At 29.2% G+C, this 137592-nt stretch overlaps 1 protein-coding gene across 1 annotated transcript; it reads left to right on the top strand.

Annotated features, from left to right (window-relative positions):
* Positions 1–18037: 18037 nt before the first annotated feature.
* Positions 18038–70629, top strand: LOC116765491 (protein qui-1). The gene is made up of 31 exons (XM_032654944.2): positions 18038–18237; positions 44522–44675; positions 45093–45172; positions 46290–46412; positions 47273–47442; positions 48544–48698; positions 49244–49412; positions 49510–49669; positions 49794–50538; positions 50607–50750; positions 51304–51504; positions 51576–51754; positions 51948–52094; positions 54156–54274; positions 57571–57749; positions 59640–59763; positions 60225–60336; positions 60419–60697; positions 62061–62232; positions 62322–62440; positions 62525–62785; positions 62894–63064; positions 64881–65075; positions 65405–65603; positions 65974–66111; positions 67142–67228; positions 67313–67457; positions 67753–67825; positions 68026–68130; positions 68564–68639; positions 68753–70629. The coding sequence occupies exons 2-31, from the start codon at positions 44564–44566 to the stop codon at positions 68767–68769; spliced, it is 4956 nt and encodes a 1651-aa protein (XP_032510835.2). The 5' UTR covers positions 18038–18237; positions 44522–44563; the 3' UTR covers positions 68770–70629.
* Positions 70630–137592: the final 66963 nt, after the last annotated feature.

Consider the following 137592-nt stretch of genomic DNA (forward strand, 5'->3'; position numbering starts at 1 on the left):
TGAGAAATAATTATCCCATATATAAATGAATGTTAAAATTGAACACAATATGATATAAAATATTTTAGTAAAAATTTTTCACATCTTTCGTCCACATTTTTGTTCCCTTAACATTTAAATAACCTCGTTTTCTATTTGCTCTTATGCCCCCAAGTAATTCTATTATCTTCCCTAATAAGATGATAAATGTTGTTTCCATTTTATACCACGTATATTATAAATGAAATATAAATTTAGTATATAGTTTTATATACGATCCTTAAAACTATCTCCTAGTAGTAGATGATACAGTATGATGTTAAAAGTTTTTGATAATTTTATAATTAAATATAAATTAATGATCATTTAAATGAACTTAATTTTTAGGCTTAGGTTTAGAAGACAGACCGAGTTGTATTAGAGACTACAGTTTTATTTATACACGTGGGTTGTTATCTTAAATTAGAGATACATTAATTATTTATACAAATTGTCACATGATTTCGTATGTTATTATTACTTTTAGTCAAACAAATATTCAATGTTTTACTTACTTAATATAAAATAACAAGTCAATGAAAGGAAACGAGAGTGTATATAAAGATTATATTTTAATAGAATAAGGCGAAAGGATTATTTTATTATAATATTCGGTTGCCCCTTCCCTGTTCCCACCCTTTCCTGTCATTTCCTTATTCCCACTTCTCTCTTTTCCTCAGCAACTAGGGTTGGCAACGCATCAGCAACATTTACGTTGCAGATGTCCTTGGGCAATGGTGACTACTACCCATCAAGTGGATCGTCTGCTCGTTTGCCAACTTTTACATTAAAAAAAAAACTTGAAAATCATAAGTAGATCAAAGTTTCTAAGCATATTTTTTGATTTTGATTTAGAATTTATAGGTAATAATATTATGACGAATTGTAATAGTTTATTTTTCATTCTATTTTTCCTTCAAACTATATATTAGATACATCATTCTTATTAGGTGCTGGTTTAGTAAAATAGGCACTTTAAACCCTACAGGTAATAAAAAGACTCATGGTTCTCTTCCATTCTTTCTTATATAAATTGACTCTAATCTAATAAATAAGAGAATAATATATAAGGTCTTATCTACTTTAGTAAGTTTTTGATATATGTGGTTATAAATTTATCCAACACATGCTCGTAAGCAAATGATGTTGAAAACATTAGTTTTGCAGCCAGCTTATGCGTTGTTGTTATTTATAGAGACAACCTTATGCAAGAAAATATTACATAATTATGAAATATTGTTGTATGCCAGAGAAACACGTCACTGAAAAAAATGTCACTTTGGTTTAGTGTTCTCATGTGAAGAACATAATTTTTTTCGATGCTTAACACATTTCAATTAATCATGTAATTTTTCATAGAATTAGGTGCATTAAATGGTTTAAAATTCTCTGGTAATATGTAATATATAAGTTAAAAAATATATGTATAAGAATATACATATATTTCGGGGTTATCATCATCATGTTTCCACTACATTGCCGGCTAATTTAGATATTATATTTATGTGAACGGCATATTGCTGTATGAAAATATATTAGGTAGTTTTAGTTTTAGCAGTGACAGACATATTACACATATCTTTTAATACATCGGTTCATCTTTATAATATTTGGGGAATATTTTCTGTTACATGTAAATTTAAAATAAATGTGAAAGCAGTTGCTTGTGCCTATTACTGGGTACCTATTTGGGCCAGGAAGTGGAACAAAACCAAGAGCTACTGTTTGGTTGACAATATATAATGGCATAATAAGCAAAATAAAGCTACAGTCATGTGCGGAATATAGGAAATTTTTATCAATACTTTTATTATTGTTTGCAAAATTTATTTCATTTTCATATGTGTTATGATTCGATGAATGAGAATGTTATGAGACGTGAAAATCCCTTTTACAATGAAGATAAGATGAAATGTTATGAAATGTCTTCGATAATATCTCTGAAAATTATTTTACGTGTTTATACTATGTGAATAAAACCAAATTTCATGATATTTACTTGGTACTGACAGTTAATTATATTAATTTCCCAGAAAAGTTATGAAATATTTAAATACTTTGTAGAAGTATTTTGTGCTTGAAGTATAAATAACAAAGTTCGTGTTACATTAAGAATAACTTTTTTGGGTAAGCCAAAATATAACAAATACTTAAATTACTTCATAAACTTTTACAACGATTAATCTAAATATTCAATTCGCATAATCAGAAACAAATTTTGAATGTTTTGCATATAATGATTTAGATATTTACTGGGATCTGCTATAAAATAGTACATTTTAGTCTTTTATTAATTTGGTAATCGTTAAATAAAAAAATATCATTAAAAACTTAAACTGGTTTCAACAAACTCATAAAACCTTTTAATGTCGCATGATTCAATTTTTTTATATCTTTACCTAATTATGCTTTGTATTTTTCCTTAAGCCAATATAATAATTTACAATAACTTGACTATTTACTTATATTAATCATAATCCTACCAATACCTGACTCCCATAAAATTGATTGGAATAAGATATAAACAAAAAAAAAATTCAAAGTAAATTATTTATAAATAGGAAACCAAAATAAAACTTTTAATTTTTTTTCAGCAAATTAGCACTATTTAAACAAACAATACTAAGAATTTTCTGTGTGTTTTTCACCATCGAAAAAGAATTCGTTTCGTAGTGTGATGGAGAAAAGTCTTTTATGAATCGTAGTATGAGTTAAAATTAACCGTGTTTCAAATTTCTAAACCTGCGATCATTTCTAATTAGAAATACTTGATCGTGTGGAAAACCAATGAAGTGAACTTGATTTACATATGTGATGTCTTTAGATGAAATGCCATTGGTCATGGTGATCTCCATTTACTTGGAAAATTATACGACAATAGCTAATTACATTTCATCAAAGGCCAATAACAATTAATATGAAACATGAGATTAAATAATTTGTCCTATAATAATTGAACCGATAAAAAATCTAACATTAGCTTCTATACTTTTCGGTTTTCATTATCTATCAGTTCCTTTAGACCTGTGCTTGGAACATCAAAGAAAGATAAGGCCAAATTTTGCCTAAAAATTCTCAGGTTGAAGTTGAAGTAAGAAGTTTTTGGTTAATAATTTAATATCTTGAAATATACATCCACATTCAAATATTTTCGTAATATTTTAGTTATTTTCATTTAAATTTAATGTTTTTCAGACAACTCATCCAAACTGACTACTTATTTTGACGGACTCAGTGGCACAACAAACTCAATTAATATTATCGGGGAAATATGTGAGACTGGGATTCAATTTTGTTTTTATAATTATATTCATGAAAATCTTAAAACGTCAAGCGTTAATTACAAAATGTAGGATTATGAAACCTGTATACAGTAAAATTCTTGTCACAATTTATTACAGGACTTCTACTTTTTATAATAATACCATGTTTATATTGCATATATTGACAACATACGATTTAGTAATACTAATAAGTTGAAGAGTTACCCAATGTTATATTCTTTTTTCAAATTATATCTTTGACTAGAATGACATCAATATTTTATTTAAATCACATTAAAAATATTTTGGGACAAGGTGAAGAAGCTAAGAACTTTTTGGTCCGATTTAGATTATGTGTTTAAAAAAGATTTAATAAAAAGAAGTTTTTGAAAACAGGGTAAATGATTTTAACTAATTTTATATGAAATAATTTCAACGGTACCCTTCATTGTTTAATTTTGGTATTTCCTCTATCAATAAGAATAAAGAGTATATATTTTCGGAATACGTTATTACTATCTTTGTAACCATTGTATTTACTCAGGTGGTAAAGCCTAGCTGTGGTCAAGTTACTACAGCTTGAACAAGGGCTGGCTCAACCGTGGAAGTACCACCCACTCACAGAAGATCGGCGTGAAGTAGCCTTTAGTAGCTGCGTTTCGTCCGATGAGTGAGAAAGCCAGTTGCCCTTTTCCCGTTCCCACCCTTTCCTGCCATTTTTTTATTCCCACCCCTTCCTTTTCTTTAACAATCAAGGTTAGCAACGCATCCGCAACATCTACGTTGCAGATGTCAATTGGTGAGGATCACTACTGCCCATAAAGTAGGCCATCTCCTTCTTTGCCACCTTTCACATAAAAAAAAACCATCTAATTTTAATATTAAGCTAATCAAAATGAAACTAGAATATTGAAATATATTTTCAGTATTGCTTATTTTTACACCACAAATGTAAAAAAAATATTTATTGTGATAAATTTTCTTTATAACACAAATCTCTTTTAGTGAAACAAAATAGTTTTAAAAATATGTAAATATTGTGACATCTTGGTAGTAAGAGATTCCTTGTTATTTCTAATGATATATATTTTGTGTAGATATTCGTTTTTCAAATTAAATACCCTCTTAATATCCAAGGATTATGACTGAGGCACTGATGTTTGGATTGAAATATCTATAGGTATCTTAAGGTATGTCTTACTCATTACGTACGGTAATACCCGTAAAGTTCTATTTTCTTCAGTAAAAATATTCCTAATAGTCCTAACTTCACTTGTTAATTACATTTTTGATTTATGTGACGTAAATACGATTCGTAATTTGTGGGTAAACGAAATATAGAAATTAAACCCAAATATCACTTCCTTGATGTTTACAAGAGAAGATATTAATGTAATCATTCATAGCGCGGATAACTGTCAAATAATATAATGGATATTTAATTTATTTGATAAATATATTATATTTAAAAAAAACTGCATTAATCTGAATCTGGATGAATTATGTTGGTTATAATCATCAACATCGCGATATCCAGCTCCACCAAATTAAGTATATATTTGTACATTTAATATAGATATTTTAATAAACTAAATATAGCAAAAATTTAATAAAATGGAACTTGCATTGTTAGTTCACTGATCTGTGATATAAATCGCAACATCTAAGAAAGCTACTAACGCCCGTTATTTATGGCATTTGTATGTGAAACAAAAGACTATACTCGTATATGTGATATTACAATGAAAAATACTTAGGCATTAAACTGGATATATATTGAAAATAAAAATATAAAAAATATAATTATACCCCGATCTCGAACACACATTATATTGTCTCATAATACTCACTCTTTGTTATATATCGCCTTTCGCAGGCATAATTTTAAATTTATAACAATACCGTATTTATTTAATTTTTGGAAATCTCAAGAGGCTTCGTCGAATAATATTTTTTTACAAGAAGCTATTTGTTCATAGCATACATAAAATAAGAAGGGCTCCTATGACTTTGCCGGCCACTGAGTAGAACCAATAAGTTTACGGATTCTCCAATTTATCATATGTTTATAAGGTTGACCGTTAAAATTCAAAATTAAAATTTAACATAACTGCTCAAACAAAAAGAATTTTATAATAAAAAGGCTCAAGCAATAGAAAAATTGATAAAGCTGACGATATATATGGTTTTGTATAAAAAGACACTAGACTATCACGTATTTGCGTCAAAGAGGCGTCTCTACACAACAATATACGACCTCATTGAGCGCTGAGAAGATAAGTGACTCATGATATATCACACCCAAAAAACGAAACTAAATTACTTCTCCTCGTTTTTTATTTAAGTAGGAACAAACAACGACGACAACTATTATGTACAACAAGTTTTTAAGTAAATATATCAATTTAAATATTGTCTAATCAATCTGTTCGATATAATTACGAGGTTGATACATTTTTTTGTGATATATGAAGAGAATGTAGGGTTATGCATAAAGAAAATGATTATTGTGTTTTATTCATCACTAACTTAGCAAAACACAAATTCTTACCGATAAAAAAATACAAGCCTTTAAACTAATCGACGTGCAAAATTATGAATCCAGAAATGTGCAATACATTTAATTAAAATAATATTGAGATACATATACAGACAGATCTGTCTCTCATAGATTTGTCTCTATAATATTAAATGGAAGGCTCTATAATTAGGAACAATCTTTGGATATAAAATTTTATGAAGTACATATGCACTATTCGTTGAATCGAAAAGATTTTATGTATAGTAAAAACTTAATTGTTATTTTGTATATTTAAATTATACTTCATTTTAAAACACGAAACCTTATCAATGTAGTAGTTTCATATATTTCCAGAATTATAGCAACAAGTGTGACATATTGGATAAAATAAATGGACTATTCATGTAGTCGAGGCAAGCTTTGTCTCAGCCGTTACTCTTCTAATAGAGAATGTCAAGTTAATGATGCTAGACGGCCATCCAAACAATGCGAATATATACGAATAAAGAAAATGAAAACTTTATAACCGTGCGAAAATCAGTAGCAAATATTATACAAACATGCAAAATTTTTCATATTTTAATAACAGGTACTTCGATTTTTGGGTTATTCTATCATAAATAACACTGAAATGCCAATTCATCATTCACAGCCGTGGGAGTAAATTGCTGTCATCTATTAGCGTTGGAAAAAAAAATCTAGAATAATATTTTATATTTGCTATTTAACACTATGAGGAATAATATTATCTTATTAAATTAATTGCAAATTAGTTTTGTTGTTATAAAGACTTCGCATCGATGTTAAAGATTTTAACTTAAAAAATAATAATGTTATTAATTCAATTGCAATAACAACAATTATACATTTAATTTCAGTTAAGGAGTTTTTTGAGGATTACTTTTTACGAAAGGACTAACGTTTTGGTACCAAAATTATATGCTATAGTTATTTAATTTATGTGATCAAGGCACTAGAAGTGATTATCAAAATTTACACTTACAAGAAAGTGGTAAAAAATTATAAACAAATACACGTTTTTTTGCGAGCGTTTCTTCTTTATAAATTGCACCAATAGCTAAAAATGTTTGTATAAATTTGGGCGCAAACATTTTTATCACCGTAATTTTTAATAACCAAAATAAGTTTTTTTTATGGGTATCTGAAATACAACTTTAATTTACTATGGTTAAGACTTTGTGATAAGACGTAACTGCCGTTGTTGTAATGTTTCTTAGTAGAAGGAAAAATCTACTTGTGGCTACTGTTACTTCGTAAGAATTATATATATTTTTTGAGGTGGTAGAGTGGCCTAGCTGTGGTCAGATTATTATATCTCGGACATTGGCTGGCTTGACCAGGGAAGTACCACCCTATCGCAGAATGTTGGCTTGAAGTAGTTCCCACCCTTTCCTGCCAATCTACCTATTCCCACCCTTTCCTCCTTTCTCAAAAATAAAGGTTGGCAACCCATCTGCAACAACCCTTATGCTGCAGATTTCCATGGGCGATGGTGACTAACTTCTATAAAGAAGGCCGTCGCCTTAGTTGATACTATTGAAATGTAAAAAAAATATTGTAGAAATATTTTCAACTTTTTCATAAATATAAAGAGCCGTTTTCACTGGTAATTTATAATGTTTCACGGCATTAAAGGTAAACATTTATAAAGTTATATTGCTAACAAGCTTATTTCGCTTAAGTAACCAGGCATTCGCTTCAGTCTTTTGTTATAAATATATATTAAGGAGGAAAAATATATTTTGACACAGCGATGAGTAATCCAATTTCATCTTCATTTACATTTTTTCAGACCATGGATACAAAAAATATGGAAAAACTTTTCTAATAATTTTATATATTATAGTTATTTTATTTGAACTGTTATTGCAATTTTCGAGTATAAGTTATATTTTTAATTAGAATTGGAATTTTAAAAAAAACTAATAAAAACTTTTACAAACCTAGTTGCTCGAGTATACTATAATGAGTAGTATTAGTGATAAATCCTGATAAATTCATCATTTTCTTCAAAAGCCAAACCATGACTCTAAATTTATAAATGTAATGCTGGAAGAAAAAAATCTCTTTTTTTTTATGAATTTTCAAGGATCTGGACCTCAACAGAATGTCACTTTTAGTAAGAGAAGATATCTTCTGAAACGTTCGTTCTAATGCTAATCAATCTCTTCTAAGCAAAACATTAAAATTAATGTTTAACTGGAAAAAGCAAATAATAATTTCGAACAAGAAAGATAAGACAATAAATATGACTTTCCTTAGAGGTCATGTATTTTATTGTATTTTTACTTTCATTTCAGAATATCAAAAATAAACATTGATTCATCTGGATTTTTTTTTTCTAAATGTTAATTTAATTTAATTTGGGTTAAACAATCGAAAGCATACTTAATGAGATCTAAGATTTTCGCGAGTTTTATTCATTTAAATGAAACTAATATTTTGCGGATAAACTACGCGTGATTTAATTTTGTAAAAAACTACATACTCCCGACGTTTCGGTTACCTTTCAGCAACCGTGATCACGGGCAGACGAGACAGACACTCACATTATTAATTATAATTTAAACTATGAAATGTTAAACTCACATCACAAAGCTGAATAATTTATTTCTATGAAACTTACTGAGGTAAATAAACTAATATAAAGATTTTTAAAGCTTTATAACACAGAATTTTAAATGATATAGACGATTCCATCTATTAGGTATATTGAGTAAATGTTCTGTTAAAACCATTTGCTAAAGTATGTATGTAATGTATGTGAGTAATGTATGTGAGTAAGTATGATCGGCATATGTTTTACTAAGACTATCTAGTAATTAGCAATAATGTGAACTTCGATGCTTTTAATAATTGACAAACACAGCATTGAATAGGAAGCAACTCGCGTTAAATTACTTTGGTACATTTTTAAAATGTCTCAACCCTGCTCTATAAGCGTTAATGCTTAGAAGGTAAAATGTCTTATACCTGGTGATAAATTGGGACGCGAAAATTTGCGACGTCTAAAAATTCTTGCAATAAATTTAAACCATTTTCTAAATGAGAAAAGGAACAAATCCCATGGGCCTTATTAAACGAATTATTAATTACATATAATTGAAGAACTTCCTGCATTTAATAATTAAATATAAAAAAAATATCTTATAGTTCTTTGATAAAATTGTTTGACTTATCATTGATCGGATACTTAATATAAAAGTAAGACGAATAACTCTTGATGTTCCTGTCGTCCAATTTCAGTAGACCTGTATTTCGATTTGATGTAAGGTACCTTCCGAATTGATCATCGATATAAACACGTTTATTAATTTGATGAGCATTGAAAATTATACATAAAATTTTACACACTTCAAACTTGTGCTAACAAAGATTTTACTTGAAGAAAATATGGTTTATTAAATTATAATAGGTGAAATTCCAGCCCAGTTTACTGTTATTAATATTAAATATATGCTTAAAGTGATGTCAGCCAGTGGAATACATTAAGGCGCAGAATTGATATGTAGATGAGTCTTCTAAAGGGGTTAATATAAAAATTAAAATGTCCCAAGACCATTACATCGTGTTCAAAAACTTGTATAATTAAGTCTGGCAAAATAAGAATTACATTAGTTGGGTTGATGATTGTCAAGAAGTCTGTGGACAATAATGATTACTTGCCCATAATTTGTTTCAAACTTACATTTAATCGGTATTATTTGCATCATATATAACTCTTATAACAGGATTGATTTAGACGACAAACCAAGTATTATTACTATAAGATTTTATTATTACTTCTGTCAACCAGTCGGATTAAAAAAGAAGGAAGAAAGAAGGAAAGAAGTTGAAATATCCAAAACAACCATATTTTTGTTAAGCATGCAATAAAATTATGACTCAATGTAAATAGTATAGAACATTATCAATCTAATGTACAGAATGAACACAGACGTATAATGTCAACTAGAAACTGAAAAGCAAATGACACCTGTTCACGAATATAACAAGTGAAAGCCACTTAACAATATTGAAATGTACATACCCTTGTAACAATGCCTACGTCTGTTGGATACAACACCATAGCTTCAGTTTCGTTATACTAAGCATACATAATCACATATACATAATCTAGCGTATAAATATCAGTTTAATAAATAAATCACTAAAATAGAGTTCAAAATTTAATAAAACGAAAAATAGAGCCGTTGCTGTACTACCTTAGAAATATTATTATTTATTTAGCATGTCGTTAAAATATATATTTTTATACAGAATCTAGTATTATGCTTTGTAAGTTTATACTTTTTCTAAAGTTATATATTAATATATCAGTTACTTTGTTAGTTTTAATAACATATTGTGATCTGAATGTTTTAAAATTTACTTTATAGAAATCTCTGGGGTTCATATTGAAAAAAGGTTAACAGGAGCTTTAATCGAAAATAGAATGCAATTTATATATAGAGTAGTTATAAAAATGATTTAAATTTTGCAGTAAATATTATTCACAGTAAATACTAGAAAAACCGATGAATATAATTCACCGGAATTGTCGTTGTTGTCTAAACAATGTTATAGTTTAAATACGGTCAAGAGCTTTCAGAAATTACAGGAATCAAATATTCCATTGTTCAATTAATATAAAACATTCCTAGTAGCAACGATCGTTTGCAAATCGAAATTATTTTGGATGTATTCAATGATTCCTGGAAGATAGATTGTATAGGGATTTAACATTACATTTTTTATAATAATTTCTTAAAGGAAGTAGTACATATATAAATATTTAACATTAGTATGTCTACATTAAATTTAGAGTACTACATTGTACCCAATAATGATAATGAATACAAATTAAAAATATACTTTTTATTGAGCGCTCAACGTTTTCTTGTTAAAATCTAAAAATAGAACAACTTTAATTTTAAACATTTAAAACGGAATAGCCATTTTATTTATACGTATATATTTGAAAAGCGATGTTTTATTTAAGTAATAAAACTGTCCTTTGTTTGATTTCTCTCTTTTGCTCACATATTTACACACTCCGCGTACAAAATGACAAAGTTCAAGCTCCGTAATAGTACAATTACAAGATCACGTGCAGCTATCTGAACAATGTTTCCTCGAAGAGAAATCTATATATTCTTTTTGCGAACAATGTAATTTTTATATAATATCACAAATTAAAAAAAGAAACAAATCCTCGTAATAAAATGGTTTAAATATTTTTAATTAATGATTATTAAAACCAAAACTATGTTTCGATAATTTATGTTATACAATTATGTACTTCATAACGATGAAAAAATAAGGAAAACTTAAAAAAGACGTACTATAATAATTCCAATGCATTCTTTGAGCAAATTTCCCAGTTGATTCCTATTACTATAAATATAGAAAGCATCACAGGAGTTACAAGTAGACCTTCCTTGGAGTGAAAAATACACGGGTACATAAAATAAAGAATTCACAACATTAAAGACAATTAATTGCATTCTATTTGTTTACATTTTGAACACGAGACGGAGACGTCATAATGCTTGAGAGTATTGCTGCAGAAAGCTTACATTAATTTTTTCATAAAATTCCTTCATTAGACGTTTGAAGGTTTATGTCATGTTTCTACATATTTTCAATGACAAATCATGATTCGGTAAATGTTTGTATTAACACCACATAACGCTCTGATAACAAAGATGTAAAATGATAAGATTAGGATTTTTTCTGTCAGTTTCAATAGATGGTCATTAAACGTAATAAAACTTTCCCAATATTAATATAAAATTATACAGTTTTTACATTTTATATTTTATTATTATACTTGCTATTGGCCTGTAAATTTAGAACCACACTTACGTTATTCTAGTTTCTAGTCTACACTAATGTAAGTAATAAATATTGAGATGTCTTTTTTTCTTGAAAAAATATATTTAAAAATTTATTGGGAGGTTGGAGACAAATTTATATTTCATAATCTTCAACTATGGTTATCCAGGTCAATATATTAAACGATTTTTAGGTTTAGTACTTTAATATTACAGGAATCTAATAAAATGTAAATTCTCAACAGATACTCTGGTGCATCGATCCGAAAGGAAGTATACTTGAAAATCTTATAAAGTTCTCCGTTTTCATGTTATTGATCGGTCGTATCATGTGATAGTCCTAGAAATACGAGTGTGAATTAAAACCAGAAATGGGACACTTGTTTCTTTCAACACTTAGTATAATAATATTTTTTCATGTTTCACAAGATGCAAAGGATGAAAAAGATTTTGCTTCCAAGTGTGAATGTTATCTCAGTGTCTTCAATGAAAAGAGTTTAAAATTAAATTTCATTCATTTCTTTATTCATAGTTTTATAATGTATATAGTTTTTAAATTTATACAAGTATATTGTTATAGATCACAAGTTAGAAAAACACAAGAATAATTGGGTCTCTGCTATCAGTTATAGAAGCTGTGTGAATACTTTATAATATATTAAGATGATTTTGGACTGCCTGAATTCTATTGTGTTTGCTTTGCCACTAATTACTTTCAGAACTCAAGCTTTTGTACGACACAGCCTTTGATATTCAAACTAAGTTCCATTGTGCGAACAATTCTATCAGCAGAAATCGTAGGTACCAGTTTTTCTTCATTTCTGTCAGGATGTTATATTTTTCAACAATATTCATTACCTATTCAATTCACTACAATTAAACTTTAATAAAACCTTAGAAACTTACAGTAAATTTTATTGTTAGTTTGAAGTAATTGCTTTGTTGAAATTGAAAATAATATGATACTATGCAAACTTTAAGTAAGTTGAAAATGAAATAGCAATAACTCTGAAAAAAGTATTTTTTTTTTATTCAAATTTTAAGTTACAAGGCTTTAATACATTTCGCTTCTAATAACAAGGGCGGAATAATTCGTTATATATGGTAACTAATTACTTTTCGAATAAATTTAACTACTACATATTTATAATTCATGATGTTGTGACAGTCGTCAGTAATATATCTCTATGCAAACGACGCAACGGGTACAAAGAATTCTTCATTATGGGCATGAATGTGTGTTTCCTTCGTCATCAACACGAGATTTTCCATTTCATAAATAACTAAATGGTGTGCTAGATAAGAAAATTTATGTAATCCAGACTTAGTTTTAGACTAACATCGTGTCATAATGAACTTTTCTTTTTTTGTACATAAATTTTTTCGTAAAAAATTTAAAAGCAATTCTTTCAAACGTAAATAAAATTTTTACAAATTAATAACTCTATATTTAAAATAATCAAAATTTCGTTTTTGTTCTCCTTTTTTTCCAAATTCTGAGAATAATAACGAAAGATAACTGGGAAGGTGTTTCAATATGAATATGTATGTTGTTAAAGATTCTTGTAGGTGACGTTTTCTTTGATAATATTTTCAAAAAATAATGACGTACTTGATAAATTCAAACATTTTTTAATAAAAGTATTTATAAGAAAATATATAATTTACCTTGTCTCATTTTATAAAACTATTATTCAAGAAATTATAACAAAGATATATGTAGTTTACTAGTTGTAAAGTAAAGTGACGGTAGGCTAGATTAAATATACTCTCAATAGGGTCTAAAAGGTCTCAAGTAGTGACCACATACTTCAAAGCGCCGCCTGGGTGAGCCACACGCGAGATGGACTGAAGACCTCATCGTAGTTGTGAGATCTATATGGAATCGGGAGTCGTAGTGGTCATCACCTAAGCTGATGTTGTGATGATGATTAAACTGAACTAAGATAGTTCTCTTTTTTAAAAGAGCGACCTCATTATTTGAATATTTGTAAATCCGTTAGTGATTTAAAATAACGAGTTGGATTACAAGTAATAAGTGAATCGTCCATCATAAAGATATTATAATTCAGAGAACAAAATACATAGAGAATATTATATTTGATTACAATAAAATTATATATTTATCATAACATTATAGTAAGTATCCACAAGAAACGATTGAAGAGATAATCACAAGTTAGATTCGGTGGTGAAAACAGCGGTTAAGATGGTTTGTTTTATTGAAGATACTACCGGATATGGCTCAGAAGAGGACATTATCTTTCAAATTAATAAATACCTAATTTCTAAGCATATGATTCTAGGGATCACCTGAGGTATCTGAATAAGCCAACTGAGCTTATATTTTTTATATGAATTGATGGATACTGAGCCGAATGTAAATGCTACTATAATAATCTATGGCTGTGAAGTTGCTATGGCATTCTTCTGTAAGTTAATGGCAATTGAAAATTCTGTAAAGATGAAGAAAATTCGACAACGAAGACGGATATGTAGTTTCATTACTTTTTGAAGTAGTAAATTATTGTTTAAGATCACTTTAGATCAACAGTAAAATTGTTTATGTTTGTCTGAAAAAACTATTTAAGATTTATGTGCGATTAAGCATTAAAGTTGTCTGTATAAAGCCTTATTCGTGATATTTCATTGATAGCGATCAAAGAAGACCTTTCGGTTTGGGATAACTATCTATTATATTTTATATAATACATTTTATCGACTTACTAAATATTACAATTACTAAAAGGATGTTCAATAACTTTTAACTTCTTAAGATATAAAGTGTTTTAAAATATATAATAAAATCATTGGGATGGTAGCAAAAAAAAAATAACAAATTATATTTTGTATGAATGTAAGAATATAGAAGATGTAATTATGTAGAATATTTGAAGTTCATTAAAATTTTAAATTACTTATTCCATAAAATAATAAACGAATAAACATGTAAATGTTTCTTATTATTTAAAGTTCAAACAGAACGTTTTAAATACCTACAATAACTTAAAACCGGTTCTGTGACATTTAGTTAAAAATCAACGATTTGTCAACAACAGTCAATCTTATTACAAAATACTAGGGACTACGTCAGTACTGATTGGACCTAACTCATGCGTCGCCTTGTTAGTCCTATAACGAATGTCATTGCACAATTGATAACTTACCTTAATCGGCTCTATATTAAGAAAAAACTAGTTGCTTATACCATTTCAGATATTATATTTACACAACTTTTTGTTACGTTATTTACACTATCTAATATTTTCTAAAAATGGCATAGCGTGGGAATAATTTTCTTTACAATTCAGTGAGACAAAATAATATATATAAGTTTTAGTAAAAGAGAAATAAGCGTATACAAGTAAAATACATTTTAAAAATGTGGCCTTTTTTACTGTTACTTCTTTTACCGTTATCAATAATATTTTAAGAAAAAGAAACTCAAAATTTTATAAGAATTACCATAAACCGGTTTATTTATTGTAAAATCAATAAATAAAATTGTATAATCCAAAAATCCAGGCTTCCGCGGGAAACAAAGCTAAGAGGTTTACTCCATAAATAATTCAGAGGACATTGGAAGGGAAGTCAAAATTTATCCTCGATAATGTTTCTTTATGCTAAGGAATTGCAATTAACGTCCGGTTGAGGAACCCTTGATAAATAATGGTTGATTGTTTGCACCATTAGCTGCGATGTTGAGAATGCGCCAACCATTCATTACTTTTTGTAAAGTGGCCAGCGGTTCAAAACTCTTTTTAGCACAGCAATATGAGTCAACAATTTATAAATGTGTTGAATCTTTTTTTTTAAGTTTAATATAAAGAAATTCAAGAAGTTAACCGTATCTAATTTTGTTTTTGTTGCGAATGTATATATTTATGAGTATTTCAAAGACCACACAAGCTAAATCAGTTCGGTTTCTTTACTTACATTTAACAAAGCCTTTTCCCAAAAACTATCATTATTACTCACAATATCATGCTATTTCCTAAACAAAAGAGTCTGTAATAACTTAGATTATTAGATATTTTTAGCTCATATGAAACAAACGAATAAATATATTTAAAATATTGAAGAAATATTGCCAAACATGTTTGGGAGATAAATACAAAAATATTTGAATAGAATCATTCCTCGTATCTGTGAAGGCAAATGTGTTTTTTGACCGCAAGAGGAAATTTTTTTAATATTATAAAAAAAAACTAAGAGTTAATAACAGGTTATTTCAACTCCTTTACCAACCGATTGATACCGAACAAAATATACTAAAAAAAAATCGATCATAACTGTTGTCTATTGCAATATAAAAGTATATTTAAAACAAGGCATCAATCTTAACATATTTTAATTTGTTTCATGGTTGGAGAATATCTCATATTAAAGCAATAGGTGAGTTTTATTTCGATTTTGAGGTATAGATACTAACGAGACATCAATGATAATAAAAAATATGTTGACAATGAATAAAACTCATTTTATATTGACGTTGATGAATGTGTACACATTAATCATTTACAAACAAACGATCAATTGACTTGGCTTTGCAAAGGTTTGTCTTTCCTACATTATTCACAATTGTATGTTTTTATCCTATTCCAATAATAGTAAGTTAGATTTTTCATATAAAACTAGCGTATTAAAGGTAAAAGTAAATTTATTTTTTTTATGTTATGTTTTAAATCAATCGAATTTGAATTCTCAGTATGTATGAGCTTTTACTATTTTTCATAGTCTTAGTACATCGATTCCCTGGCTAAAAACGACTATGAAACTAATCACAAGTATACAATAGGGTAAACAAAAATATTGCATCCAAAAAAGTATTTAGAAAACTCAAAAAAAGTTATAGTCTTTTAGTTAAAGTATGCGGTCTAGGTTTTTCAAGAAGCGCCATTGGATTCTAAAAACTTGGTACAATACTTCACATATTGATTTGTCATTATCATTTTCCTAGATTTAAAGAAATTGCAGTCTATAATGTATATCAATAGTTAACAAACAGTCTCCAATAACTTTTATGAACCAACTTTGTCTTGGAACAGAGTCTTATCAGTTGTACTAGGGTTACAAAGAATTGTAAGTAAATCGGATATGTATCCATTTTTCATTACAGTGTATCAATAAAATTCCAAATTTCCTCAATGCTGTTTGTTGGTGTGATTCAATCAATTCGCTAACTGCGGCACTAATTTTTCAAACTCTTTTTCTTTTAAAAACAAATACACAAGCCTTAATTTGGTTAACATATGCGATAGAGCTCTAGATGTGGTCAAATAGTTACTGCTCAAACATGGGCTGGCTCGACCGGTGGGAAGTACCACTTTCTCATAGAAGAACGGCTTGAAGTAGTCACTAATGACTACGTTTCGTCCTATGTGTGAGCGAGCCGGCTGCCATTTCCCTGTTCCCACCCTTTCCTGGCATTTCCTTATTCCCACCTCTCCCTTTTCCTCAACAACTAAGGTTGGCAATGCATCCGTAACGCTTGTGTTGTTTATGTCCGCGGGCGACGGTGACTGCTGCCCATCAAGTGGGCCGTCTGCTCATTTGCCAACTTGTACATAAAAAAAAAATTTTTTGGGAATTCCTAAAAGGGACCAAAATATTTGAGACCACAGTTGCCTGTTGGCCCAATTCATCGTCTTGATATGTAGGGAATACATACTTTAATTTTATTTATTTGTAATTAAGTACCACTCACAAGATCTGTATACCACATTATTTTAATGAAAAGAATCTTTAAATTATCCTCGGCTCAAATATTAGTACGAATCAACTGAAAAATATATTTAATTCTAGCTTATACTGTTATAAAAAATAAAAGAGGATTACAATACGTTTTGATAAAAAAATCGATACGCAATATCTCCTTCACATAAAAGAAATCAGCGGAGAACAACATTTAAATGAGCCCCATTAATTCAATTTTTTTAATATGATTTATGTATATGAAATAAAGAGTTAATCTTTTGTTTACTAATTACTTTTAATCACATATTCAGTAAACACGTAATAACTGACCATTATATTGTTTCAACCGACTAATGTTGACCTATGTGAGCATTTATACATCATGTTTTTATGACATGTTATATAATTATTACATGAAATATTAAAGCTATAAAAAAAAATTCTATTATGTAGTGTAATAGTATAAAACAATATCGCTGTTTGAAATTTTCTTTGTTTAAATACGATAGTGAAAATACATTTCCTATTAAACCAGACATTAAAAAATTCATCAATTCATTACAAATGTTGTCTCTGATATTATAACAGAATTTGGATCGTTAAAAACATAGAGATAGTAAGAAAGCAATGACGGGTAGCGTGTTGATCCACCTTGGGCGGGCGGGAGTTAGTATCGAAGCGTCCCGCTCCTTGCCGCAGTCTACTTCGGACGCTCGCGAAGCAAGAACGCGTAACGAGCGGCGTGTAACGTATCACGTAATTTAAATATACTGGATATGAATTAAAAGAAGTGTATTGATAACTGTAATTGAGTAATTTGTTCATTTAAGTGTTGGTGGAACAAAGGATATTTTGTGTTCTGTGTTGTGAAAAGACTTTTTACTTAATAGTTTCTTCTTAGGTAAGAATAAGTATAATAAAAATAGAAATCATTAATGTATTATTTTTGATATAATATTCAACTTTTCTAAGATAAAAATTTAAGATTTGGAAATTTAATGCAATATTATTTAATAAAAAATATAGGCAGAAGAATTTAGGTTATCAAGAAATAATATTCATTATTAATACAATTATTACGATCAATGGCAAATACTTCTTATAATAAAATAATGTCGTTTTGACTAGTGTTGATAATATATTTCATATAATGTATGAAGTTCTATATTGTTTCAGCTATGTATAATTTCTTGCTCTCGTAACCATTTAAATGACTTACAGTAGCTATATTATAAGATACAACAATCATTAAGAATAGGTCAAAATCATCAACCGCTTCAACAATTCGTATGTTGTCATTTAAATCAATATTGATAATTCAGAACACCCAAATTCAAACGACTTTGTTATCTAAATGTGCTAGAAAAAAATATTTATTGTATACATTTTTACTACATGGGTCATAATAGTGTACCCATTAGATAGGAAGCCCGTTTCGTTAAAATTCTACGCATTGTCATATTAGCATATGTAAAGTTAGTAATGTTTTGCTTGAAGAATGGCTATGGAATTACAAATAATATTTCATCGAAAATGTGTATTTATTGTTTCTTGTTTTGACGCTGAGACCAGAAATACCTTTTGAGTACAATTGATATTCATATTACTTATATTATTTATTTCCAATACTTCATACACTAACGACTAAGTCGTGGTTTCGCTTGCAAAAAAGTTGATTTACTATAATTGATAAACTTATGGAAATATAATGCTTAAATTAAATGACTCTAAATAAGTCCAAGGTATTCGGATTTCACTCGCGTATTATGTTATTTCCCAACATAAAATGACAAACAGTAAGGCAAAATTTTTTTTCCTCATGTTCTAGTAATCATTGTTGTAGTAGTAATAGAAATGTTGGATCGAATGTAAAAAAATAAAATACACAAGTAAAATCCGAAAACCATAGTTTCATTACAAAGAGTACTCGCAAAAACCTAAAATATTATTTAGACATTTTAATTCCCATTTTGATATTGCAGTACAGAATTATTATAATAATTTGGAGATTATTTATTAAGAGCCAAAAATAACAATCTCCAACCGTAATAGATTAGTATCATTTTCCGCTGGCGAGAAATTCTTTCATAAATATTATCGTTTTGTTGTTGTAATGACGTTTGTAGAATTATGGTTCCAGGAAAATTTTTGTATTCACGTATACGTAAATTTTATCGTAGAATTGTGAAATCACAAGTTGCTGGTAAGTTTAGTACAACCAGACAATATAATATCTTGGAATTAATGAAGTATATTTTTAATACACAAAATTTTCACATCTGACCTCCAATTAAACATTTTTCATATAGCAATTAGGGTGCTAATTTTATTTATTTTATAAAACAATAGATTTCTTGGACAATAATTACTAGAATTACATCACAATATTTGTGTTTGCAAATGTGTATGAAAAATTAGTTACAGTTAAAATTTATTCATGAAATTCAATTAACCCACAAATATAATGGGATGCTTATGATAAGGTTGTTTTTAATAACAAAACCTATTATACTTTTCGTGTTCAGGACTAATACTTCTACTAAATACTTTACAAAACTCTTAAAAAACTTTGTAACAGAGCCGTTCCGAAAGCGTTCACCATTTTTTTAACATCTTTACATAGTCATTTTCAAATTAGCCTAACTATGTCTATTACTGAACGTGAAGACCTCTTAATATGATAACTGTTCCGGTCTTGGACAGTCCACATCCTGGTGCTACCAGCATTTCCTCAAACCGTCGGTCCATCGCCCTGTCAGACGTTCTATACTACGTGTCCTTAGCACGGTCTTCACACTAATACCTATTCACCTCCAGCGATAGACTAATCGTCTGGGGATATGACCGCCCATTTCCACGTTCAAATTATGCTAAAAGCATGAGTGATTTAGTTCTCTCTAGTTTGACTGTATTTAAAATTCGGTCTACTAGATAAACTCCTATTATAAAACGCTTCCAAGTTCGCTGAATGACCTTAAATTTATGGACCAGCCGTACTTTGAGTTTACATGGGCATTATTCACTATAACCTTGGTCTTAACTAGTTTCTTTTAGTTCAAATTAATTATAAAAGTCATTGTAAGGACACAGATGTATTGTTCACGACAGCCAAACGTGCGTGTTACAGTAAAATGAATATTGACATACAAAAATATCGAACAAACTTGCCTAGTAATCAGAGTTATATAGATAACTAATGCTGTACTGATAAAATAGATTAAAAAGTGTCTTCACCCAGTATAAAATTAAAACTGGAAATAATTTTCTATCTTTTAAAGGCTGACTCAGTTTGAGCTTTATACAATTACTGTATATAATTGAAGGAACATAAATACAATTTTATTATAAGAATTAAAAGGTTAAAAGGATTGCAAAATGTTTTACAAAAAGAAACTGTTAAATAATTTCGTTAAAAAAAAATCTGTGGACCTATTTTATAAGATGAGACTGATCAACAAAATAATAGTAATATTAATGTACTTATAAAAGGTTGTATTTTGCAAATTTGATTTCAGTTCCATTTCTGACCATCCACTGAGATTTAAATTCTGTTTGACAGACTTTATAAGATTTATATACTATGTATATACTTATTAATATGCATATAGAACACATTAACAAAATCACTGAAATTTTTATTATATTATTTAGAATGTTGGAAAAAAAAAGATAAGTCATGATTTGACTTAAAAAAGCTCAAGCTAACTCAGGTTTTATGGGACAGTTCACCTGGATTTTCATAAAAAACTTCACGAAATAGGACGCAAAAATTTAATCTTTTGATATGTTATTTCTCTCTGATTTCTAAAATTCGTTCCTCAGTGCGATAAAACATAACGATCATTTTCTTGCAAATGACCATAACAAAATGCTGCCACTCTCCATTAAAGATTTTCCAGTTATTTTACATGACGTAATAATATATTTGAGGAGTATATTATAAACGCGTCCTAAAGAAATAAAATGTTTTGGTAAAGGATAATACAGACTAGTTAAAAAAATCATACGAAATTATTAGGTATCGTGATTTTTTGTTATAACTGTCATGACAAATACATATGCATATATGTAATACCAAAAGAAATATAATTACCAAATGTACAGATTTGCAATTTATAAACTTGACGGAAAAAATGAGATTTTTGCTTGATTTTTCTAATTTATAACTATTCTTTTAAGTGATTTGGTTTTGTAAAATATTAACACTTTCATTTGATTCAAAATTTTATAAAGCAAAGCTAGTTAGTTATATATTACCTAGTTAAGAGGAATTTCATTTTATTTATTGGTTCTAAAAAAAAAATATTCTTCGTATTTTAATTTCAAAGAAAATTTAATTAAGACTTGAAAACCCTTAAACATCCATATTTTAAACTATAAACTGCTTCTATTCAAATTAAGGTTCGATTTAATCAAAGTTAGTGCTCGACTTCAAGCAGATTCTACATTTCGAGAACGTATTCATAAAAAGAGTATTCGAAAATTTGTTCCAAATTAAATCTAGACATACGACCAGTGGTCTCGGAGTTGTAAACCGTGGTTTTATTTAGCTTTCGAAAAGCGTATGTTTTAAAAGGTCCCTGGGATTTTCCTTTTCATTAAAATATTAATAGTGCAAGGTTTAAAAAGTATGAACTCTAAGCTAATTAACACGTAGTATTTTAATTTAACATTCATAATTCGTCATGAGTTCGTTCATATTGAGAAAGCAAATAAAAATTCACGCTTCTCACATATTGCAAAACAAGTTTATTTAGATTATTATAAGTCACAAGGCACGCTCTTTACGTATAAGGCGCCAAATTTATTTAAGTCGTCTCATCGTATGTCCTTATTTACACTACATTTCCGTTTCAAACACCAATGTATGATATCAGTATTAATGGCAATGAATATTTTAAAGTGTGTGAGTATTTAAGGCTCTAATTACATAAGTTACATATATGATATTATGATTTACACAATGGTATATAATGTATTTTACTTATATTTGTTACCATTAACAATAGCTCATTATTGAAATACATTTTCGTACAGTTGCTTGCTGACACATAATATAAGCAAACTGCTGATGAAGATGTAGGCATGACAAGGCTGAAATAGTTATAAGATTAAAATTTACTTTATATGATTCAAGACAGTAACACACGGAGCTTGATAGACGGTTACGAGTTAAGTCGTTACTGAAGAAATCGAAGAAAATACAAAAAGAATTCTTGGTATATAAAACTGGTCAAGCATGAATAAGTTAGAAATTAATTAAATTTATATTGATCACTGCTACCGTAAAGCACACGCGTAATATCCAAAAACCTAGTTTCATTGAAACGTGCTTACATGGAAATCTTAGACATCAAAAATTACATTATGACTTGGTATTGGCATCTCATGACAGTTAGATATTTTTTTTTATATTATATATTGCTCATATACTTCATAATGAAGAATAGCATACAAATAAATCTGTCTTATGAAAGGTTTGGAGATTCAAGTGCAAATATATTTAGGGCACAATATCCACTTAAGGTGGCATTTAATGTAAATGCTTTTATTTGCTTATATCCTAAGATATTACTTTACTAAGCGTGATTTCTTTTCAACTATTCTAATAAAAAAATACTCTAGAACAACAGTGATTGAAATTTTATAGTTAGAAGGTAAATTTGATTTCCATACATTTGAGGTTATAGAAAAGAGTAAATACGGCTTCAGCTCTCATTTTTTTTATGTTATTTATAGTGAATTATAAAAGAAAAAAGCCTTAAGAAGATAGTGAAAACGGGAGGCCGTCGGCTCTCTGTCTGTGTAATATATATATGTAATAATATATATACATATGTAACATATATATTATTAGATTATACTATAATCTTAAAAAACAAAAACTGAAAAACAAAACTGAAATAAACTAGCTAAACTATAAAAAAAAAATGGCACAAATGGGTAGTAAAAACGCATAAATCCAAAAGGCATTAATGACTACCGAAAATCTTTCAAACACAGTGTATATTATATTATCAGACCAATGGTAAAATAAAAATCACAAGAGGACAAAAATTGGCTAAATCTTTTACGGACTAACCAAAATGGCCTTAGAAAAAAACATGTATTTTTGATTTCTCCGAGGACAAGTTTTTTGTAGGTTAGTTTTCTCAATCATCTTCTATGAATCAGAGCCAAGAACAATCAATAAAAAAACTATCTTATAAATAAACAAGGTCCTAATATATGGTGTTGTTGGAAGATGAATTTGAAGGTCTTTTTATCATGTTGCTTTAAATATTATACTGCTAAAACTATCTCATTCTGTTTCATGGTAAAGTTGAGCTCCATTTCACTACATCAATACTCGTTCAATGTGGCAAAGTAGATATAAATTACACTATACTTTTATAATTCTAGCTTTTAACAGCTATATAAATTTATATATGTATTTAAATTTAGTATAATTACATTTATAGAACGAATTATATTTATATACAACTTGTTCTTAATATTTATATCTCTTCAAAACAAACATTCCCAATATAAACGTGTCATTAAAATTTACTGCAAAATGTTATTATTTGGTCTCGCATGGAATTGCCGATGTAAATTCCTATAGCTATAACACAATTATTGTACAACGCAAACGAGCCATGGCTTGTAGGACTTTTGAATAAATGAAAGGCAATCAGCATTCGATGTCACGTTTTCCCTTTGAGTTTTGTATGTTATATTAAATGTACAATTTACACCTCTAATTTTCGGGTGTCGATTAATTCGTTTGATCCCCCATTTCATAGAATTCATTTATTTCGTTGTAATCTCTACATGTATTATATAACAAATTTTTAATAAAACACGCCTGAGTTACGCTGAAAGTCTTTGGAATTGGAGCGGTAAATAAATGATGAGGTGGTACGGAGCTCAATATCAATTATGTACCGGGATACGAGAATAGCAAGATCGCTTTATTTTAGCCTCCCCTACCTACAATCAATACTTGGTATAATTCCCCTTCCTTACATAATGCGAGAGCTTGACTGGAAGCTGGACCAAAAGAATCTGTGTCAAGGGACTCGACTCAATTCCAGATCTTTGAATCCATACTATAACAGCTACACTTTATTATGACAAAAAAAAAATTAAACTTAGTCTTAAATAGATAGTTCTTTTTCGGCAGGAATAAATTGTATCCAATACCAAAACAACAATAGAGATGTATTGAAATTTCAAAAAATATACGCAGATGTCGTATCATTTCAGTTTTGAGTAGAATTTTGGCATTATGATCGTTATTCTATGCAAAATAATAGTTAACACAAATTTTACTTAAAATACATTACAAATTAAATTTACAATAAAAGGTGTATACAAACAAGCGGTACGAGAGTTTCCATTTTAATGGAAATACTAAATAAATGGATATATTCATATTTTTTTAATACATTGAACTTGCTTAGAAACTTATTAAAACAAAATTATGAAAATATACTTTAGGAGTACTGTCGTCTTTAGTATAAAACTTTTGGACCTTAAAAATCATTAGTTTATTGGCGTTTAAACTACTAACGTTTCGATTTGTTTAAAAAATAGAACTATTTACTGTAATCAATCTTTACGGAACTATGTTTTTTTTTCATAATAAATTATTATAAAAGCCGGTACGCGAATGTGGTATCATTGCGGATAACCTGAGCAACTTATTACATGCGTTGTATTAAAAAAACGCCCACAGAACCCATTTCCACTAACGCTGCTTATTAAGTGTAAATGTAAATAAAGACAAACGTAACTTGCGTCATTAACACGGAGTGCGTCACACGATGATCAAACGCAACCACCCCTTTGGTTGAAGGTTAAATAGTTTAGGGTATGAAGGTACTATTGGGTATCACAGGAATTTAAAATTCAAACATTAAAATTTATTTGATAAAATGTTCATTTTTAATTCAGTTATTTTATGTATTTTTTTAATAAAAATAAAGTACATCCCTGCAAAATAATTTATTCCATTAACAAAACAGAGAACGTTCCGCCAGGGAACTTATAATTAGTGAGGGCCGATCAATTCTAAACAGCTTTTAGTCTGTTTGAACTTTAAAGTTTCTCGGTTACCCTTTTACGCTTAATCGGCTGTTTAAGGTCCACACTTTAATGTTTTCAATAATAAAATGTTGTTATATATTAAATGTAAAAGGCTTTTAAGTTTGCCTCAAAAATGTTTTCATTAAATTAGATGTCCAATCTCTTTGTAACCAATTTTTCACTATTGAATAGAATTTACTATCGCTAACCCTTAAAAATTTGGAAATGTTATACCGATCAATATATTTATCAGTCCGGTTATTTTTCAATCCACTAAAAGTAGCATGAAAACAAACCAAATGAATATTTAAATATATGTACATAAAATATTTTATTCTCTAATATATGTCTATCGATTTAAAGATAGTTGTTTTTATTCTAGTTTTAAATATTTAATTTTTTTAAAAGAATTGTAATACAATCTATTTAGTATATTGAATTCATATATATCTTTTGTTAAATGTCTAATTACTCTCCAATAAAATTCTCCGCTTTCGATAGAACGAAAATTGGTTCAGGTGAGATAGCCCCAGCGTTTTAATTTGTTCGTTAAATACGAAAAGTTTTAACCGTTTTTTGCCCTTTTGAGATGATTTCACTGTTCGGACTCTATAATTTTTCATGTATGTAATATTTTGACATTCAGTCCTTTCAAATTCATGCGAAACTTGGAAAGTCGGTATTAATTACACGAGGAAGTCTCCCAATCCGCCCGTAATTTTTTATGTGTGTTCGAGAATAACTTAATCCATTTTAAAACAAATTTAATGATTCTTTTCTGTTAGAAAGAAAACCTCTTAAGGGCTCTAAGTAGGATCTGATGTAGCGAAGTTTAGAAAAAAAAATCAAATGTCGTGTAACGATAGTATCTACTGTTTTTCTTAATTTTAATTAAAAATAGATAGTACTTGGATATCATCCCACCTGATATTAAGCCGAGACGTATCCTTAGAATCTAATTACAATATAACAGTTTTTACTCACATAATTAATTTAAGAATATATTTATCAAAATTAAAATTTAAGTTAAAAAATATCATTGAGACATCACCAATTTTAGCTCCTTTAATTCTGGTGGTGGCATCTTTACAATGTTTCTTCTGTACTAAAACTTAATAGATGGCATATCCGCCTCGATAAGATCGTTAGGTATATAAAATGCTTCTTAATTTATAGTCTCGAGACAATAGGTTCAAGCACCTGGAACGCAATGTTCCGGAGGTTGCAAGTTGAAATCCTGCTTGTGTCGATGATTTTTTTTTATTCTATATTTAATAATTAAAATTTTAATTTATTAAAAACGTTTATTTAATTAATGAAAAGTTATATTGTAATTTTAACTGTTATCTTTTCTGTTTGAAAACATTTCTTTTTTTTTTTGGTAATTTTTTTTACATTGCAACAAGTAAATTTATCGAAAATCATGAGAATTCGATGACGTAACATTTAAATGTTATGACAAAAATTAAACAACATTTAATATTTAGTACAGTCCCTCATATGTTCTTATATTTTATAATGGATAAATTTTAGAAAAACATAAAAACCGTTTTATTTTTACTGAATAAGAATGGAATATCACGCACGTAGTCTGCGAGTTCGTGACAAATGCATGTTAAGATTCCAATCTCGTATCTTCCTTCTCCGGAGTTAAACGACAACGTTCTTGATATTCATAACGCGAATTGTTATTCACGGCGTATATTGATATTTTTTTGAAAGCAATTTTTCTAGTCAAAACGTTTATTTTCTGGGTTGGAAAGAATTTAATTTACTTTAATTCTTATAATAATTTATATTTTTTACAGATTTATTTACAAAATGTCATGTCAATGTAGAGGTTGGAAAAGGAATCCTTATCATATTTTCAAAGATAATATACAAAATGAGACTCCGTAAAAGAATACTATCAACATACCTACACAGTTGAAGATAGTGTAGTAGCGTAATCTTCCTATTTCTACCGAGTGGCAAGCTTACCATGAATTTAAATTTAATGCCTTGGAGTTAAATCGGTAAACAGACGTCGCAAACTAAGAAATGCATAACATTTTTAATCCCGGATTTGGATTCACATTTTGTACTTTGATAAACATAAAAGTTATATTTTTAGAACATACTATCTGTTTCTGAATTTATTTTTTAGATGAATATCGTCGGAAATAAAAATCCTTTTCTCTTTAGACACTTCAAGGGTTATATAATTGTACAGAGTTTTTCCATATCATTTATCAGGTTTGTTTGAATATTGATGTAAATTATACCGCCTTTATTAACACCTATACACTTCGGATAAAGATATACTAGTAGTGTTATCAGTAAGCAAATATTCTTGAAGGTTCTCTCGTATCACATTTACAAATATTACCTCAAACATTACGCTTAAGGCTTATTTGCTGAGAGAACAATGATAATATGCGACAAGATCGAACTAAACTATTCGTTGCTATCTGTGATGATAAAAAAATATTGGTATTATCACGGTTATTTTTATAAAATCGTTAGTCGAGTTTTGGAGCAAATGTTTACTATTATAATTATTATATTTAATTATTCGTCGGGAATCAGATTTTATACAAAATTATGTGTATTAATGTTTTATATTAACTATAATTTATTAAACCTAAATTAACATTGATTGTACCGTTCACTCAATATATGAATATTTCAATATTAAGATAACTTGTCATTGAATAATGTCTTATTTATGCATGAACTGTAAACTTTTACTTTTATTAAATATTATGTATGTTTATTTCTTATTTATGCAAAATAAGTAAGATAACAGTTTTAAATTAAATAATTTAAGATTACGTCTTTGGGTTGACTAACATGTAAAATGTCTGTTTGCTTAAAAAATAGTCATATGTCGCAAAGTTATATAATATATTTATTTTACTGATAACCATGATCCATATATTACAAAATAGCTGAACAACGGCAAGAGAAGATTATTCTGACCTCTTTATTTTGCCATGCCTGTGAACTTATTAATTCTGCCCTCTCAGCCATACCGCCATAAGTGCTCCTCCAGTTTCAAGTGCACGAGACCTCGTTATACAAACAGAATATATGCATAAGTAGATACAAAGATAGCATTTTGTAAACTATTTGTCTTTATCACTAGTGTTCCTAGTTCATTCCAATAACTCTAGTCTGATAAATAAATATGACACTCATTAATCATTTCTTCTAACGCTGATCTATGATGACTTCGTCGTTTCATCAGTTTTTAAAATATTTTAATAAGTATAGAATATACGAAAGTTAATTTTATAATTTATTAAAAAATAACAGGATTATTAAGGACTCTCAGGAGTAAAATTAAATTAAAAGGGTATCTATACACAAAGATTGTCTCGTTGTGATCAAAGAGTCTCTTTACCAAGTTTAATGTTTAAAAAAATATATATATTTTTTGCGATGTTTCTATTCACATATTTTTAATGATATATATATCATGAGATTTTTTTTAAGATCGTACCAAAAGAAAATCTTAAATATAAAATTAATTGTTTTATATAAACCAAATATTTTTGATCTCACCACTTTTTTTTATATTTTATCGTTAACATACCGGCAAATGCATCTTTATTTTTTTATTAAAAATTTAAACCTTAAGCGTAACATAAATATAATATAAATGGAACTTGATATTTCAGAAAAAAAATTGTGTTTACGAATAAACAGCAAACTTTCTCCAGGTACAAAAACATAAAATGACAGTGAGTCACAATTTTTTAAAGGTAAGATTATCTAGAACGGACATGAACGCTCAGTTTAACGTCCCATTAAGGAAATTATACGATCTGTAAAATGACATGAATTTATGTCCCCAAGCCAGGTCACCACGCTGTTAAAGATAAGTCTAGCTTTTATCTGTAAATTGTTTTGTAAAAATCACTTTGTCAATTAATCATTAAAAAGTATGCTAACAAAATAATGAATAAAACTTAATATAAATTTCCTTCTGTAAAGAATGTGACGCTTAAGAAATTTTATTAAATAAGATATTTTATATACTCGTTTGAGTATACTTAATTCAAGAACAAAATGTCTTAAAGTCTGCTTCACTGGCGCAATAAGGCTAATCGCATTACCTGTAATCGGATGGATTTAAACCTGCTCTTCTGAAAGACATTTTTTATATTTATTTTGTTGTGTAAGTTAATACCATAATCATTCAAGATTTATAAATGTAACATATTACTATTTGGACTGCTCTGACAAGTTTGGCTTTTAGTTACAGTAAACGTATTTCAAATTAAATTGTTAAAATTTAACCTTTTATTAAAGTCTTTTTTGTCATGGTTCTAAATATTATATGTAGGTGATATTATATAAAATAGTGGGATATTTAGCTTATGTTAATATGAAAAATATATAAATTTTCTGATTAGTTATTCATAAGAAATTAATGTATCAACTGTTTGGATTGTATAATAAAATATTCTGTGAAGTTTTCACGAACATTGTCATGAAATACATTTTTATAACCATTTCTAAGGACAAACTAAAACGTGAATGTTGTATTTGAGTTACGGGTGGATCGGAATGTCGTGCCGATTGTCGCAGCTCCATGGCGTGTTTAATCGTATTATTACCGCATCTTGCTCGCGTGACAAGCCTTTACCGTGTTCCTTCGCTTGTATCCATCAAGCCCAGTCGAGTTCATAATATGATTTAACTGGGAATCCAGTTTTTTTTATATATTATACAGAATTAGATAGTACATATTAGACATAGACCACTTGGGAGCGCAAAGCAAGAAAAATATGTTTAAACCAAATCTGAGGTGCCATTGTTCAGAACTATTTATATACAACTATTATTGAATACTATAGGTATTTTTGGATACGTTTTCACAATACATATATATATAGTGATCAAATGCTTCCTGATTTGCTGTATCAAAACAGCTTATATTTTTAAATTCAAGCTTAAAATGTATTCAAATATATTTTAAATTAAAAAATACGGGGGTGTAATTTCTCATAATTTGAAAATGCAAAACAAATTCATTGTTATATAGCTAAAAATATGTAGAGAGTACTTTTATAATGATATGCAGATTACGCAAGTGATCTCGTCTCACAAGTTCTCTAGAACGAATTGCTTCTTACTGAAATACAAATGTTTTCGCGCCACTTTAGAAACTAAATACCAAAAACAACCAGCAAAGACGTTGTTACCACAAATATGTTAAGGTCTAGTATCCCAGGTTTTAGCGCAGAAATACGTTTCTATTCTCATTTGTAGTGTCTAAAGTTAGATCCTTTTGAATAATCAGCTGAAGTAATATTAATTTTGCTTTTTGAATGTAGGGCGTCAATATCCAGCTGTTGTAGTAGTTATGTTCATATTTTTATGTTAGTTTAGATTAATTAATACGAAAAACGAAATTTAATCAAACTAATTGACATTACCTTGTACACTACATTCGAGTGTGGTAACTACTGAGATCGACGCGTTTGGTGATAAATTAAATTTAAAATATAACCTATCTAAGCAACAAATTGTTTCACTTAAATATTTTAAGCGTTAAATATTTGTCTAAAACAAATACTTTTTCATAAGTTTCTAAAAATATTAGTATATATTTTTATTCCCGATATACCGTCATTCTTTGGTTAGTATTCGAAAATTCTCATATTTAACAACAAGCAGAATTTTACTACGCTGGCCCGAGACCAAAGTAAATTATGAATGATAGAATTACGAGGCAACTGTTCATAAAAAGTTTAGGCTTTGAACATCATTCTCAAATACCGAGTTTTAAACAGTTTACGCCAATCTAGACTTGCATCTTTTTATTAGTGTTAAAACTATATCAAAGAAAACTGTCAGTTAATTCTGGATATTGAGTTGATTTATTTTTATCAATTTCCTTAATGTTAAGATTATTCGAAAGTCTAAACATTATTTAAGCTATGCTCATCGAGGCGTACATTTTGTAGAAATAGCTGATAGACAAACATTTTATAGAGACGTATGCATTGACTGCAATCAACTGGATAAACAATTTATAGTAGAATGTGTTAACTCTTTCAGCAAAACTTATTACTTCCTTATGCAATTGGATTGGATAAAAATTTATATAAAGATGAATTTTCGAAAGAAGAAATTATTTGAGTATATTTTACTTTGTAGACTCTCTCGAATGAAATCCAAAAACATTAATATTTGTAATAAATTTTGTTTTTTTTACAAGTACTCATTGTACAATTTCAGTTTACAGCTAATTGACTCCAATCAAAGATACACGTTTTAGTTTGGAGGTCCATTGAGCCAGTAAACATTACTAATCCCACATTATGAAACTGTTACTTTAATGTTTGCAAAAAATTTAATGGAATTTATCTCTTTTTGGTTAAATATAACAGGGATGGACCCAAAAAGAACCCCTAACCTTACATATCCGATGGCCCGTGGCCTTTGTTTGCGGCTTACTAAACATTATTTCGAGTTTAAAATATGTTTCCCGAGTTCAAGGGAATATAGTTTACATGTTGCAAGCAGTAAAGAACAGTTTGGATTAAAGGCGACCGGATGCTGCGCTGTTATATTTATGAGCTATGTCTTAAGATTTATTACAACGTTCTTTCAGTTTGTTTGTGTACGTTATATCTAATTCCGCAGACCGTTGGACTAAATTTTAACGCGGTCGTTGTTAGAAATGATGATATTTTCTACTATATCTACACACACACATACACAGACATACCCATGTCATATTCACCCGCTACACATACATTAATGTAAATATATATAGATACATATAGAAAACATTGATATGTTAAGTAATTATATTCCAATTAAAACAGTTCTCTGTTTGTACGAATTAACATCAATGAATTCATAATTCCTTGTTTTTATGCTATGAAATACATATAAATATATATATACATTGATAATTTATAAAAGCATTTATAACGCCACTGATTTTATTTTCTTAGCTAATAATTGACTGTTGGTTAATGGAATAATGTATAAAATGAACGCGTTTACCAAACGTTTTCAGTCTATTTTTGTTTTTATCGGCTGCCGATTTAGTCCCGTTATGATTCATGGCTGCGAATCAAAATGGCAAGTTATGATATTTTTTTTATATTTTTGTTGAACAAAATACATACCTTTGAATTGAAATAAATACAGCATACCATTAACTAGGATAAGAAAAATAAAAAATACTTCTTAAATACAAGTGGCAGTCAAAGGTAAAAATTTAAAATATTTTAGTCTTGAACAATATTCACAAAAATAATTGCTTAAATAAATATATATATATGGTTATTATTTCTCAAAAAGTTTCCCATATATAATAATTTTTGAGAGACATTTTATAAGATATATCATTTTTTGATCGACTCACTTCTGGAATAGTTCATTTCACTTACATGAAAAAATTAGAAATTTGATAAATAGTATATTCTAATTAAATATTTTTAGATAATTTAGAAACTTAGTAAGCGTGTTCCTTGAACCACTAATATTATTAACAATATCATATTAGGCGCAATCACATGAAGAAATATTTAAATTTTAGTCCCAACTTTCTACATATAAAATTTAATCACAACTGTCATATCGATTTTATTTACCACACGAAAACATGCTTCACAAAGTTGTTTCTATATGAATCTAGAATATTACGATTATTTACTCAGGATAGTTCTCCGTTTCGAGCTCCCGGTTAAAGAATTCTTATAAAATTTAATAAGTCAAGCCTTATTAAACCTCCTTAAAGTTTAAATTAAGATTTTCTTTTGTACTTCAACCACAATTCAAATGAAATTCCCTTTATGTTTCATAACTAGACCATACTTGTTTGCGCAATTAATTTAATGTTAATAACTTTCCTATTCCTTTAAAAACATTCACAAAAGTCTTTATTTTCTCAGGTCCCAGGGCTCTTGTTTTGTTTTAGGACAAAACGTCTGTAGATTGAGTACAATGAAATTGGCACTAAACGTAATAATCGTTTCTACATACTAACCTTACTATAAATTTAAAGTAAAGTATTTTGAAACATTGTTATTGAATTGAGTGAATTCGTACCTACAAAATTTATAGAAGGTCCTTGTTCTCGTAGACTTATCACAAGTTTTATTCATCACACAACGTAAGAAGGGTTTCTTATTTTTCATTATTAAATCCTCACACGTGATAAATTAAATATATTCACGCTTTTGAATGAAAAACCGAAAACGCCAATCACGCTGTGTGTTGATACAAACTTGTGGTAAGAATAAAACATTTTTTTAATGAAACTAACCGCGATCACGGTTGATGTAAACTGTAAAGGATAGGCGTGGTATCCGAAAAACTTAGTTTCGTTTAAATGTGTATACGCGTAAATCTTATATACCATGAAGGGCACAAATAACAAAATATGAGTAAAGTATTAAATGACAGTATTGTTAATTTAAAGTATTGTTTCTTTAAACGTTCATATAGCTTGTTGAATATAGACCCTTAAAATTAATAATGAAAATCTTAAATTGGTTGCCATTTTATATGTGAATTTAAAACATAAGTGTATAAAAACAAACGGCTCAAAGTGTTTTAAATCTAATTTGGAAAAAGCTTGAAATAGCCATTTGGAGTTCGTGGCCGCATTATGTGCGGAGTCACGAACTGTGCATTTCTGTGCGTAAAAGGTTTTATACGAGAATTTGACACAGTTTTGGATAATGTTGTGTCTATTTCATGTATATACTAGTTTCTGCCCTTCATTAGCTGTTTGTTGAGATGTTATTGAAGAATTTTAACCTAAATAGTATTTATGTTGTGTAATATGAAACTTACATACAAATGCTTTTAATTATGTGCATTATTTTTTACGTATTTAATAATTAATTATAAACTTCAATTTATTTCTGTAATAAAATAATTTCGAGAAGGCTCAAGAACGTTTCATAAGTTCTCAGAATTCAGTATTAACGCATACTATAGAAAATTTTATATTTACAAAAACAATTATTAATTTTAAATAAAAAGCAAAATAAGCTCTGTTTATATAAATAGTTCTTAATGAACTATTCATATGTAATAAATCAAAGAAGAATTTAAAGGTAAATGTTTTTGTTGAAAGTATAGAAGAGCTAGTAAATTTCTGTTTCAATAAAAGAGCAAGTTATGAAACTACAAAAAATTTGAATCATAAACATATTCTAAATTACATAATATGATGAAATTAATATTATTTCGCTTCACGTAAACATATAGTACAAAAAAAATAAAGCTAGTGTTTGTACGGCAAATCGATGTAGTGCAATTTAAAGTAAGAAAAAATCACTTTCAGCTTAGCTCCGTCTGATTGGATTAGTCAGCCTTTTCGAATTAACATCAAATTTTTGATTAATATAATAAGGTGTAATATAATAACTTTTTTTTTTTTTTGATGGTAATATAATAACCTTCTCCATGTGAGAAGAGGCCTTTGCTCAGCAGTGGGCTCCGATTGACTGATGATGATGATGATGATGATGATGATAATAAGGTTGACGAAAGAATAAAGCAAAAGTTCTTGACTACATTTAGTTTCATGTTACAAGCAATTTAAATTACAAAAAAACATATAAAACAAAAACATGTAATACTTCTACGTCATCCTTTGTTGAATAAAAAAGCAGAGTTTCGTTCTATTTTCAAACTCACAGACATATAAATTTTATTTTCACAAAGTGAATATCGCATTTCTGAAATATTATATTCAACTGGTTAGAGATCAAATTGTTTTGTTTGTAAAGAAATCTTTCCATTTTAGATTACTTCCTAAAACCTTTGTATTTGTTGCTACGTATAAAATGCATTAAAGTATCGGGTTACTTAATAGCGACTTGCTTTTCTGTTTGAATGTCGATGAATACACACAGACAACTGAAAATAATATGATAAATGGATTGACAATTGATAAAATAAAATATCATTATCCTGAAATTACTCAAAGTACGTTAGGCAACATAATCTAAAATTAGCGTTTTTGAGAACGAAGGCAATGCACTTAAATGACAACGCACTATAGCTAAATAAGACTACAAAAAGAGAATGATAGCTTTGATATTTTACAGACATTGACAAAAATGCAGAGAAAACACTTTAAAAAACCTTTTGGTGGTACAATCTTGGTATATGTTATATGATGTTACATGTATGACATATGAATTTTCAAGAGTATACGCAGAAATATTCTTAAAATAATAATAATAGAAATAACTATATTCAAGTTAGAATGGTACATATTTTAAACATGGTCCTACAAAACATATATCTCGTTTTACTTGGGGTTGTTGCAGTTTCATTAAACTGTGTATCATAATGCACTTATAAAAGATGTAAAATGTAACATAACCTTTAAAATATTAAATTAACTTCCTACTTGTTTTATATTCGACTCAAGTGTACTGTCCACAGACAAACTGTGCAAGAGATAGAATAGCTGTGCCTTAAGAGTTTTATTGCCTTAAAATTTTGTAACTCTATTCACACTAACTTTGGCAGTAGACATAGAGAGAGTATAACTAACAATATATATAACTAACTAACCATGCTTTCGACTGCTATGGTTGTTTGTAGTTTTGTTTTAATCTCAAAGGTGGGAAAATAAAGATAGGTAATCACCTTTACAGTTTTGTTTTTATTTTTTACTTGCCATCATTTTCAAAAATCATACCTAAAGTGATTCTTATTTTTTTAAGTTCGTTTTACATGATAACCCAAAACAATCTAGTGCATAACTCAGGATTAAATCCAGTCATGATATATATAATGCTTTTAACGTATTTTTAGGATTTAAAAACATAAATGATAAAATTTAGCAAGTAAAATTCATATTGCACAACTACGAATGCGAGCGCTATTTGATTTTATAATATAACCCTATTTACTTCTTATATTGAATGAAAATTTAAGATTTTTCGAAAAATTTAAGTGTAGTTTGACTCAAATTATTTTACGAAATTATGTACTAGACTTTCTCAAAGTTACTGTATATATGGAAATGAGTAACAATTTCCCTCGCTCGTAAACACGTGTGTTGTCATAAATAAGACCGTATTATGAAACAAAACAAGGCTTCCGTTTTCATATACTTTATCACCGCAATACTTTGCGTTTTATATCCTATATTATCCTAATAAAAATTTTAAAGACGCTCAAAATTTGTATTTCTAAAATTTATGGAATTAAGTCTCAAAATTTCGTAACATAATATTAATTAGTTTACTCATTAAACAGTATATATAATATATAATATATTATTTAAAGTGTTTTTATATATTTTCAAAGCTGGAAATTAATTATTTTGTAAAACAAACTGTCTCAGTGTAATTCAATGAAAGACTCTGATATATAATTTATATTACATTTTCAAGTAACTACGGATTTCATTTAAAATAAAATATTGTTATAAATTTGATACGCAAAAGTTGAATAGCTACTTAAATTTATATTGAGGAGAGAATTAATGATCTTTGTGAACGTCTTTCTTGTTTTTGTTTAAATCTCCATATATCTCACCCTTGAATATAATGACTGTATATTTTTATTATAATTCAATTTTAAAATTTAAGATCAAAGTATTCATTTGTTTAAAACGGTGATCGTAAATTTATATTCAATGGTAGGAGACAGTTCAAAATATAATGATTCTGCAATATCTTTGCGTAGTGATATCGTGAGTCTGCATTCAAGCAGAGACAAAACTTTGTAAAGAAAATTTGTTGAGTAGATTGGAAAATAAATAAATATTTCTCGTAGGGAATGAACTTAAAATAAATCAAGAAGAATAATTCAAATAATAATACTAGATTCAATAAAAACAAAAATGAAGCTGTATTGATTTTTTTTTTAACTTAAAAGCTTTTAGTCGTACTTTCCTCACTTCTATTGCTTGGTCTATAAAAATCAGGAATATTGTGTTTTTTTCTCAAGGGACTTAGTATATTGAAAATGATGTCCGGGTATCCTATAAGCACTGTTTTTTCTCCATCGGATCATTTGTCTGCTAATTCAAAATTTTTCTACGAGAAGGCTAAAAAAATGTAATGTTTGAATATGCGTTATACGAAGTAGATTTTTTTTTATGTCATGATATAATCAATTACTTCATCCAAAAACTGAGTTATTTACAATGCAAACAAAAAATTATATTCATTGTCAGCAGTATTTACTTAACAAAATTTCCTTAACAAAGTCTGTAAAGTTGATTTAAAATCCCTAATCCAATTAACAAGCCGCATAAATAAACTTAATTCGGAATTTAGAACAAACTGCCCTAATTTTCGGGGACCACAAAACAATGCGAGCTTCTACAGTGGACGATCGATATATCACCAGGTCCAAAATTCTTTAGAACCCTATTTGAATTCCAACTTTGTTGAAAGGCGAAAAGGTTTAAAATCGCCGAAATACTACCCTGGTTACTACGACAAATTTATTGTTTTGCAACAGGTGCGCCACAAAGACTTAACGATAGCTCCAGGGCTTGCGTACTCTGAATTTTGTGTACAATCAATTGTTAGATACCGGATCAAGGGAGAAAAAGTTTTTAAGCATGAAAAAATTATTTTTACCGTTTCTTTCTGATAATAAATTTTATAATAACAACATAAATAATTAATTACGTACGGATAGCAAACAAAATCTCCTTAGATTTTCCGCGACACCTACAACATTGGCCTTTTAAAAGTCGAGTTCACAAGATACTCCAACAAAAATAAGACCGGCAACGCATCTGTTAATGCCCTTATGTTTTACCCATGGGCTACGATAGCCTTTTACCGCCAGATGAGCCGCTAACTCGTTTTCAATCTAATTGGCATAAAAATATACCAAGCAAATAATTTCAATAACTTTTTAAATATTACGCTGTTATACCTTTTAAGTCTCGGAGCTGTATAGGATTATATTGTACACGTATTGAAAGAAGGTAGGTTATGCTTGATATTACTGACATGTTGTTGCAGACTACAAATTGTAAATAAAGTAATATCTGTAACTATAATTACACTATAATCATATTGGTAATTATATCTTTTGTATGTTAAATCTTAACACAGTATCATTTATGTAATCGAAACGTATATACAATATTTGCTTTCAGTAACAAATTACAGAGGTTTTCGCTGGGTGAGGCTCTAACGACTAACGGGTATTTCATTAGTAGTTTTAAACCATCACGCTATGTATGAATTATTCATATTTCTGTCACGCTATTACAAAAATTATAAGCTAAGGTCTCCCTCAACGCCATACGTCATTTCCTCTTGTAGTCGGGTATTTCCTATACAGTTTTATAGAAAACAGCGATTATAGCAATCATCGCTGATGCTATCAGTTTCAAATAAGTCACTCACTTAAATTGTATGATAAACATGTTGAGAAATAGGTTAATTTTGATCAAAAAGTTAATTTGGTTAATAAAAGAACATATTTTTTTCAGAATATTAAACTTATCGTAAAACTAATTTGTACTATAAATCCTTGAACAACAGAGGCTATTTAAACTGAATTATGAGTAGACCTAGTAGTCACTTTATGACTATATAAAGCAAAAAGCAACGAAAAAATTTAGTCTCTCTTAATCTATTTATATGTAATTTTTGATAAATTTGTTTCAAGACCCTTAAAGAAGACTACTATTCCATAAAAATTTCACCTTAATTTTTTTTGATAAATTAAGAAAAATTATATATTTCCTGGGCTTAACTTAAACCACCGAGTTAGATTGATGAGTGTCCTAGTTTTATGGGATGACCATCATACAGTACAAAATAACTACTATCGAGAAAAGAAGTAAAATATACATCATATGCAAATCATATTTTATATAACAAACTGCGAGAGACCATTAAATACTGAAAGTGTGTTGAATAAGGCTTTAGACGTTATTTATTACAATGGAACATTTCGCCTCACAAAATATCAACATTAACATTTGTAATAATAAGCGATCAATTTATAGGCAAACATTTTACCGTATCCAGAATTAAATAGCCCGTGACGTGGCATCTGTCACGCGATCTCGCAATAAACATCGTGAAACAATTTAAATGAATACCCACAAAATTTGAGAGGCACAATTATTTAGCACGAATAACACAGTTTCAAACATGAAATCTGTAAGTGAATTACATTAACAGTGGCTCGGATTATTGCTATTTCTCTTTTATATATGTATATCCTGTGATTACAGCTTTACAATTCAATTAAACCATTATTTCTTAAGAACACATAACACAAGTGCGGAACAAATGAATTAAATTTATTACGTTTGATTTTATTTGGGTATGCAAATTTGGCCGGCTTTATTTACCCGACCGTATCAACTGACGTATAAAAACATACCTAGGACTTTATTCCCCTAATTTCTTCCATTGTGCTGTTCAAAACGAACTTATATAACGTATCAAATTTCACGTTTATTGTGATGAACTTTTATACGCGATTATAATGAAATATATTTTGTATAGCGCGTTCAATAATACCGTAATGTACATTTATATTAGAAAGCCCCTGCAATAAAATATATTCCTGAGACTTTTGCTGTAATATTCGTTTATTTAATAACTGTTTAATTCACTTAGTGTTTATAAATCACTTAATGATCGTTTCTAAGGGCATTTATACGATGAATTATAATTGTATGTTTTGCTGGTTGTTATATTTTATATGAAAACCATTGTTTCATGAAAATATAATTAAAATTTAAACTATTACCATAATAAAATATTAACTGATAGACATATTGTTTGTTTTTATCTTAATATTTAGATTCGTCTACATGATTGCAAAAATCATGGCGTGTGCGGTATGAGTAGGGCGACTTTATAATAGGTTATGTTTTAAATATACACAAATTCTTGTACACAATATGAAGTCATTCCCTCTTTCGTTAAACCCGTGACTTGAATACGTTCCGTGGATCTTTTAATCCACTCTCCATAATATCATCTACATTAAAAAAATACTATTTATACTATTAGTCAACCTAAATAAAAAACAGTTGAATTGTAAACGTTATCAACATTCTCTAGAGATGGACTTTACGATAGACAATGTTAATTAGAATTTTCATAGCTTGAATTATATTCTTCAATTAATTGATCACTTGGTATTTAAATCTTTTTATGCTCTTTCAGTTTGATTTAAAATTTTATCAATATTTTTATTTTACTCTGCTAGGATTATATTGCCAGCTTAGGTCAAGCTCTTACTAAGGTCTCATTTTTAATTAATTCCATTGTTTAAAGAAAATACAAACGTCTCTTTTGTTGGTGAAAATGTTCGGGTGATATATATTTTTATATAAATTAAAATAAAAGATGAAATACTTAAGATATTATAAAACATATGCGTTTTTCGAAACAATCAAAAATAAATTTTATTTCGTTTAGTAACAAAAGATTATTTCTTAAATAAATTTCGACTATAAATGAAAAACATGTATTTAATTTATCAGCACTATGCATAGTTGAATTTTGCACGCCTTCATGCATCGCCGATCTTATTGGTCATGCAAATGACGTCAACCCTACTCCGATATGAATTATGAAAAAATATCGCATGAGTTTATATTTCAAATTGTTTGTATGAAATACATTAAGAATATGTAAATTATCATACAAAACATATTATTCTCGTTGTTTCTTTTAATAATATATACTTTTTCATCAATATATTACTTTAACCAAAAATTCTCATTCTATAAATTAGTATAAAATAAAATATGTTAAAAGATTAATGCTATATATTTTTCCGGTAAATTGATGCTTATTATATTTCTAAGACTGATTCAAATACATATATATATATATATATATATATATATATATACGAGCTCAAGACAGTGCAGTGCAAACGGTTTAACATTGCCATTTTTTATCCTATATCTCTAATTGAAGTATAAATATGTGCCAAAAAAACTACTTAATAACTATTAAGTACATTTAAATTAAAAACTATTAAAACATACCTAAATAAACATAAAAATTACAATCGACTGTGAAAAATGTTAAAATATCTCTAAACAAATCGTTTGAAAATGTTTTTAATGCCTATATTCAACACTGCCTTATTTACTAATGGACGTTAAGATATTTATATAGCTATTATTTTTGGGTCAGATCATCTTCATCCACATCAGTTTTACCGGGAATGCATGCCTGAATTTTTTTTTTATTTTATTTAAAATTCTATTATTTTCACCAGTGCCACATTTAGCGACATATATTTAATCACGTAACCAATAGTCCCTACGAAATTTGTCAAAGAAGAAATCAATTAATGAATTAAAATATATCCTACAAGAATAGATTTTGTTTTGTTATTAATATTATTAACTTGCTCTATATTTAAAAAAAAAAGTCGTTGGTTTTTTTTATATTTCATCATTTTTGAAATATGCGCAAAAAGATTTTTTTTTAAATAGCGGCGTAAATCATCTGTATTTAAAATTTATTCTAGAAACCCACAAGCTTTATTTCATCAACAAGCATTGATTAAAATGTAGTATAAAAACCAAATACTTCTAACTTTCCCACCCGCAATATACACACAATATCTTATTACAAAAGGAAAAGAAAAAATTTCAATCATTTTTTTTCTATGCTTAATAGAAAATCGAAAATTGCTGCATTTATTGTTTTTAATATTTCTTAAATAAGTCGACACTTCTTATTTCTTAACTCCACGTTCACGTTCACGGCACAGGTGCTCTTCATCAAGGAATTATCCGTTGAATTATTCGACGCATAATTCAGCTTGCTTGTCACTTTTTGTAAAGACCATTGAGACGTAAAAATCTCGAATATAAAATATTTTAAATAAATATTTTTTGAAGGCGTTAGTAAGTCATGTGCGATCGGAGACTATCTTAATGAAGTATATACCTATTTGAGACACCTTTAAAAAACAAAAGAAATAATATGCAATGATTTACGTGGTGTTAAAGAAAGAGAGAGAGCTATAGATAAATGGATCAAATCTATGTCACGGCATTACAGTTTAAACATTTATAGCGTGGAATTATACTTCAAAATGTAATATTTTAAGCTTGAGAACAAATTGCATTATCTTAATAGAAGCGGAGGTATTTCTGAGTTGTTGTTGCAGTCCAAATAAACCGATTTCAATGCAGACCACAGCGATGAGGTTAGCATTTTTTTTATATTGTATTTTTTTTTTTATTTTATATCGATTTTAAAATAAAGTTTTGTGCTGTAGTTCTTATTATAAACCATGCAGAGGAAGTAAAAAAGCGTAATATGATTTGTAACTTTTTTTTGACACTTAATACATTATATTTTGTCTCTCTATATATGTATATGTTATTGTTCCCATGGTTGTAAGGAAAGGGAGTGCGGGTTTTTTATAGGATAAAACCGTCGTTAAAGAAAAGGTCTCAGCATCATGTATGAACTACAATAGCCCCTTAAAAATAAATAAACAAAAGGGACCTATTTATAGAAAAGGTCGTAGAAGGTAAGGATATGTTAGTTCATCCCTTTGAAATGCTTTTGTCAGTCATTTTCGTGTAGGGTGTAATAGAATTGTCAGATCCGATTTATTTGAATCAGTAGAAAGACTACTTGTATTAAGAGAAAAGTTTATAGATTTATTATTTTTCTATAACATCACGGTAAATGTCTTAGACAACTTGCTCTATTTGAGTTATTGTAATAAAGCAACAACAACAAGCAACACTTTCAAGCCTTCAATATTGTCAGTGTTATCAAAAAAACTCTAAAATCAAGTTACTACTATACTTATACGTAAGTTAGGTTATATTTATTTGTTTTATTTTACACTACAACTATCGCTTTTAAATATACTCTTAAATAGAAGATTCTTTATTTTGACGTCGTCATTGGTGACGCCGTCTCTCACAATCCAGTTATATAAAGATGATTTAAAAACAGGAGTTATAATATGTATGTATCAATATTTAAGACAGCAAGCTTTATGTTGCAGAGTTTTTATAGTATTTAATATAATTTAAGTTTTGTAATACAATATTTATACTACTTTAGTTCTAAATATTCCTAGAAATATATATAGATTATATGATAATAATAAAATAATATTAACGTATCAGAATGCTGTAAACGAATGACGGCTGTATAACGACCATATACAGAGGTAATTACATTATATCATCCGCTATGAATTCAGCAATCGCGGTAAATACATAGGAATTAAGCTGGAAAAGCAAATTAACTAAACGCGTTTGGTCATGTGTAACGTTCAGCCAGATATATTTATTACCAAAACTATTTAAAGAAAAGTTAATGATTAAATAAAGTAAATTTTTCTTTAATTATTGGGCTATTTGGGTTCAAAAAGTACGAAAGTTAAGTCACCGTCTTCAAATATTACAAAAGCAAAATAAAATAAGTATAAAACAATATGTGTAAGCAATGAATATCGCTAACCATAAATCAACTATCGCACTTATTGATATTGAATTTACATTTTCAATTGTCATTTGATAATGTCACTGCATATTACTATTGCTTCTAAAATTATAACGCTTTTAATAGTATTCATTATATTTACATTATGTATTACCTAAATTACGTAGTGTTTAACATAAATGAGTAATAAATTTTACGTAGTGCAGAATACAAAATTAAATTGACTTGTACATGTTACATTTGTAATTGTGTTTATTGCTTATTCTAATAACCCGTATTAAAATATAGTATCAATAAATTTTGAGCCCCTTTCCTGAGGAGTAAAGCTATAAAAAGGCATATAATAAAGCTTTTGAGTTGCTTTTGATTAGACCCCTTTGTATTCGGAGCGGAATCTTCAAGATAGCTCTTATTATCCCGCTTATTATAGTAATATCTTCCGTCGCTCTTACAATTGAAATATTCAAAATATCCGGGAAGTATTAGTAACATAATGCTAAGAATCTTTTCGTACCTCTTGAAATTCGATATTCACAGTTATTTTTTCTATTTCTTAAACAATGATATTAATGAAACCGAAGTTGTAAGAACATAATGATGACAAATAAGATAGATCGTGAGATTTATGAGAAGATAATTTTGTTTATTTAAATATGACGCAAGGCGCTTGAAATTTCAATGCAATTCTCTTGTCCGCAGAATGCCGTGGTGTGGAATGAGTGCAGGGTGAGCGAGGCAGCGATGAGCGCGCCGGAGCCTTTAGTGCTTCAAGCGCTGCAGGGCTTCATCGACCAGAGTGACAAATGGCCTGGTCCGCGTGCCGTCAAAATATTCGTTTCTTCGGTTTACAACGGTGACCGTTATAAGCATTAAATATAATGACATATCTTTTAAATGAGTGAGCATCGTAGTGCCAGCTTGAGTGATCAGTATTTTTACATTTTAATACTTTTCACTGCTTTAAACATTTAATTGTTCTTCAAATATGGTTCTTTCATTAGTAAAATAGTGTGACATTATTCTATGCTACACGTTTTGATTTAAAAAAATCGTTGAAATGTATTTAAAATAACCTAATACTGATTTAAATAAGTAACTTGAATTCATATTTTCCATTTAGATTAGAGGTGATATATCTTATATGTCATCGTAACAATTAATTTATAATATAATTGTTGTTGTTGTTGGTATCCTAGATATATCACATGTGACCACCAGTTATTAAATAAATAAAATAAATTATTCATACTTATGCACAATTTCAATACAGAATTTCGTGAAGAAAGACGTCAAATTCTTGAACTTGTCGGTCCAGAACTACAAGCCACATACGATGATCGATATATCGAGGTAAAAGTTTTAATTAAATTTTCTTATTTTAACTATAAATTTATACCATTATTATATTAAACCACTAGTTTGTTTTCACTTTAATATGTTTGCCTTTACTATTACATCGCTATATTACCCAATTCACCTAATTAATTTAATTTGTAAAGAAAATATATAACCTAATTTCGTTTTAACCTAAAAATTATAGCCGTCATTTAGGCAGCGCTCGCCAATTATTTCGGGGTTAATTTAAGAGCACGTCTCTTAAAACATTTCCTAACTTCTCCCCTAAAATTTTCTTTGTACGTTTTGCTTATTACGGCTGATCAAGTACTGGCGATCAAATTATTCTTGGTCGAATTTGTTTCCACTGAAAATTTACGGAGAATTATTATAACTCCATTATCTTTAATATGCGAGGTTATATTAAAAGTATTTGGTAACTGTTCCAATGTTTGAAACTTTATTTCGTGCGAGTAATCGAAAATTCGTGTAACATTAGCTTTAACGTATGAGAAGTTCTAATGAAGGAATTGTCAAGCAAACACATAGCCATATATGAAACTGGATCAATACCAGAAGACAAACTTTGGAACGAGAATACAGCATAAACAAATATAACTTCATATTTTTGCACTGTTAACACCTCAATAGTAAATATGAAAGGCACAACTGAAATGAATGAAACATATTATTGTTAATCTTTAGTAAGCCTCACTGTGATGTTTTCCAGTTCAGTCAACCGACTTATCTCTGGATTAAGTAACACTGTTAGGTATTATATATATATATATATATATATATATATATATATATATATATATAATGAAGTACTTTTTTAAATACAATATTCGAATATGCCAAAATGGAGTCGATAAAACAATGCTTCTAGCCGAGAGCGGTTTTAATATAAATGATTGGACAGGGCCCGTGGAACTCGTATTTTGAATTTACAGTTCATTTTATCTGTTTTGTAAAAAATTTGAAAACAACAATATAACGTTGGAATCTTTAAATGGATATTTAATGATCCATTTTCGAGTATAGAGATATATTATTTTAGTATTTCTAATGGCTGTTTGGAAAGCGGGAACAGCGTGAACCAAAAAATCAATACTTTGTACTCTTTTCAAAGTTCGAGTTCGTGGACATGCACTACGGGACAGATGGTGGGGATGAAAATAATCCAGGTCTTCTGCGATACCATCTGGATGAAATACGCTGCTGCTATCAAACTTCAAGAGCTGGATATTTTCTTGTAAGCAATTTTGGTTTCTACATTTCGACATTATACAAATAATAACATAATGTTGAATAACGTTTAAAAATTTATATTATCTAAAAATCTTATAAGATTATGGAGCTTATAATAAGGAGAGTTAGTTCTTTAGTGCCTAAAGGCAGAAAGGGAGAATTCGTTAAAAAAGATTGAAATTGAAAAGAGATGAGAATACTTTAGTCTCAACGCCAAGAATAAGAGTCTATCAATTTTCGTTTCCATAAATAATAACATAAAACAATTTATTATTAAGCAAAGTATATAGGCATTTTTTTTATTTACCATGCAAATACTACACAATATAAGAATACTCAGTTTCTGAGCACGTGCATCATACAAACAAATGACAAATATACCAAATGAAAATTTTCAATAGAAATTTTAGTGCCGCTGACTTTTTGTAAATTAACACATACAACTGTTATTGTATCATGTCGAACATCTATGTATATACAATAAATATGATATAGGACGAGAAAATCAAATTTCCAAATCATCTTCAAATCATCTCCAATCTAAATTTTAATCTTACCAGTGAAATCTCTCCGATATTTGTAATCACTCTGGCTGCTTTTGCAGGTATGAAGCGATGATATTTTTATTAAATTACATTTTTAAATAATACTATTGTAACAGAAACCGTTCGCATCGATCTGTCTGACCTACTGCGACGTTTTATTTCCACACTGTGGAGGCTGAATGATGCGAGCGCATTTTCCCTCTCATAAATATCCCGTATAAATATTATTATCATTATTTCATTAAATCATCTCACTTATTATAAAATACACATTTTAAAATATTGTAACCTAAAACGCATCTAAACAATATATATGTAGTGCTTTATTGGTGGGGACACTTCAAGCTACAATCCTGTTCTACCATTCAAAATCGAAGCTGAAACATTTGAACGACTGATCAAATCTGATTCTCCGCAAACCGCTCTTATAAAGGCATGCTATAAACTCAATGAAGATGGACTATATCATCTTGAAGGCGATGAAAAATGGTAAGCATATAAAATTTAAATTTTTTTTCTTACTAATCATTTGAATAAGTCAACCGGAATCTCTGAACTTTCGATATATATATAAAATAACAATATTTTTATATAAAAGTTAATGAATTAAAAAGTATACAAGTCTTTCTGAGGTTGCTGTTCTATTAAATAAATAAAGAGAAAATCACTTTATTCGTTTTAAATAATATCAATTAGTAGTCGTGGTGGCCTGGAGGTTAAAGGACCGCCTCTCATGCGTGAGGTCATGCGTGAGGGAACGGGTTCGAAACCTGGCAAGTACCAATGTGATTTTTCATAGTCATATGTACTTACTAACAGTATTTAGACACCACTGACAGACGGTGAAGGAAAACATCGTGAGGAAACCTGGACTTATACTTTCAAATTATAAGTTTGAAATCGCCAACCGTCTTGAGCAAACTTGGTTATTAATACTCAAACCTTCTCCATGCGAGAGGAGGCCTTTGCTCAGAAGTGGGCTTTGATAGGCTGATGATGATGATGATTAATATCAATCCATAAGTTGCAATAACATTCTTATTTGGAGACCACTTGTTTGCACTTAAGCGAAGAGCATGAATCGTTTGTAAACAACGATTACTTTAAAAGCTTTCCGTTTAAATTATTAGAATAAAGCATATATAAATATAATATTAAAAGATTGGACTAATAAAATAAAGTAGAAAAGTAATATACAGTTTCTGAGAATTTGCTATTTACCAAGTATTCATCACATTCTTATATGTATGTACTTCACATATATATGATATTGCAAACGTGAAAGGTTCATGACTTTGTATGGAAAGGTAGGATTACCTGCATTATTCAACATAATACGTAGACCCAAACTTACCCTTATATTATACAGGTACCTAAAAGATTATCCCGAATTGATTAAACCATTTGGAGATTGAAAAAAGAAAGTAAATATAGATATTTGCTTATAAAACAACTGTTTTAAAATAAAAACATTACTATTACATTAATTTTAGAATTATTACAGAATTTAATGAGATCTAAGACTTTGGCTAGTTTTATTCATTTAAATATTACATGATTTTTTCAACGATCAATACCATTTCTTAACAGGTATAGCGATTTATTAGAGCGAGATGAACAACGCAAGCGATTAGCAACAGTACAAAAAGTATTCAATACTTTAGCTCTAGAAGCTTTGGAGAATGGAGGGAATATATCGAATTTACTACGAAGTCCTGCAGAGATCCAATGTGAATTAGCAATTGGTATGCGTAATGCTTAAATTAATAATATACAATACACAAGCTCCTGTTGTATTTATTCACACAAAAAAACTTATGTCTGTTGCTTTTACTGCAATAGTAATTTATAATAAAATAAAAATATTCTCTTTATTTTTCCTTAACTCCTTAACTATTATTTTTTGGTACATAAAATTTTCTTTTACAGTAAGGAAAAAAATTATTTCAATATTTATTACTGTAGCCTAAAAGTCTTAAGCTAGGTATTTTTTTTTGTGGGCTTATTTGTTAATTCCTTTACATCTTTCTCGATAATATTTATTCAATTTAATTTTAGTAAAATTATATCAAGGTAATTACTTTTTCCAATTGATTAACAATACAAAGAAGTGTTATATTGTATCAAACAACAAGAAATATAAAACGTAATAATCCAAATACCAACACATTAATTATATAAACTTAAAAGAAAGAAATCTTGTTCATTGTTTTTCGTTATAAAAAAAGGCATAAGATAGTATTGTACTAAAGAACGGGAATACTTTAATCAGTGTTTTTGTTTGCTTTAGAACTTTTATCACAAGGAAAACACCCAAAAGGTTTTATTGCCGTATTAAGGGACATTCCGGACTTGGAGCCAGATGACACAAAATTAACAGTCTTAGTTCATCAGAGGATAAAAAAGTTGCAAAAGAAATTAGAAGACATTTTACCTGAAACACATATAATTAGATTAGAGTAAGTATAGCGTTTGTAATATATTATAGTCGTATATATACAAAAGGAAATATTTATAAAAAAAATATATTTAATGATTTACTTATTCGTCCCTTAGCGCTATATCAGCAGATTCATCACGAACAGACGCAGCATCAGATTCAGAAGAGAAGTTATCACCATTCAGAGATCGTATACAAACCGTAGTAAGTTCGTTGGTAGACGACACCTTAAGTACAGAGCCCGATCAAGGCAAGGGTAGAAAAAAGACTGTACAGGTAATTAGAAAAATAACAACTAAATATGTTTATTATTGTTTTTTTAATATTACATACATAAATGTATCTTTACAATGTATTTTTATAATGTATATACATAAATGTATCTTTTTCATTTTTGTAGGAAGTGTTTCTTGAGCACATTACTCATCTTAGAATATGTATAGAACATAATAAACTGTATGAAGTTAATAATAAGGAAATCGAAAATACAGCAACAACTATTCTTAATAATGCTAAGGAAAACTATGATAGTCGATCACGCCATCCACCGGTACTGATATATGGGCCCGACGCTTCCGGAAAAAGTACTTTGTTGACACATCTTTACTTTAAATTCGAGGAAATCTTCCCCAAACCTGTTTTGAGAATAATAAGATTTTCAGCTTCCACGCCAAGATCGGCATACAATTTGGAGTTACTCAGAGTTATGTGCCAACAAATTTCCATTATTCTCAACATCCCTGAGGGCTATCTACCAAAAGATGCCAGTTTTGATCCCCTTTATATAAACAACTGGTTTCAAAGTTTACTACGAAGATGCGAAGAAATGGAGGACGAAGTTTTATTGATATTTATTGACAATGTACATAGAGTAAATCCTTTAGAGTGTGATATTGTAACGGGGCTCTCCTGGCTGCCTATGTCTTTGCCAAGAAATGTTTTCTTAGTTTGTACAAGCGCTGTGTCTCTAGATCAATTGCAATTGACACCAGCTCAAAAAGAAAAGTTTAAAGTTCAGAATTGTTATTATTTGTTAGACGCTATTGAAGATATTGCTGAGAACAATAGTTCAGGCGACTTCATTGACGGTGCCTTTGATAATTTAGAAGTCGTCTTCGGCTCTAAAGCCTTTAGTAAATTGGCTGGTAATTATTGTTTAACAAGATTTTATTGTATTAATATTATTATATGTATAATATATATTGTTTTGTAGGTTATATTACTTGTTCTGAATTTGGACTGACGGAACTTGAACTGTTGGAACTTTTGATGCCAACAAGCAATAGCGAAGCTGTTATTACATTGAAGGAAGCTAACTTCAACTTCTCTACGTTGTGTGTCATCAAGCATATGATGAGTAAGTATGTCAAACATTCGTAAATACGCATTAATTTTATAATATAGGAAATATGTTGGGAAATGATTACATTATGTGTTATGTTTATGTTTTGTGTTATGTATATATAGATTATAACTTGTTAAAAAAAAGATAATAATTTAAAACTTTGGATACTAAAATATACAAAAATTACTTTTAATTTAGGCCAATGTTTAAAAAAACCATAAATTATTACAAAAATCTAATTTTGTTTTATGTACAGTACAGCATCGATTTAAACACAACGAGGAAAACGAAATAAATTCTGTTTTTAATATGCTGTTCTTTAACATATATTACATACATCTAATCTAATCAATAATCATTTCATGCCATAGAAAAAGCAATAAACCTTAAAGAAAATAAATAAAATCTTAATTTTCTTTCATTTATAATTTTTTTTTTGCTAACACTACATATTACTCAAATTGAAATTAACTGCAAAATTTGGTTCGTATTTTGAAGCCACTTTATAGAGTGGTATAGAGTGAAATCGAAAGAAAGTAATATAAATTTTATTTCCAACAACTAGAATCTATAATTGAGGAAAACGTTGTGTCTGGTCGGAGCACATGGCGCTGGCGTGCGGCGGCTGCAAGTTCTCGCGCCCGACGTCGCTATGTACGAGTGCAGACTGCCTTACGAGACGCGCATTCGGACCTCGCTGCACTGCATTTTGCTAACTTCCTCAATGACGCTGATGACACAGACACATCGGAAACCCAAGAACCTGGTACCTTAAGATAAAAAAATATATTTTTTTGTATATTATTATGAGTATTTTTATCTTAACTTCATGTTTAGGTTGCGTGGACGACGACGATGCCCTTTTAGATTCCACTCCATTCCATTCAGCCAGTAGAACAGCCGCTGCATTTACTCAAAGACACGTGGAAGAGTCTTGGCTGCATTTATTGCTAGCTGGTGATTTCACAAAACTTAAAGATCTCACCGTTTGCAATTTTGATTTCTTGCTTGCTGCTGTAAGTATATATATATATTTAATAAACTGTTCAAAATCATTGCACAGGTTTCAAAGAGATATTTAAAAGAAACGAAAACCTATCAACATCATTCCTAAACAGTTGATAACTTGAATATCTTTGAATAATAAGGCTCTGTGTTAACGTTGGCATATAAATAAAAATTCAATATTACCGTTAATATCCGGTGCAGGTACAAACTGTAACGATATCGTATCTCCGTTGCATCCTGGAGCACGTCCGCTGCTACATCCTGGATCGGGATGTCGAGCTTGTGTACGGTGCGGTACGGAAGTCTAGTGACATACTTACCCGTGACCCAATGCAATTAGGAGCCCAGGTAATAATGAATATTAGTCACAGTTAAACAGTGAATTTTTAAAGAAGGAATAATTACATTATCTTTTACATAGTTTCATATGACCTTACGGGTAACTATACAAGTAGTTTGAAGGGTATGCCCATAAACAATTGGTGTAAGAAATTTATTTGCACGTTTGGTAATTGTTGCAAATTTCTATGTATAAAAATTTTCTATTATAACGAGATTATTTATATAAAGTCATTTAAATTTGTGATTGCTTTATGTTCAATAAAATGTCAAAGTAAACGACCGTCAATTTGATGATAAAACAGATTTGATAGATAAAAAGCAATTCATTAACTTGGTAGCTTATGTCAATCAGCACAAGCTTATAGCTTTGAGAACAAACACGATAAAACTATGATGGGGCTTTTATGAGAAACTTTATGGGTGCCGTAAATTAAAAATGTAGGTTATATCCAATTTTACCTTATTTACTGCACGAGAGTGGATAATTAGGTCAGTGATAGATGAACATTTTTTATAGTAGAAGCATTACATAAACCTGTATAAACTGCTCAAGTGAAACCAAGAAAATGATTTATGGTTGCACAAAGATTCTTACGCAAAGATTACGCCCGTAAGGTATAAATCCTCAACTTGTCAACATATCATCTCAAAGTATTAGGAGTCCAACTCGTCCTTTGTTTACAGCTTTTGAGAGAACCCTTCAAGTTTAAATAGCTAGAGATAAAGCATGTCTCGAGCCCACGGGACTATAAATAAGGTTTCAGTTAATTCCATTGGCCTCTTTACTACTGATGTATCTAGAAAGTTTTATTAGTTCTACACGTAACGGTTTAATTAAAACACTGTAATAGACTAAGTTCCCGGTTTATAGATACAGCTTTATTGTTGATTGAATTAGATTTCTACAGACATTCAATTATGAAAATATAATAACGAGTAAGACTTTCGGGAGAACAAATTTAAATAATATAATTATTTTAATATTTACCCAAAATATTGTAGTATTCTATTTTTTGCCGGTGTTTGGATTAATTTCACGAACTGTCATTACAAGCATAATGTATAGAAGTGTCTATCACTTGCTTTCTTGTTTTGTCAATTATCGCAAAAAATCGCTGATTTTTTTCACTCATTACCCTGGAAGCACGCAAAATACACTGTCTATTGAGGTCTGGCAGGGCGATTACGGACATGGATTTTTATGATTTGATGAGGGATCGGAGAAGTTAATAATAATTTGGAGTGATTTTCTTTTTTTAATTTAAGATGTTTTTTTTATTTTTAAATGCCCCTGCAGATTAACCTTGATATATATCTTTTTCATGACCGAGAATTTCCAGCTAGTTAAAACGGATGGAATGGCTTGGTTTATCCACTATATATTCAGGCATCGCTGACTTTGTGGAATCATTTATTTTTCATGTCCAGGGTGTGTTTCTTAATCCTTGCACTGATCCTCCTCTTCGTTTACATAATAGATGATGAGCCATACTCTGAATACAGTTTTTAGAGGCCCGTTTCTTGTAAAGGAAATATACTAATATTCGTCTCAAGAATTTTCTTACTTTTTAATATTGTTTTGTCACATTTTCAAGTTATGGCCTATTCTGTCAATAACTCCTTCATATAGTAGCATTGCAGGTTGTCGCTCATTTTTGGTTAGTTTTAGACGGTCAACATAACGTAAAAGCATATCTTTCATCGCAACGGTATGGGGCCATCTAAAACATTTATAGTATATTTCAGAACCAATACATTTAATTTGCGATTGCTAAATTCAAAGCAAAAATGATTTTTTTTTTACCTTGTAAAGAAAAAGTTGAAATAACGGAAAAATACCTACCAACCACATTATATTTTTCACTTTTTTACTAAAAGGAGATTTAATTAATGAACCATAATTAAATATGCAGGAAAAATATAATCAAAAAATAATTTATAAAAACGCTATTCGTTAAATAAGTTCTTTGAAACCTTGCCAAACGGGAAATGTGGACTCTTTTTTTTAATTACTTGTTAATTATAAATATATAATTGGCACTTTAGTTAAATAGATTTTTTTTATAGATAATTGCATGGTTACGTCCGGCGGTTGCCCGTCGTGGTGTACTCGCTACATTGGTAACTGCGGCCATGGCCTGGTGCGATGGTTATGACAAACCTCTACTGGTTCCACTTAATGGATGGTAAGTTTAGAAAAGTCTCCTGAATTTTATTAAGAGCAATAAAAAATCAAATTTCATATTTTCAAGTTTGATTAAGACAATGACTTCAATAAAACAAGTGACAAAAATATGCTGTTTGATAGGTTATACATTTTTTAATACTATAATAATGACTAGTTTTTGCCCGCGACTTCGTCCGCGTATAATTCAGAATTAGTAATATATAGCTTTTACCCATGACTTCGTCCGCATTGGATATTTTTTTGTATAGTAGTATGAAAAAACCTGAGCTGTACTTTTTTGTACGTAAGTTTGAATTGTGACGAGATGGGATGAGGCCATAATCAGTGTGATTGTCATAGGTTAGGTTAGGTTAATACATTTTAAGAAGAAGATAGGTTACTGTAATACATTTTTATATACGATGTTTTTTGTTTTTCCTTCCTTGGCCAGAAAAGTACTTATTCCCATGGAAATGCGTTGTTTTACTGCGGTCAAAAGTAACTCATGTCCTTTCTTAAGTCTCAAACTATCTCCTTATCAAATTTCATTTAAATCTGTTGAGTAGTTTAAACGTAAAAGCGATCGGCCCGCCAGAATTTTCCCATGGGAATGCGTCGTTTTCCCGGGGTAGCCGATGTCCTTTCTCGGGTATCAAAATATCTCCATACGAAATTTCGTGCAAATTGGATCAGTAGTTTAGGCGTGATTGAGTAGCAGACAGACAGACAGAGATACTTTCGCATTTATAATATTAGTATGGATAATTATTATATTTTATCACCAGTTATTTATTAGCTTTATGATTGCGATTTAGTTAACAATTTAAATCTTTAATAACATTAATTGCGTGTGAACGGAAAGTAGAAACAAATGGTATCCAAGCAAAAATTTCTTATATTTACAAACTGTGTAATAATTTATAATAGGAATGCATCGAGGTCAATAGCTGCTGTATTAATTATCGCTTATGAAGATGATGATCAGAGAAATAATTGTAGATTCATTTACTCAAACACCACTTCGTAATGTTTCGCGCTCACACATTTCAGATTTTTAGGTCGTTGCATTGAGAAATGAGGTTGCACCAGAAAAGCTTCAACATGACATTAGTTTTTTTTCTGTTTTCATATCTGTCTGTGTCAGTTTTCTTGGTCTAGATTACTCATTCATTTTAATAACACTGTAAATATCATGGTTGTATTATTGACAACGAAAATCACCGCTAAAATATTAATATAACTCAGCAGGTAACTTACCATTCTTCATAGACTGTCACGGATATTAAATTTACTTATATTAAAACACCTTTTTCTCCTTGGCTAGCTAAATAAGTTTTGGTATAACTGAACTTTATTCAATGAAATTAATATCTAATAAAATAAAATACTCTCTGTCAAGCGACTGGCATTTAACATTTACAAACTGGTCAACAGGTCTTTACGAAATATCTTAATTCAAGGTCACCAGATTTAAATAACTCCATTAGTTAAAAATACGAAACCTTTTAAAAAATTACTGTAATAGGTATTAAATTATATTTCTTATGTAGTTTTCAACAAAATGCAAAATGGTTTTCCTCAGGTAATAATCATTACTACCGGTTTTTTGTACTCGCTACCGTAATTCTGAATGAATAGAAACTTTTCTATTATACATTTTGCTTTATAGTGATTGCGGTAGTTCCCTCGGTGAGACGGCGACCCAAATGCTTTCAGTTGAACGAAACTCTAACCACACCTGTTACCATCATCTTTTGTCCATAAATTATGATAATGTGTTCTTTATCGGAAACTGTTATGGAATAATAAAAAAAATAAAGTTTTCTGGGTCATTTACAAATGAATTAATTGTAAATTTTTTATGTTTTTTTTTCAAATCGACACTTATTACCAACCAAATAGATATAATAATAGACCTCAAAGAAAATAAATAAGTAATATAACTGAATTGGAAACATTTAAATTGAGCAATTATAATAAGTATACTACGTCTTTATTACTAATAAAGTTTTGTACGTAAAATAATTAAATCAGCGAATTAGATGTCAGTACTCAAAGAACAGTCGTATCCCATCTGAGAAGACAACGCTGATGGATGATAAACGAAACTGCTTTGCTGAAATAAAATATTAATGTTTTGCGTAAATAAAAAAATTGAACTTAATAAAAACATACTACATATAACACCAATTGTTTCGCTGAAGGTCAAACAATTGCAATGTTATGTTAAGAATTTAATTCATATGTTAAAAATAATAATAAAGGTGACATTATATAATAAATAAGATACTAGTCAAAGGTAACGTACTAAATATATATATATAGATATTTTATAAGTAATATATGAGTATTAATCAAACGAATTGGTATGACAACAATATGAAGTGACTTGGAATAATATAAATGCATAAATTATTTCTCAAATAACCAACTCAATAATATAATATATCTTCTATACTTTCAACATTAATTTAATATATTTGCTCTTCAAATATTACTCAGCGATAATCTTCTACCTTATATCTAATTTACAACAAAATCTAACATTGAGTATTGTTAAATATAAAGAAAAAGAAATTACAGGCTATCAATTAGACGTGCCTCTGTTAAGAGGGATATTTAATTGATCGCTAAACGATCTGTTTCTATGTATCGTTAACCTTCCTATATTGACAATAAAGGGTCGTCAATAGTTTCTACGTATCTACAAATTATAGTGTTGCTTATTTGTAATATCAATCAAACTTCAATAACGTCAATGAAGATTTCATTAGAGATGTCAAATTAATTGCTAATTATATCAAGTAACTAATTGTTGCCCGCAACTTAAAGCACACTAAAGTACAATTGATTTATGACAACCTCAACGCATGTTCTAACTTATTATTTATTATATCAAATAGAACTTTCTCAGAGATATTTTATCATATAAATGTCAAAGTTTACTTAAAGAGAATTATATTTTATAATAATTACATTTATTGTTAGAGTCTGAAATTTGCCGGAAACCGGATAATTATGGAATTAGCTGATCACTATCCGGTTTCACCATAAAAAAGTGATGTTTTCATAAAATGTCACTTTTTTAATTTCGTCACTGTCACTGATATCACTTTTTTACTTTCGTGTGGCAAAAAAACATTTATATTTTGTTAAATATTATTTAAAAATCGAATAACACTTCATATGGATTATTTCTAATAATTTAAACGTTTTTATGATGTTAAAAGTAAAAAAGTTAAAGTCTTAGAGTTATTGGAGATAAAATTCGATGTTTTTTTCATACATTCTTTTTACTCTTATTTTAATACACAGGCTTCATCCGCCCATAGCGTCAACTGTCCGAGTTGTTTCTGTCGGAGGTTCTACTCCAGGAGCTGGTATAAGATTATTACAGCTCGCGCCATCAGGACAGCACTTAGTGTTAGCACCTTCAGCTGGAGATCCACAGCTTTGGCACGTGATGTCGAATTCTAAAGTGCACACTTTTAAAGGTAAGTAAACATTTTCTACACTAATAACCTCTATATTTATCCCTTGTTTAATTCTAAGACTATTTCAGATAAGTGTTAGTATTTAAATGTGGATTTGGTACTATTTTTTTTGGCAGACGACAGCCTCATTTATGATCTTACATTATGTAAGGCATGGTTTATTAACCGTATTCTTCTTTTGGGACTACTTTTATTCTAAGGACCTAAATTTGCTTGCTTACAAGCTCGCCCTACATTTCTGTGTTCAATAAACAGGCCTCCTTACTCTTAATTATTTTGTTCTCGGTTTATATTGACAAGGGGCAAAGTCCACCCCCTGTTATAATATACGTGAAATGAACATAGTTTTAGTAATAAATATTAGATACTAACAATCTGAGTAATTATTACTCGTCTTTTTAATACAACAGTCTTTCGTTAACACAAAAGTGCAAAATCAATTGAAACGCAAAATAAATTTAAATCAGCAAATTTATATTCCCAGCAAAGCTCCGATGCCCTATCGATTACCCAAAACCTACTTATTGATAATAAATTGGAAATCAAATACGATACCTTCGTTAAATTGCAATTGGGGACGAACCTAAAGCGATTAATGTTATTGGATTCTTCGTATACGAAATGGTACTCACGATTTTTCAATTATTTTCACTGTTAAATCAGTGAAACACCTGAGAGCGAATTGGAGATATTGGCCAATAAATACAAATGTAATTCACCGATATGTTCTACAGATTTTCATTACATTTTATTTGTTTTGGAATTTTTAATCTGTAATGTTTTAATTTTAAAAATATATAAAACAATAATATTATTAATTTCTTGAAAATGTATAGTATTGTATTGTAAGACTTGAGTCTATTTTCGATTCGATTACGGTTATTATTAATATAATTGGCGTCAAAGTTCAAATCATAACGAAGGCGAGCCCAACCATCACCTTTGCGATATTAAATTAAATTGATTGAAACCATGTTCGCCTAAATACCCTACCCTTTGTTCCCCAGCGGTTATCAAACTTCAAACTAAATATTATGTGTTTCCACACGAAATCCACGTTGCATAGTTTTTTCTATTATTAATCTATATTTTTTTTGCGTCTCATAAAGTCAGCGCAGTAAAATACATTTGTATGATTTTTTATATGAATTATGCCTGTAATCCAAATGATGTAAAATGTAATCCAATATACATATGTACAAAATATACAGAAAAAATATATACATCTATTGTCTTAAGCAACTAAAAATTATTTTATACTTCACTCTCATTTTATCCTCATAACTTTTATCGACTACAGATATAAAGTACATAATTTACATAAATAACAACACATAATATTTTTTTGTGTTGACTTAATAACCGACCGTAATCACCCACCGTAACTAGTCCTAAAATCCCTTCAAAATCATATCAAATATCAAGGAACATATGTAAATAATATATCATTTGGACCGCTGAGACCAGACGCTAATTTTCAATCCCTATTAGGGTCTTGATTACACTTAAGCCACAGATTACTGTAGAGTGACGAGCAGTATATTACCTGACAAGTTTGCATATGAACTTTGATAATTATCAATTGTTGTAAATTCTATTAAACTATATTCTAGTATTATGTCTGTCTTAATTAAATTTTTATTATTTTTTCGCTACCTGTTTGTGGAATATTAAAAGTTTATGTTATGTGTCTTTTAATATTTTTATTTGTAGTCATTAAAAGATCTAACATTTTATTATTTTCAAAATATAATATATTTAACAGATTAACAACCTTACGAGCTTTTTCGTGGATTTATAATTGAATAACAATGTGTAGCTCGTTTTACTCTTATTTCTAATATTATTTGTTTCTCTACACAGTGTTTTGTCTATACTTAATATTTATAGGTCATTCCGGACGCATTTTATGCATGTGTGTAACGCGGGAATCTCAATATCTTCTAACTGGCTCTGAAGACACGAGCGTCATTGTCTGGGACTTACATACTTTGGCTGTGAAAACAAAAATACTGTAAGCTTACAATATTAGAATGAAACTAATCTTAGTTTATTAAGACACAATTTTCACTAACCATAAATCGTATAAAAATGTTCTTATACTTTGTGTTATGAAATGACATCGTAATAATTGAATAGTATATTTACGTATATCTATACCCAAGAGGAGTTGATTGTTCCTATACAAACACATTATACGCTTATTATTGTATATAATGACGTTTATTAAGATTTCCATATACACGTTATTAGAAACCACAACTAAATGGGCTCACGTGTTTACATGCGAGAGTTTACTATAACTTCCAAAATGAGCATAGTTCAACCGCATAATATAAGGACTACACAAGCGAATAAACTTGCACATTTATGTAACAATACCGCTGTATTTGAAAATAAAACTGCCTTATATTACCTGATATTATTTTAAAGTATTTGAGTCAAAAATATTAATAATATTTTAAATTTGTATAGGGAACACATAGCGCCTGTGTTGTGTGTAGCGGCCATAGTAAATCGATCTCTAGTTATCAGCGGAGGTGAGGATTCGGCAGTTATCGTTACCTCACTAGTGGACGGAGCTCTGGTAATTGTTTACGTTGTGGTTTAACTCAAGTTTATAGTAAGGAAAAATGTGAAAAATAAAAATTATAATTTATATTATGTAGATAACTAAGCTGGACCACCACCGCGGTCCGGTGACAGCTATCAAAGTAATCCAAGATGGGGAGATCCTGGTGACATGTTCACAAGATGGTACTGTCTGCACCTGGAATGTTGATAACTTCGTACTGCTTAGTACTGTGACGGCAGGTGTACCGATACACGCTATGGAAGTCACCGAGGACAATGTTTTCCTCGTCACACTGCAAGGAGAAAATGAATTACATATTCGTACTTTCATAACGGGGACTCATTTGCATGTACTAAAACGTCATAAGACTAAGGTAAGCTCGATAATAAAATCATTGTAGAACATATAAAAAATATTTGTGATGACCTAACGACTTTTTCAATATCTGCTAGATAGTGGTCGACCATTCCACCTATTGGTGGTTGGAAATGAATCCTTAGGCGGTGAACGTATTATAATTTTCTATTGCACTAACTTTTATCGTTATATATAAAAAATAGAAAACGTTTTCTTATTTTAATGACTATATTTAAAGTAAGCTACTGATGTAAATTCTCATCCGCTATTAATATCTGGTCCTTAAATTTCAAATAATTAAAATAATGATTATCGGATAAAGTTATAACTAAATACCTTGCTATATGTACCAAGAAATTTACTACTTTAATTACATAATTACTATCGTACTCGAACAAGATGATCCAATAACAAAGGAAACGCATAATTGCCTCCCACTTGTCCTTTGAGATTAAATAGACTTTTTCTGTGGGTACAATAGTCTCTTACATATTTATTAAAACAAATATAACAATATTGCAAATGTATAAAAAGGAAATTGTACTGACAAATATTTTTATTCTTATATAATTCGATTCTGTATAATTGCAAGTCATTTAAAAGTATAAAGTAGAATTAAATTTTCAAGGACTACTTTTCGTTCCGTTTAGTAAATAATAACATAAATTATAAGTCATTAAAGCAACGAAAGTCTTATTCCGAATCTAGACCATACCCTCAATTTTATAATAGCGATTATTCGGTACCACAAAACAACAAATAATGACTTGATAATATTGAATCTATATGGTGGCCCAAATAATACTTCAGAAATTCAATACCTCCAAATCTGCTAACGAGGTAAATTTATATATAATGAGCAGTCTTACCTACTAGCATTTCTTTCGACCCTCTTCGAGTCCGGTAATTGAGGATCACGTCACTAAATTGTTTTAGCTTTACTCACACTTTTGTGGGGAGAGATAAATTACCGACGATTTCTAGTAAGTGCCCAAGGAGCGATCTTATTACATTTGTGGATAAATCACTTTTCGCTTTATAGCTCTTAATTTAATTACTGTTTTGTGTAACTACTATCACTATGACATACATATATTCTGAGCATTTACTTAAGAAACTTGAGATAGATAATTCTAATTAAATTAATATAACTCAAAATCTACCTTTAAAAGACGTATTCTAAAACTTATAACATGTACAATATAGATTAGTATTTCGTTAAAGTTGAGATGTGCTCTTTAGAAGTTCGAAACATGGGTAAAGTGTTTATTACTACTAATTTCTATATAGATTGGATATAATGTTATTGACTAATAAAATAAAGTATTTTACATTAAATTAATATATAATATCATATATATTTATATATTAATTCTTAGGTGAAATGTTTCTGCGTGGGCCATGATTCTTCTCGAGCTGCAGTTGGTTGTGCTGATCAAAGGATATACGTTTATAGCTTACATAGTGCTCAGCTGCTCCGCACATTAGCAGCAGCACATGACCTCTCAGCACTAGCGATTGCTGATAAGGACCACTTTTTATTAGCTGCTGGTAAAGATCATATATATCATATCAATTATAAAAAGGAAATGATCATGATCTTTGATAATGCACTAATGAATGTAATAATGTTTACTTAGGTGGCAACAGAGTGACAATATATTCATTTCATACTGAAGACAATCTTACCAACTTTAGACCAACGAAACAAATGAAACGACGTCAAACAAAATCTACAACTAACATCACCCTGCTACAGGTACATATATATTATAATGTTTTTAAAATTTAACTGCAATACAATCAAAAGTAATTACTATATACTATATGTATTCACTACTAGGCCGAACAAAGTGAACTGATCCCAATAAGCTGTCTAGAAGTGTCGAGGGATGGCCAACTTGCGGCTAGTGGTTGCGCGAGAGGCTTAGTTAGAGTATGGCAACTCTCTACCCACAGACTGCAAAATACCCTAAGTGGCCATATGGGTCACATAACCTGCGTTACATTCAGCCCAAATAATTTAATGGTATTAAGTGGATCCGAGGACAGAACTGTTGTAGTTTGGCAGTTGGCAGATAACTCAGCATCATTGACGTATAAGGTTTGTATTGGTTATTTTTTCAAATACTCGTTTGAGATAAGAAGTGTTAGAGTAGGAATTCTAATAGCTGATAAGTTAATTGTCTACTTTTTGTTGATTATTCTCAAGGGCCACCAATCCGCTCTTCAAGTTCTGTTGATGATGTCCGACGGTAGACGCGCAATGTCCGGAGACCGCGCCCGCACTGTACACGTTTGGCTCGTGGACTCAGGCATCGTACTGCTCTCCGCGAACTGTCCAACAACCAGCATTGATGTTACCCTTAATATGAAGTTTGCGGTGATTATATTATTGTTTTTGTTTAAGTACATTTACGAAATATGTATATTTGAATATAATTAAATACTTTATAACTTCAATTAGTAACAGCATCTTGTACATTACGTACTGGAGACTTTGAACGAAAAACATAATTTAAACAAGAACATCGTTCCAAGTTTAGTGCAATTTATATGAGTTTTATTTGTACATTCTTATATATCTATGACAAAGTGTATCTATCAGCGTGGTATCGTCCTTGAAAAATTGGGTTTATATAAGTTGAACAGTATTCTGTTAATAACTGAGAATCTCTATCGTTTTATTACACAGGACACAAACTACAAAGGTGGGTAAATATACCTGCCCCAATATAGAACGCTCAATCTAGATTCCCTTTTAGTATAAATCTGTGAGTCGTGATTCAAACGATAAGCACTTAATCTGGATACTCTATTGAAGTAGATCCCCGCTGCAAGAGATAATGGAGTTTTAATCTCGTTTTTCCATTAAAAAAAAATATACGTATGTTCGCGTTTTTTGTTATATTTTTTTAACTTTATTTATAAAAACAAAAAAATGCATTAAAATATACTTAATTTTAAAGAGATTCTGTAATAAAACTTACAAAATTTTAAATATAAATAGCAGGTTTACCCTTGGCCACCTCAACCGTGATGACTCTTTGTCTTTAGTCCCAATTTTATCTTACCGATCGTAATACCAAATAAAATTGGACATATTACTTCATTTGCAGATCTATTTACCAGACTTCGTATTTATAAAAATTCGATAAACAAGAAAGCGTGTCTTAGTGGACCAAATATTTATGACAAAATGTACGAATTTATGAGCTGTTAAGATACACAATAGTCCAATATAGTCTCATACACAATACGAAATTTCTCTCATCTTATTCAAGATAATTGGAAGTTTCATGATATTTATTTAAATAATACATATTATTAATTCAAGTACTTTAACATTTAATGGTAAAACTATTCCTCAAATAATTGCAACTGTAGTAAAAATCCGTTCCCTAGTTTCTGATGTCCTCGCAAACCTTATTATATGACGTATGAAACAATATAAAATATTCATTCATTTATTTATATATATTGTTTAAAAATTCTATATTCCTTTTTTTTAATAAACTTCAAGCACGTAATACTTAGAAAAACGAATATTTTTCTTTACGAGTTGAAAGCTCACGTTCGTTACGATAATCCACGACTAGCAGAATATAAATTTACTAAGCAATATAACGCAAGGAAAACCTATTTATTCTCGGAAATTGATATAGACGTGCATGATAATAAAGTAAATCTCCGAAGCTGGATATGAATCAACGCAATTCAGAGTACGATAATGTTTATAGAAATTCACTTATAATCCCAGAAAAGTTTTTTGTTAGGGAGCTTATTCAATTCGTATTTATATTTGATCTTATAAACATGTTAATACAAAACTAGATTGTGAGTAGTTCACAAGATTTGAAACGAAATTCTGTAATAAAAGTATATAGTCTGATGTAGTTTACATATGAAATTGTACACAAAGAATTACATTATTTCTTACTTCATCTTATATTTCATTAAAAACTGAAAAAATAATAATAATATTCTCTTTGAATTCAAGCTACTGTAAAGTTCATGAAGGTAGTTTTTTTAACGCCCAAGTTACAAAAAAATTTATTTAATTTAATTTCCATTTACGTACGAATTAGGTTTTTTTTAAATTACAACTTTAAAATGAAAAATGGATTTTAAATCAACTTCTAATAATTCAAATAATAATCAGGACTATAGTAATGTTATTTTATTTCAAACCTTCGTAGGTTTTATCTGATGGTGATAATTCAGTTCGAATCTGGACCTTAGCCGAAGGAGACAGTGGCGAGGAAAAGCGTTCCGTGTCCCACGCAGAGCGTGTTACCTGCTTCGCTCTTACAGCGGATTCACAGCACGTGGTGACTGGATCTATGGACATGTCGCTCAAAGTTTGGCAACTTAATGGTGGAAAGTTATCGCAGGTAAATTACCTACTTTAGATTTATCAATGCCGTTAAAACGAAGAAAACAATAAAGGGACGGCGAACGATATAATGTAAATAAATTTATAGGTTTTAGTCATTCATGTGTATACTAAAATACTTTGTTAATATTTCAGACTGCTCCATTTACTGTTCCTTAAAAATAAGTATTCCCTTATGAAATCCTCGTTTTCTTCATCAAATATTTTTGTTCACCTTACCTCCCTTTGCAACATATGCTCAAAATTTCAAAACAATCCTCACAATATTCGGTTTTGGCTTTAAGGTTTGAGTTTCGGAATTATAATTTTTTAATTACAATTTTGTAGGTTTTGGTAGGTCATACCGACATTGTGACTTGTGTTGCTGTCTCGATCACAAACAAGACTCAAGTGGTATCTGGTTCGTGGGATTACAACTTAATTGTATGGGATATAAACACTGGTTCAGATGTTCATCTGTTATCTGGTCATTTGGGCAAAGTTACTTGTGTAAAAGTCACTGGCGACGGGACAATCGCAGTTTCGGGTATGTTATACAGATAAATAATTCAAAATTAGAATTATTAGAAATTAATTATCTAGCCATCTGTCTTAAATAATTTTAAATTTATTTTATGTACCAATAATGTATATGATCTGAATTATTAAATTAAACATTAACCCTTTTGATGCCCAATGAAAAAAGACAAACCGAGAGATTATCAATTATTTATAGATATCGAAACCATGCGAACCCTATTACCTTAATACGAATGCTATTAAATTAAAGCGCTTATGAAATTGTAATAATCCATAACATACAATTTTCAAATAAAACCGTATAAGCAATAATGATAAAAACAAACTTATTTTAAAAATAAAAATTATCATAGCTATTAAAATTATTGAAAAATCAGGTGCGGAAGACAAAACACTCATAATATGGGAAACAAAACGGGGTCTTGCTCTGACGTCACTAGCATTGCACGTACCCGCGCTAACCTTCCAGATTACTAGCGACTGTTCGCGCATCGTTGTCCATCTTTCAGATAGAGGTGAGTAGAAAATTTAAAACACACATGTAAAATAAAGTAAACGTCCCAAACCTGGTATAAGGTAAAGCTTTGTATTCATAATACTGTGTTTTTGACTATAAAAAAGGCTGTTCGTTAGACTCAAATAAACTGTTAAGAGTTTTAGTTATTAATCTACTTTTTTCTAAGAATTAAGCTTCTCGACTATGAACTCCTGTTAAAATTAGGAAGATTTTCTTAAAATGTTGTAATCCTTTAAAAGTTTTACAAAAATGCTGTGTCGGTAAAAAGGAATTTTATAAAAGTAAAGTTTAATGACTGGAATGTAATCCGCTATCTTTTTTATAAATGGAAATAAGAGTAACTTTATTGCTTTGGGATAAAAGTTTCATATCAGTGAGTATACCTTTAGAATAAAAATGGCAGCTTATGACATTATTCTTCCGAAAGGTAAGATTGTGGAGGCCGGAGGCCCCTGGGAATTTTAAGATAATCCTCGATCTCAATATATAGATAGATATAAAAATGTTATGCTTCCAAAAAATAAATTCCAAAATGAGTATAGAAATTTTTTAATAAACTTGCAGCCTTTAAACTACAATGAGTAACAATAGTTCTACGACGCAATGAAGTTTTGACGAATGGAATTGTTCTGGGATACAATTCACAGTAGTACAATTATGTTATACTATCTCTGAAATGGTTTTTTCTATAAAAGGAATACAATAGTTTGTTGGGTTTATATATTTAAAATGCCAACGTAACGTTTTTCAATAAAAGTAGAATATTCAGAATAAAAGTAGAGTATTATTTCCCATATAAAAGGGATAAATGTCCCAGAACTACTACGTGGTCTTCAATACAATTATGAAGAGAGTTTGGTGTATAATCCACCTTTCTAGGCTCATATGGGTTTTAGAATGCCCTACTCATATTAGTTCTAAGTTACAAGTGTATTATGTATGTGTTGTGTAGTTTATTAACTTTATATTCATGTTTAGTACTCAGCTACTTAAACACATATAAGTGGGTAAAAAGTTGTGTTCAACAGGTTGCCTGCCAATAATCTGCCTACACAATACTCCAGCAACATACGTTAAAATACCAACTTATGCCGCACCCACTAAAAACGTCGATGGTAAGCTTTGAAAACACAAGGAGTAAGGTGCTGCTTTAAAGTTTTATTGATTGTGTCGCTAATAGAACAATTTTTTTCGTATAGAATTGCGGCCGCTAGCACCAAAACGTCCTATGAGGAGATTGCTTAAGAAGGAAGTATCACTGGATACTTACACTTGGCAAAAGAAATACGGACATCTTACATCAGCGGCAATGATGGCACAAGTTGACGAACGATTAAAGAGAAGGTAAGTTATCCTGATAATATTTTACCAAATACAGAAGCCGTCTATATTTAAACATAGAGTAAGATTTCCACTAATCTAAATGCCCTACATTATAATTGTATCTTTTAGTTTTCATAACGTACTATTTATGGTTTCATAATAGCCGTAGCATTTAAATTGTTTTACTTATATCAGAATACAATAAAAAGTAAATAACCGTTCCATTTATGAAGTTTTAGTAAAAACTATTCATAAAATGATCTATATGTGACCACATTTTTTACAAATGCATATTTAACTATCTTTCGTCCTTTAGATTTTCTGTGTCAGCGTCAATGGAAGAGATATCTAAAATCCAAGAAGCTAAGAACAAAGATTTGGGTTCGCAGGTAACAGACTATTTATTAATTCAGTGATTAATAACACTTTCATTGTTCTTCGGTTTTTATTATGACGAGATCGTACAAATAGTTCCGTGACACATTATAAATTAAGTGAGGATTACTCAATAGAAAGGCAAAGATTTTAAAATCTTTTAATGGATAAAAATTGAGCTAGGAGTCGTCTTATTAACGATAATTTTCTACAGGTTAGTCTTGGTCCAGAACAGGCAGCAATCGCTCAATCACAGCACTTTGATCAGCTGGAAGCTCTGTGGAATAAAATATCACCCCCGAGGCGACGATCCAATAAGGTTATTATCACCACCACATCTCCCCAACCCCCTTAACACCCTCAAGAAGTTGAACTCCTTTGTTATTCAATCATTATTCGTTACTGAAGTTTAATGGACGTAGAAAAGTAAGGAACATTTTAACTAAGCAAAGTTTCGAATAATCGGTATTGGAATTCCAAATGACTTGAAGTTATAATGACGATTGTAGTAATCTATGAAAGTTTCTTTTACTAATAAAGTTCTTGAAAGTTACACCTAATGTGAAATTTCAATTATACTGTGTGACGAATAGCTATTATATGAAAACTTTTGTGTTAATCTTTTAAAAATCCAAAACATTAGATTGTGAGAAAGCTCATGGAAGTTTTCATTACACATTGTGATGAATTCTTGATTGATTTAATTGAATATTTCATCTTCGTGCTCTTCTTTATTGTTATTATTATTACAGACACTTTCAAAGCAAAGTTCACTCGTTGAGAGACTTGATTCCTCAGACGAGGATCACACCCCAGTTGAAGAACAAGGTACGATACTCATTCTCATAAAATAATACCACTTACATTTAATAACTTTCTTGGAATTAGATTTTAAATAAAATATTTGTTTTCGTTTCATTCACGTTATCCTTTTTTTACAGAACACATGGTGGAGTAACATAGTTTTAAGTAGCTGAATTATTTTTATTAACGTTGTATATTTTTGTCATTAATTTTATCTTGGTTTTAATGAGCTGGCCTCAATTGTTTCATTTAAATTTTAATTGTAATTATAAAAAAAAAAACAATTATAGTACTATTTATATTGTGTTTATTATTGTATTGGTTTACGTGATATGTTTAAATGTTAAATATTTCTTGGTTAAATTTCTTAATACTTGAAATATTATTATAATTATCTTAAAACAAAAAATAAAAGTAAATATAATTTGCATGCAATTTTATTGGATTCACAGTAATGTTATCTTCTTTTGATTAGTTCAAGTTAATAAGAACACTTACATTTCACGTTGAGATTATTCCTTACTTTTGAAATTTTAAAATAAGTGTTCTTTAGGTTAGTATTAGCGTACCTAAGTAATTCTAGACTTCCAGCCTCTACGCAATGTGATCTTGTAGAACTAATTTAGATTAATGATTGACGTCAAAAAATTTAACAAAAAAAAAACAATTTCTAGAAATAACTATAAATGGACATCATTAGGACTTTTCTGTTATTATTCTGTATTCATTTTATCATATTCAGTTATTATAATGCAATTACGACAAAGTAAAAATGGTACTTTATTATTAGTTTGTATTCTTGGCCATTTATTTTAAAGTTTTATTAAAATTAACACAGTTCCGAACCAGTAGAAACAAAACTGTAGCACATTATATTTCCGACTTTTACTTGAATTTGTTCATTTTGGTTCTAGGCAGTCGGATCTCTATTTTTAGTTTTCAAATAAACAAAATTTTAAATTTCTTTTTAATTTTACACAGTGTAATATTTTAAATCCAATCCATCAAATTTATTTTTCAATGTTAATAATGTTGCTAGAAATATTAAATTTACAAATGAATTCAATATTCGAATGTAATCATTATTTATAATGCATTTTATCTTATCATAACGTTTCTTGTAAGTTAAGTAATTCCCAAATCGTTGTATCGAATTAGTTTTCCAAACTGTGATCCCCTATAAAGACTTCTATGTAAGTACATTAAAGTTACCCATAATTAGTGCATTAGTAAACAACTAGTCTAACATAAGTACCTTTTACATTTGTAGTACGATCTTTTAGAACATCTCAAATATCTCACATGTTATACAAAGAAACATAGATTATTTTATCCTTCCTTTTATTCACTGAAAGAGACGTGCTTGTGAAGCTTTTAAAGTATTCATAAGTTTATTAGAACTATGAAGTAACCATAACATTTTAAAGACAGGTTCAATCAAACTTTAAATTAATTCCCGTTCAATGGAATACTTTTCACGGAAATTTATAAAAAAACTTTTTTTAATAGTCTACAAGTAATTTATGAATAGTGACGGTGTAACTTTTAAATGATTTTTATTTAACCTAGTTGCAGTTGATGTAGAAGTGATTTCTATTGGTATTAGATTTAAATTAGAAAACGCAATAATATTTATAAGTAGATGCACTTATTTGTAGATGTTTATGCTTATACAATTAGATTTATTTATTGGCTATTCCTACTTCTATTTTCAAAAACGCTTTAGTGACTAGTGACTTTAAAAAGATTAATTCAAAATCAATAAATAAAGGAGATTTATGTTAACACATATCTAAATTTAAACATAACGTAATACTGTGTGTTTTTAGTATTGTTCAATCATTTTAAATCTAAGAATGCGTTCACACGTATGCAATAATTGTATTTAGACACTGTCACCTTGTTAACTATTTGTATAGAGTTTTATATTCGTGGTTTCCTATACGTCACATGGGTGATTTTTATTTTTAACCTTCGTGATGTTATATCTGAAATATATTCTCTGTGTTTCTTATACATGTGTTTTATTAAACATCTTTTCTTTTCCCTAGTATCCTGTCTATAATAATTTAAGAAACTTAAACGTATCTATACAACGTACGTACGTATCTATACTACGTAAATATTTTTCATATTTTGCTACATAAATCTTACTAAATTTAAATTTGGAACCTTTTTATGAATGACACTATCAGAAAAAACTAGTATCTTATTAGTACCACCTAATTTTAATAGAAAGTGTAGTTCATATTGTATATAATTGGATTTATATTTTTTATATATAAATATGTTTTAAGCATTTAAATTTTAACATAAAAGGATAAGAATATTATGATACTTTGAATACAATGAGATCAGTTTGAAGATTTACTGCAAAAACTTGCAGACATATCATTGACCTCCGACTGTTATCATGTCTATATTTCTAATGAAACTAATAAATTACTTCTTATAATGAATATGGGGAGAGCAATCTAATCTTTGCCGATAATGGCTGTTATCATACATATTTACCACAGAAATACCATCAATCGAACATAAAGATCATAGTGAGAGTGACGTGAGTGTCAAGACAACATAATTAAAAATGTTTCGTGAAATCAAAAAAATTGGATCAGTTTGTACACGGAACATAAATGTTTTCAAAGCGAAGTACTATTAAAGAAGAACATAACGGAAAATAAAAGTTGCTGCAATGGGGACGTGTCAATTCTATAATACATATTCTATGGATGATACTGAAACAACATTTTTGCCTATTTCTACTTTAACATTCAGTACAATTGGAATGATCTTGTCCACGATTGCATTGGTTATGCTAATTCTCACGGCTACACTTTTTTTGGAATGGAGGAGGAATTACAAGAATCAACTGCTAACTCAATTTATGATTGCGAGATTTTTCTACACATTTGTACGATATTTCTGTGATATAACAATTCTGTTTGAGATCGATATTCATTGCTCTTGTCCCTTGACGTTGGGTTCAGTAACAAAGATCTACACAGAGATGGTTCTTCTGAGTTGGATGTTCTTATTTAGTAAACAGATGTATGAATGTTTCGTAAGAGTCTTTGCTGTGAAGAAACCAAATGTATTGAAACTGTCTCTCTGTGGATGGCTTTTACCAGCAATCGCTACAATAATTCTATGTTTTTGCGTTGCTATACTGAACTCATGGCATTTTCATTTCTTTTTCTTCTACGTGATAGCTTTAAAATGGCCAATATTATGTTCAAATGGCTTCTTCCTTATTGTAGTACTTAAGTCCATCTTGGGAGCGAATAAAAGCAAAACGGAAAGCAATACACGTATTGTTATTGTTATGATTATACTTATCTTTTCATTTTGCTTCCAACAGGCTTTTTACGATATTTATAAATTAATAAACTTTGTTAATAATTTCAAGAAAACGGAAAATTACATACCAGTTGTGTTTACCTTCACCGATATTATATCAGTATATCATTGCGCCTTTTCTATAATGTTTTGGTTGTTCGCTAATAAAGAAACGAGAATATTATGGGGAATGATAAAAGATAAATCGCTGGCTATATATCGTGTGGATCAACATAATAAAATTGATAGATGTTATACGATTACATAGACATTGTTTTAGAACTAAAATGTGTTTTATAATAAGGACTTATTGAGTTTAGGTTTATATATGTGAATGTTTCAAAGAGAGAAATATATATATATATACATATATGGTATCACTCGAGACGAGATAATTGGAAAACCCTTGACTTGAGATACCTAGGTATCTCCAATACCTGTGGACTTCAGATTAATTCAAGTGGAACGTATTTAATGGAAGGCTAAATGGGTTCATAATTAGTGGAAAATTACGAGAAACCTTAAATGAATGTAAGAGGCTATCAGCTGCTAAAAGCCGGTAACAAATTTGATTACGTTCATACTCAAGTAGTTTCAGTTCTCAACAAAATTATAGTTTAAGATATAGTTTATAATTTAATGTATGTGGTTAATCTAACTTAGTATATAATATATATTCATGAAATAAATATATTACAAGAAACCAAAATTATTTTCTTAATACTTAATAACGGAACATTAACGCCCAAACCTTTTTAATTTACTGTGAAAAAGAAACGAACAATATAAAGTTTTTCTTTTTTTATTTAGTTTGAAAGTGCGACTTCTCACTAATACTTTGAAATCTTCAAAGAGTTGTTGTTTCTGCTTTTTTTCATTTAATGACAGATTTCTTGTAGTTCAAAATAATTCTGTATTTTATACATTGACCATACCTTGAAAAAAACTTATTTTTCAAAGTTTTTTTTATTTTGTTTGAAATAATTAACAAAATACCTCTCGAATTTTCTTAAGAGGATGAGTGATCGGTTAAATGAAACGTCCACAGGCCGGAAATTGAGGCACACAAAGATATAATATATAACGAGACCTGGCGATTTCCAACACTTAAATCTTGAAGAACATTATTTTCGAAAAATCATTTAAAAATGGTTGATTTATTAGATTTAGACCCAACGTTTGAGTGACAAATTAAAAAAAACCTTCAAAATAAGATAAATACATACATGGCATAAATATTTTCTAAGTGATTATAGAAATTATAAAAAAAAACAGTATTTTTACTGATGTTGTGCACCTATTACATTATTTTTATCTAGTATTACCTGTCCAATTTAAAATATGGTGATATTTGAAATATATTAAGATGACATGCACGAGAAACAAAGGAAAAGGCTTAAATAAATATTGTGTAATGTTACAAAACTACATGAATTTGGTGGGAAATTAAATGCAAAGTTAATTCATAAAAATGCTGGTTCCAAGAAAGGAGTTCTTTCCATTAGAAACTTCTTCAATTAATTTAACTTTTGTTTAAAAATATTGACACGAAAGTTTAAAAAACATATTTATTAAAGCTTTTTATTTATTTAAGTTACAGAATTTTTTTTTCTCTTGAAATAATAAAAAAATATAATATATAAATCGCACAACAGTTAAACCTAAACAGGCTAACTTTAAAAAAGTAACTGTTTCACTTAAAAATATCAACACTTATTTAAGGTTACATTATAATATCATTAGACTATTAAATGCGTCTGCCCACTAATTATACAAATATATTCAGTTCATCAAACTGTATGTTTCATCAATTAAACATACGTAAATCTCGTATACGAATCTAATCAAAACAATATAAATATATTTATATAAATTTATTTCACGTGTAAATATCCACGATTTGCTTACATACAAATATATATAAAAATATATATTATCTTTGAAGAATTTAATTTAAAATATAAAAAAATAAAATAAAAATGTGTACTTTATAATTTATAACACATATGATACGAGACTTCAGTATTGTTTTCATATTATATTTTATTTTATAAGTCCAACTTCCATTTCTGTGAAAGTAATTCCAAATATATTTTGTTAGATAAAAAAACTGAATTCAAAAAACAACATAGGAACCAGGAAATAGGAAAGGAAAAAATATTTTTTTCACTTAAATACTATTTCGCAATCTAACCTTTAAAATAATGTATTCTAAATATCTACACAAAAATAGCACTTATATAAATAAAAGCAATTGATAACCTCCTCCTTTTTTGAAGTCGTTTGAAAAATAAACAAATTATATTCAGGTCATTTATTATATAGGTCCTCTGTCCTACTTTCGAGACAAGTTTACAAGTTTTTATAGAGACTTTTTATTAGTAGGCAGCCTTTAGCAAACAACTGAAATTTAAATAAGAAAGAACAAAAAAATAAAAGATACCGAATTTCAAGAGCGATCCAAGAAAAGTCTAATATAAAAAGTATAAACTGTAAACAAGAGTCGCATTCGCAAAATAAAAGGACTGAATACAAAATACGTTGTTTTTCAGTCGTATGTTCGATTTTATCTTATACTAACAGGTTCATTAAATCGTATGTATTTTTATTTTTTAGTTTCGTATTAAAAGTCGTTAAAATTTTCAATACAAATATAGATATTTAAATGATGAAATATCATTATTTTTTAAATCGCCATATCAAATATAACAAAGATAAAGATAATTTGTGCGAGAGTTACTTAATAAAAATTTATTAAGTTTATGGTAGAGGGTAAAGTGTGTATAGCAATTTTTTGAGTATATTAAAATATAGCTTTATTTGGGCTGGATAACATCAATCATGAATCGAGCTTTGGTTCACATCACTATTAAAATTCATTCATTCATCCATTAAGCGTGCACAGACAGAGTAAGTAATTGGCTCGTATCCCAAGCGACCCGCCATTAGCGAAATTATCTTATCTCAACGTGTTCATATAAAATGCTGGGTCTATTCGACAGTAAAATATTATCTGTTTTTGTTGTTGCTTTTCAAAAATAAAAATAAAAAACTTAGAGTGAAATCATTTGAAATATAAACAATTATCAATCATATATCAAACTAGGTTTTTACCAAAAACTTTCACTGCTCTGAAAGATAGTTACCGTGTTATAAACATAAATATTACTCAAAAATTCTAACGTCCTTACAATATCATTAAGCAATTAATTAAATTTTATAAAATACAATGTTTTATTTAAGCTATTTCGACTGTTGTATAATGTAAAATATTTTATTAATTATAATTTCGGTCTATTTCCTAATCATAATAGAGAAAGTACCTAAATGTACATTTTATTTTCATTTATAAATTGTAACACCAACTGATAAATTCCTGTAAAGACTAATAAACTAAGTTTTGAAGTTCTTGAAGTTATAATGGGACAACACTCTCATAGTTATGTTAAATAACTATGGAAACTTTTGCCGTTTCACAGTAATATCCTATGTTTATATTAAAGTTAAAATTTACAAAATAGTAATTTTTTTTGTTTAACTGTTAAAATAATAGTAAGACGAAACCTCTTAGGATGGGTTAGACCTCTATGGATTCACAGTGAGGGTGCCGGGTCCATCTCCATTGCAGAGAAAGGAGTTTCAACAGTGCCTGGAACTTGCGACCTAACTGTATGTTTAAGGGGCCACATCTGACGCGTGTTAATTGCTCACCTCCACCGTCCAACCTCCTCTCTCTACCTAACTAAATTTGAAAAGAACTTACTAGGTCTGCCTTCGAAGTACGTTCCAAGAATGAATTGATATTAGTTCTGGTCAAGCCCAAGTCTTTTAGAAGGTTGTAGAGAGATTTAGCCGTTACACCTCTCGCTGCCACTTCTACCGCATACAAATCCACTACGAACCTATTTCTAGTGAGTTCGTTAGTGAGCTCGTAATATTTATTGGCCTTGACGGTATGGTCCTTGAGGATGTTGGTTTCCCAAGGAACCGTAAGCTCTATTATCACAACGCGCTTTAAAATTCTCGAATACATAAATACATATGTCTGGTCTGGAGGCCGACGCACAAATATCTGGGATTTGGTATTGTTATAGTCCTATCCGAAGCCGCTTTAAGGATAGAGTAAGGCTTGATGTTTGATTTGCAAACCTATGAGAACCCTATCGTGACGACGCGAGTATTGATCGCTAACCAAGAGTACCTTACATCCCACCAGCAAATGCTTAGCAGTTCTAACTGCCTTCCCACACATAAAGCAAGTTTTTTCGGTACCTTTGCCCCATCTTACTAAATTACTCTGATCTGGGAGAGTCATATGGAATGCATTTTTAGCAATTTTAGCATTTTAAGCAACGAAATTTTAGCAATGCTGGCGACCAATCATGAATTAAGGTGCGCCATTTTAGTGCGAATGGGATCCAAAAATCTCCTATTCTAACCTAAACACTCGTTCTGCATTTCAAACCTCATTGCGTGGATCTTAAATTAAGCTATCTCGTCTTGCCAAATAAATACTTCAATATATCCATATCTTGGGCTTTCCTACTTGATCCTAATCCTATTTGTTACTTGGTGCTCCTATCATAAACTGCTTATGGAATTGAAGTCTTGACTCTAGCTATGGGGCTTCTTTTTCTTTTGGGAGCTATGTAATAACGTCATCATGGAATTTCCTAAGATATATATCTCTTGGAAACTCTTAGGTGTTTATAGAACTCCGATGGTCTGTTTTGACTCAGTCCAAAATTATTACGATCCCTGAATAAAGCTGTTGAATCAGCCGATAGCTTGAGCCCGAGTCACAACTTCAACAATTTTATGACGTCTGCATCTAATTTAAGAAAAAGGTTTTATTAAAATCATAGAGAAGGAAAGGTCAATTTAAACGGGAAGTTAGGTAATTAGCGTAGATCAAGCTTTTTTGACGTTACTTACTTTGTTGACATCGTTTAAAAAGCTATGTTTTATTCCGTCTGAAGATGGAGGACGACCTATATTATCAATCTTACGAGCGAGAAATTTAAATGGTGCATTTTCCGTAACCGTAGAAACCCATTGACCGCCTAACGATTATCCCGGATCGTATGAGGTATATCTTGTATTCCGCCTACCGTGACACAGACATGACATTTATTTGGTTCTTTCCTCAATCCATCCGTCCACTCACAGAATTTATCCACGTTACCGTTTGGGGATACGTGTCAGTATTGCGAGATCGTGAGCGATCGTTTAATAGTCCTACATTGTAACTCAAAGTTTTTGAGAGACGTCCTTTAGTTATAATAGAAAACTTTAATTTTAAGTAATATGGCGCGATCATATCACTAACTAGGGGTGGAAAGTTGTATCATCTTATAATACACTAATAATACTTATGACGTAATAAATATTTAATATTATTGATGATGTGGTAGCGTAAGTACTACGAGATGAAATTGACTGATTTTAAAATTGGCTATAAAAGATAACGTATAAATTATCTTTTATTTTGTTTTGCATTATTTCTTTTACTATGTTATTTTTAAAATAATAGACTTGATATTTCTAAGATGTATAAAAATCTCCTTAACAATAATTAACAGATACCTTCAAAAATATTTCAATGTTTTTATATTCCATACCGCTTAATTCGCAACTTAAAGAAAACACTTGAATACAGTACCTTATAATATTAATAGAGTTACATATATAATACAGTTTTTAATGAAGTAAATAAACCTATCATATACAAATATTATGTACATATATCATTGAGACTGAGAAATAGGGATGTAGATGTAAGAAAATTTATGGGAAAAGAGATAAAAACAATGGGAATGTAGATATTACTGAACTTATACAAATATTGACACTGAATTATTTGTTGTAAAATATATAGTTCAATAAAAAGGAAATTGCTTATAATCAACATTAGATGTATTCATAGCATCTGTAGTTGCAAAATTGAAAAAAAATATACATATAGAAGCACAGTGTATCACACTTTCACACTGATGAAAACCAAACATAAGAATTAAAAAACAAACTTATATACGTTATAAACAACTAGTTATTAAAATTATATATATACTTAAGTGTACATTAACATGTATATATGTCACAAACTTAACATTATGTAACTTTACACAAATCAAATCGTATAATTCATATTCATTTCTTTTTATATGTTTTAGTTCAATAGAAATAACCCAAATCCTTTTATCTATTGGTCCCACTTCTATTCATAACACGACAGTTGATGACGGTGTTCTTAAATAAATTGTGAAAGTATTACGTTGCAGGATACGCTGTTATTTTCTTTTCTCGATTCTATCTATTATGGACTATTCGAATAGATTTTCATTTAATAAAACACAACACAAGATATTTAATAATATGAACACAAGAAGTTTAATAATATTGAATATTAATATATTACATTATACCAACTTCTGGTCTAGTAATTTTAATACTAAAAACTTGTTACGTAAATTATGTTTTATCTTATATTTGGACGTAACACGAGATATTTATAATTGTCCAAATCTTAATATATATGTACATAGTAAGATTTGGACAATTATAAATAGAACAATAGAACTTATATGACTTCTTAACAAAAAGTGAATACATCTAAATAATAAGTAATGGCATTAACTATAGCAAAAACCATGTGCTGAAAATTTTGCGTTTTGAGTAAGTAGTTAAAATATCAGAGTCTTGACATATACAAAGCAAATGGTATATAAAGTCCGAGGAGTCTCCTCTTATACTTACTTATCTGTATATTGTTTACATATAGACCAAGCTAGTCTGTCTAAAGCACATGAGAGAAACAGCCAACTTCACGGTATTCTACAGGATACTCTTTGGAGAGTTTGCACGCTCTAAGTCCTTCATTCCTTTTTCATTATCTAACAACCATAGTGGGCCTCCTTCCTTTCATTGTAGATCATTCTCGCATCCGGACGAGGCGGTACGCTTCCTCTTACCTAATGCGCACACCAAAGGATAGATAGACACCTACGATGTTATTAAATATTTTTAACAAAAAAAAACAAGACAAAAAATATTTTTCAATTTATTATCATTTTATATATATTATTATATTTACTTAACTTAAACATTAAACTTCATTGGAATAGTCCTTTGGCTTATATGAAAAACCTGACCGGATTTATTTTGGAAACGGAAAAAGAACTGTGATGAATAAAGTAACCATAAAAATATAACTTTAACCATAGTTACATAATACATATATATTTTAATGTTTAGTTGTCAAATGACGAAAAATTGGACACAATTTACAATCTGACACTTAACAACAGGATCTTCAATACCTTATATCATCGTTAGACTAGACTGTTGGTCCTAGGATAACATAGGTTATCAGACACCAGTTCCTAATTACATAATACAGTAAACAGAAAATATTTTCTCAAAAATTAATTTGATCAATACAGAGAAAAAAATAAATAGAATTATTAAATTGCACAGATATTTTATATGGTTCGTGGGTGGCTCTGTTTGTGTACATAACAGATTCATAATAAGTGAAATAAAATATTAATTGGTATAAAGATCCATTTTGAAATAAAACATAGGCCACCTAGTAGTTGACAAGTTCAGTATAGTCGAAGTTTGGGGCATAGAAGAATCTTTCATTCATATTAAATAATTATTAAATGTCATTACTTAAACTATTAATTTAATCAGCCGGTATGAATGCCCTTTAACACTCATTAAAAAAGCATCATGCAAGCATCAGCTTTCAGGCATCTTAAATATATATTGTTGTGATTAAAACCAGTTCACCCAAATTATACGTGCTTAGAGCGTGCATTCTGACAGAGACTTGCGTTTCTCAGGGTTTAGACCATGTGCTTAAAAAAATAACTAAATATAAAACGTATTTAAATACAACTCAATATAAGTTTTAAATTCTGTCCGCTTGTATAAAAACGGTATGAATTTTTGGTATCTTTAATTTTTTTACTTTGTTTATAAAAACTATTTGAAAGAACCTTATTATAAAATATTCTGAGCTTTTGAGATATGAAAGCAATATATTTCTGGGAATAAAATAACCGAGAAAAAAATGTAACCGTATATATATTTCAGAAAAACTATAACCAATAATCTGGTTCCTCTATGTTATTACGCCGCGCCGCATCGACTAACGAAATTACAATACTGCATGTTCACAGAAGTAACTATGTTAGTCAGATAGTATTGTAACATTGAATTTTTAAAAATTATAAGGGTTTATTATACTTTTGTCCGTTTTTTCACTATGAAGTCGAATTTTTATATTAGTAACAGGACCTTTGTCATGTTTAATTAAATTTTCTATACTCGTGACAAATGAGGAGATATATAAACATATATATATTTATACGAAACAAAGTAAAATAATACACACGAGTCACAAACTAACAGTATTTCCGTTAAATGTAATTTTTAATATTTATTCTAAAATTCCGTTTTTATTTTTGATATAGAACACATTCATTTTGTTTGAGTAAGAATCACGTTTTAGTTATTAATAATAATGGCATGTTTCACCAGGATCCAATTTCTTTTTCAATCTACTTCCCCAAGATGCATAATGGATGCAGTGTCAAGTGTCGTAAAGACGAGGGGTACAACTCACATGTTAATAGCACATGTTGACGACATGTAGAACATTAAAATATAATTTATAGATAATTTTAACTGGGAATGACAGTTTGGTAGTAATGGGTTAATGATATCTAAGACATGCGTGAGTATACATTCAAATAAAACTAATATTTTTGGATGTACTACGAGTTCTTTATTATCTTAAACTACATGCTCTCGATGTTTCGGTTACTTTTCAATAACCGTGATCAGGGATAGACGAGATAAGGATGATATTTAAGTAATGGGTAAAAACTATTAAGTTAATTTAAATAAAATCAACTTAATAGTTTTTTTATTACATTTCTATTACTTATATATGAGTTACACTTTTTTTTGTAATATATGTCGCTGTGAGCCCTGCGGCTTCGACAGCGTCTCCAGTATATAGATATCGTAATTTGTATCCTATATTATAAAACAGTTACAAAATACCTACAGATTATAAATTATATCACAATTCAGATAAAGTTTGAGGATGATGTATGAAAAATTTAAAGAAAGTTATCAACTGTAATTGTTTAAGTATACATATATATATATATATATATATACACCAAATTTTGCACGTAAATGAGTTGTATCAAACATTATGACGAACTATTATTTATACAGCTGGTGGATGTATTCTAGCACGAAATGAGTAATTCTAAACCGCACCGAGCATGCATCAGCTACGTGTACCGATCAGGAATGCTATAGGTGTGCCAATATCCAGTTCTCATCAGCCAGTATATCCTAAAATATATGTTCATAGTTAAAATAAAGACCTGTCATATCGATAAAGCTCAAACTAAAACAAGGGAAATAAAATAACAAAAGTAATTTAAAATTAGTTCAATTATCCATTTCTCAAACTAATAATTTTGTCTGTTAATCCAAATGAGTGAAGACAAATTGTATATACCTACGTAATTTATTAAGTTACTTTTATTTAAAACGATGACAAAAGAAGAAACCATATGAAAACGCTGAATTTTTGTACAATTTATACAATAGTAAAAATACAGCGATTGTTTGAGTAAATTTACAAATTTTACTCAAACAATCAGATGAATAAAAAGATAGCAGTGCAGTTTTACACATTTATTAGACTAGCCATAAACAAAAATTAAACAAAGATTTATTTTGTAAAATGTTTCATATATTTGTAATGAGGAAAATCAAATGATTTTATTCTAGTTTTGCGATACAATAATGAATGAAAAATATATATAATCTTAACTTATTAGGCAACTAAAATACAAAATTAAAATTTCCTACTTTCATAATTTCATAAAAAAATATAGAAGCTAAAGAATTTTCCATAAATACTCATCGAATGTTCCGACCATTTTGAACACATTTCAAGCTGTCGTTTTTTTTAATAATTCAAAGCTTAACTAATTTTGTTTTAATCAAAATAAAAAAATATTAAAAAGTAATAATTGACATGAATGAGCTAGACATAACCTTAAAAAAAAACATTAAGGATATATAAAAACACACTGCGCCACCTCTCCACTCCCATTATATAATATAGAAAAAGAATAAATAGTAAAATAATCAACTATGGCAAAAATTAAAACAGATGCATTTCTAATTCTCTATTAAAATATTTCTGTCAGAATGTTACGGATCTAAAGAATATTTGTTTCGTTTCAAATAACTATTGTTTTAAATAAAAAAACATTGAATTCAACAAAAGTTATTTGAAAATTATGTTGACTTTAACATTAAATAGTTCAAAATACCTTCTGTAACCCTTAATTTATTAATAACTTAATGTTATACTCATAAATATATATTACATATTTAAAAATGTATCGGAAAGACTCTTTGTAGACTTATACTCATACACACGATCTCAGTGTATCATAACTTTAAACTACTTTCCCCTTTAATTTTATTGAGTCTCGGATCTTCAATAAAAAATTATATTGCCATTTTAATATGATAAACTGATAGATTTTTTTGCAGTTTTCTTCTATATTCGTAACTCCATCTAATCTGAATGTAATAATTTCAAGGAATTGTTAAGTTACTTTTATATTATTAATATAAAATATTCAATTGAAAGTTATAAATGAATTGAAAAATATTAATTCTTAGATGTATAAAGTACAACGGAATACAAAAATAATTTGAATAGAAAAACTAAATCGAGTAGTCACTTAAAAAAAAGTAAAACACTTAAAGAGATAAATGTTGAAAGATATTAAGAGAATAAATAAGTAATTTTATTTAAATGTATTCCAAGAAAAAAGTAAATGAGAAACTCAAAAGGTTGTTTTGTAATATCCGTCTTGAAACTATTTTTATAAACTCTTGTTAATATTGAAAATAAATATAAGAATTTACTTTTTTATTAGAGACATCTTTCTATTTTCAAGACGAAAGAGCAGATCACCTAGATTTCAATCCTATAAGTAATGGAATGGAACAAACCTACGTGCAATATATCTAACAATAGAAATATTGATACTTGACCGAATGTAATATATTGTTGTGGGATGGAACGAGCGGACAACACTTTACCTACTTTTATAGTGATTGCTAGTTATAAAACATGAGTAAATTATATTGTGCCAGTCGTCATGAGTTATTGCGGAGTCGACGGTGCTGCAATAAAATAACAATTGGACCAACAATTTATTTACCATTTCAGAAACCAATTTTTTTCTTTACTGTGCTGTTTTAAAAGTACCACAGAGTGTAATAAATAATTGTTTTCTCGTAACGCATCAAATCAATCACACTCATTGAAGTTTTTACGCTTTTAATTGAATCAAAACTCAAATAATCAAAAAAATAAGACTTTCTATGCTGGGAACTCAATAAAAAACACATATCTTTATTTCTTAAGTTAATTTAATTATTATTATAATAATATAATTAATTTCAATGTAATTCTTATTTGTTAAAAATAAAATATGTATATACAAGAAGAATATTAAGTATGCTTACGGTACCTATTGTAATCGTTTGACAAGGTTTATTTTATTTTTTCTAAAGTCGTCCTCAAGGTCACGAACTTCAAGGCTTATATAATGAAACATATAGATACATATAAATTAAAATTTATTGCAACAAATTGATTCATTTAATATTTCTTGGGGGTAATAAATTATTTTCTCTTAAAGAGTACGCTTAATAATTTTTCCAGAATAAGATTTCCAGATTGAATGTTCAGGTCGCTCCCTCATTGATGAATATTTTATACTTTATACTCTTTTTGAATATTATTTCCACTATTTAGGTCAATTTTTTTTTTTTTGTTAAGAACCAAATGATAAAATATTTTTTTACATAAAACACAAGAGAAATATGATCTTTATATTTTGAAGATAATTGCAAAACGAACATATATTTATTGAACAAGTGATAGTACACGTTTAATAAAAAAAGTTTACCTAAAGATATTTATAAAATATGAGAAAAAAGTTTTTGTCTGGGAAATCGGATCAGACATTACGTATTAAATTTAAAAAAAAATATAATTCAAAAAATACACTAAAAATTTAAATGATACACGTCACAAATATTCATAATCATATATACATATATAGATAAAATACCAAGATTTTGATTTTATATTATCACTAAGCTTTTAAAACCACAACTACGAATGTTTCAATTGAAATTCTTTATCGCAAGTTAATAAAAAAGGATATTGATTAATCTCTTCCATAAAATATTCAATTTTATTACAACAAAATTCCAACACCATCTCTGGATAGCCAGCCTTAAGCGTCTATAAACTTCTGCAATCTATTTTAAATATAAATAAATATGGAAAGCTCTCTATAAACACCATTACTCTACACTTAAAACAATGAACTTGCTATTTAAGATTCTGATTTGTATTAAAACATTTAAATGTACGAATTAATATTTTTCTCGTGAATGGTTTTATTTTAAATCTAATAAGAAATTGTTCATTCCTCAGATGTTTATATTACTGTATTATAATGCAATTGAAGACCCCGATAACTTCAGCAGTTAGTCAAAAACGTAAAGAATAGTCAATAAGCAATAAAATGCTTTGGCAGACCCATTATATTATTTTTCATCTTGTTCTTCTCTAAAATCTATATGTTATTTAAATTTCGTTTAAATTATTTTCGCCATGAACCTTTGTAATAGATCAATAAAATTTGAGTTAGATATATGTATGTATGTTGACCAATAATAAAACTAAATTAAAAAAAAACTAACTTGAAATAATAGTTCACTAAGTATAATTTATTCTACTGACCAAATATTTTTTTCACCATTTGAGTTGTTTAAACACTTAATTTCAAGATATGTACTTTCTAAGGGTATTTAGACACCACTGACAGACGATGAAGGAAAACATCGTGAGGAAACCTGGACTTACAATTTAAAAATTATAATTTTGAAATCGCCAACCCGTCTTGAGCAAGCGTGGTGATTAATGCTCTAACCTTCTCCGTGTGAGAAGAGGCCTTTGCTCATCAGTGGGCTCCAATAGGCTAATGATGATGATGGTGATTTTCAAGAAGTCATGGTTACTCGTATTACATTTTTTTTAATAATAACACAATTTCTAACAACAAAAATAGAACGCTAAGACATGCAAACCATGAATTTTTTTTATATACAAATTAACATACTGTTACATGAGAGTTTCGTAAGGAGTTTTTAAAAAGAAATTTTATTCATTTGAATTAATATTATAAATCAAAATTACAAATATATGTATTAAAATATTATAATAATGGATATAGAAATAAAAATTGTTTAGAATTATGACCTACTCGTATCGATACTTCCCACCGAGTGTGTATTAAATGAAAATATATATATATATATATCTATATTAAATATGATCTAGAATCTGAGAATGCCTATGTGGCATATATCTCAGGGGTATAACGGTGCGAAGTTCAAAATGAACACAAACATATTCCGTTTTGAACCCGGCTCGCTTTTCTAAGCGCTAAATCGATATAAGCTCCTTTGTACACAAGCTCAATGATATACGAAGTAAAGTCTCCCTTCAGCATTTACTGGAAGTTTATGGAGGTAGAATACCTAGCCGGTCTTATATAAATAATTAATAAGTTCTTTTGTTGAGTATGATATGTTACAACTGGAGGAGTTTCAAAATATCAATCAAGAAGAAAAAAAAGTAAATACGCCAGAGTACTTTGTATAATAATACATATATATACTTTACCGAATTGCAGGATCCTTACCATTAACCCTGCAACTTGAACACAGAACCCCTTACATTTGTAGATTTATTAAAAAAAGTGAAATATGTCCAAAAAAATATTCAATCGCTTTTCTGTTTTAAGAATATATACTTGTCTGAATAATACTTTGGAAATCAATATTATTCAATGGGATTTACGTAGGTCTTAAATCGAAACTACCTTCTTTTAATCATTTTTTTAGCAAGGAGAACGGGTTCATATTGCGAGTATATGCGAAACCAGGTTTGTTTCGTGTAACGGGCTCAAAATTGAAAATTACAAAATTTATTAGTAGTATAGGAAGGTTTCGTTTGCAACGAAAGCTATCCGAATAACAAGAGTGAATCAATTCAGATTTTGTACGCTTTTTAACATCCTAAAGAAGTTTTAGATCTAATTGGGGTTAAAATATATATTTCTCGATTCTTTCGAAATGTGGCATCTCTTTGCTGAAAATATTATATTTCACCATTTATTAAGTGATTCAACTTGTGTGCTTGTTACGTTTTAAAATTTCTCAGAAATACGCACGTACCTACAAATATTCTTAACATCTTGTTAAAACTGTGCTTGAGGGTCAAACACTTATTAATATATTGACGTTCTTGTAGCTGGTCACATATGCGTATTGATAAGTGATCGTCAGCTCTGGCAGAGTGGTCCAGTGGTTTCTTCGAGGAAGCATTGAAAAAATGCAACAATTTAATTAGGATTTTAGGATTGAAAGTTTCCTTTATATTTTATGTGCCATTAGACATTGTTCACCAAATAAACAAGTAATCATTTTGATAATATAATTTCAAACATTTCTGATAAAACAATAAACGGTACCTGTAATTATGCCGTTTTAATATTATAGAAAATAATTATAATGTGGAACACTTACTTATACAGATCGGGGTATGGCTGTTTTAGAAATGTTAATATAAAATATAATACTAATGGTAGCTATGGAAGCGGACTAATTACACACACTGAGTGTACGTGCTTTCATATAATGTCTGCTGTATTACATTAATTACTTTACTTCAATACACAAAGAAACTGTGTTTGGAGACCAAATGTTATATGCTTTAATAAATAAAAAACAAAATAAAAAAGCATATCTACTATAGCCACCGCCATTACTGAGACGCGAATCTGGGTATTAGATGATTTGGGTATTATATTTGGATATTATTATTTGGGTATTAGATATGAATGACGTGAATTTGGATATTAGATAATTACAACCACCCCAATGTTGCTGAGTCAATCGATACATGAGCGCATTAATTCCCCGCTTTAATATTGTATTTGTTATCAATCCACGTGTAATTCTCAAAATTAAAAAAAATTAATCACCATAAGCCATCACGAAATATTTATATTGAATCTATCAATTACATTTGTTTATCAAAATAGGACACTTACCGGATGGATGGATATTCGCCTCCAACTTTGCTGAAATCTCCGAGAGCTCGTCTGTATGCTGTTCACAAAATACATAACGAACTAAATCCCATATCATTTTGAAGCTTACAGTTTTACAATGTGCATTTGATAAGTTTCTTCGTTTCTTTAAACGGGATTGCATTTATTGTGGTCAATGGTATTATTGTTGAAATACACCATTATCGTATATACAAGAGATCAATTGTATTCATTGAAATGGCAAAAGCCAAAGTACTCCATTTAATTTAAATAACGTTTGATGGCAAAAGTTGTTAACTCCCTTTTGTAAATAAAAATACTCTTGTTGAGAGACTTAGGCCATCCAGATTAAAAACAAAGAAATTTAATGAAAATATAAAGTAGAATTTATACTATAGTGACGTTCTCGTCTATATGTGCGTGATATTAACAATTAAGACACTCAAAGAAGATCGGAGTGATGTAGCCTTTTATTGCTGCGTTTCGTCCGATGAGTGAGAGAGCCGGTTGCCTTTTCCCTATCACTACCTTTTCCTGACATTCTCTTATTCCCATCCTTCCCTATTCTTAAAAAACCAAGGCTCGCAACGCATCCGAAATAGAGATGTTGCGGATGTCCATGGGCTACGTTAGCTACTGCCCACCAAGTAACAATTTGCCTTTAACATAAAAAAAGAAACATGTCAGTCTTTCTCACAGTCTACATACTGTGTCTAAATTATAACTTATTAAACTTTTTGTCTAATAGAATACATTTATTCTATTTACATAAATTCTATAAAAAATGCTTATCATATATGATATTTTTCCACACGCGTAGATTCAATTTGAAGCAGTTGTTTTTTTTATGTACGCCACTAATTGTTTACTTTATTTTTTTACCTTTTACTTTGTCATGAAGAATTTTTAAAAGGTATTTTGATAATTTATTACCTACTTTATCAAATGTTAGTATTTAGTAAAGGTAAGATATAATGTATTATTATTATTATCAATGAATAGTGTATTTTTATTTTAAATGTATATTTCATGAATATGTTTATAAAATAGATAATTTATCTAAAAGGTTTCTTTATCAAAGTGATTTTCTTACGACTCAAAGAACTTAATATTTTTTTTATTAATTCTTAAAAATAATCATTTAATATCAAAATTGGAGCCATAAAATAAAGATTTTCTAATAATAATTTAAATTGAATATAATTCTTCAATGATTACTTACTATTAATTATAAAATACGTGTAGTATTCAGAAAAATATTAGTTTCATTTATATAATTCTTTAAGTCCTATAACTAAATGGCAAGGATTTTGTTGCCTCGAAACATCAATAATTTTAATCTGTCAAAAAAAACAAGTAAACGACACAAATGTATATGTATTGTAGTTTAATGTTTTGCAATTTATTTTCTTACTTTAGTAATAATTAAATATATATATATATATATAGACTTGGTTGTTCATACTTATGTCGTTAGGTTATATGGGATCTGTGTTATTATATAAAGAGCCAATAAATCTCATCTTATTTTTGCCAGTGTTATTATTGTCAATTCACATTTGAGTTCATATAAATAGTAAAAATGTAGGAACTTTTCATAAAAACTTTTAATGATCTAGAGACTTGTTCATCAACAAATTTAAGACGCAAGAAGTTTCACATAGTGCGGTTGCCCCAAACTTGTCTTGAAAATTAAATTCTCTGTCATTGGTTACCCCACAGATCGGGAGTTCAAGACGAGAAATTATTTTTTAAGGCAATGAGGGGTAATTAATGCCTAGTCCTGTGACTGTGTTTTTAGTGGCAATGCCTGTTTTCGAACAATGGCCTATGCCACATAAATGTTATTGTTTTTCTGCAACCCCCTTTTTGTTTTATGTATTGTGTTTATCTGAAAACAATTCTAAACTTACTAATTTTCAAAAGTAATGTAGATTTGTAAATCTAAATATTCCCTTATGGATAGTCATCTGAGGTATGGCATAGGTTATCCAGTGTACAGTATAAGTCTCATACCCAGACTCAGACCCAGAAATTGAAATCTTCTAAAGTTTAAATGAAACTAATATTTTTCGAATAAACTACGCGGATTTTTATTATTTAAAAAACTACATAATCTCGACATTTCGGTTACTTTTCAGCAACCGTGATCACGGGCAGACGAGATGTGAATCTTCTAAAATATAAAATATAAAGGAAGCTATAAAAATCATAATATTACGTTTGTCATTATTAAATAATAATATAGGATTTGGGATCTAAAATACGGCAAATAGCAAATATTATAAATGCAAAAGTAACTCTGTCTGTTACGTTTTCACGCCTAAATTGCTGAACCAATTTTGACTAATTTTGGTATAGAAATCGATGAAACCCTGGAGAAGGACCTAGGCCACCTTTATTCCGATCCCGAATCCCGACCCCGATCCTAAAACTACAAGGGTGGAACCATGAAGTACAATTCAGGTTCAATGGCCGTAATAGCAAGGAACAACTCCAACGTCAAAAAAAAATAAAATATTAAAAAAAAAAAAAATTCTTCCACTAAATATTATGTTTTCTCCTGACAAATTTATTCTGGTCCTATGGAAAAAATACATATTATTTATTTAATCATTATGTGCAGGTTAAAAAAGCGCATAACTATACATGTAAATACTTTATTTGTGTACCACTTCGTATTTTCTATGTGTGCTTGCATGTGTGTCTTTGTGTAATAGTATCGACTCTTTTCCAATATGGCGGACGCATAAAAAATCGTGAAATTACAATGAATACGAATTCAGATTGAAGTTTTTCTATTTATTAATTATTAATTAAAGTATTTGGGAGACGAGATAATGCCTGTAGCAAATGATAAAAAAATAATCAAGATTCGCAAAAAAAATTACATCCCAAGGAATAATGGAAAATCATGTATTCTATATTTAGACCGAATTTAACTCCTATAGTGTCAGAATTTCAGAACCAAATAACTAAATTACCCAAGTGGCCACGTGGAATTGAAATCAAATAAATAAATACACATATATTTTGTTCAACATATAAATATAAACTAGTAGTGATTAAATAATACATAAATATATATACTTATAACATTAAAATTCATGGTTCCAACGAAGAGACCCCAAGGTCAATTTCCAAAAATACAACACATAAATATATCGAAGCTCAAACCTATATTGTTTTAAAATTCCAAGAAACAATAATGTAAAGAAAAATTATTAATCCGTTGAATGCAATATGAGCAGATTTTATACTGAATTTTCTTCTCTCATTTTGTTTACTCATGAGGTATTTTTTTTATAATATGGCCTTCATGCGTGCAAAGACGTGCACAGTATATTCTGCCAGTGTCATGTAGAATGAGGTATTTAATTGATTAACAATAAGACTGTTTACTTTTTGGACATAAATATTTTTTGCTTTCAGTATAAGATAAACTATGACATTTTTACTTTTTATATTACTTATCTTAAATGTAAAAAAAAATATTCAGAGATTATTCTTAAATTAAGAGGCATTAACACGAATGGTTAAATTAAATTAAAGACACATTATGTACATGTGTGCTAAAGAGCAATATAATAAAATCGAAATTGTTAATAAATTGAAAATTGACTAATAGCAACTGCAATATTGTAAATTTCAGATAAAGTTGTTGAAATTGTAAACCGATTATGTCGATGCTACGCGAACAATGAAATATATTTAATTAATAATACAGTTACATACCCACACAACATTACTCATATAAAAGAGACATTCAGAAAATAAGATTCCGAAATTACGGCCCAGAAATAAAATAGCTTATATTATCTGTGACACAAGGCATTGAAGATCTTCTGCGTGTTATTGACATGTCTAGGACAACCTTTGTTTTTAATAACGAGGGTCATATTTTTTTTAATAAGAACATTCTTCATTCATCGGCTAAGTACTACATTAATTATTTATTTAATTAAATCAGCGTTGTTCGTATTAATCAGATGCTGTTCACGTTATTTGACCCAATTTCGAAACGGGAATGATTTGTTAGGGAAATAATTGACAATGTAAAACGATATGTACTTGGTATATAATTTTAAATATAATAAAAAAAAATTTTTTTCTCTACTTCGATTAAATACTTCAAACTCTGAAAATAATTAAGTAAATAAAATAAAATTAAATATGGTTTATAATGTAGAATATGTAATATAGCAGAAAAATATGTTTTTTCACTGCCTGGTATTGAAGTGGATTTTATTACTTGTAATTATAGTAATATCCCAAGAAGCTGTAAAATTCGAGGCTTATTATAAAATTAATTACGCTGGGTACAAAAAAAAAAATGACTTCTTTCCATCGCTGAATAAAATGAGACGAGGCAGTTATAATGTGGGTTACCCAGAAATTTGGAATCAATTTTATGCCAATGATCATCTCTCCCATCGAACTATAGCATTGCTTACACAAGTGAAGCGTCTATCAAAAGTAATGGACTACCCTTATTGTTGGGTTCGCAATTGGACAATGATAGTCTGGGAAACTGATCACTCACCCGCTCTGCGTATCAATTCCAAAGAATGTTAAAATACCTCCTAGAGGCAATACTGCTTCATATCATTTTATTAACTTAAATTTTATTTTCACTTTTTTTTTTATTTAGTTGTTCAAATATTTTATCTTTTTCTTGTAGTGTTATTTTATAAAAAAAGTAATGGTCAGTCCAGAATACTTTGTGAAGAAAATTCTATTTAATTATTTTATAATTTAGGGCTTATTATTACAACACTTTTTACTACTATAAACTTTAATATGTTATACCAAAATTGTAGACTCATGCGTAACAATACGCCTGAATTATCATTAAGTAATTTATTAAATACGAATTGATGATACGCCGTAGTGAAACCTGTTTATAACCAGGTGACTTTGATGAAGAAAAAGTAAATATAGCTACAAATTGATACAATTCAATTCAAGAAATAATAAAATATATATATATTAATACAAATTGGACACCCATTTAGGACACCTATAACCACGTGTGATAAATTAATGAAAAATTTTTACTCAAAGGTACCATTTATAAGGTACTCACAAAAACTTTTTCGAAACTTAATCCAGTGCAATCGTCCGATGTTTTCAGGCTTTATACTACAGATGACATAACACGCAAAAATCGTTTTAATAGTCATTGAATATATCATAACACGTAAGAGAGACGCCATTTCCATATAAGTTATTGCTATATATTTTCTTGCAGGTGTCAAAATTAGAACATAAAGTTAGAAGTTTATAAAAAAATAATAATAAAAAGTATTCTTTAATGCAGTATGACGTGTAAGATTTTTTAATGATACATTAATAAATACCTTCATAACGCAAATAATAGAAGTTTCTGAATATAAAACTGTTACTCTTGTTATTATTCCAAAATATTATTTCAATTTACGTTTATTCTATACAAACATACGTAAAAAAAGAATTTTAATTAATATTGCAATAGAATTGTAACGCCAACCCTTACTATAAGTTTGCTTAGTTACACTACACACATCGTATAACACGTTTCGTATTTAATCAATGTAGGTTACGTTTACTTTATTGTATGTGTGAAGATTTACGAATAAAAAATTGGAAACGCTTTGTATCAAAAAACAATAGCAAGCTGAAGGTGAATTGTTAATAAAAGTAAATTTAAAATGAAATGAATTTACACTTTTCAGTATAAATTCTTTAATATTGAAAGTTTTCATTCTAATTTGAATAGTTTTATCACCAGTCTAGGAATTTTCACATAATACGAAGCAATCCGCTGCACACCATATAATGGAAATTTTTCAAGCTCCAAAAAATAATTATAAGATTCTAACAATACTTTGACTTGAAGATGTTAAGATATACGAATCCCAGAATTTTAGCTTAACCTATATCCACAATTCCGTGCGAAGCCAAAGTGAACATAGACATGTTCGGCTTTGAACCCGGCTCGGTTTTCTGAGACTAAAATCGATATAAGCTCCTCTGTACGTACGGTACATAATCTACGAAGTAAAGCTTCATTTCCAACCAACAACTTGACGTTGTTATATGTACGTATAGGTATATATAATTAAATGACCTCCACATAGAAACAACATATAGACTATCCAATTAATAGTTGATTTTTATTAATCGAATTAAAAAAGATATTTTTTGAAGAATTTCTATAAAATTTATGATAAGTAAAATAACGCTCAGCTTAAGGTTAATATAATATATGGACTGAGTTCACCAGTATAGCAAGTATTCCTATAAGAATTCCACATGTCTTTCTGTCGGTTTTTCCATTAAATTTATGAAACGAGTGGACTGGCTCTAAAGGTATTTTTACCAGTACATGTAATATAAGATTATTAATCCGGACTCATGAGATACAAAAGTTGGTTATTAATGTATACATAGCCTTTAAGGTACACAAGTATGTACCATGCATGTTCTATTTGTCTCATAATCTAAATGCTTATTTCATTAATAATTTAACATATTTTTCTATACATATATGACAATTACTTAAAATTGATTACTGATTACTGAAGCTGCTGTGAATTTAGTCAAGTGATATAATATTTTGTCCACTAAAATTAATATTATTCTTATCGCATACCATCCCACTGTTAAGACCACAACTAATGATATTTAGAAATTTCGAAAGTGACCACATCATCTCTTGGATTTCCTTTCGGTGGATAAGTTATTATTCCTGTGGGAATGCTTTGGTTTACTTAAGGCACAGCCACAAAAGAGGTTTATTTTAGCTAGGAAGGTTTACCGAACCTTCCCACATAGGTTATTATTTTTTCATCAAAATACACTGGTTTACATTAAAATAGCAGGTAATAATACTTAGAATTAGTAATATCAAATATATGTACTACAAGGTGTTTGAGCTCAGCGATTTATGCAATTGTATTTAAGTTTAGTAGAGCTCATCCTAAGGTAATGAGGTAAGGTAATCATTTGAAAAAGACATTAAATTATCAGATAAGTATAGGGAAATGTAAAATAGTATAGTGACTAAATTACATTATTTTTTTTCCGTTATACCACTAAGAAGACGAATGAGATGTAGAGTATCTATATTAATAATATATGTAACAGATGTAAGATACATGACTTGTAAATTATTACAGTTCTAAAATCAAACTTATAGCTAAGGTGTTGAATCTAAAGATTTCACTTTTAATATAAGGCTTAAATGTAGACAAAGAAAAATATATTGCAAGCTTATACATGAATGAATTATGATTTGAATATCAAAATTATACAGTAAAGTTATAAGTAAATGTTTTAATTTATAGAATTGCAGGTTAGACCATGTGAACCAAAAATATCTGTCTCGTAGGATGATGCAATTGTGGGATAAGGCTTTGTGGTGTATAGTTTATATGAGAATTTGGTGTGTTATTTGCAGTTATAACAACAAGTTTCAAGCTGAAGGGAAGTCTTGTGTGAGAATAATGTGAGTTCAGGATTTTGATTGATAAGGATACCTACTAGATTCTTAGGAAAAGTATTGTTACTGGTGCCTTTCAGGAAGAACATCGGACGTGGTTACTTGCCTGACTTTCGCATTGGGCGAGTTTCGCAACCGTTCTCTATGACGGAGTTGGGGACCATCTATTAGGTCAGTAAGAACAGTCGTGGTACACCCAGTTTGGATTGGATAGACGTAAAGGGACTAACAAGTACCATCCCATCTTCTTGCCACTCTGTCACCGGCTATAAAAACACCTCTTGTGCCTTGTCGTAATCGAAAAGGCATCTAGATTTCATGGGTCAATTCAATCAATTCTTTTCTTTAGTTATTTTTTCTTACATTATTGAACACCTCTATAAAAAATAATTCTTATAAAACATAACTAACGTATACACTTATTATGATGGCAAAATTTTATAATATAATTTACTTGATTAATGTTGGTCGCAGCAATGCGATTTTACGATCGAGTAATTTGAAAAGGAATTCAGGCCAGTGGCGTGATTAAATATGTATAGTTCAGTCTTATTGCATTTCAGCAGTTGTAGAATGCAATTAAATGTTTATTTAAAATATATATTTGTAAAAAAAAAACAATTTTTTTTAAATACCTTATTCGGATAATTCCAATGTCATTTCAGCTTGACTAAACTGCTTTTTAAAAAAAAAATTAACTGTTAAATTGTCTTATTCTTTGTTAGAAAATAATAAAATTAATTGTTAAATAAGGCGTGCACGAAAGTTTTAGAATCTTTGTGTTAATATATTCAAGGGACTTATCCAAATTAAAATAAGTTGAAGATCAATTATTAGGTACTCTTAATTATGAAAATTTGGCACCTGCTTTAACAATTATAAATCCTTTGAACTCAATTTTGAAGAAGAAAATTTTGGTGTGTGACATAATTCTAAATCCAACATGGCGGACCATCTAATTTGGCGGTATAGATAATTTTAATACATTTTGCAATGTGGGTATCATATGAAAGGGCTTGCTGAGAGTAACTTGAAAAAAACTTATGCAAAAAAACTTTATATGCAATTTATAAGACGATAAAACCTTGTTGCAATGTTTAATGCTGTCAGCATTTAATTAAATAAAAGTTCAAATTATCACTTAGCATGTCAATTTACATGATTAAATTGATATCACAATATTTTATTTATAAAACTCGAAACAAGCTTTTATTATTATATAAATAAGATCCATGCAATAGCTTAGTAATGCAGAATGAGTGGCTACACATAGAAGATTTTTGAATCCCAATAGCACTAAAATGGCGCAGATCAGAGTAATTTAGTAAGATTGGGCAAAGGTACCGAAAAAACTTGCAACATCTGCGGGGAGGCAGTTGGAAATGCTATGCATTTGCTGGTGGTATGTAGGGTACTCCTGAATAATGAGATCTAAGACTTTAGCGAGTTTTATTCATTTAAATAAATCTTATATATTTCGGATATACTACGCGGATTTTATTATTTTAAAACTTCATAATCCCGACGTTTCGGTTACTTTTCAGCAACCTTGATCACGGGCAGACGAGATATGAATGTCTGTCAGTCCGTCCTTGTTATTTATCATCTACCGCCATCGATTTCTTAATTTTCTAGCGTACCGCTCTGGATAGCGGTCAATACTCGCTTCGTCCCGATAAGGTTTTAGAAATCATACGTGAAGTGGTTAGTCTATCGGTAGCAAGAGCGCAAAAAGAAATAACCACGAACCAACGATCAATACAATCAATCAAACGGTTTTGTGGGACAAGGCACTAGGGCTACAAAATCAAACGTCAAGCCTTACTCTATTATTAAAGCGGTTTCGGATTGGACTTTAATGATGGACACGTATGAGAAGCAATATAAGATCCTAGAGGATATTTGTGCGTCGGCCTCCAGACCGGACATATTTTTATATTCTCGAATTTTAAAGCGCGTTGTACTAATAGAGCTCACGGTTCCTCGGGAAACCAACATCCCCAAAGACCATGCCATCAAGGTCAACAAGTATTACGAGCTCACTAACGAAATCATTAAGAATATGTTCGTTGTAAATTTGTATGCGGTAGAAGTAGGAGAAAGAGGTATAACAGCCAAATCTCTCTACAACCTGCTAAAAGACTTAGGCTTAGACTTAGACTGCCAAGAACTAACATCAGTTCATTCTTGGAACGTGCGTCGAAGGCAGCCCTAGCAGGTTCGTTTCATATTTGGTTAGGTAGAGAGAGGAGCTTGGACAATGGAGGTGAGCGTTAAACGCGCGTTAGATAGGGGCCCCTTAAACCTTTTGGCGTCGGGACGTGTCGACCCCATCGCCCACTGGGTAACCGGTGCAATCATTCACGGGGGGGGGGAGGACCTTGACCTCCTTGTGGGGTCTTGGTCCGGGGCTGGGGGTCAGCCCATTGGAGGAGGCGGCCGTCCGCGGCTGCCGCGTTTGGCGGCGGGTCGTGACGACCCCATCGCCCACTGCGTAACCGGTGCAATCAGTTACGAGGGGGGGGGGGATTCGCCGCTGAACGCGGTGAACAGAAACTAGGGCCTCTTCGGAGGTCCGGGTCGCTTGATGGCCGGTCTCCGCTCTGTCTGCCATTGAACGCTTGCGCTCGGCGGTGGGTAGTTGGAGACTGGCCGCTTGGGCTTGGGTGGGAGGGGTAAGGAGTTAACCCTCTCACGATTAAGCAAGCCCGCCAGGCGGGGGGACGCTCCTTGTCACGTGGAGTGAGCCCTCGGGGATAGGTGGCCGTTCGCGGTCTGCCGCCGGATCGTCGCGTCGTGTCGATCCACCAGGCGGTGAGGAGAGTGACCGCTGGTGTTTTAATGGGTAGTATGGGCCCTTCTGGCCCGTGAATCCCACATAAGATCCTCCGTCTCCCCTAGACGGAGGGGTAGGAATAAAACCGTTAACAAAAACAAAAAAGGGGCCCCTTAAACCTACACCTGGGTCGCAAGTCCCAGGCACTGTTGAAGCTCCTCTCCCTGCAACGCGACGGACCCGGCACCCGCACGGTGAATACATGGAATGCTGAGAGGTTTCGTCTCATATAGAAAGAGGTTATCAGTGAATAATTAAAAAAATTAAAGATAAAATATTTTTAGAGAACTTAAATGTTTATTTTTTAAATAAGTTTTTTATTAAAATCATTTTTTAATTTCCATACTGAAAAAGGGCTGTTGTATAAGTGTTCGAATATGAGAGGGTCATCAATACTTACGTACATATTTGAGACGTATTTACTATATTAAATGAGATGTCCGATACTGACTTTATTTTTTTTAACTACTTCTTCTCATTTTTCTCTTGACGATTTTCTATTTCAAATTTCTTTAAACTTTTACTGATGTCATTTTACCATGTTTGATTTATCTATTGAAGCATCCTTTTTTTTTTCAAGAACTAATTCCGAAAAAAGAAATACATTTCAAATAGTTACATGTAATTGTTAATTATAATTGCCCATGTACTCAATTTATAAAATGTATTTTATTTAATAAAGTACTGTAATTTAATTTTACAGTGAGTAAATTTACCTTTTATAGAAAAACCAAATATTGCATAAAAAAAACATGTCTACATATTAATATTTTATTGTCTGTGCTATGTCAAGTGCTGGAACGCCGTGCACACGACAGCTGGACATGAATCGGTTGTTTCCTGACACGTGCTACTGACATTTAGTAAATTAATTTAATACGCTTAGTTTACACTGTACCTATTATGTGAGCTGGATAGAAAATATATAATATTATTTATTTTATATTTAACTATTATTTATTTCATTTATTGAAAATCTTAATTCACAATAAGGTAAACTAATGAATACGAATAATTATGTAATATTTAACAAAAGTTTTATTAGTATCTGAATCTATATAAACATGGTAAGAATAAATACTTTTAAACCATATAAAATATATGTTATTTATATTACTGCATCCATTAATTATTATACAATTTTGAACATGAATATTACTAATGAGATACTTACCGGATCAAATGCCATGTTCCCTTCCAACTTTGTTTCAATCTCGGAGAGAAAAATCGATATGAGCTTCTTTGTATAATGTTCACGATATAATACACTGTCACGCGAATATAAATTTTTATTTTATAGCTGTAAAATTTTAACCTTTAATTAATAAAATTGTTCAGAAAAGTATTTTTCGTTCAGGAAACTTAATTAGTGCAGTCAAAGCAACTACATATATCATTATTATTCAGCAATCAATTGTGCTGAAACGTTCTTATTTTACGCTATACAATAGAAAACAAGGACCACGTTTTTAAAACATACAAGATATTACTAAAAGCCTCCGTGTATATTAATAGATGTTAAACACTCTACTAAAAAAATTCAAATACTTATATAAGGGACGGTTACTCTTCCAAATTCAACGAATATCTCCTAAATCATCTATTTCTTTGTATATAAAATTAATGCGTGTGTACGTAATCATAATTTAAATACATACTAATAACACACGCATTGAAATTTAAATGAGATCCCATCATGTGTCTTCATTATTACTGATCAAAACATCGGACTCATCGGAAGAAACGCAGCCATTAAAGACTACTTCACGTCGATCGGCGTGAAGTATCACTCCGATCTTCTGTGAGAGGATGGTACTTCACCGGTCGAGCCAGCCCATGTTGGAGCTGTAGTAACCTGACCACAGCTAGGCTCTACCACATTAAATACATATCACATATTATCTCAATTAACAAGTATACGGAATTCCATACATTAAAAATGATATTATGAATACTAAATTTATCTTTATTGTTTACCCAGCTGCAACAAAGAAGATAAAAAGAATGTGATAGCTTCATAGTATATATAGCTAAAAATAAATATTTAGATCAGAATTTAAGACAAAAAATACATGTGTATTAAGTCACAACCCTCACCCCTGGGACTTGATCTTCTAACTGTTTATAAGATAACAAGAGATTTTCTACGAAAAAAAACTATTTATTATAAGTTTCGTGTTGTCAAACTTTTAAATACTTTTGAATGAATTAAATTACTTTTAAAGATTTTTTAAAAATCCACCTTAAATGAAATACAATTTAGGTATATATACTCAAGTTGATACACACATATCCCCATATATGTAATTACATTTCTTATAATTATAAAAATTCAGCAAAGGCTTTTGAAATTCTCTTCCTTTTTAAAAAGCTTTCAAATAATTAGCTCAAAACTTGCCATACATAACAAAATTTGGATATTTTCAATAGAGATTTTTTTATTATAAAAATTATACTTTTTGTTTGAGGCGTATAAAATGTAGTAAGCCCGTGGACTTATTACTTACTTTAAAAAATAATCACTTGTCACTTTTTTTTAAATATAGAAGTGATTATTATTCCATCTGATTGTAGGTGGAAATGAAGCCAAAGGTTGAACACACTATCCCAGTAATAGTTTTCAATCTTAAAAATACTCAAATTGAAAGGGGAAGGAAACCAAAGCAAGCAAACTCCTCCAATTCCTTAATCTCTTGTTCTGCTTATAAGAATGTATAAAGCGTATTGCTTGTTTTTTTTTATAGCTGCCTTAGACCTAGGCGCAATGAACAGCTGGAACTTAATTTCCAAAATAGTATATCGATTAATATCCTGCAAATGACTAAAACAAACCCTTTTTAAGTTCTAGCGGTTAAAAATTAGCCTACTCAGCTGGCTGATGATTATTCTATATACTCTTTCCTATAATAAGATGATAGTGTATGTATCTTTATAATTGAGACAGGTAACCAGTTTAATTCGTATAAATCACAATATTAAATTTGAGAATTAAATCATTATACTTTATTTGAAAACTTTATGTTATAAAAAAAATTATTTGGAAGTTTCGTGAATAAATTTTTATTTCACATGAGAAAATCATAGGCTACAAGACCAACAATAATAAAATACGGGAAACATTGTATGTTAATAATATTAAAATTGTCAAAGGGATTTTATAATTATTTCATGCCCCATAATTTAATATTCATATCACCAAGGCAATTTTTATAAATTCGGTTACCAATATTTTATTTTCATGGATTGTATTTTCATGGACTCAGTTTTAAATGTGATTTCATTATCAGCATTCCTCAGGCGAGTTTAATCCGTCCATCCTCCGATACTAATCAGCTTGACGACGATTTTAGGGCCATTGTCGTTACACTTCCCTCTTCATTGGATCATAACACACTATTAAATGAAACTAATATTTTCGGATTACTAAGCGCATTTTATTATTTTTTTAAAACTACATACTCCCGAAGTTTGGATTACTTTGCAACATCTCGTCTGCCCATGATCATGGTTCTTATGTATATCTATTAAAGAAAGGTATGTATTTATTTATCAAAGAACAATAAAGTTTCGTTATTATCGTGATAACTCAACATTTATAATAAAAAATTAATGTAATGACTTCATAAAAAACAATTTTTATTCGGAAATGTTGATTGTGGAGACAGTAAGAGAGTTATCAAGGACCAAACTTATCCGATTACAAGTGCAGGTTAAAGGTGAAGTAAAGGAGTGCAAGTGTCAGAGTGTGAGCGTTTTATTTGTAAAATGGATAACCGATAGTTCTAAAAAAATTAATTGGACATGGTGCTCCGACATATATGTAACAGTTGGCGTACTTTGTGGTAAGCTTACGTTTAGTAATGGACGACAATGTAATACTGAATTACAATGGACACCAAATTCCTAAATAAGTTAATTAAGTAGATTCATTATCTTACTTAAAAAATCATACGCTACATGTAGTTGCAGTTATAGCTATAACATTGAACATAATACAAATTGTAGGAATTAATACAATAGAATTTTATGTAATAATATTAGGTCTGTGGTCACATACACTATTTTAATTGTTTTGTGCGCTTAGCGACGTAGTATCATTTTATGATCTAACAAAAAAAAATGTAGTCGAATGGGAATATTTAGATAGAAATAATAATTATATCTTTACGCATAAGGAAACACAACAAATATAAATATGACGTCAAATATCAATATAAAAATTTACATTTGATTAAAATAAAACGGACTATTATGTGCTCCATTTGATGTACGCACTATCCCAGTAATGTCTCCTTATTCTCCCTTACATTAAAAACACCCGAATTGTTGGTAGCGGACACAAGCTGTTTCAAACCTTTGCTTTGAGCTTGAGAATAAGCGATTACAAACGTATAACATCTTTCTCATGTGAGGAACGTCAATTATAGGAAAATAGAGACCCGGTGTTCATCCGATGCTAAAAAATACATGGAGGAATTTAATCGTACAATAGATTCTGTGCCAAGGCCGAAAAAAAATTTTTTTTACTGAATCCCTGTCATCAATAAGCCTTTTGCAAGATTTTTCCAAAACAGTCAAAGCCAAAAAAAGGTCATGTGTAGACCCAAAAATTTCAGGTGACCCCTTAAGAACCTCTACATAGACTGTTGCTAAGTAACACGAACAGCCATTAACAAGTCATCGTAGAACACAGTTTCTCTGAAAGTTAGAAATCCAGAATATGAGACCAGGATATACACATAATATACACAGGATATACACATACACACAACTACAAAACTTGTCAGAAAACTATCGCGCCAGAACCCCTAAAACTTGTCGAGATGTCAAGAGCAACTATACTTCACCGTTGTTTTCAGATTCTTGAGCATTCCCCACAATTTTTTTAATGTTAATATACACGCCCATGGTATAAATTTGTACGATGATTTGTTTAATGCAGTCCAAATTAAAAAATCATTTGAAATTTATCATAATTATAACATAAATCTTCATATCTGCCAAACAATTGTGGTTTTACAAGTAAAATACCATCTCTTTAACTTAGAAATTAAATTTCAATTTAATGACGTGACAAGACTATACTTATGTGCCATTTTAATTTTTAAATATATATGTAATTAAAAGGTTAACAATTGTTACATAAAATGTATGTAAAATTCCTAGAATGTTTTAAATTAGAGGTAACCAGTAACTCCTTCCTCGCCTTATTCGGTTCGTTATGCTGTGATTTATGATGATTTAATAATACAAATATGATTTTGTCTGATAACAGACACACAAGACGAATGGTAAATTTTCTTTGAAATCATATAAATAAATCCAATATTTTTTTAACAAAAACTTCGGGAATAAGCCTTACTAATAAGGGAATAAGCCTATAATATAAATATTGTAAACGTGTTCTAGATTACCTTTTCTTTTGTAGCCATTTAGTTTATTTTTAAACCTCCTACTGTATATAAAGAAGTTTTTTTATTGTATTTTGCACTGATAACTTTAATCTTGGTCCAAAAAATTTATGATAGTGTTATTTTAATGAAAATATTTCCAAAAATTTTTTTTGCTAAATATAAGATATATGCAATTATAAAATTAAAATCACAGGAGTATTGAGTACGGTTTGGACTCGCTGGTTCACCAAACTATTTATTCTCTACGCTATTTTATCATTTTGATTTAACAAAAGTGTTGTATTGATTTAAATACAAGTCATCACTCAATTTTTTAGCATCAGTCCAGCTATAACATATTTAAATATGATGTTTTAAAACGTCAGCTCTTAAAAGTTATAAAAATCTATCAGTTACCAGATTTCAATGTTACAAAATGTTTTCAATATTATAAAACAAAAATTTAAATAAGAAAACTCCCCTTTAAGTCCTCTAAAATAATTTTACATTAATTGTTAAATCGATTGTAGTCATCAGTATCATCACCTAACTCATATATTTAAGAAATGTTTTAAACATAATATGGATAATATTCTTACGAAAACAATTAAAAGAAATATGATCATAACAATGTTTTTAAATATTTATAAACTTGTCTCTGCCTCTCTCTTAATGGTATTACTAAAAACCTTATCTAAAGCTATTTATATTTTTGGATTTGACCTATTAAGAAATCACACAACTTTGATTCTTTCATTGACTGACTATATCATAGTAAAGTAACATATACCTGTTTTTTATAATAACTTTTGATTAAAAAGTGTAGTACATACTATTGACAGACGTTTATACACACAAAATACAAACCTGGATACAAAAAATGTTTCCATATATGCAGAATACAATATAAAATTTAATTCAAAAAGAAAAAAAAAAATAATGTAACCATACATCTTCTTGCGTGTTCCATTATGGGTAAAATATAATAAAGCCTCTTATAAAATTTAATACTAGAACGGATTGCTTTTAAGGATTACTATTCAAAATATATAATTATATTATCCTAAATAAAGAGAAGTCTCCTTGTGTTGCAAAAAAAGTAGACAAGTTATAGAGCACCGTTACAAGAATTTGTCTTCAAGAAGAATGTCACTGGCTTACAAGTATACGGTTCTGGTTTGTCCAACATTTACATTATTAATAATTTTTTTCAACCAACATCTGTATCTTGATAGAATTTTTAGGACTTGACTATTTGCCTAATTTAGTTATTAAATTATTTATTGTTCAAGTGTTCCTGTATCGACCTACATTCTCATCTATACATTAATCTGTTAACGTATTTTACAATATCATATATTTTAGTCGCCGAGTGTCAGCAAATTTTCTAGATTCTTTTGTTTTCAGAGTATGTACGTAAGAGGAATCGCCAATTGCATTGCTCTTCATAAAGGTCTCTCATGTCTAACCCCGAATGACAACGTGCTTTCGTGGACCCATTTTACAGTTGAAATTTTATCAATCCTAATAACACGTTGCCGGCTATTGCACGTATGCTTAGATCCTCGACACCGTGAGTAATCTACCTCAGAATATTTAATAACCTTCTTAATTTAATTAATTACATAAAAAAGAAACGTTTAATGGTCCTTATATGATTTATTCCCTCTTAAGCAATTAAGACTTGGTTCAATGCACTTGCAAGATTAGTCATAATGTACAAAGTTAAGCAGAACTTTATTAAGTACAAGCTAGACTTATTAGGATATTGGTGAGTCTCTTGAGATAATGTTCATAAAGACTACGATACTAGATCTTAGGTATTTAACAATTAGATGCCATTGGAAATATAATTATAAAGAGATGCTAGTCCAAGAACCCGTGGCTCAAGGAGGTCTTTAAAGTATTCAATGTTTTTTTTAGTAATTAAGACTTACAGTACCTTAAGTGCCCCGAAACAATACACGAGGTGCGGGCTCGACACTGGACACGTGGCGAAGCGAACCACGCGATACCCACGAAGCACGTTAAGGTTTTTAAAAGCTATTTTTCGACACAAGTATTTTACTTAAGTACCAAGGCTTGAATATAGAGTATGAAACTTTCTTAAGGTTTCATTGAAATTTTCTTCGACTGATAAAGTATTTCTAAATATTTTTTCGTATACGGTATAATCTTACAAAAGCGAAAGCCTCACAAAAAAATATTTTTAAAGTGTTTATAATTTTATTAAGAACTAGCTGTTTTAAATTGCAATTAAAGTTGAAATATTATATCAACATATGACTAAAACGTTCTTAAATAATAAGAAAGGCTATTAGATGTCATCGATTAAGCTAAAAACGTGTACAGTAGTAGTAGTGTTTCGTAGTATGTAGTGTGTAGTAATAAGTAGTATTTTAGATTATTATGTTTCCCTAAATTAATTTTAAGACTGTCACAAACGTGATAAACGTGTACTTAAAAGTAATTTGATCCTCAAAGATCAACCCGAGATAGATGCGTTTGTCTATGAGTTCGATGGCATCACAGTTACAGGGTTTTGGGCAATCGATGTTGCTTCTGTGGAAGCAATAATTATGTGCTCAGGTGATCACACTTCTGTTGGTTCTATAGTTGAAATACATAAATTAAGTTTTGTTAGCCTTGACCATTAGTCTAATTTCATGTGCCTATTTTACCGCTGTCTTAAAATCTCTTTAGGGTTTTATAAATTTTGCAGGTTACTTTGTCAAGTAAAATAGTGTACATGTCCTAAGCTCAAGCCGAATGTTCCAGTACCAGTACTGGGAAACGATAATAATCAACACCAACCCTCTCTGGTATGATCTTCTTTGAAAGTAATTTTTGCATAAAGAGAGCAATTTGATTTTGACACCGCTTCTATTTCTACTTTTTAGTAAGTTATCACGTCTAAACGTGTCTAATGAAGAATTATAAATTTATTGAAATAGCTAAGAAAATGTATACTTACAAAAGAATTATCAAAACTTACGCTTGGATGTTTTGTGTTTGATAACGCCAAACACTGTGAAATAAATAAACAATTTTTATATATTAAGAAACAGGGAGAATGGTAAGATAAATAATTTAAAAACTGAACTAGAAAAAATTCGGAAACATTACATGAGAACATAAATAGAAGCTTTTCATCAAAGTTGACATAATTTGTCTATCAAATTTTTATATAATAGATCAAGTTATTTAAATTTAGTAGTATTATTATTATGTTTTCATGAAATCATTTTAAGAGTCGTCATCGTGACGCAATTTTGAAAACTTTATTTCTTGTTAAAAAATACTACCTATCTGCAACAAATGAAGTCGACCCTCCATTTTATCTAAGGTTTCTGATACTGACAAGTGATGTCGAGTCTCGCTCAAGGAGCACTTGTTATTCGGAATCTTAACTTTCGTGTTCTTTTTGATTAAAAAAGTCAGGTGGTTTTGTAATGTTATAATAAGCATAGTATTTTTTTTTTTTGTGGAATAGAATAGAAAGCCTTTAGCAGTTTACTTAATGATCAGTATACCAATGATGATTGTATTAACCTGCTATTAGTGGATTATTTGTCACAGTACAAACAAGTAAGTTATGAAGATATTTCATATTTTATTTTTCTCTTAAAAGCCATAAAAAGTATCTTCCATAAATACATCCCTCAGTTTTTCTTTGTACTTTTACGGTTATATATAAATTGTTGTTTGGTAAAAGTAACAGTGATTTGTTAAATGTAATAATTTATTTGTCGATTACATTTTCTTCTAATTACAAACTTTTTTTTGTTATGAATATAAAGTAAGATTGTCAAAATATATATTTTTAGATACAAATATAAAAATACCTACAATTTTCACGTTCATTGACATATCGATCTTTACTTTTATAGCGTAAATTGTTCCGGAGAAAAATTAAATAAACATATTCCGTACCTGACAAATCGCAAACTTGTATTTAAAATATTTTTTAAACATTATTTGTTTTAGTACTAAAAATAATAAAATTCATCTTGAATTAAATCAAACTAAGATCATTAATCTTATCACATAGAAGCTTGAGGCAAGATTTCCGCATTTGTACAAAACCCTTTTTTTTCTTAGATTTACTTATACTAATTTCAAGGTACAAAACTTTTATTGTATGGCTGAACAGAACCCGAAATATACAATACACAAAAAAAATACTTGCCATATTCAGTAGTTCAACATTACAGATAAATAATTGAAACAGTTATTTTTATCCGATTCATTAATTGTGGTGCACCACAAAAATAAATTATTAATCTTAACATCACCCAACTAATAATGAATTGTAATCCAAGTTAAACGTATACATATATGTACAAACACAACCGTGTGATCTATGTTAATGTGAAAGCTTTATCTAATTTGAATACAAATGAGGTAATAAAAAAATAAGATGATATGAGAGCATTCATTTAACAATCACTAAAAGTAATCACAAAACCACTGAAGAGACAGGAACTAAATAATTTCAAAATTTTTACGTAACCAAGACTCGTCTGTTATTTAAACTATTTAAACAATTTTTTACATGTTCTTTTGTATTCATTTCTGGTCGTCGTCTTTTTTATTTTGCTTACAAAACAAATCTCTTGACAGCTAAAATTTTAATAATTATTTAATCTTATGTCTGATCGTCAAAGGCACTTTTAATCCTCTTGAAATACTTAACCCAATTTCATTAGTGGAAGGCTCTGAGATCGATTTTAAATATTTCTGCCAAATCCAATATTTTCGTAACGAACACCAAATTTTAAGCAACGGATTTTTTTCACCCGACTTTTATGGAGGACCTTTAAGCTTTGCTATGCTGATTTACATATGTTAACTAATCAAAAATGTATGGAATATTGTGCATATACTTATATGATAAAAAAAATTACATTATATCCTTGACTTAACTACTGTTAAGTCATCAATCATTATACTTAATGATAGTAATTTAGTTTATATTTATATTAATTTAATTGGCTTACAATTCACACAACATCCAATCCATGAACACTTGATCTTATAAATTTTCTGTTTCACATAGTATTTCAATGATGCAAACTAATTAAGGTCTTTTTATATAAATAAAAATATATCTTGCTTATACAATATATATGTATATATCTAGTATACACAATATATATGTTTATATATCACAGTTGCCAAACGCAATCCGTAAAAATAATTGTGAGACATTGAATGTCTTTAGAATACATAAGCCACAATGTAGTTTATTAAATCAAAGTCAAAGTAATATCTTCAAGTCAATTAATAATTATTAATTGAAATTAGTTTATTTTAATTAAACCTTATTATTAAAATATATCTCAGATGTATGTAAAGTATTCATAAAAAAAGTGATTTGAGATTTAAGTATATTAATATCCTATTTTGACATTGCGTAAGTGAATTATAGTAAAACTAGTAAAAAAAAAACAGAAACTCTGAATTTAAGAGACCAATAAAGGCCCAAAAAATTCATTTATTTTAATTATTAAAATAATAAAATAACTAATCTTTTTAATCGTATCCTGGAAACTCTCAAAACACTGATGCAATGGTCAGAGTCAAAAACAATATTAATATATATATATAAAAAGAGACCCGTAAATACAAGAAATGATAAAATCATTAAACGAGTGCAGCAGAGAAGTAGGTTTAGAGATTATTCTCACTTTGACAATGCTAATGACAAACAGCATAAAAAATACAATATCTGTCGGTGACGAAGTACTAAACTATACAAATGAATATACATATATAATTGGGAAAGCAAATTAGTTTTGATAAGAAGAATAACAATTTAGAAATTGAGAGATGAATCCCACGTACTTGGAACAAATATTGGAGCCTGAAAGAAATCTTTAAAAGTAATATGCCAATAAAAATTAAAACAAATGTTATGTCGAGTTGCCTTCTATTTATTATAATGAGATCTAAGATTTTCGCGAGTATTCATTTAAATGAAACTAGTATTGTTCGGATTTACTACGCGGATTTTATTATTAAAAAAAACTACATAATCCCGACGTTTCGGTTACTTTGCAGCAACCGTGATCACGGGCAGACGAGGTGCCTTCTATTATGTTTAAACTACGGTTTTCAAACCTGGAAATATACAGCAGAAATAAACAGAAGAATTACTATTTGTCCACGCGGCTTAGAACGAAGCATGTTTAATATCAAAAAATACGCCACACAAAAATTGGAAAACTGTCTAAAGCTGTAGTTCACTAAACTGTGCCCGTATTCTGATGTTGAAGTGGGCGGGAAACGTCGCTCGAATGGCAGATGAGCGCTTGACTATAAGAGTAACAAGATGGAGAAGCCCCAATAGTAATCGCTCTAGAGGAGGACCGCTTACAAGGTGGGCGAACGAGATCGGTAAGACAGCTGGCCCAGGCTAGATGCAAACTGCTCTAGATAGAGACAAATGGGCTTCTTTGGAGCGGCCTTTACCTGCAAAAGCGTTCTTGTAGACTAAAATATAATAAATAATGTAATAGTAGTTATAGTGTAGCAAGTAAGATGCAATGGTTAGGCAAACATTTTTTATTTATTAGTTATAAATACATTTTGTTTTATGCAAGAAATATAAGGCTTTTTATTTATTTATGTATTAGGATTAAAATTCTAGGCACACAGTATCCTTCGAGAATAGATAGTATGCTAAGACTAGATCATACCATATTGTTGAGCCTCCAAAAAAACGTATGTTTTGTTAGACGGAGTCGTCTTTAAACGATATTACAGTTTTAAATAACTTTAATTGATATTTGAAACTCATCATTGTTTATCGTGTAAAAATAATTTTCAATAAAACATTCCAGAAAAGACATTTCTGAGTGTAGATAAACAAATATGAATAGCAGTATACTTGGTATTCATGAATGATATATATTTGAAATTAGACAAAAATGTGACATCTTACATTATGAATATTGTTTGCTGCTAAATATGAGTATGTGTTCAAAACTCAGGCGATCTTAATATTAATAATTAAAACAATTATTCGTAACGAACTCGCTGCTTTATTCTTCACAGACTTTTTTGAAGGAGTGAAATTTCCAACATAGACAATATAAACTATATCATAGAGGGGAAGTCATAGAGTATAGTAAAGGTATCTATGCAATAGTACAATTAAATATAATTTCGATATTAATAAACTACACCAATACTATATCGAAATCAAAAATAATCTATCAACTTTACTAACAAAACATTACAACCCAAAGTATACAAAACAAAAATTAACTAATTAACCAAATTTTAAAAAGTCCCAAAGTCTCCATAAATTTTTAATGTTCTGCTCTACATAAACCTTTTGTCAATAAATCAGCAGGCATCAGACAGGTACCAATATATTCAGCTTCAACAATATCACTATCAATAATTTCCTTAATAAAATTGTAACGAACATCAATGTGTTTAGATAATGTATGTCTAAAGTGTTTTAGGAGAAAGAGGTGTTTTTCCTGTGGTTTTGAATTTTTTGGTAAGTTTATTAGATATTGGTAATCCTATAAATTACCGTCCAACTAATTATTTTTTTGGTTCCTATTTTTTTTTTTTTTGTAAGTTTATTAGACATTGATAATCCTATAAATTACCCTCCAACTAATTATTTTTTTGGTTCCTATTTTTATTTTTTGTAAGTTTATTAGACATTGATAATCCTATAAATTACCCTCCAACTAATTGTTTTTTTGGTTCCTATTTTTTTTTTGGTAAGTTTATTAGATATTGGTAATCCTATAAATTACCGTCCAACTAATTATTTTTTTGGTTCCTTTTTTTTTTTGTAAGTTTATTAGACATTGATAATCCTATAAATTACCCTCCAACTAATTGTTTTTTTGGTTCCTATTTTTTTTTTTTGGTAAGTTTATTAGACATTGATAATCCTATAAATTACCCTCCAACTAATTGTTTTTTTGGTTCCTATTTTTTTTTTTTTGGTAAGTTTATTAGATATTGGTAATCCTATAAATTACCGTCCAACTAATTATTTTTTTGGTTCCTATTTTTTTTTTGTGTAAGTTTATTAGACATTGATAATCCTATAAATTACCCTCCAACTAATTGTTTTTTTGGTTCCTATTTTTTTTTTTGGTAAGTTTATTAGATATTGGTAATCCTATAAATTACCGTCCAACTTATTATTTTTTTGGTTCCTTTTTTTTGTAAGTTTATTAGACATTGATAATCCTATAAATTACCCTCCAACTAATTGTTTTTTTGGTTCCTATTTTTTTTTTTTTGGTAAGTTTATCAGATATTGGTAATCCTATAAATTACCGTCCAACTAATTGTTTTTTTGGTTCATTTTTTGTTTTGGTAAACATCTAACGAATGAATTTAATTTGCGTCGAGATTTTCTCCTGTCATTTTCTTATGCCATAGGGTGAAAAAAGTAAGAAAAGAAATCGGAAAGGATTCACATAATTATTATTTTATAAATAAGGCACAAAACTACGACGAGACACATGTATTCATAAGCATAAAACATCTACAGACGTCCGCTTACAAAATTAAAATCTGAGGTTTAATATAACACAATTAATCTTACAGAATAACATATTTTAATAAAATACTTTTTCATTATAAAATTTCAGTTATGCTCTTGACTTTCAAAAGCTCTTATAAGCACAGTATATAATATTAAAATATATCTATATAGTTATAAGTGCTGTAACATACCATAACTTTACGAACATTGACAATATTCAATTAATATTTGTTTTTAAAACAAACTGCACCTTTTTTTAATCAAAAACGTAAACTAGTAACAATCAGTATTTTATTAATAAATCATAATAATGTTTTGTATGAAATCATTAGTAAAAAATGAATACTTGAATGTTTTGACCGAAAATAAACAAAATTTTATATGTATTGTTTTGCGTGGCTAACTAAATAAATGAATAGGAGTGTTTGAGAATTTATCTTAACACTTGCTACAGAATAAATATAAAGTTGTGTAGGGAAATAACTGGCCTATTTTAGTAAGTTTAATACCATAAAGATTATATAGATTAAGAAGTATAAAACTATAAAAAAGAACCAAAACTTGATTTTATTTGAAAAACCAATACAAAATAGACATGTTTTGTTTTTTAATATTATTTAGTAAGTTATATAATGTTTCTTCTGCGGTAAATCATAGAAGCGGGAGCTGGCATAAATGTAGCCACCAGAAAAGTTCACAAGCCCACCAACCGATTCATCGTTTGATGCTATGTGTCTGATAAAAACTATTGAAAGATAGATGAAAATAATATTATTCGGATACTAAGCGTGCTTTATTTTTGTAAAAAACTACATACTCCCGACGTTTCGGTTACTTTTCAGCAACCGTGATCACGGGCAGACGAGTTCTTAGATCTCATTAATAAAAACATAGTACACATTATAATCGTTATTATTATCTTTTCTCTAATAATTCTTTCACCTTTCTTGTCATCACCATAGTTACCCTATCTTTACTGCATCTTCTTGATAATAGAACGGACCTTATGAGTGTTTTCTTCAATATTAATTTGATAATAGTGACCTACTTTATATCCGTTCTGTATGTTATAAGATAAGAAACAAATATTTAAAACACCCATTAAAATTTTCAGGACGGACCTCCTTTTTCAATTTCTTACGTAGCATCTAACTGGCAACTGGCAAGTGGCTAGCAATAGCAGGCAAGTGTCTTGACTTGGTCACTTACTTACTTATTAAATTATATATAATAAATTACTTATGGTCATCTAGTTGGTTTTTGACCTGTAACATAAAAATAACTTACTTTCCAGTAGTATAAATTAATAGATGAAGTGTTATAGTTTTTATAATTGAATTCTAAATGGTGTTTTGGTTAGGCTTGTGAAGTACCAATTTAGCGAAAAGCTCTAACTGTGCACGTTTCTAATATCCGGGGTTGCTACAATCACATCTCTCTTACATTTATTTGTTCTGCTTAAATTTAATTATATGTACATACATTTAATTACGCAGAAGCATTAATAGTTGTGCTAATGATATTTATAACAATTAAATTTAAATATCTTTATTAACAATATTAATTAAATTTATTAGAAAATTTGGTACAAAGGGTGTAGAGTTCACTATAGACTAAGTCTATGCTGAAACCGAAAATCTTATATAACAAAATATCCTTCAGGAATTTGATTTTAAAATAAAGAAACCCTTTAAATCAATACGCGGAGTTAATTATAACACGATTATGCAAAAGCTTTGTTTTGCCAAGACGTATCTATCTTTAAAATTTACACAAAGTTTTTTAAGGAAACTCACGCCATAAAATTTATTAAAAAAACAGCAAAATCAAACATAGATAAAAACACCTAAAACTGCTGTCTTAAATTTAGAAATTAATAAAATATATAGATATTTTAATTCCTTTCAACAAGAGCCTTAAAAGGCAATTAAAAAAATATATGTACTTATAGGTACAATACCTATTTTACATTTACATATATTTTTATTAAGTCAGTATCTTTTTAATGTACTTACGTATACATTGAGACGTTAAAGTCACAGCCGTTCGAATTCAAATGTTAAGTAAATAGAAACCACATTATATAGCAAAAAAAAAATCCTAATGTTTGTATATATATATAGAAGTGACAGCGACATCTGAAGCATAAATAACCACTCACTGTGAAAAAATTACCTTAAAAGTCATAAAGTTTTGAAATTTATTAAACTTTAATCTTCTACTATGAAGCTGCTTCTATTTCAGATACGCGCAAATTTTTCCGTATATATATTTATTGTATTAACACACTAACACTTACAAAGTCCAACTCCGAAGTCCACACAGATAAAGTCTATTCTTATAATTATATTTTTTTTACGTTCATGTATGTGTATAAGTTTGTAAAGATATAAACACTTAATGTAGATTGGAAATCCATATCTGTGTCAGCTTTAACACACAAAAGATCGAAATTTAGATAAAATTGGCAGGTTCTTTAATAGCCAGTTACGGATCATTTGCCGCGCTAAGAATAGTTCTAGAGAAGATAATAATCACGATTAACATATAATAACAACTTTAGTAAATTAATTCCGATGTAAGTTGATCTTTAGTAGAATTTCTTTCAAAGTTTCAAGATAATTAGGAAAGTTGATGTTCTTTGTTAGGGAAGAACCTTTGTTTTGAAGTTGAGAACTGTAGAAATGAGTTCCATGTGGATTTTATCTAATTACTATATAAAATTAATATTTTACGTTATAATTCTTTACATAATAATATAGCAATATCTATTGTGTTCAGTATAAGTAATTCTTACACAATGAACTATCGTAATTCTTATAGTAGATATATTAAGCAAGTGTCAGCGACATCCGACATATTTTAATCTTCTTCTATAAAGCTGCTTCTATTTCAGATACGCGAAAATTTTTCCGTATAAATAATTCCGATATATTAACACCTTGCCCTTATGCCCTACTTTTGAATTAAAGTCTGAATAGACAGCATATATATATGGAAACCTAATTTTAAAATATCTTTATATATGTTACTTAAATTTATTTTATCATAGTTAAACATAAAATATTTAAATGTGATGTAACAAAAATAAGTAATATTACGTACATGTATAGCATGTATAGGATTTACTAAAGTAAAAGGTAACTACCGGATTTAATGATAAGTTCGTCTCCAACTGGGCTCTGTCTCTGAGAGCAAAATCGATATGAGCTCTATGTATGACAGTCACAATGTACATGAACTTAAACCGATACAATTTCTATTCTTAAGTTTATACAATTTGCAAATATAATATAATATTTTATTGGAAAGAAAAATTTTTAATTAAAATATGCGTTGTATTAAAGTACATTTTTTTAAAAATTATTTAATTAAGATTTCCTCAAAATATGTTTCTTTAAGAATTTTTAATTCTTAAAAAAGATTTATTGGCGGTTTTTCCAAATAAAGTATGGCAATTATTTATAAAAAAAAATAATAAGCAAATTTCCATAATTAAGAACCAAGAGTAATCATTGAATCTAAGAAAATTTTATATGAACACTTCAGGTTCCCTGACTAAATGTCCAGATATAATTTATACTAGATATTACTGTCTTCAAAGAAATCTTCAAAAAAGAAAAAGTTTTCTATAAGATTGTATTTGTCAATAATTTTTCTTCGGAAATGCTTTAAAGATCTACCGTTTTTCTAGTCCACATAAATTACTTAAGGCTTTATTAAATGTAGACTCAATTAAATTCAACTAGCCGTACCGAAACTTTTAAATTAATATTTAACTGACTTCGAACAAAGCTATACAATTTTATCCTACAGCATAATTAAGGAACAGAAAAAAATGCTTTGTAAAGTGGTAAAAAGTGGTATTAAATCTCTAATTAAGGCAAAATTAAAATTTAACAAAGGCTTTCGATGTTGATTCTTTTTCTGAACATTTGCCGTTTTTAGATTTTTTCTAATAAAGTAAGTTTCTCTTTGTTAGTGAAATACATAATGTAAGACTGAAAACCTACCTGAGTTATGCAATTACGTTGTATAAAAATAATATGTTGTCACATATCCTAGGTTAATAGTTTCTTGTATTTACTCGTTCGTTTTTAGGATTCCGTAGCCAAATGGCAAAAAACGGGACCCTTATAGATTCGTCATGTCTGTCTATCCGTCTGTCCGTCCGTCCGTATGTCACAGCCATTTATTTCCGAGACTGTTGGGCCTACATAGTTGAAACTTTGTAGGTTGATGTATTCTGGTAAGCGCTCTTCGAATTTTGAATAAAAATTAATAAATTTAATAATTAAGGGCACTCCATACATGGAACTGCTTCAAAAAAACTTTTTTTTCAGCTAACCTATACGTGATGGGTGGTTATGGATAGGGCTTTAAAAAGACATTAAGGTTCATAAAACCATATTTAATCAAAATCAATTGTTTGAAAGATAGACGCTTCCAAAGTGGAAAAATGAGAGTGCTCTCCCCTCCTTTAACTTTAAATATAAGAGTGTGAGAAAACTACAAAAAAGTATATATGTGTAAAGATTTCAATGGAAAATTTCAACGAAAATTGGTTTGAATGAGATATCCTTATTAGTTTCTAAGAAATAATACATATTCAAAAAACACATATACAACTTTGTCGTTCATACAAACACTATGTGAAACCAAGTAATTTTTTTCATAAAACATCGATCAAAGTTACAACGCACTACAATAACTTTTATAGAATGTCATCTACTTGCCGCCACGTAACCCTTCATGGACGAGTCCGACTCGCACTTGTTTGTTTTTTTTCTTAAATTCGAACATATAGATTACTCTTTTAGGTGTGTAAAGATTTCAATAATATAAACAAAATGTTAATCGCATAGTAAATGCTTAAGTAAATTTTTAGCTTTATTTCATACTCCTTCATGAAATCAATTTATCACTTTTCTTTTTTTTTATTATAGATTTTCACTCAAAGTGGTGTATTCTGGACTCGTAGATTCAGTCATAGAGGGCCTTTCATCTGGAAAAGTACAGAGATCCTATTCAACGTCTTTACTTTCAACTCTTTCGTATTCCTACATGATGTGAAGTCTTTATGAAAACACCTTAACGTATACATAGTCACGTTCGTATGAGGTAGTCTTATTATTGCATCAATATTATTACCAGTAATGTATTGTTAATTGAACCGATAGATTCATGCCAACAGATGTTTGTTTTTAAAGCGCCTTCTTTAAGAGTATATGGAAATATATTATGTCGTTTACAAATTAAAATAAATGGAAGCGATTATAACGGAAGAGGATATAGTGAAAACCCGACAGTGAACAACGATATTTCTAAACCATTAAAAACAAAAGGAAATTATGTAAAATGTAACTGCGCATTAGTTACAAGGAAAGAAAATTATAGGAAATGCTATATACGATATAGAATATGCTATGTAAATATATATATGAAAAAAAAATGATTTCGCATTAGTTACAAGGAAAGAAAAGAAGAAGATACAATATACCGAAAAAAATAAATTACTAGCCCAATAAGAAAATGAATAAACAACTAGCATGGCAAATCAATTTCTGGACTATGATTTTACCGATGTCATTGATTTCATGAACAGACAAACGACATTAGAGTGAAATATTTAAATTCATACAATGTCACAATTGTTATTATAAATGAAAATAGATTTAAATATTGTCTTTAATATATATATTTTTTTTTGTAGTTTTGACCACCAGCAAATGCTCACATAATATTTTTTTCACAACAAATATAACACCAGTGTTACATGATTTACATTAAAATCTTGATAAACCTGTTTTTCAAAGTAAAACATTTTAACTGGAACAGAAAATCGAGTTATGCTTTCAAAGCTGGAAGCTCATCAAATATAAAATTCTCTTCTCATAAAGGCAATTGAAATTATGAACGAAATTCCTAGAATGTTTTAAATTGTACGTTACCGGCGAATTCTTTCTCGGTGAATTAGATTCATTCTACCCGGATTTATTATGAGCTTACAAGATAAATACCTTACGACGGCCATAAAAAATATAAATATATGTGATCTATATTGCCTTTCCTATCGCAAACATTTGTTTTACTTGTTTATATTGTTTGACAGATATTATCCTTGCTATTAATTTAACAAAATATGAATTACCATAAATAATATTGCATGCGTCATGAACACTAGTGGTGATTTAAAAATTAAAGGATTTTTTTTATTTCATCAAAATGCTGATTCCATTTCATGAGTTCTCTGGAAGTGCAACCGTTGTTCATACGAATATAATATACATATGTTGCTATGACAACAAAGGCTTTAAAAATTTTATGAGAAAGATAATGCGAAAAGTTTGACATAAATGTCCATCGACTAATTGAAATATGAAGTTATTTAATGTCAAAGTTTTTGATCTCATGTTTTATTTATTATTTATCGTTAATTACGTATATTTTGTCAAAATATTTGTTAATACTTTGCGAAAAATTTCAAACACGCAAAGGCATTTTCCTTAACAGGTGATATAACTTCCATTAGTTAATAAAATTTAAATTAATTTCAATCAAATGAGCTTTGATACGGGGGCATAAATTTTTTACATAGACTGTTAAAAATGTTAATTAAAAAAAAAATTAATTAATTATTTAATAGTCAAAATTAAAAGTCTTCAACATCATATTATGCTAGTGACATAAAAGCCAGTTAAGATCAGTGTTATCGATAAAATTATATTCAGTTAAATTTGTAATAAAGTAATATGAAACTAGAAGATAACTCACATAATGTATCAATATAGGAAATAATATAATGTTACACACTAAAGAGATATAAAAAGTTATTTATATTAACTTACAAAGATCATTAAGCTCTTCTGTGTGTACCTAATATTTTTTACCATATATAATTAATTGTCAAAAACAATTTGTAATACTATGGTTATTTAAAAACAGGAGTACATTAATTATTAATACATTTTAATCATCAATAATAATACACCACAATATGATATAATATGGACTAAGTCATATTTTCTAGCCAAAGCCAATGAAAAAGTATTTACGAATGCAAACTTACCTTTTCTTCAGATATCATAATTTTTTTGCACTTCTATTTATAACATGAGACTTTGAAAGTGCAAAAGTATATAAGTGCAAAGTTAATCTTATGGTACAATATGAAAATAATGCTGCAAAATTCAGGTTAAAAATTATGCAATCTATTTTGGGTTATTCTAGTTATGTGGCGTCATGTTTCCTATAAAATATTTTAAGAATAACATTAAGTATCTTCTTATTTTGTGTATAGTGTATATCGTGTGAAAATATATACGATCATGACAAATCTGAGTCAATACTGATATGATATCAAGCAATCTTATAATACCTTTACACCGAACAATTTTTATTGGAAATATTTATTCTTATTAATTGAATTTATAACGCTGTTATAAAAACAAGGGAAGAGTTATGATTTGTGAACTAATAATAATTATATGTTTTTTTTTGTGTATATAATTGATTTTTATATAAGAACACACTACGTTACAGTTGTACACGCGAATATAAGTTGACGTAGATAAGTACAGACATTGAATATCCATTACACACATTACGTATTTTATTTCGTTCTTTAAAAGTTGATGCTCTCCATCACTAGTGGACGATGTAGTCATTATATTTTTACGAAAATATATAAATGTTAGCACACAAACTGAAACTTAGAATAATTTATACAGATAGAAGGATCCCTTTTGTTACAAAAAAGTTGACAAATTAAATATTGTCCTCACAAGAGTGGGTTCTTGAAAAAGAAATGAGATTTTTGATGTAGCACTTACTAGATTTTTTTTCCAGCATTGAATACAAATACATAATTATAAATAAATAAAACCTATATTAACGAATGAAATGCAATGGAAACATTATTGCGATATATTTATATTCATTCAATTAATAGATACGGACATTACAGCATCTGTGTAATGGCGACAACGTTATAATGACATTTATCTGATACAATAAGTCATAAAATAGATCTCACTCAATACAAAAATAGTAAGTGTTGTTGGGTATAAAACAAAAATTTACCAAAATATAGTTAAAAACGAACTTTATATTGATTAAGTATAATAATTAATTGTACCATTTTTCGTCGGATTTTTGTGTATTTTATTTAAGCTTTACAATACTATAGTAACGGAAAATATAGTTATATTTGTATAAGTAACTACTAATTGTTTAAAATAAAATAGATCCTTTGATTGAAAAGCAAATTATATTTAGTCTTGTTAACCATAAAACAATATTAACAAACATATAATTGTCTTTTAAAACTCTTAGCAATATTAAGCCACAGATAATGTTATAAAATTTTAAAATACATCTAAATGAATGAGGCTTCTAAGATAACAATAATATGAAAACGCCAGCTATGACAGGAAAATTTTCCGTCGGTTATTTCTTTGTCAAAATTTAAATTAATCACAATTTGTTCAATCCCGGGCTATTCGCGCTACAGCTGGAAAGGACTTTAAAGGATGTCAGCATCACGTGTCACAAGTGTCAAAACACATGCGATTCAATTTCAGAAGTCAGTTACAACCTATCGGATATAAAAAGCACTGTGACACTCTTTGTGTTTGCAATAAAACCAAGAACATAGCTTACTGAACAAAAGAAAAATTACTCTTCCAATTATTACTAGACGTGACATATTATTTTAATTGAATTATATTCAAAATTATATAAAAAATTGAAGTTAAAAATAAATAACATTTTTCCTACATTTTGTATAATTTTCTATGCTTTACAGCCTTCAAATGATTAAAAATAACAAGCCTAGTAACAGTCATAAGGAATTCTAGTGAGGAATATATAATAAAATCAACAAATAAAAGTAACAAGATACTTTTTTTATAAACATTTTATTTAAACGCTTTAAAAAAAAGAAAATAAATGTTTCCTTAAAATCTTAATTATCAACTTATAACCTCAATATATACAATTTATACAACCTAATTACCTATCAGTATTTAATTAAATTGAAAATATAATTTAGTGAATTCATTTACAAAATTAAATTGATACTAGTTCATTAAAAACGGCGCGACAATTTTTTTTTGACTCTATTATAAGTCGTATAACTTAATAGTAAATTTTTTTATGAAAAAATTTCTCCTTTTTAGAATGTTTTGTGAAAAAGTTTTTTTCTGCTTTTCATTATTATAACTTTTTGTTATCGCTGGCCAGGTCTGTCAGTCTGTTCATCTCTTTCAACACATTATTTTTGCAAGGTTGCTTGCCAGTTATTTCGAATAGTCCAGCTCTGTAATAAGGAGACCGTCTACTGTTTTATACTACTTAAGGCCACGTATGCTTGACCAGCAGCATAAGAACTTTGATCCTAAGTAAATAAGGGCGTAGACCACAATCCTACCTGGCATTTTGTGTAGTGACAACCCCAAAATGCAATGCTATATAATTGCCAGCATTCTTCGTTCCGCGGTTCCGTGACTACATTTAGCTTTTGTTTTATTTATAAAAGAATTATTAATCGAATAGAACACAAGACGAGAAGTATTTGATGCGACGAATGTCTTTAAATAATGTGTTGAAATATTTATTAAACTTGTGTAACATTTACTTTTAAATATTTGATCATTTTATAAATATTTGAGCCTTGAGAAAATCGATCCTCTTTTAGATTTAAATCATTTAAAAGGTAACAGTAGTTATTTGTTGCCTTTATGTTTAAAAAAATCCAACATAGTTGTTGTCTTTATAAAAAAAAATGTAAAAAGATTTATTCGTGAATCGACTGTCGAATCTGCATTTTCTGTATGTAATGATTTATAAATATATTCAGATATTTTACAGGGGTCCCTAAAAGTTCTTGAATGTTGAAGTATAAATGCATTAATCATAGAAGTCGCTACTAATTAAACCTAAAAAAGGAAAAGAGTAGAAATGGTGTTAGTTGAAACTTTGTAAGTATGTGGCTCATATTGATTGAATATATCTTGATCACGTCTGAGCTTTCGGGAACTCAGAAAGCGGCCGCATAGTATCTTAATTCCTTTATTACCATTTAAAGATTATTCTGAGTAGTTTATAGGATTCTTCCTTTTTACTATGTTTCACTTTATGATATTGTTTATTTTAATTTGAATGAGCTAACCTACATCAGTCGCGGGTATTGTTGGCAAGTGACAAAGATTAGAGAACAGTGATTTATTTCAAGTGTCAGTTGTGCTGCAAAAGAAAGTTATTCCGGTGATGATGACAACTTCATCTAAGTGATTACGTGACCGCTTGACGCACTCATTCTAGTGGATTTCGCCGGCATTTCCAATGTTATCCAGAAAGTACCACAGCAATAAGTGTGTGATATAGTGGAGGGTTGGGAGAGTCGGGTTATAATATTTTTACCTTTTATGTATGCTGCTGAACCTTTCATAACCATCCCGCTCTCCTCTCTCGAAAGAGATCTTCTGAATGATGATGAACTGTCATAGCCATAACCATCACTAAACTATGCACCATTTCACAAAACATTTCTTTTGAACGGTAAATATTCTCAACTTTGGTAAGTCCTCTATAAAAATATTATTTTTTTTAAACACAAATCTATATATTAGATACAAAAACAAAAACACAACTGTATAAGCTAGCCACTTACTATCCAGTAGTAATTATGTATCCATTTATTGTCATTGATTGACACCGTATAATATAAAAACAGACCTAGCAATAACCTACACAAATTTATCACTAAAGTCTACTGGTAAATAAAATTGTAGTATAAATAATTTCTTTTTAGCCTTAGAAGGAACCGATTACATGAAACCCTTTAACCACGTGCGCCTGTAATATCCAGCCATGCAATCACACTGCTCACACAGTATGTATTAATTCCATTTCTGATTGCTGTAGTATAATTGCGACAATTAAAATAAAAAATAAATGACGTGAACAGAACTAAATTAGTGTTACAAATTAAGTGTCTAGAAAAAGGTAATTTTCATATGACTAAGGAGAACCATAAAATAGAACGATTTTATTTTTTTTTCGATCACATGACATCAACTGAAATTTCTTATTTACGTCCCTCAATTTCCACCTTAAACTGTGTTCATTTTCACTTCACTCACAACTTTTCTACTAAAGGAATTAGAAATAAAAAACTAAGACACCTGTTTCACTTGGTCCATTAAACCTCCAAATAGACGTAATAGCAAACTACAAAAAGTTTGTTTCGCTTTGAGAACAATTTATCTTTTAATCTTCGATAAAGTTTGTGAAACAAATTTCAAAAAGTTTTTTTTTTGGTGGCTCCTTTATAGATGTTCTTAAAGCAGCTGCTCGTTTTTTTATTTAACTAAACTGTACCGCAGTTACAAGTTACAAGTTACAAATTCCGGTCAAAACTTTCTTTTGTAACTAAGATTATTTTTTACAAACAGTTTAAGCTGTTTAAAACAATAGACTGAACTAAGAATATTAATTATCGCGAATGTATTTGCCTTAGTTAATTTATTTTTCTAGGCAATCATAATTACTGAATACATATATTGATATATCTACATATATAAAAAAGATATATATATATATATTTGAATCTTTTGGTCATATTTAAAAGAAGCATTAAAAGTATTAATCAATGTTAAGCTGCAACTAGATGCATGGGTATTTCCACCACTGAGATGTTTAAATAGAAGTTACGAAAGAAGACTCAATCATAAGCTGTTGTGTTCACCAATATATTTTCTCAGTGTTATAAATATCAATTATAACGATGCTTCGTTCTTCTTCTTGTGCCCTCACTGCTAAGGATCGTGACTCCAGAGTTTCTGGGTAAGCTGCTTCCATCGGGCACATTTAATCGCTTGAGGGAGTACCATGTTGTATGTTATAAAAAAATATTATTCTTAATTCAGCCAAAGAAAACCTATTTTTTTAAAACCTAGATACAAAAATATTGGCAGTGTTTAATACATTACATATTCAATTTATCTTAAAAAAAAAACTCTACGTGAATAATGTGTGAAAACTGGAACCGAACCGGTGGAGATAATGGGAATAGTTTACATTATGGAAAATACCCTATCCAAACCCATCATTACATAAATTCGTACAGCTATATAATGTTACGGTCGATTTGACGGGACCAAGAATAATTCAATAATATTCACCATTCCTTTATGGATTTTATAAAAAGGATTACCCGCATAAATTCGTCTTTATATTTAACAATAAAAAATATCATTATTTTTAAATTACTTTGTATGAGTTAGAGTATCGATATACTGGTGATTAGGGTATCAGATACAGTATGGAAATTCACCCATGTATGAGTCCTATAAAATAATCAAATAAAAATTGCAGATTCAGGAGCACTTTTGAACGAATACCAAATAAAAAAGGTTTAAAATCAGAATTTAAAACACAATCTAATGCTGATTAGATCCCTCTAACCGAGTGGTAGATAAATATGTTTGTACCGCTCTCCATTGAGTCCCAAACGGTGCGGTGACTTTTGGCAGCATCCGAATTTGACAGCAGTATTGAGTTAGTATTATAAAAGTCATTAAAAAGAGGAGTCACCAGGTATGCGTGTGTTCAGCACTATGGCCAGAATATGGTTTAATAGTAATGCGGACCTCAATCAAAGGGGAATCGAAAGTAGTTATGTAAGCGAGATGGTGTGCGGCTGTGCTTATCAAAACGAATAGTATTTCTTTCTTTTTTGACACGTGAACTAATATCCCATCAAGTTTAGGCAAAAGAAGATATCCTTTGAGTAAACTTGACTGACCTTCAGAAATTTGTCTCGACTGCTTTAGCTACGGACCAGAAAGCTGTACTGTCAGAGAGATCAGCAGAGATTCGTGCCACAATGATAAATGTGATCGTGACCGGCCTTCCGGAAGTCAATTTTGCAGGACTTCTTAGTTTGGTTTAATGGTCTCTTTGGTAATAAGATCCGGTGTTTTAAACATGAAATATACACCCAATGCTTGTTTTTTTCACCTTGACTACCTCATCCAATCGCCAACCGACACGATGTAGCCAACCTGTGATTAAACACAGTTGTCAGAAGAGTTTTTCATGGATGATATTAAGTTTAGAATGCTTTATTTAGAGACGTAAATAAAACAATATCAACAAATATAAGTACCATAGACATTAGCATTGGCCAAATATATATATATAATTTTTTTTATTTAATAACCTTAAAAAGACTTTTTGTGTATAAAGAACAAAATTCATTTCTGAAAAACCTTTTAAAATATTTATAACCTTCATATTAACCTTTTCACCATATGTTTATGAATATTTCTACTAAATATAAAGTAGCGTTATAAAAAATCGTTGTTTTTATTTCATCACTATCAGTATTTAGTTAATATTATGTTCAAATTTTCGAACTATACCAGACATGAAACGTAATTAGTCGAAACATATGAAGGTTGTTAAATTTGTAATTGGAAATACAAGCGTTCTGTGAGGTAACGCGATATTGATATGACAATATCTGAAAAATTGTTTTATTTATTTATTTATTGAAAAACTAATTATATCAAACACTATAACTATCTTTGAGAAGAAAAATCTTTTATTTACAAGATATTTTAAAGCATTAAAACCATAATATTTACGGTTTATATTGAGCAAAAATCGCTCGTTGTCTATAGGAACCAAGCCGAACCGAAAAACCAATTTTACTGTTGAGTGAAACAATTATTTTATGTATTCAATAAACCTTAATCATATTTAAAAAAAAAACATTAGTACTTGAAAGTTAACTTTACATAAAAGTATTAAGGTGGTAGAGCCTAGCTGTGATTAGTTACTACAACTCGAATATGGGCTGGCTTGACCGGGGAAGTACCACCCGCTCACAGAAGATCGGCGTGATGTAGTCTTTAATGGCTGCTTTTCGTCCTGTAAGTGAAATAGCTGTTGCCCTTTCCCTATTCCCATTCTTTCCTGTCATCTTCTATTCCCACGCCTTCGTTTTCCTCAAAAACCAAGGTTCGCAACACATCCGCAAAATAAGATATGTAGTCCACGGGCGATGGTGTCTACTGTAATTTGATCTTTTTACCACCTTTCCCATAAAATATATACATATATATTTCAGAATCAAAGTGTAAAATTTTTGTGAAAATGGATATTAAAAATCAATATTATTTATAATTTTTTTTATTTTAAATGTTTATTTAATTCGCCATATTTATAAAAAAAAAAAACAAAGTAATGGTATTTAAATAATGAATAAAATGTAAATGTAATGTAATGTCAAAAAAAATCTCAATGAGAACCTTGTGAATTTTTGAAACGATAAGAATAAAGAAACTCTTTTGACGTGTGTAAAACCATTTAAAGATATCCGTTTTAAATTACAATAAAAATTGTAATAAAAAACACTTGCTCATCTAAGACTACCATATGCGTAAATATGTATATAAAACAATAAAGTCTGGTTGTTTGAAGGCAAACTTTATTAACGGTACGTACAAAGGACTTTATATCGATTTTGCGCTCAGAAAACTAAGCAGCGATGTCTCTGTTCACTTTGAACTTCGTTCGGTGTATTTAAATCAAACTTATTTATCCTGTCTTATTATGTTGAAGTTAAGGGATTGCTCTTAGCTAGAGGTAAGCTCATTGTTTTTTTCTTGTCTGAATTATATATTTTTTTTCCAAATGATATTACTGACTTTATCTCGGTATTAGGCGTTTTTGAGTAGAAATAATATTATAGTTATCCAATGTGATTGTTGTGGTCTGTTTGCGGCTGTTAATTGTTAATGTGACGAGAGAATTTCTATGATAGTAATAAATTGGTTCCATTCATATTCAAATGCCAATTTTACATTTTAAAGATTACCGAAGTTATACATAAAAAATACTTAATTATTTATTACTGGTACTTTATTTACTGGTCTATGTTTTTTGAGTATGTTCATTATGAATAAATGCAGATACCTTATTTAATATTATTATAAAAGAAAGGTTTATATAATAAATTATATGAAAATATAAACTAGGTATGTGCTCAAAAAATTTACGTATATTTTTATAATTCTTCGGTCCGTGTTAAATATATATTTAGCTAATATTCGATACGCCGAACATAATATTATATATTTTGTATTTTTTGTATATATTTTTTTTTAATTTCAATCTCTATATAAATTATACAGATACTGGAATAGTAGTTTTAGTTTTCGCTCGCTTAATACCACATATTTCCATTTAATATTTCAGTTTTTCTTCATTCTTATTCAGTTTTCTTTAAATCTTTATAAACGGGACATAAGTTGAATACCCGTAGTTTTTTTTGTGAGCTCAATGGAATGTTTTACGGACTTTAAGAGTACGGATAATAACCATTCATTAATGGAATAACAGTCCGTAGAACACTCTTAAAACCCGTCTGGTAGTTTTCTATAGATGACATTCTCCCTGAAAGTTTTACCGTTTCTAAATAGAAAATTCACATTTACTTTTGTTATTTTATAGTTAAAAATATTAAAATTTTTTGTTCATAATATTGTAACATGTTTTAAATACTAAGTTTTCCGAACAAATGTGTAATATTATATTCAATATTATTTTCCATCTTTTGTAATGGAAAATACGAAATATTTTCTGATATAGCTATTGGAGGCATATATGTATATTGGTTATGGATGTATATATTGGAAAGTAGTTGATATTCGAAGTTTCTTCACAGTGGACAGTGGACAGTGGAGGTGAGCGTTTAACGAACGTTAAACGCTCACCTCCACTGTCCAAGCTCCTGTCTCTACCTAACTAAATTTGAAAAGAACCTACTAGTTCCAAGAATGAATTGATATTAGTTCTGGACAGGCCCAAGTCTTTTAGTAGGTTGTAGAGAGATTTTTCTGTTTCTCATAATAATATTATTATTGTGAAATAATATATAAAACAAACGACATTTATTAGTTTGAACATTTTAGATTCTTCAATTACGTGGTAACAGATTAGTGGCATTCTTTGACGCCTGTCTAAAGAAAAGATTTTGGACAAAAGAACTATCAATTTGAGAATCTCATGTGTTTAGAAAACCAAAACAGTTTTGTATATTATAAAAAAAATGTTAGGAAAACAATTTACTTTGACAAAATAATAATCTACAAAATACGAGTTTTCCCAAAAGAACGGATTTTATTTTAAAAGGTCATACTTATTTACTTGCTCAATTGTCGTCAAACAGATACAAACAACGAGTCATCCGTTCTAAATAATAAAATATTATATTGCGTAAAATAAACTTTTCGTAGCAGTGGTAGGCTAACAAGAAAATAGTACCTCCATATAGAGTCAGTTTTTATATACGAATTAGTGAAAACATCCTACCACGGACTGTAAACATACAATAAAACATATAATTATAAATATTTTTAATACACTACTTAATTTATATATATATAGGATAATTGTATTAAGAAAACAAATAAAACTCACAGTTAATAAACTTTTACGTTCATGTAAATAAACACCGTTTGTCAATGTGGGGTTCGTAAGTTTCAATGGATTACGAACTCCTAAAGTGCTGAGTAAACACTTAGTTAATGAACGGAACGCATCTGTTGACTTCCACCATCATCGGGTCGTGTGGGTAACGAGTGTACAGAAATTTGAAATTTGCCTCCATTTCTATAAACTTTCAGTCTAAACAATATTGGTTTTTTGATCAATACATTCATATACAACTCGTTTCACTTCTTTCGCTAATTATAATACGATTCTTTTATGATTCTCATTATTTGAAGTTATGATTGTAATGTAAATAATAAAAATATTATAATTTATACTAAAAGTTCGAGACTCATAACTTCATACGAATCCAAAATAGACTTCAAAAGGAACAAAGCGAGGCCGTTGTCTATAAATTTTATACTTAAATAAAATTGAGTTTGGCGTCTACGATAATCAAATAAACTACATAATTATTTGTTTTTATATACACATTGCTTATTTTGTAATACTAAATCAACAGTCTCTCCGTCTTTTAAATCTTGTATATTACAAGGATTATTTTATATTCATAATTTTTCAATCCGCATTTTTAAATACATATAAACAATGAGTCACTATATGGTATGTTAATAAAAATCTGGTGTTTGAAGTTTTACAATATAAAAAATAAAAACTAAAGGAAGTAAGTGTATTTAATAAATATATATCTATACGTTCTGATCATGTAAAACACTGAAAAATGGTAACGATACATTTGCGTCACACTTTCATTTGTGTTACTTACTTACTTTCATTTGATATTAATTAAAGTATTTTTATTTATACATTTGAATTTGTTAATTAAATAATTAACTCTAAAGTGTAATTTACATTGTGACACTACCAGTTTCATTGGATTTATTTGTGAAATTTATATAAGTATAAAGTGTTTGAAATTTAACATCTTTTATTGAGACTTCTATATCAGAACTTTAGCAGAAATTTTATGTTTATCAGTAAATAATTCTCGCCATTATTTTATTTGTTTTGTTAATAATGTAATGAACCCAGAAACCTTATTAATTATTGAATAATTGTTTTCTTAGTACTTTCAACACTCGTTTAAGATAAAACTAACACCTGAATGTATAGACAATTTTTTGTTATAGAAATGCTTGTTCGAATTCCTTTTTTAAAATCTCTTAAAAATAATTACGATCGCAAAAGAAGTTTCAATATAACTTTTATACTAATAATAAATTAACCTACTAAAACAGACCTCGACCGCAGACCGAGCTACGTTAGAACATTTAAATACATATATATTATTTATGGAAACACTTCAACGTCAACCATAAACTGACATTTGGGGAAAAACAATCTTCATAATGCAAGAAGCCGGCACTCTAGTTCAACATCAAATATTTAATATCATACCCAGAAACAGGGTTACAGAATTCAAATACCAAGAACAGTTGAAAATCATAACTATATGTATATCGACTTCCAAGAATAATATTGGGTAAACTTTGAATTTATATTTTTGGGTATATATATATATATATATATATATATATATATATTTATGGGTCAACTTTGAATTTTAATTTAATTTCAAGACTTTGTTGTTTTCATGCATGCTCCTCATATTTTGTAAATATCATAATTGTTTATGAGTAAAGTAATTTTCGAAATATAAGTTTCATAACTTAATAGAAAAATTCTTAAGATAAATTATATTAGTAATGTAAAGCTTCTTACTTTCGATATATTGCTCGATATTGATAATATTTTGTACCGTTTGCTAGTCGTCTTTAATTTCTTTTTAATATTTATCTAATGAAAATTAAAATAATTGGAAATTTGGAAAGTAAAATATATTTTTTATTTAGTTTAATCTTTCAGTCGGGTTATATTTTAACAAGTAGTATCGTTTAATTAATTTATCCCATTTCAGTTTAATTTTTGCTATTACGAAAAGACCATTGACTGTTGTACACTAGGTAAGCTACGTAGTAAGTTGTGTTCTCAATTTATGAAGTCTCATATATTTTCTTGTATTTGATGGCTTGCAACTGATAGCTAAAATTGGATCGCCTGTGTCGTGACACGTGTTACACGTGGTGCTGACATTCCTTAAAGTTCATCCAAACTGTTGAACTAACATTTCAGAATTGAATACATTATTGAAATCATAATTTTGTAGCCATAAATTTACAAATAACATTTTCTTGATAAACAAATAAGATAAAACCATTTGAGGTGGAGTTTTTTAGATGCGAGCCACATTAAGCAAAAGTTTTAACAATACTATGAAGCTGTTTACAATGATGCCACAATTATATATACTAGACTACTTACTAATAAACTAACTTGCACGCTAATAACCTGATCATTTAGTTACCTGTGAGTTTTATATTAAAATTCAATTCTGCAAGTCATAGCTAAGTCCATTTTTTCTTAACAATTTTCTCCGAAATAAAACAAAATCCGAACCACCTATTTGACTAAACGTTGTCATAATATTTTTTCTAATTAGTTAAAGAAATAAAACACAATTGATTTGATATTTAATTTGTCCTATTTTCTTACGGGATAAAATAACAATGTACTAAATGCTTGAATAAAAACATTACTTTCATATCAAAAAGTTTCGAATTAAAGTAATTTGCAGTTGTTTTATAATATTTCTTTATATTTTTCGTTATCAATATAAATTTACATATTTATGAATGTCCTATATATATTCTTGTACGTTGTTTCCTATGTATTTCATAATTAGTTACTATCTACATATTCACAATGTTTAAAGTTTACCTCATTTATAATTACAACGATGGCTTGGCAAACTTTATGTTGACCACACTAAAATAACTTTCAATTACTTAAAATTTATACACTTTTGACAAATTTTTGTTTGAAATATCGTGTCCCATCTAATGTGAGCATTAAAGATCTTCTGTAAGATAATTACACCTATATAAATATACCTAAGCAGATATATTTTAAGAAATAAACGATACATACGTATTGTTTATTAAATGGAACGGGTAATATCTGATTCATGTTAAATTATTATCAAATAACGATTGAATCACCACTTCCAATTCTGAGAAACCTTTGTGTTACAATTACTAACGTTGCATGTATAGAATAGTTAAGAAAAAATTGAATATTATTTTGTTATACGGCGTTATTCTAATAATGTTGTATTACTATAACAAATCAAATCTTCCTTTACTATATGATAACCGAATTATGAGTTTTTATTCGCAATGTTAAATTTTGTCTATGATTAATGAAGACATAAAGGCATGTTAAGCTAACGATGCAAATTCAGAAGTCTCGGGTATTTTATACAACTTAAACCGCTAACAACTTGATGAGGAAGAGCATTAATCAAAGATTTCACCAGATAATTTTTAATGCTTATTATATTACAAAGGTTCAAAAATTAAAAAAAATATATAATTAATTGGTATTCATATAGAACGTATGACAATTAATTTCTATTATAAATTTACATAGAATTCTAAATGTTGATATTTGAGTGTATTCTTACATATAAAAAGATGCAAGACACAGATTGCTACGACTGGTTTACATAATATTTCTTCATGATTAATCCGACCTTAATAATAGGTTGTGCAGACATAAATATAAATGCAATTCAAGTGAGCTTTACAGATTAAAGCAGAGAGCAACTACTATATATATGTATATTCTTATGAATGCTAAGTCGGTATAAATGAAATTAAAGTAGTGACACTATTTTATTTATACTTATTTTCTTTGATTAAACATATTGAAAACTTTTATCATATTTTTTTGCTTTTTTATTAAGCGAATGCTTACTAACGAAACTTTTAATATACTATATTAAAAGTTTCGTTAGTAAGTATAGTATAGTATATCTAGCATATCTTTTAACATTTAGTTCGATAACAAATGTAGCGAAACTACAAATGTCTTATAGCAATATTATTTATTTATAAAATGTATTAAAATTTTATTGTGACAACCATTATAACGTTTAAATTTAATTACCCTTCCTATAAAGCGGACACGATGTGACATATTTTTCGTTTGTGTAAATTAAAGTATTTGTATATATAATAGTAATTGCAGGATCAATCAATTAATTAAACAAAGCTCTTAATCCATACATAACGATTATGTCATATTGATGCACACCTTAGTATATTATTTACAATTGATCATCATAATTACCTTTATGAATGCTGCAGTAATAGCAGGTCCAGATTATATGTTGGAGCATCCCTTCATAATCTTTTGCTCGAGTTGTTTTCCCTTAACAGATTTTGAAAGATTTTATTTGCAGTATATTTTCAAAACTACATACGGTAAAACAGTCAGCCTTTTTTATATTGGACCAGAATTTGTTTGCAGGTCTACCTGAAGGGGATTCGAGACGGAACCAACAACGATCCATAGGGTCTCTTATAATATGTTTGAACTATACTTATTGATTATAGAATTTTGAGGCAATTTGTAAATAAATAATTTAAATAAGCTGTATGCTTGTAAAGATTTCTTAAAGGCTGTTATATCTACATCTACATTAAACGAACTTTTTCATTAAATACTATCTGTTATAATTTAAAACAAAAAGAGTATTTAAATATCTCTATAAATATTTAAAATAAAAAATATTCCGACAGCGGAAATTTTAATTACCACTTCTATATCAGCTCGGGTGCATTTGTAATAAATCAAATCAAACACAGCTAATAGGTCTATAATGATTCATCGGTCACTTTAATATGCAAATCTAGCAAAAAACTAAATTTATGGTTTAATAGATAGTCAGTTTCCTTCCATTCAAATATTTTCTTCTACCCTCATCCTTTGAATCTAAAGTACTATATACTTTTATCTTTATAATATTTAATTTAATAAATTTTAAAAATTAAAATTTTATTTTTAAAACAATATTATTGTCATCAAAACTTATTTATGAGACTACAGTAGAAAAACGTCAAAAGGCTTGATATAAAAGAATAAAGGAATGATCGGGCGGGGGTTAGAACTGTTTTAAAATATTTGGTGTATACGCGTGTGAAAAGTTATTGCAATAAATTTAAATTGTGAACCTCTACTGCTGTAGATGTAGCTGTTGCATTTCATTTACACCCTGTACCGAGGAGGTATTATTACAAAATATAGTCCGTATTTATAGCAGTTGTTGAAATAAAACTTGAGATAGACAGCCAGAGACCAGCATGAAAATATTCTATAACGTTCATATATACTTCATAATTTTTAATAAGAAGAAATTCAGTTTGAACAAAGCTGTACCATAAAAAATTTATACGTTGAAAAATAGAACAGTCACTTTAATATTTTTTACAAAATATATAAATTTCTTCCAGTACCTTTATTTGTTTGTTTAGGTCTTAGTTATTCGCGTATTTGTAAATGAGAATCAAATAATAAGAATAATTAGATATATTAATGACAACATTTTCTCTTTATGATATTTATGTAAATAATTACTGTTGCGAAAAGACCTTATCTACATCATGATTAGTTATAACCGCACTCTTGAAATTAAGTATAGGTTATAAGTTTTTTTAATAATGAAACTAAGTTTTACGTGCTTTACGTAGTAAACTATTTTCATTAGCAGGCATCCTCGCTTTGAAATTGGGTCAAATAACGTGAGCAGCGTTTGGTTAATACGGACCACACTGATTTAATTAAATGAATAAATAATTAAGTAAGTAAACTTTAAGGTATGGAGATTGCCCTTTATTACGACGGTTGTGGCACGTATACCTGTTCGTGACCCTATAACTACAGGATTAGCAATGAAAGGTTAACTCGAACTTGTCATTACACGTCGAAGATCTATTTTACTTTGTATTGCAAGAAACGTAAATAGCGTTTATACTTCACTGTCGCATATAATATCCCATAACAAAGATCTTAAATGGCTATTATTTTTATTACACTAATAACAGTTAACAATATTACCCTGCAAAGATGTATTTGTTACTACAAAATAAATTGTGAACTCACAATCAATTAACCTTTTTTGCCATATTCCTTAATTACATATTTTATTTTGGAGTTCCATTCGTTTCATATTTGGTTAGGTAGAGAGAGGAGCTTGGACAGTGAAGGTAACCTACACCTGGGTCGCCAGTCCCAGGCACTCTTGAAGCTTCTCTCCCTGCAACGAGATGGACCCGGCACCCGCACGGTGAATCCATGGAATGTTGAGAGGTTCCGTCTCATATGCATTCAATTACGACGGTTTATTTAAGTATATTTTTAATAATTTATTTATTACCTATTCTCTATGTTAAAGTCTCATTATTTAGCATTTACTGCTACTACCACACTACTTGGGGTTCACAATGTTTATCAAAAAGTTATAAATATCTACAATACTAGAGGCATTTTGGGATTTGTAATTGAATTTGAAATTCATTCCACCTCATGAACAAACCTAGTACTGGGTTTATCAAGATAAGGAGTTCATTCTTAAAGTGAAGTCCTCGCTAAATTCACTGTACTCGGCTGATTTAAACATAATTTATGGAGATGAACAGAGAATCAGAGTATATAAGAAATCCTATTATTTTACCACAGATATACATATTTTTATTGTGACTATTACGATCACATGAGTGTACAACATACGTATTAATTTTTTTATAAAAAAATAGTATATTCTAACAATAAACGTCAAAATAAATCTATTCTTATAAGAATAATCTTAAAAATCTAAATTACGAATGCATTAATGTGAAATTTGGTGCACTACCGTTAAACAATATTATTGTACATTATCGGCTAGTGGCTAACTTGGATGAAATTTACTATTGAAATGTAAAAAAAAAAATCACAATAAAAAAGGTTGCGTTAACCTTTTCTCTTTTTTTTAAAACTCCAATTTACCAAATTATACATTCTTTTTAAAATAAAATTACACATTAGTTTATTTTTTATTTAAATAAATATAAGAGTTGGATGCATTGGTATGGATCTTTTTATAATCCGACAGAAAGTTTCTAATGTTATGGGGATTTATCTTAAAAATGTACGAAATACCAGGTGCATTAAAACTCGGGATAAAGTATTTATATTAAAATCTAAGTATAGATTTACATCAAACACACGGAAATTAACTCAGCTCCTAATAAACTTAATATTTATTTATTAATATTAATAAATATTAAATCTATTTAGTTTTTTAACGATCAACAATTTTATAACAAATTAAAAATGTTTACAGTTTACTTTACAAAATAGAGACTGTGATTAATTTTGTAGACAATACGGTCTTGTATTTTTAAATAGTTCATACACAATTACATGCCGCTACTAGGTAAAAGTAAAATTTGACCTCTTTTTCAGACTGTTATTTTGAAAATTAAAAAGAATTACTTTAGCTTTATACGTACCTATTCTTAAAACCAAAGATTTTTCTGATAAATTACATACTTTCCTTTCTGTTTCAACGAGATCTTTGATTATCCATTGTACAGATTCCTTACTAGGATTTTGCAAACAAGTAGGTCTAGTATTTTTAGGCTAATGCGATTATGAAGGAACATTTCTGACCATATTTAATAATTCATAATATTTATAGTTTTAAATCAATAAGCTAAAAAATCAAAAATTATGTAGGTCTCTGTTTGTCCTAGATATAGTAAACGTTGTACAAAGCAGCTTATATCGATTTTGCTCTCACAGAACGCAACGAAGTTGGAAGTGAACTTGTCATGACATCCGAAACTGCCATATTTGGGTAAATTAAATACACTCAGGACGAAATTTTACTACAGTCTATGTCTATGTTACTCATGCGCTTTTATATTTTAAGTTATAGGCTGTCAGGTGTTACATAATTGCCAGCCGTCTTCTCTCCTGATAAAGTAATGTTTTTTTTAATTTCTGTATATTCTGTCTTCGCTGTGTTTGTTCGTTAAAACGGATGTTAGGCTTGTCTCATGTGTTTTCACATATTACTAACTTTGACGCACGTATTTTTTTAATTTCCAAGATATGTTATTTTAACTTTCAAAGTTATTGAAGTGAAGAACATGCTTTATACGCTCAGCTGCAGCTAGGCTTGTTAATGTTCAGCATTGCAAAAGTTTAGCCCTCTGAAAAGGAGATTTTCCTGCGGTATCTAAATGGTAAAGGTTATATATGTAATATGATTTCTCATTGAGATACCTACCTGTAAGTGTGGGTTTTTTTATAGTACGTCCCAGAATATTGTCAGGTTTAACATTTTTATTAAAAAATATGTAAACTTAAAGTAGATTATCATTATCGCTTGCGTCCTAGCTGGTATACCGCCGTCGGGCCTGGAAGCTGAGGCTCTTGACGCGTTATATAGAAGACGTTTCTTAGAGCGGCATAGTGACGTCTGTGATACACCACTGCTGACAATTGCTCAGTGGAGGCGAGCGGCGCGTGCGGAGGTCCTGGATGAGTGGGAGATGCTGTCGTTGGAACCACGCTTGAGCTGGGAACTAATCTCAGCTATACGTCCGGTGCTAAAAGAGTAGGTTGGCCGTTAATTTAACCTGCCGTCTGACTGTGGAGTCCAAGAACACACAGCACAACATACACGACAGGTATGTCCTGCTTGGGACGAGTTTCGGGCGTATCTTGTGCAAGTCGTTGGACCCGACCTCTCTTTACCAGCTCTCATTGCTTTGATGCTTGGCAATGAAGAGTTTGCAAGCTGTATCGGTAATGGCTGAAAGTCTTTTGATTACAAAGGACGTGGCAAAAAGGGAGAGTAAGCAAAATCGTAACTCTCTCCCTATCCGTCGTAATCGAATAGGTCGACGACATAAGAACTACATGGCGGCGTCAGCAGCCTCGTAGACTCATACTACTAATAGACTAAGAATAATATGTGGGGGACGGGGTTTCTGCCACCAATATTTCAATTTAAGGTTCTCGGCTGTTGTGCGCCTCTATTGGGTTCCGGAGGCGATAATATGTGTGAAATATCTCTTCTACAGCATTGGGTCAATGTACGGACACCCGCTGATAGGGCTATGGTGCGTTTTCGATCCCGCAGCATCGTCCATTTCGCGGAATGAAGAAATTCACCAGGGCTTAGTGAGTCGGACAGCCTCCTTCTGAGGTGGTTTTTCTTAATCATTCCCACATAACCAACACCTGCCTCCGCTGGGCTTGATATGTGTTGAGAACATTCCTTGGTATACAAAAAAAGCACATCATTATCACTCTGATATTTCTGCCAGAATTATATTTTAGGACTGTATTATCTCTAGCCCATTTCTTCTCATATTTTCATGATCATTTTTGCTATATATGTAAATCTGATAGGTGTTACCTATTTTTCAATACTCAAGTACTAATTTAAAAAGTCATTTCAATTCAATAAATTGAAATATATTTTCGAAACTTCCAACCATTTGTATGTCATATAATTATTATAAATATAAAAGAAGGTTTTGACAAAAGTAATTAACTTTTGTTAAAAGCGTAAAACGTGGAAAGTTTTATTATTGTTTGAAATAATCCCTAAATGGAACGATAAGCCATTAGGGTTTTGCATAGCCTGAAAGTAACTCCTTTTAAGCCATAGCCGCTATTAGCAAAGTAAGTTGCAATAAATGCACTTTTTGTCAATATTGTACG

This window comes from Danaus plexippus, chromosome 11 (genome assembly GCF_018135715.1).
Source record: "Danaus plexippus chromosome 11, MEX_DaPlex, whole genome shotgun sequence".
NCBI lineage: Eukaryota > Metazoa > Arthropoda > Insecta > Lepidoptera > Nymphalidae > Danaus > Danaus plexippus.

What these genes read in the sequence shown, in the direction of transcription:
- LOC116765491 (XM_032654944.2), top strand. Translation starts at nt 44,564, where the DNA reads ATGAGCGCGCCGGAGCCTTTAGTGCTTCAAGCGCTGCAGGGCTTCATC. An exon ending in CTGGTTCCACTTAATGGATG is followed by an intron (nt 54,275 to 57,570) that starts GTAAGTTTAGAA and finishes TTTAATACACAG; the next exon opens with GCTTCATCCGCCCATAGCGT. An exon ending in ACCCACTAAAAACGTCGATG is followed by an intron (nt 67,229 to 67,312) that starts GTAAGCTTTGAA and finishes TTTTTCGTATAG; the next exon opens with AATTGCGGCCGCTAGCACCA.